Genomic DNA, 117,269 nt, shown 5'->3' on the forward strand with positions numbered 1-117,269 from the left:
CAGCATTTCAGCCATTTCTACAGAACCACAATGGTTACTGCAGTAGGGTCTTGCGTCCATCAAAATCGGCAGATATGAACCCGACAAACACCTATTGCACATGCACTACAGGCTGAGCGAGCTCACACCTTCCCCTATATCTAATCTCCACACTCCTTTCGTCCAAATGCAGTAACTTTGATCTGGGGATTTACTGGACTTGGGTGAAAAGCAATAAACCATTTCTACATCCATAAGAAATCTCTGTTAACCAGAATCATACAATTCCGTCTGTTCATCGCCACCCACAGCAATATTACAGCTGTAAGGCGAATGAAGATTTCATTTTCAGTTAACTTTCTGGCCGTATTTTTATGTTTTAAAACATAATTTCCAGAGATCATCTAAAAAATGCAATACACAGTCGAATGTTTCATAGCTTTCTAGCGCCAGCACTTGAACTCCACATCTGTTTTGTATGCACCCTCTGAACATTCGCAATCTTACGTCACTTGTGTCTGAATCTCAGTTTGGGACCCCATTGTTAAATCTGGGACACCTACAATTATATGCTTGTAATAAAAACAAAGCGCCAAGTCCCACGAGGATGCACAAGTCATCACTATGGTGAGTTACCGTGTATTGTCTTCACATTTGACACAACCATCCGTGGGGTTGTCTTGTGGTTAAAACCTTCAGGCAAAAGAGTTCGATTTCCATGGGTACAAAGTGTGAAGCTGATTAATATGGTGTCCTTTGATATGCTTAAAGCAGTGTAAAAAACGCGCTTTCCTTCACAATTTTGGACACGTCCATCAATTGTGCATTACATGTTATATCACACACAAATAATCTGGCTGTTCTTTTCCTCTTTTTCTGAAGAAGCACATGTTAAACCTGAACACAGATTTAAAAAATAATGATGTCATTTAACGAATGCTCATAATACATATAAAAATATCTCGACCATTTCCCAACACTTTTATTTGAACAATAAGTACATTAAAAATAGAAACGGTTTCATGTGGATTTAGACTAAAGGGCCGATAACCATGTGGTTGGCACACTCCAATATACCCCTAGTCCATGGACAATACAACCATGGTATATGGCACTGACACATCACATCGTGGGAGTCCAGACAGCAACAGGTTCCTGGTAACATGTAATTGTCCCAAGGATGCCATGATGGTTCCAGTGGTCAGGTTCAGTGACTGCTGCGTGTCACAGCACCAAGATGTCGTGGATTGTTGCTCATGATTTCAGTCACTGGTTTGTACGCTTGTATATTTACAGGTCGACTAGAAACAGCTAAAATAGTGCGGACTGTGGCGTTAAACACAAAACAAACAGGTCGACAAGAAATAGTTGAAACACTATGACATTATCAAACATTATCACTGGTCAGACAAGCGTCCCTCGGCAACTTTCTCCACTGCAGTCAGGGAAGGGGAAGGTATCGGGGATGATCTGGCTCTCCGTTGTGAACTCCAGCACAGAGTCGTTGACACCACGGAACGTCAGCTGCAACATCACCACAATGAAGCAACTCTTTGTATAGTGTTAAAATGTTTATCTATCTAATCAATAAAAGTAAACATTTCTGTACCACATGAAAATCACCCCGTTTTATCAATAAGTGTAACACAAATAGAACCCAAATGCTAGACATTGTTATCTTATCTGACATTAAAATGCAAGCTTTGGATTGGTTAAGGAGCAGGTAGTTAAATTGTTTTCCAGTAGCAGACTCACAGGCTGGGACAACTTTCATGTCGACCTCTGAGAGTGAGTGAGTGTATGGTTTGACACCACTTTTAGCAATATTCCAGCAATATCACGACAGGGGACACCAGAAATGGACTTCACACATTGTACCTGGGTCTTCAGCGTAACAAGCGGACGCTTTAACCATTAGGCTACCCCACAGTCCTTTCCCTCTAAGAAATAAGTCGGGGCACATTTTCAGTATAAGTTACACATCTTACTTATGTGAGTTGCAGAAATGAATACCTTTGGTTCAGGAAGTACCTCGTGTTATGCTATGATAAATAGCTTTCTGGTAGAGACAAAATGTTGCAATAGTCATCAAATCAAATTCATTTGTTTCATGATTCCGAGATCTGCATATATTGGAAGACAAACAGAAGGCTGCACAAAATATACAAGGTATTGCAGATGGTGTATGAATGACGACACCATCAGCTGGTTGGGCCCAGGTTTGTTGTTAATGTTGTGACAATGATGAAACGTCCTCATCCTCCGCTGGTGGAAGTAAAGCTCCTCTCACATGCGCACTGACTCAGTGTAAACTAATAAAGTGAATTGGACCAACGAGGAGTTTATACGAGTCCTGCCAGCATCTCTGGATACACGTACCTGTATAAAGAAGGCTCTCCATCCCACCTCGGGGTTTTCAAACTCTACCACATACGTGTTGTTACCCTGGAAGAGGTAAACATATGCAGATATTGTGGGTGGCGAGTCTACCGGTACAGCAGGAACTTCCTACTGGCAACGCAACACCTAGTGTCAGCGATTCACTCATAATTTCCCCAACTATTTTGCATGTTGCGAAACTGTCTTGACAGAGAAGGATACAGTTATACTTGCACGAAGATCGTCAGTAATGCATTTTTTTTTTTTGCTTATTAGGCTATATATTTATTTTTCTTAATTTTCTTCATACTTCTTTATCAGCTTGCGTCTAATACTTTTAGGCACCATCACTTTAAGCTTTACACACGCCATTCCTGTCTCTATGTGTCGCATTGGGATAGATTCAGTCCAGTATGCGGTTAGTGTAATTTCCTTGCCGCAGGGACCGCGGTAAAATACTTTATGTGGTACATAAAAATCGATGTTACTTTCATGAAAATATGTAAAAGATAAAAAACAATAAAATTAAAAACTGCCTCTACATCCAGTCATTTTGGAAAAAAGAACACGAATGTATATATTTGGCCCTTAATGAACGTATTCTCATCCCCCGTGTGGGCTGCACATGGAAACATATATGTAATATACCAGCTGACAGTATGTACAACACTTACCACATATTCTGTTGACTGACTGTGCCAGATGACTGGGTGGGGGAACGGTTTGTCGGGGTCGCCAGGGGTGCCCACCAGCAGACGGAAGTCACGCCTGGAGAATAAAGATACGCCAAATCTGTGTCAGGACTTATGTTGTCATAAATGATTTCAAATTAGGCGTCTGATGTTTATTAAGTGTGTGAGTTTCTTATTATGCCGCTTTTAGCAATATTCCGGCAACATCACGGTGGGGGACACCAGAAATGGGCGACACACATTGTACCCATGTGGGCAATCGAACCCAGGTCTTCGGCGCGACGAGCGAACACTTTAACCAATGGGCTACCCCACCGCCCCGATGTTTATTGAGACTCTCTTGTAAAGATGACATTCTTTCAAAGAGAATCTATCACTGGCCAATTGACATGCAGGCGAGCCAGTAATATAGTTTCAATAGTGTAAGAGCAAAACAACTTTCAATGATGTGAATGGTTATTTTAATAGTTTTTCTATACTTTTATACTTCCGAGCATTACTTTATCTATCATCGCTGACACAATTGTCCGTTATGTCAATTTTACTTATTGTTTGAAAATATTTTATTCAGTGTTGAAATGGATTGGGCACAAGTTATGTAACTTATTACCGCCCGCTCCCATCAGAAACATGAACAATAATGAATGGACATAACGAATGGACATAATAATATCAAGACATATTAATGATTAATCGAAGCGCTTACTTCGTACAATGTATTTATGCACATGTCTAAAGATATTTTCATTAATAGTATTTGGCAGAGCAGGGTTGCCGTAAAGAATGGTATCAATGTCTTAAGTGAACTTTTGATAGTTCAAAGTCTTGCTTCAGATCAAAACGGCAACTGACAAAATTTGGACATTTTAAAAAGAAATGGTTAGCATCTTCCACCGGAGCACCACAATTGCAAGCTCTACTCTCTGATAGAATTAACACGAAACGTATCTGCATGTAATGAACTACACGAATGTCTTAACTTCGTGTGTAGTATATTTGTCTTTCTTTCAGCAAATAGAAAATATTTTGGAACCTTGTCATTTTTTCCAGGTAACTTTGATTTAAACAATGATAATGAATTTGTACATTTTGTTGTAGAGGAGAGAGCATTCCATAAACTTGCAGAATCATAAATAAATGACTTTTGGAGAATTGAGGTGCGAAATTTAGGAACAGACAAATCTGATTTGTTAGGCAAGTTGTACCCGGAAATGGTTTCAGTAAAAGATGGAAGCAATCAGGTAATCAGGAGCTTGCATACTAACAATTTTGTAGAATGTAGAGAGTTTCCTTTGTGTTCGTCTAACTTTCAATGGTAACCAACCAGTTTCACTGTATAAACTATATCTTGAAGCGAATTTAGGCAATCCGGTTACAATTCTTGCTGCTTCAAGTTTTACTTATGGTTATAGATTATGAGTGTATTTAGAAGAGTAGCATGCACTACCTTTCTCCTCCTATCGTCTTGGCCCAGTAGGCCGTCACAGTCAGTGGCTCCGTCTCCGTGGTCACGGTTATTTTACCTCCATTGGCGGTCTGCAATGTTCAGTATGTGTTCTCCAGGAACAGTGAAATGGTGCATGGGTTACAAATGAGATATTGATTCCTTTACTATAGTTAACATAACTAATATACAATATTGAAATGGTCAGTTCCTTTCTACATTTCCCGGTATTACAAAGTAGTTCTACTTACCAATTCTCTAACCCAAGAAAACTTCGGTAGTGGAGACGCCTTAAAGAAAGACACCCGTGGTTATCAACAGTTAAGACAAATACTGCATAACAACGTCCGTCAGCGTTATACAAACATTCATAACCGTTTTGTGTTTGTTATACACAAGTAGACCTTAAAACAAAGCAAGCAAATATTGACCTTCGCTAATGAATCATTCGAATTTACCAGTGTTGCCACGTGTGACATAAATAACCCAAGGCTTTTTCTTCAGAGATACTTTTTTCAACGATTGAACATTCATGGGGTAATTAGAAGAGTCACGTGCTTCTAATTCTTCATTATAGGTACTGTACAGTTTATGACGGTGATTGTACACATTCATGGTGGTGATTGTACACATTCATGACGGTGATTGTACACGGAGATTGTACATTCATGACGGTGATTGTACACATTCATGACGGTGATTGTACACATTCATGATGGTGATTGTACACATTCATAACGGTGATTGTACACATTCATGACGGTGATTGTACACATTCATGATGGTGATTGTACACATTCATGGTGGTGATTGTACACATTCATGACGGTGATTGTACACATTCATGATGGTGATTGTACACATTCATGACGGTGATTGTACACATTCATGGCGGTGATTGTACACATTCATGACGGTGATTGTACACATTCATGACGGTGATTGTACACATTCATGACGGTGATTGTACACATTCATGGCGGTGATTGTACACATTCATGACGGTGATTGTACGCGGTGATTGTACACATTCATGACGGTGATTGTACACATTCATGACGGTGATTGTACACATTCATGCCGGTGATTGTACACATTCATGACGGTGATTGTACACATTCATGACGGTGATTGTACACATTCATGACAGTGATTGTACACATTCCGTGATTGTATTGTACACATTCATGACGGTGATTGTACACACACATTGTACACATTCATGATTGTACACATTCATGGCGGTGATTCCACACATTCATGGCGGTGATTGTGATTGTGCACACACCGGTGATTGTACACATTCATTGACGGGTGATTGTACACATTCATGACGGTGATTGTACACATTCATGGCGGTGATTGTACACATTCATGATGGTGATTGTACACATTCATGGCGGTGATTGTACACATTCATGGCGGTGATTGTACACATTCATGACGGTGATTGTACACATTCATGGCGGTGATTGTACACATTCATGACGGTGATTGTCACTGCTTGATGTAATGAGCAACGACCCACACAGAATCTGATGACAACATTCACGACGTACATAGGCTGTTGGTGTACTAAAGTAAGTCTGAATCCCTACATGGTCGTCACTTACGACATCTACAGGGTTCCTCAACCCAACCCGGAACTCAAAAGACATATTATGAGTAAAAAGGACGTCCCTTTTCCTTACATCAGCCACTACTTCTACTAACCAGATGATAGAAATGTTTGGTTGAAATTAATTGACGCTTTCCAATGTACTTCCATTCAATGGGGGCGGTGGGGTAACCTAGTGGTTAAAGCGTTCGCTCGTCACGCCGAAGGCCCGGGTTCGATTCCCCACATGGGTACAACTTGTGAAGCCCATTTCTGGTGTCCCCCGCCGTGATATTGCTGGAATATTGCTAAAAACGGCGTAAAACCATACTCAGCCAGTCAGCCAGCCATTCAATGACCATGTTACAATATCTTTGTCAGTTAACACAGATACCAAATACCGATATATGGTCTCTGGTTAACATATGGGCAATGTCACATCAGTATGCTTGTTTGTTAGCTGTATGACTCAACACTCAGCAATATTCCAGCTATAGGGCGGATGCCTGAAACATTTGAGCCTGGATCAGACGATACAGTGGTCGACCAGCACAGATTGCGAGAAAACTATTTTAACCCAATTGGAACATTTCATGAAACCTTACAGACATAATTGACAGGAAGAAAGCTCGCATGGTAAACAACAAGCTGATCTCATGTCCGGCACAGCTATGTTCAGCGTTCGGTAATATTCTGGAATACAAAAATAACAGGGTCATCAGCATGAGAGCATTTACCTTAAGTGCACACTGATCCTGTTCTGGGCGAGATCATTAGTGAACTCCACTTACTAAAGTTAGAAATAATCTTGATTGTCTTCAGCTTGCTAATTCTAATGTAAATTTAGCAAGCACATGTCCATTGATTGTTATCAATGTAAGCATAAGGTCTAATGGTTCGTTTGGAAAAATCCATTGGTTTAAACCTATGATGCATTTACCATATATGTCTCTATTCAGTAATCAGTATAATATTATACAACTTAAACTGGGTGCACGTAAAGCTTTAAGACTGACTGACTGAGTTTGGTTTTACGCCGCTTTTAGCAATATTCCAGCAACATCACGGCGGGGGACACCAGAAATGGGCTTCACACATTGTACCCATGTGGGGATTCGAACCCGGGTCTTCGGCGTGACGAGCCAACGCTTTAACCACTAGGCTACCCCACCGCCCCAAAAAGCTTTAAGAAATTTATATGACTCACCTGAGGTATTTTGGTCCATTGAGGTCTTTGTAGTAGTAGTGGGAGTCGTCGGGGAGAAAGAACTCGTCCCCACCTGTACTGATGATCAGCTTTGGCATTGTTAGCTTGTCGTTGTACGCTGGAACATAAACAAACATCATCAGAAAATGTTTCAGAGTATGAACGCAAAAATGCTCCTTACTACCCTAACGTTTCATCTTACGGTGAATCTATACTACCCATCAAAGTTTAGACTAGTGTAAATGTGGCCACTTACTTCAGTCAACTGTTCTAAACTAGATTTTGCAAAATATTTCATACTGTTTAAAGGTTATGTTTACATATGAACTGATGTATTGTAAAACAAATTCGTAACGTTGAAAAGATTGTTGTCATGAGTTCAATAAATGATGAAACTCAGTGAAAATTGGCGAATTCTTAACAAACCTTTACACCAAAACGCAGCTGTTCATATGCACGATATTTGCACATGCTTTTCTGCAATTTGATATATGATCCTCATGCAGTTCACCTGCATTACGTTTGCAGTTGGTACCCCCAAGTTAGTGGAGAAATTCATCTTCGATGTAACCATATATATCTACATAACATAAAGTGAGGGCTTAAAGTGAGTCTAAACTTTTGATGGGTAGTATATAACACGAGTGGTTTGAAATTACATTGACGACATTGGACTATAATGCATCAGACTATCTCGAAAGAATACAGTTGATTTAAATAGTTTTGTTTATAGCAACATACTTGCTACAAGGATACTCGTTGTTTCCATGATGTAATAAAATCCTTTTCGAACAATGAGAGAAGTATTTTGACAGTAACGTTGGAATGATTTTGTCCAGAATTGCAAATTTATACATGCGACTGTTGGAACTATTATGAGATCTTTTTGGGAATTACATGAATGGATGCAGAAAAGAGGTAAATTTAAGGGTCCCGTTAAAGATCATTGCACTTATAAAGCATTGCGTGGGCAGGTTTGTGTGCCTCTGCTTGTACAAATCTGGACTTCTGCTGGTTTAATAGTGCTAGCTCGGGAGACTTGCCGCCGTTTAACATGAATTATCAGCTCAGGCACTGTATACAGACTCGGAGAAGATTCGTCCTTGTTTGATCCCCCAACACCCACCCACCCCTTTCCTCATCATGACCACGGGTACTGTAACATCGATAAGTGACGCATTCGTTCATGAATTGCCACCACAAAACGTCCAAAATATAGTGTCAGAAGACATATTTGTGGTACGATAAATGCATATCCTTGTGGGTACAGTGTATTCGCCTGTACCTCCTCCGGTGCAGTTGTATTATTTGATAACACGAGTAAAGTACATATTTACAAATTGGGTCTATGACGTCGGCCATCTTTTGGGTGTTGGGGTTGTCTAACGACTCAGTGAAGTTCAGTTCATAGTAGTCCTTAAACGCAAATGTCCAGCCTCCATAGGCTCGGAAGTGATGGTGAAGATTCTGAAACAAGCAAAACATTTACTCTCATGGGAACATGTGGAATATGATGTGGAGACATCAAAGTGAAAAAGAGACGGAGTTGTCTTGGATGCCGCAAGTCTCTGTGCAGAGTTGCTTCCCTTGGGTGTGCCAGAAACCTACGATGAAATCCCAAACTTGACCTGATCATGTTCCAGGTTTGTCGGGACCCCTGTTTCACTTCAGGATTCCCAACACAGCAACTCCTACTTGACCAAAACCTTGAACAACTTCGGGATTTCCTCCCACAAGAAGCCGATACACTGTGACATAACTGAAACACTATTCAAAGCGTCGTTGAACGCAACTAACTCACTTACTCACTCAGTGGCATGTGGTGACAGAAACATAAAACGTTTCTACTTTTGTCTTCATTGGCCCACTTAAAATGAGCGGTGGGGTAGCCTAGTACTTAAAATGAGCAGTGCTTACTTTACAAGAAAATAAATCTTGTTCCTTCATCTCTACGTGAGGTCCGAATGTCGAGAGAATAATGTATCTCATGTTTAACCTATAAAACAGTCAGAACTATTTTTCATTATTTCTCGATACCATTGTGTAAGAACACCCCAATGTATTGTCCGACAATTCCTCGACAGGCACACAGAATTATGAGAAGAAGGTCCTGTAAATCATACTTTGACCATATGTAACAGGTCCATGACGATGGGGCTGATTCCCTTGACGCGGGGGTCCACGGCTGCTGTTGTCCACGTCGTCCACCCACGCTACAACCAGAATATACAACACACATGATTATAGCGTACGCACTAGAAATCTATTTATAGACAATTATTAACAACGTCTATCTGTCTCTGAGATGGAAAGGCGTTACATTTTGATGTAACGTTTCGAATGTAGCCCTCTGTATAGATTCCAGTTTTGGAGTATATGAAACATTGACTCAATTAAACAGTACTACGCTAGGCTCATTTATGTATTTGTGTATATCTATGACCCATACTTGTGATGGAAAAGACCAAATAACTGTCCGAGGAAATGTAAGGTAGCTCGATGGTAAGTGCATTGTCTTTACATACAGATTCACTGCGTTCGATTCCAGCATTCCAAGCCCACGTTAGGTCTCCAGTTTTCCTATCTTCTCGATCAGTGCATGCTTACAGCTTCTATTAATATCTCATCTTTGCCTGACATTAGTTTAGTTCACAGGGGCTTGTAACGCTAAAAACTGCCATTAAGGCATATACTGTCACTGACGGGGTCTTAGTACTATATAAAAGGACACCAAAGGGGCTTGTAACGCTAAAAACTGCCATCAAGGCATATACTGTCACTGACGGGGTCTTAGTACTATATAAAAGGACACCAAAGGGGCTTGTAACGCTAAAAACTGCCATCAAGGCATATACTGTCACTGACGGGGTCTTAGTACTATATAAAAGGACACCACAGGGGCTTGCAACGCTAAAAACTGCCATCAAGGCATATACTGTCACTGACGGGGTCTTAGTACTATATAAAAGGATCCTTAGTTAAGTGTATAGTGTTTAGGTTGATAGTATTTGTCAACAGACGTATTGGTGAGGAAGTGAAAGATTTCAAAACACGTATTCTGAAACTACGCCTCCTGTAGGGCAGCTTGCACTGTTAATGTTGCTGTGCCGAGTTAAGGAACTGAAACCTATGTGCACCCGGTACAACCTTAGGTAATAACCGTGTTGCACCAGACAAAACAGGTTGTACCTCCTGCTGAATATAAAATTCTATATAATGATTTAGTTTTGGAAGTGAGGAATTATAACATCCTAACATATTCTGGGTCTTATAACATCATTGTTTATTATATAGGTAGTATTTTTCCTGTACCACGATTGGTCAAAAGACCGTCACATGATTGACTACAAAACACGATACTGACTTGAGTTTTCTGATAAATTACGATATTGACTTGGGTTACTAAAAATAGACAAGGAATCCCGTACGAAGGGGCTTCCCCCGCTTTTCAGCCAATCAGATCACTCGGATAGATGGCACAATGTGTGCATTAAAAGTTTATGTTAAAACCCGTTTCTCTTTCATTATATAATAAAACAATTATAGACTCTTGTAGAGGTCGATATCGGTTTTTATTGACCTGAGAAAAACAATATCGACCTCGCAAGATTTTATAATTGTATAATCTTACTTGTTAAAATGATATCACATGAACAGTCAGTGTGAGTCAATCACCTTGTAGGCATTAGAGTTACCACTCCAAGTCATTCTGTTCTTTGAACAGCAATCTATTAACATGCACTGAGTGCAAGTAGGTATAAATATGGAGTTTCATTTTGCAGTTTTCAGGTGCAAGCACGAGTGCAAGTTCTAAAGGCTTAAATTGAGCCCTGCAGTTTAAGGGTGAAACGGTATACCACGGTATTAGTAGTAGAACCGCGGTATTTTCCTTTCGGTTCGGTATACTGCAATGCAATCCAAAATTTCGATATTATCCGTTTTCGTACTGTCATTTTATTAACCTTTTAAAACCTTTTCTAAAATGTCTAGAAATCGAATCATTTGTCAAAATCTATGCATTTCTTTGCTAGACGGCCGCTATTTTCCCGGAAGTAAGTTCACATGTACCGAACCCAAACGGACCGAACCGAAGGCCTTGTACCGCAATACGTACCGGACCGTGGTAAGAGCGTACCGTTTCACCCCTACTGCTGTTACCATCGTATATCAACATGCATGTTCATTTCATATTTCATATTTCACCAGACCCGTGAAGGTCCGGGTAAGAATGAACCTTCAGTAACCCATGCTTGTCGTAAAGGCAACTAACGGGATCGGGTGGTCAGGCTCGCTGGCATGGTTGACACATGTCATCGGTTCCCAATTGCGCAGATCGATGCTCATGCTGTTGATCACTGGATTGTCTGGTACAGACTCGATTATTTACAGACCGCCGCCATATAGCTGGAATATTGCTGAGTGCCGCGTAAAACTAAACTCACTCACTCATATTTCACCTTTGAAGCTCCGGCCACATAAAACCTGTCTATGTTAATATCCAGCAGACTTTGCGAAAAATTGGCTATGGTGTCCATCCCTCTCACGGTGGCCTGGAAAAGGAGAAGAGTTAGCTTTTAGCGTGTTAAACTGAAGTTAAACATGCTTCCACAGGTAAATTGTTCAAACGTAATTAAACAGGAGTTCAAAATAAGCGACTGTTCTCAAGTGTTATCGGTGTTCAAGCAATATCACGACAAACGACTCCCCGAACAGGCTGCACGAATACAATAGTCTTCCGCGTGACGATCGTACGTTTGAACCATAGTGCTTTGGATAGGAATACACAGTTTTAAATAGCATCTCTGACTAGCTCTGTCATATAAGTGACATTGGATTCGGGCCATTAATTAGAGGATCCTGACACGACTAAGGGACGTAAATCTATACACACTGTGTTGCGGTGCGTAAAAAGACAGTAATCATCGATTTGTGCACATCTGGTAAAAGGTGCATCCATTACCTTGGTCATAGGGAAGCGGAGTAGGAATTCTGGATCGGAGGAGTTGACCTGCACAAACGTCTTCCATGTCCATGCTATCACTGCGTCCTCTGACCGGGCCTTGTGGGTCGGGTCAGCCTAGTAAGATAAATATTGAATAACGATTCCGTTGTTGAGTGATCGTTACGATTCCGTTGTTGAGTGATCGTTTTCATATGTATGCGTGGGTAAGTATGTGTGGTGTATATTGTTTAGATGTGGTATATTGTTTTCAGCAATGATAATGATTTGTTGGTATGTACTCACCAGGAATGTTGTAGGTTGGTTTGGTATCATTTTCAGATCGGCCCCAATACATCCTGTACTGGCAGCCATCATGGTTGTGAGAGAAACAAAGTTGTCCTTCACACTGGAAGTGTAGAAAAGTTGTCCTTCACACTTTCCTTCACGCTTGGGAGGGCTGGAGTGTAGAAAGAAACGTTACATGAGGGGTGTAATATTGTCCTTCACACTTTGAGGGCAGGATGATAGAAACGTTACATTGTAATATTGTCCTTCACTTTGAGGGCTGGATGATAGAAACGTTACATTGTAATATTGTCCTTCACACTTTGAGGGGTGGATGATATAGAAACGTTACATTGTAATATTGTCCTTCACACTTTGAGGGCTGGATTATAGAAACGTTACATTGTAATATTGTCCTTCACACTTTGAGGGCTGGATGATAGAAACGTTACATTGTAATATTGTCCTTAGAAACGTTACATTAATTTGGAGATAGGTTACATTGTAATATTGGGGGTGGATGATAGAAACGTTACATTGTAATATTGTCCTTCACACTTTGAGGGCTGGATGATAGAAACGTTACATTGTAATATTGTCCTTCACACTTTGAGGGCTGGATTATAGAAACGTTACATTGTAATATTGTCCTTCACACTTTGAGGGCTGGATTATAGAAACGTTACATTGTAATATTGTCCTTCACTTTGATGGATTAGAAACGTTACATTGTAATATTGTCCTTCACTTTGAGGGATGGATTATAGAAACGTTACATTGTAATATTGTCCTTCACACTTTGAGGGTTAGAAACGTTACATTGGATCACATAGAAACGTTACATTGTAATATTGTCCTTCACACTTTGAGGGCTGGATTATAGAAACGTTACATTGTAATATTGTCCTTCACACTTTGAGGGCTGGAGTGTAGAAACGTTACATTGTAATATTGTCCTTCACTTCACTTTGATGTAGGCATTGGATTTGAGGGTCCTTATAGAAACGTTACATTGTAATATTGTCCTTTCACTTTGAGGGCTGGGAAACGTTACATTGTAATATTGTCCTTCACACTTTGAGGGCTGGAGTGTAGAAACGTTACATTGTAATATTGTCCTTCACGCTTTGAGGGCTGGATTATAGAAAAGTTACATTGTAATATTGTCGTCACACGGGGCGGGTACGAGTGTAATAATGCAACATTGTAATATTGTCCTTCACGCTTTGAGGGCTGGATTATAGAAACGTTACATTGTCATATTGTCGTCACACGGGGCGGGTACGAGTGTAATAATGTAACATTGTAATATTGTCCTTTACTCTGGGCAGTCTGGAATGTATGATTGTAATATTGCCCTTCTTAATGAGTGAGTGAGTTTAGTTTTACGCGGCACTCAGCAATATTCCAGCTATATGACGGCGGTCTGTAAATAATCGAGTCTGGACCCGACAATCCAGTGATCAACAGCATGATCATCGATCTACGCAATTGGGAACCGATGACATGTGTCAACCAAGTCAGCGAGCCTGACCACCCGGTCCCGTTAGTCGCCTCTTACGACAAGTATGGGTTACTGAAGATCAATATTCTAACCCGGACCTTCACGGGTTCCTTCTTAATGGGTGGTTGGGGAGTAGTAATGTAACATTGTAATATTGTCCTTTTCGCTCCGAGAGCTGGAGTGTAATAATGTAACTCTTTCAGCGTAATCATCTAAAATTGTCCTTCACAAAGAGAGGACGTCACATAAAATGTAACATTGTAATATTGTCCTTTTCACACCTAGAGCTGGAGTGTAATAATGTAACACTTTCAGCGTAATCATCTAAAATAGTCCTTCACAAAGAGTGGACTACACATAAAATGTAACATTGTAATATTTGTTTTCACAATAGTCTGACAAAAAGTGTGATAACAACATTGTACTATTGATTGTGTGCAGACGCAAGTGTGATTGTCACCATATCTGTAATAAATATCTGGGTTGTGTACTGGTGCAGGGCCTAACAACACCTTCAAATAAGAAGGTATGGTTGTTTGAATAAAAGCGACAAAACAACTCCAAAAATAGTTTTTCTATTAACAGAAATCTCTACCACTAGGACGGTAGGAACTCACGGTAATTGTAGTTAGAACATGAATTATGTCTAATAAGATAAATGAAACCTTCCGTGAATTGCACAGTGCGAGCAGAGATGCCCCTCTCTTATGGGGAATTGGGATCACAAAGAGGCACAGACTGTAAGCATTTATACAGACAGACCACGGACAACAGAATCGAGCGAAACATGGATTCGAACCCTAAACGGCCACTTGTACGTATGTATCCACTGGACCACCCTCCCTGTGCCCTGCTTGCCCCTACCTCTACTCCTGCTTATGCTTACCCGGCATGGTTGGAGCCGCCATCAATCAAAATGAACGCCGAGTCTTTGAATACCAGTTTATCAGGAACTGTTATAGTCAGGTAGTGCCACCAGATGGGGTTGGTAACCACGGTCTCTGTAACATGGACAAGAGTCAAGAAAATATTGTCAAATGGTTAACAAATTCAACTCATTTTTAAAAGACACTACTCCATGAAACTTACACAAGAGTGAGTGAGTTTAGTTTTACGCCATTTTTAGCAGTATTCCAGCAATATCACGGCGAGGGACACAAGAAATGGGCTTCACACAATGTACCCATGTGGGGAATCGAACCCGGGTCTTCACCGTAACGAGCGAACGCTTTAACCACGAGATTACCCCACCGCCCCACTTTACAAAGGAACAACGCTAGTTTTCTGTGAGATTCCACCCATGTGTCTCTTGACTGCTAAAACCCTGGCCGTACGTGGTGGTGCTCGGGCTATCATCCTCTGGATCACACGCGTTACATCCTCGTGGGGAGTGGGGATAAAAGTGCCCAGACCCCTCTATGCTGGTCGCGAGATTTTACTTCGTGGATCGGGTGGTCAAGCTTGGTTGATTGTGTGTCATCGTTGCTCGTATTCTGCATCACTGGTTTGTCTAGTCCAGATTAATTTCAGTTCATGCACATGTATTATTGCTGATAACAAACAATCGAATACATGCTTGAGGACATATGGAACCCGTGTGGCTTCAGCTCAGTCTTCAGTGTTACATGGTAACTTAAATAATTTTAAAATTAAACGAGACTTACCTGTAAGGTACAGAATCAACATTTGCATTGTACGTGTAATTCACGGGGTGGTAGGGGTAGTTAAGTGGTTAAAGCGTTCGCTCGTCACGCCGAAGACCCGGGTTCGATTCCCAACATGGGTACAATACGTGAAGCCCATTTCTGGTGTATGGAATATGCACAAAAACGGCGGAAATTATATTCACTCTCTCACATATGTAATTCCGATCTGTAAATCAGTAATCCAATCTTACCATCTTTCCACTTCTGAGACGTCATGTTGAGAACATACAGGGTGAAGTCAGGCCCTCTGTAGGTGTGGTCCTTCAGCACCTCGTACGTGTAGTGGGGATCATACCTGTTAACATAGTCCTCTAACACGCCGCCATGCGCACAACCTAACGCCAGCAGTAACAAAACAATACCCCCCAACACCATGATACTGACTCTGCTCGCTGCGGTTGAAGGTGTGAGACCCCAGAGAAAGTCGTTCAAACCACAACTCTGATTGCTGGTCACAAGATGATATGATATGACACGATCATATGCGATATACGAACATTCGACCGAACTTTGTCTTATATTCAGACTGATAAAAGATGAGCGTCATATCTCTCACAAGCACAGTAAGCAACACTGAGACACAGATCTTGATTAAAGAGAGAATTTGCTTGAACTTCGTCATAGTCACAAGAAGTTTTTACAATAATATACATTTGTCACAGGAGGAAGACGGCCCGGAATTGCGTATACCTGAATATGTTGACTTTACTTCCGCGTTTGGGATAATTAGGTCGTCCACGACGCGCTAGTACATTGGGGGCGGTACTGTAAACTTCAGTCGACAAGGATGTAGACTAAAACGCTCAATATGGTTGGCTGGACAGACTGTCGGGTTTGTGTTTTTGTTACGTGGGTATTTTAGCTTTTGTGTTTCTTGTGAGGATAAATAGATACTGAGAGATACAAATAACGGATCACAGGAAAACTCTAGCGTTCCTTTATTATTTTCCAGTTTTCATCACAAGAGCGCTATTCAAAGCTAGTGATGTAAAAAGGAAAATATAAAATTGAACACTTGAATTTTCCTGTGATCCTTTATTTGTTTCTCTCAGTATATATGTCCACTGCGGTAGTGAAATACAGGAAGTAAACACTCGTCGAACTCTGTGGGTTTGATGTTCTATGCAGCGTGGGTTACATGTGCTTTGCATCTATACATACATGCATGCATGCATCTATACATACATACATACATACATACATACATACATACGTACATTAAAGGAAACGAGTAATAATGTGGTTCAATGCCCCAATATGTATAGAGAAATTCAAACAATAATGACACGACATGACTTGTTCGAATATATCATTCAGTTTTATACGCACGCATCCATCCACGGACGCACAGACAGCCACCAATCCATCTCCATCCATCAATACATCCATCCATCCACACATTCATACATGCACGAGTTATAACGGGTTTCAGTCGGTTGTATATTCTGTCAAGTCTGGGAGGTTGTGAGGTGTGAATAGTTTAGCCCTCTGTCTCTACGATCCCCCTGTCAGCTCTACAGCTATAATGCGCTCAAATACAGAACTTGAGTAATTGAGCATCGTGAAACTTTCCATCAACGCTATGGTACGTATTTCGACGTAAGTATCATGATGCATTATGACAGATATTTCTGATTCAAATAAGAGTGGGAAAAAGCAAACTGAAGTCCAACAGACCTGATAATGCCGCCAACAGAAATATTTACTACAACTGGGAATTGCATTCGTTAGATCCAATAAAACACACGTACAAATGTATTCGCAAACGAGCAACCTCAAACAATTAACTGTTCTTCAGAGTTTATTTCGTTCAACAAGTACACGACATGATATAGAAAAACATCCACCGATAAAGTAGGATCATGCCAGCCTACAGCCACAATAATCACTAAATCAATCAGCAGCCCTTCATATCCTTCACTCGAATGCGGATGATTATACAACATGTATGAACATTAACACATAAACTTACATTATCTCTTGACTGTTAATTTTAATTTTGTTTGTACACAACAACAAATTCAGCATAAGAAGAACATTTCAACACAGTACGCATTGAGGCTTCTCTTGTTTTGATGTTTATATGGAAATATGAATATGATACGACTTATGAATACGCACTGTCAACTTCTCTTCTAATCTCGATACATGGTGTCAAGTATCAATCGTGTATCTCCCCACTATCGCCTGCTGTTCTGTGGGTCACGCACGCACGCACACACACACACACACAGTTGCATGTCATTCGGGTAGACACGCACCTAAGTATGCACACGCTTTCTTTCACCAATATCATCTACGCCGCCTTTGCTGGCTTCATGTTCGCAGCCGCCCGCTTTTCCTCCAGCTTCTTCACTCATTCTCAATATAAGTGCACAATTACTAAAAATTCACGTCGTTTCCATATACAATATATTTTCCAGTAAATGCTTGATTAAAACGTTACAATATATGATTGATTTATTTAATTTAAAATCAAAGTGGCAACATCATGATTAACTTTGCAGTCCATATTTGTGAGAAATGCCCGAGCGAGAGAACTTGTCAAAATAGGAATGTCGCAAACAGGAGATGGTACATCGACTACGTTAGTGAGATGACATGCTGAGTTGTGGAAGCGGAAACAAGTGTCTAATGATACATGCAAAATGGTCAGTCTCAGATTAGACTGACTGACTGAGTTTGGTTTTACGCCGCTTTTAGCAATATTCCAGCAACATCACGGCGGGGTACACCAGAAATGGGCTTCACACATTGTGCCCATGTGGGGATTCGAACCCGGGTCTTCGGCGTGACGAGCCAACGCTTTAACCATTAGGCTACCCCACCGCCCCTCTTACATAAGAACCAAATAAAGCCGACTGCAAGTAATTTGTTTCAACTTGTTTACCGACCGATCACCGCACGACTTTCTACGCAAGTAATCATGTGCAGTTGTGATGCCATTCAGTATTCATCCTGGTTCCCGGGCCTCATTGGTTTGTATTGAGCCAATGAGAGGCCCGGGAACCAGGATGTTCAGTATTGTGAATATATTCAGCAGTTAGTTACACTGCATTTTATTGACATTACATTTAAAATAACTGTGCCCACAAACTCAGAAACATCACACTTAATTGGGATCTTACATAACGCCCTTCGTGCACGCCTAATACAAGGGACGTAACTCTGCAAACCAAAGCGGTAAGCCGTTCATGGTAGCCATTCTGTTGCCCAACAAGTTGACTTAAATCCTTTATCTAAAATACTACCAGGCACCTCAGTCCATACCTCAATGTATACTATTGTGTGCAAAACATATTAAAGGTTGGGGTTTTTTTCTCCTTTTGTTCAATCTCTTCTCCAAGCTCTGTTAGTTAATCTGTTGGGATGAACAAAATTAAGATCAACAACCATGTACAGTGAAATTTGTTTATTGATATCTTACAATATAATATTAATACAGGGGTAGAAAACACATAGTAAGTAATGAGTACATGACAGACCAAGACTGTAGTACACTCCATCCACATAATACAAGAAGAAACAGAGGGGAATGTAATGGACAGACTGACACAATGACATGACACAAGGGAACACACAGGCGGTGTAGCAATAAGGTGGTGTGGCCCTACAGCCTCTCTCAAGATAGCTATGCCTTTATAACAACCAAACACATCCATCATACATGCAAACAGCATGCAGAGAATGGTTAGATTATTATGACCCCTAAGGCACAATTACCTTGAAATACAGTGTATTAAATATGTCAAACAAACAGCTTGTTTTTGTCCCTTATGTCATGCCAAAATAACATGAAACATCAAGATCAAATCATTGCTTTAATGATATGGTTTAACAAGAATTATCATGATCCTTATTGTACAACACTGGTGAGAGAAGATTTCATGGACAATATTCATGAAATTCTTGGCGTTTCCATACCATGACCCCTAAAAGCAAGATTCAATCAATCAGTTTCAAGTTATCTACAATTTCATAAAGTAGTAAACAAGGCTCATGTTTTGCTCAAAGACCAACTCATCTTACAAACATTTTGATTACCCTGCATAAAATGACAACATACTGGAGTGTACTATGTTGTAGCTATGAAGCAAATCTTCTATGTGCATGCAGGAAGTGGACATTCTGTAAGATAATCACTGCCGCTACACATGTCTAACTTTACTACTATTGTATAGTGCCAGAACAGACTGTCCACAACATTCTGGAAGAAGAGACTTTGACAGATCAGAGAAAGAGTTCATGGGAGAATAAATTGACTCTAGCCCCAAAGTACTTTGTACATGACTTGGCTTTGTTGCAGCTATTAGCAGGTAAAGCCTCCGAACTTCCAAACCATCCAAATCTTAAGAGTTGTAAGAACGCAAGTGTCTAAATTAACAAACTGATTGGAGATGTTTTTGGCAATAAGGTCAGCAACATTTCATAACCTTACAATTTATTTTTGAAAAAGTAAAATCAAGTTTAAAAATTTGTTCAATGATTTTTTGGGAATATTCCAGGTAATGAAAAATATGACACCTAGTTTAATCCAACAGTCTCTAACGTCTTCGAACTCGAACTGCCAACACATGAAGACAGACAATATCCTTAGTGTAGATTACAGTCTATAGTGTGTTGTTCATTATGTGATTGATAATGGTCAACATCACATTCTCAAAGACACTTTTATCACAATACAACAAATTCATTTAAGGTGTTCCAAAGGTTCATATTAATCATCAAAAATGGAAACCATTAGTTAGGATACATATCTTACTAAAACTTACCAAGTACGCATAGCCCAACACGTATATTAAAGGTTTAAATAATCATATCCATGAAGGTGATATGCGTAACCTTAATACTTTGTCTATATGCAATATAGGTACAAGACTAGATCACAAATCACAAGTGTAGTTCAAATAGATATCTTAAGGTGAAAGTTAAGACATGTCCTATGTACATCTGTGTTAGCAATGTTTAATACACCAAGCTAGATCTAGCTGAGATTCCAAGTGCATGCCACTGTTTGGCATGTTTGGTAGTAAAATCACCAACAGATACAGTTACATGGAAGTAAGAACATTTTGGAAAATAATAAAATTTGGCCTTTTTTTTGAAATAATCAATTTTCAAGTCACAAAACTTGGAGCATGGTCTGTCAATGAAATTTAAGACACAAGGGATTTCTTGTGAGCAAATGTACAAAGCAGATCAACAATGAATGAAGCGATGTGATTGCTACACTTGAGCAGACTCCCAGTAGACAATGACAGCACAGAAAGAAGAAATCAAGTAGTCCAGATACAGGCCAGCCTTAAATAATCATGTCATTGGATGATATTTATAAATTCAGTTTTATGTACAATATTAAAATTACATAATCATGATAATCAGTCACAAAGATCGAAATCCAAGCATCCACACACACAGTTGGCATATACACAGGTAGTTAAAACGTCAAATGTTCACTCGCACATGTTGAATTTGAATCTTGCGCTCATGGCTGGTTGTGACATTATTAAGTTGTTTTGGTCACGGTAAACTCATGTGTATTCTCAATCTTGTTATAAAGCGACAGTAGTTATACTGCCTCAGTACAACTTATCTTGTCCATTTCATCACATAAGCTTGTGTCATACCAAAGTCAGAATACTACTGTAGGTATATGAAGTCGTCTATCACTCTATAGACACTCACTAGTGGAAGCTTTAACTTCCCACAGCCTTACAAGGTCTGTCTGCTCACTTTACTCCCCAAGCAATGGCACAATCAAGAAACATCATGTAGTCAAAGTGTCCAGTGTCACTGGGTAGTACAGATTATCCGTATATATAATGTCGGACCCGAGTTTTGGCAGGAATGGGTTCAGTGTGACTGAGAGATCAACGTCCGTCATCCCCGCAGGCCTCTAGTCATTTGCGGATTTGGCGAGATGACCCGGAGCGCGGAGGCACTTCTTCTTTTGACGCACTCCCTCGTCTGAGCCCAGAGTTGATTGGTGTCATCATGCCCTGCTGCATCTGGACTGAGGACATGCGAGTGTGTTCACGTTGAAGTTCACTGGTAGGAATACCTCTGTGTAGTTTGGTGCTGGTGCGTCTCTCTCTTTCTCGGGATATTGGCCTTGGGGAGGTGGCTGAACAGAAACAAAAAAAGATCTCAAATTAGGTAAGTTCATCTTCAAATCCATGTGTAGATTATACACTACCACACCATAGCAAAAGTACATTAATGTTCACTGATGACAGTTTACCTGCAGGCCCCACAAATGAATATGAGTTACATGAGCTCCTTACCAGGAAAAGCATTCAAAGCTGGCCATATAAATTTTCAACGAATGTCTTGATATTTTGTGTCAAAATTTGTTTACCATTCACAAATCTGTCAAATCAGGAGAAAAATCAAATGAAGTTGTATGGAAACACAAATACAAACCCTGATTAGAAAGATTCTAAAACTAAGAATTTCTTTTCTCAATGGTGCCAATTTGTACAATCAACTTTTTCACAATGATAAATGTCTTCTGAACATAAAATCAATATAAAAAATACTTAAAAGATACTTATAATGTGTCAAGCACGACTGTTTGTTCAAATAGTTGTGTTCAACTTGTGCGAATAAATCTTTACACTGCTTTATAGCAAATCACAGAAACATTTTTACATACCAATAACAAACTAGTACAACTTCACTGAAACCATGAAAAGATTCAATCAACATGATTACCTTGTCAGGAACAGACGTCAGATGTTAGAAATATACTTAATGAATAATCTGCATTGGTAAACATCACAAATTGTACAGTTATATAGAAACAATTTATTTACAAAATGCACAAATACATAATGTACAACACATACTGAAAATGTGTTTTGTAACAAAAGAGATCAATGACTTTCTCGTATCAAAGATAAGGGAGAAACATTCATACTCTGCCCAATAAGATCGTACACTATGTTTTAGAATCCGAACAATATTTTGAGGTATATCTTACATTACCTGACCATAATTATAATTCAAGGTCGATAACGAATTTGTCTCCATGGTACCAACATGCTCGAACAAAGCATGAAACCCTTTACAGTAAGACTCCCTTGAATCTATAACTATCAAATAAAAATCAAGCACTAAAAGAATATTTATTCTTATTTTGTACTCACATTTGATACAAGAAAGTCTATCTGGCAAAAAGTGCATTGTTTTTGGCTTGTATTCGAAGATAGTGATATAAATGAACCAGATTAGCTCATCATTTTACTGTAAAATGAATGAAAGTAACGTCTCTTAAAGAACATGTATGTCTGGTAACTGACGTGGTAATGATACTAAATTTTGAAGGACAGGGTCAGAATGCTCACATTTATGTTAATGATTATGACAAATGGATTCTGAAGATAACAAAATTCAACACAACATTACAACATATTCTGTACTTTTCTGAAGTTACTTAGCGACTGAAAATGGATCTTTCACCATAATAAAACTTCAAATTACTCAGTGATATCAAAATTGCATTGTCTGAGTATCACATTTTGACATGTACTGTCATTTATATTGTGACACTAAATTTAAAGCATTGACATATTGATAATGACATGTACGTGTATAACCCTTTGGTATTCACAGCACCAATTACCACTGATCACAAACATTACTTTTCATACAATATTCATCACAAAATACAATTAAATTCTTGGTACAAATCTTTGCACATTTTGCCATTAACACTTCAGTGATAATAACCTTTTTAGCTTTAAAGGAGCAATCATATAAACAAAACTGTAGTGACAATGTATCAGACTCCATGATTTCCCATGCAGTCACTTTCAGAGTAAAAGCATTTACACGAACAATGTTAAATTACACCACTTTTGCTACTCTTATTCCTTACACTAGGTCTGATCAATTAGCAATGTAGTACCATCTCACTATGTTACATAAGAACACAATAAAATTCTTTTAGCACAATCACACCGAATATAATACAAATTTAATATAATAATATTGCACAATCTATACAAGCCTATACAGGTTTCACAACATTAGGTTCTAATCCCCACTGAGAAGTTATTTTCAATACACAAATGTTTTCTACTCACATATAGTTAATTACTATGTACCAGCTGCAGGCTTGCCTACCCCAGGAGGATCAGATCTCCGTTTCTTTTAGAATGTTAATAAATATGTGAAAACGGATCATAAAGAAAATGCACAAAAGGTCCACAGGTAATGTGCAGATTACAATTTATATTTATCCTAAAAGAACTCCCCCAAAACACAAATTCCGTTTTCATACATTCCTAAAATCTTTTGCACAAAACACTGACAAATCATCCTTCACCTCCAAGCACAAACATTCATTCTTTGGATTGAACTCACAAGCACACAATATGAAACAAAAACCTTCAGTGAAAAAAAATGAAGAAAACACTGAAAATGTTAGCCTCTCTTGTCATTATATGAAATATTATTTGGTCTATATTAAAATAGTACAAGCCAATACAGCTATCCAATGTGTTCTCTTTAATCACTTGCAGTTACAAATCAGAATGAATGTTTTGCAATTCATTAGCCATATTATTCCTGCACAGATAAAAAGTAAATTAACTGAAAGTGTTGATATCTTTCTTTCAAACATGTACAAACTTCATTTTATTATTGTCAGCAAGATTTAAAAAGTTGTTTCACAAATGCAAAAAAGAATCTTTCATAATGCCTTCCATACAATGAATCATCTTTGTACATCCTGTAATAAATAAGAAATCTTTGACAAAGGATGAATTCTGGTACATCTGGTACATAAACTTCAGGAGTAAGCTTGATGAGCCTAAGTACAACACTTTAATGACAGGTCTCCCCGTTCAGTGGCATGGTAAAAGTTAACACTTGTACAGGCTGTTTGAAACTGTAGCTCTGACCTGAAGCAAACACTGGACCTGGGCCTGAACAGACAGACCAACAGGTAGACAGCTGAGATGAATGCTGGATTGTACGTTGCCACTAAGATACCTCCTTCACCATGTAACACAGAAACAAGAACTGTAGAAGGCTGATGTTGTCAACACAGTGGCCACAAGCAAGTCAGTAGTCATGAACCAAACCCTCACTCACTCAGCAAGGCATTGGTTAAGGTCTTTGTTTGAGCGGTGCACCCCGCCCCCTCCCATCTGCAGCAACCCGGCGTATTTTTGAGCCATCAGCACTACTCCCTACAGGCACAGGCAGTCCTGATCCCTTCATACTAAGCCTCCCTCCAGATGAGGGGGTAGCCAACCTATCACTGACCCTACTGTCTGTAACGCCCTCCTGTGACTCGGAACCTTTTGTTGCTAGTGACAACCGTGCAGGCAGCCTATCTTTGGGCCGAGACGGCAGACCACGAATGTCTGAGTGAGGAAAGAGAGAAATCAAGTCTTACAAAGCTGACGAAAAAAGTCTCAGAAAGGAAAAGAAAGGTTTAGCCATTATTTATTTGGATCATAAAGAAATAAACAAAATTACTGGCCAAAATAATTCACACTTATGCAAAATACAATGACATTACTTGTGGCAAAATAAACGCTTTATCAAAAGAAACATTATATCCTTACTTCATAGGCATGAAATAATGTGCCACTGCGGAAATAAGATTTGTGGAAACAAGGTACTGAAAAAAAGCATGCATAGCAGTGAAAAAGGAAAAGAAATTGAGCAATATAGGGTGCATGCAATAGAGACAAGCAATACCAGGCACCAAATACCATGCAAGGCGTGCTGGCATCATAGATAGATATGCTGTAAGTCAGCAGGAAGGCGTTAAGAGACTATGATGATTGTGCTGATGATGACAGTAATTGATGATTCATCATAAGATTCAAGAAACTGCAATGAAGCTAAAAGATGACTACCGAAAAGTACTTTTACAGAACAGGATATTTTTGGGGGGAAATCTTCCAAGAAACCTTCATCAAAAGTTTTTACTGATCTCTTCTCACATGAACCTCACCACCAAAACTCTTGAAACTTGGACGATGTTATCAGTTAAATCTTTTCACTCGGATTATTAAAATATACTTCAGTCCAAACATATCTTTGGGTTTTGTCATAATATTAAATATTAGCTTACATGAAAACATATTCCACAACAACAACTAAAGGATTATCAATCTGTTTTCATTCTGCTGCATCAACTCATACATTCGAGAACTGTTCATCCCTTTCTATTGGGAGATAAGAGAATACAAAAATAGAAGCAGAAAAAGCAAAATCCTGTGCAAGATATATGACAAAAACTTTCTCTTGAACAAGAGCTACACCTGAAATTGAAGCAACTTTAAAAACAAAAGTGTCTCCTGATATTTACCTAGCATTCACCACTTGCACACACAATTCACAAACAAGATTTCCCTCTTGCTCTGAAGTCATTGAGTCACAATTCATCCCATTTAAACTTATTCAAAATGCCGAGCAAATCCTGGAAAATGGTGACTGAAGGGGTTGAATAAGCTCCCAAAAGAATCTGATATAATGACAAACTGCACAATCTTGAGAAAATGCCATGAAAGATTTAGACACGTCTAAAATGAAAGGTTACACTCCCGTACTTACTTCGCACCTTATGTTTTCACTTTCTCATTCTTATGCACAAACCAAAAAAGTCTGCACTTAAAACATCATGAAATTTCAATAATAAACATACAAGATTGTGCTGAAAGCATATATCTTCAACATGTTTTATATTCCATGTAATAATGTAATGGATGAAATGGGACGTGTAGTGATGGCATGATGCATCATGATGAGTACATGTACATGCCATGCAGAATATCTGGGAACTGATAATTCAGCAACTAGGATCTAATACACCCCATACCAGTTATGTCCTTTACCACCGGGGTACAGTAGTTACTTTTAATGTTCACTTCTTGTCTCATTTTTACACATATTCCGTAATAATAAGTGAACTACTGTTTCAATTGTCAACTGAACTCAAAAAGGGTTGTTATACTTCTCAAACACATCATTGTCAAATTTTCTAACATATCTACACCATGGCAAAATGAATAAGTTGGCATAATACAAATTTGAAATTGGGTGGTAAGCCAACACCTAATCTACTTTTGGGTTCCATTTACAACAATCACTCAAGATAATCCTCTAAAATCGTAATGATAATCCACAGAAATGTATGAAAATGAATGTTCAAGAATAGATTTTGACCCCTTCAAACCAACTGAATATTTGTTATTGGTATATTCTTCATATTAAAATATCAACAGTGACATATAAGACTGAAATCACACTGAAATATTCTCAAGGAGCAGATGTGGTCAACTGCAGTAATTCACAGTGAAATATTACTGAAAAGAAACATTTCTGCAAGTATTTGATGCATCCATGGGTAAACAAGAACTAACCAACATTCTATGTATTCCCAAACTAAAATATATGGACCCAAAATGAAACATTACTTTTGTAATTGAAATAATGATCATGAAACATCAATGGATAACCTTGCCAATGCCAAAGTTGTATTACAAAATACTTCGGTAACCTAAATGTTTCTATTAACTCCAACACAATTAAGGGGATTGTGGATGGTTCTCTTTCCCTTTATCAAAGTTCCAGATTGGGAAAACCATGACTAATGATGAAGACAGCATGCTTTGAGTACTAAGAGTATGTTCTCTTTCCACAGAACTTGACAAAAATAACATGCTTCATGGCATCAGAACATGTCAATAACTATCAAAGTTTCCAGAATAATTTGCTGCTATAAGATCTGAATAAAATCCATTCCAATGAAGTTTGAACTTCAACATTTTATCTCATACTGGCTAGCAACCAGTTAATGCCTTGCTGTTGTTTATGAAATATTTATTGACACAAAGTCGACAGAACGAAGAACTGATTAAACTATGAGCAAAACTATATTTTCATTCAAGACAGTTCCAAGTAAAAGTAAATTTCTGTCATAAAGCAATGAGAGGGAAGAGACAGAACTTTCCCCTTGACTAACTGTACCATTGTTTTAACAGCACATGACATGTGATCACAGGCACCATTTCAATTATACAAATTATATTTGATATTATCTCTGATATTCCACTCCTTAATTTTATACATTTAAATACATAAGAAAATGTTTTCATTCTTCTGGCACAAACCAATATTCAAGCCTATCTGCAACACTGTGCTTCATGATATTTAAAGGGTAAGTATTATTTAAATAGCCAAATAAGATTTTTATTGTTGCAATTGACAAAATGTGTATCATTGCATGGTAGGATTGCTGTTTACTTGACACATCTTTCTTAAGTTGTATTTGAGCCCAGTGTCTCTTATTAATTTTACCAGTCCACTTCTTTTCCATGTTCTTAAAGATAAAAACATGACTATGCGTGTGTTTGTTTTTCATTTTTTATAAGAATAAACATATCAAATTACAATCGAACATGAAATATCAAATAACAGTAACTGTTGCATGTCAACCGTCATGTTACCAAAACTAAATCACAACAGTTTGTTTGGCTTTGTAGTACTTGTACAGTTATTAACTGTTAATTATACTTTCCTTTTTTTTAGTTTTACGAAATAGTTCTGTTGCTCTCGTGTAGTCGAAAAGATCCCGCCATATATCTGGAATATTGCTGAGTGCGACGTAAAACTAAACTTAACTCGAAAGGATCATCTGCATTGAAATTGATACAACTTTTTGTAAAGACGTTTATTTTAGTCGCAGCCTCACAAATTCAACAAAACATAACATCCACCCCCAGTTGTTTATGATTGTCATACCGAAACCATGGTAATTCCTCTTTCTACTCATTTCTTGATTTTCTGGATTTTGTTTCACGGATTGTTTTGCTGGAATCTAAAGTTGATTCTTTTGTGTTAACATCTAACTTTCATTTAGAACCAAAAGAAAACAGAGCGTTGTATGCCTTGAAGACTCCATTGTCAAACTGTATCTTAATTATCCCTTAAGTTTTTTTACTACTGGCCCCAATAAGAGTATTGCTGTCTGATACATTATAGCCTCACGCCAAAATGCCTCTCATATCATAAACATCTGGGTCAAGGCTAGGCGAGGCGTCTAGCCAAACACAATAATCATTTTGGGTTGTTACGAAAAGTAGACAGGGAATTCCATACACGTATTGCATATGGTGCAGCTCGATAAATTTACTAGACAGTTTCCTTAAATCATAACAGTTGCTGGTAATTTTCATTGCCTATTTGGTGGAAATAATTTAACCAGGTAAATCTATTGCCAGTCCCCAGGACTTGCTTGCCATAAATATACCGGTCCTTTGACGTTTTATCGCTTAACAGAAACACTGTCTGAGCAAGGTACTTATATGGTGTGGGTTTCATTTCCAAACAAATGTCAGCTTCATTCATTTTTGGAAAAATATTTGAATCTTCGTATGTGCTCAAATGGTATGGACTATTGGCAAAGAACACTGAGATTGATAATCTTTAACTAAATATAGATTCAATATTGATCAATTACCAATTAATATCGGAGAAGTAACTTTGAGCAAAATTGCCAAAATAGTCTCAAAGAAATTATCATATTTCATATCACTAGTCAATGGTGGCATATATATGCATGGATTACTAACAAAACAGCATTCTGAACATGATTTAGAAGCAGCCCATAAATAAGGACCTAACCTTGGGTATTGTGCAACTTCATGAGCACTATTTTATTTCATCATAATAATCTAGGAACATTATTCATGAAACATATTACTCTTCATATTGATAATCATTAATAACTCTTCCTATCAACAATGTTTTCGATTATTGATAATTTTGGCAAGTCCTATAAAATGGGATGGGTGAGTGTAGGTAATTGACCCTCAGTGATAACTGGTTGCTAGCAAGTACTGGTATCCTGATACGTTTTCCAGTTGATATATTCTTGACACAGGGAGTAACAAACGGTTATAAGAATTAAAGTCCGGTGGCAGTCATTGTAAACTTCATTTGCCAAAAATATCTACATTAGGTCGTTCAATTATGGAATGATGAACTTTGAGAAAGCTGTAACAAAATGAAATTAATATGTGATGATAGCTAGGACATACTACTATCACTTTCTTTTGGGATGTGTTGTTTATGAAGGGAAAAATACATATCTCAGCCCAAAAGTTATACCTTACGTTTTGCCCTCATACACTGTTAAATGTATGAAGTGCAATAATAACACATATAGAACTGTTGTTTGATGTATGTCCTGCAGCATATTTCATTTTGATCCATTTTTCAAATATTGATTTAAAATAGGAATGTACACCATTGTACATGTCAGCAGATATATGAGTATCAGATGTATGCACTTAGTATGTGCACATGAAGTAAAGCACTATCGAAGTGTGCTTGAAAGTATTTTGATATCTTAACATGAAGGTCAGATTAGTCAGCAGATACTGCGATGTACATGTGTTGTTACATGACAAAACACAAAACATCAAACCTTTGAGTCCTGTACCTTATTGACAAAATGTAAATAGTTTTTCCTTTCAAGTTGAATGGTTGAACAAATATTTTTCTTAGCACAAACATAAAGGTAAGAGTAGATACAACGAATGAACATAACCATCTCTACTCTCCCTGAGAAAGTTAATACATACGACAAACTATGTTTAGTAATTCAGTAAAAGTTGATGGATGAACATAATCTGACCTTCACAAAGTGTGTATTTAATGAGAGACTGAGAAAATAGAGTATGAAGATTATGTAGCATGCATGAATACAGAAAGGATGTTGTTACTCACAATTGAAATCCCCTGCAGGTGGCACGGCCCCAACTCCTAATTGATCACTGCGGACTCGACCTGGAAGTGCTGTGCCCTGCAATGCCCTTGATGTTGAGCTATGTAACTTCCTGTCTCTATCCAGGTCCTCAGCTCCTCGACCTCCCTATAAAACAAGCGCTACGCAGTAAGAACAGCCAAAAAAAATGGAATGAACATGCAAGCCTATACCTATTACAGAGTCTCATATGGCCCAAAGTTTTAGACAAATAAATATTGCGTGTAAAAGATGACAAGGGGGGAAAAGAACCTGAACATGTCACTATTTTCATGTATGAAGTTTGTGACTCACTTTTTAAGTTATACATTATGGACTGAGGAAACGTTTGACTTCATGGCATTTCTTGGCATAACTGGGTTTTCCAGAAATTTCCATTCTACTGATATGGGTTTGAGTCCTTCTTTGCATTAAGCATTTAATGTTAAGGAAGAAATTTGAAGGACAGGTAATGATATTTCTCATGGATAGAAATTTAATCATTATATAATGAACTTGAAGGTTGAAGAAAGTAATCAATGATATAACTTACACTTACAAATTTTAACATATTCCAGTCAAAGACGTAATCATATGTGAAACCCTGTCTGTGGAAGAGATTACGGAATAGCTGCCGTAAGTAAGAATAGTCAGGTTTGTCGTCAAACCGAAGAGACCGACAAAAATTCAGGTATGTGGCGAATTCCGCTGAAAATAAAGAGTCAAAACATAAGCATTACAATTGTTTTCCCCCATAACCATTCCCATCAACAGAACATTTGAAAGTTCTTTATGAAAAACATTTTCAATTATTATTTTTTTTTTTATGAACTGACAAATGTAAACCATATCCATGCCACATAAGAATAAGTAGTCTAAAAATTACAAGTGAATTTTCTGTTAGTTTCTAAAACTGTTGCTTCAAAACTCAAAGATATCTTTACACACACACAACAAATTGAAGAGGATTACCCAAGACAATATGATCAATTAAACCTACATGGGAATCCTTTGCACAGTTCCTCGATTGGCGTAGACATTTTCTTTTCACTGATTCTTTCATATTTTTGTCTTTTGGTGGCTGCTTTCAAGCCCTGCCAGGGCAGACTTCCTCTAAGGAAATACATGAACACGTATCCTAATGATTCCATGTCATCTCTTCTACTTTGTTCTGAAAAGAAGGAAAGATGATTTTACCCATCACAGAAAAGCACCAAACTATACATCTACATTTTCAAAGTTTTCCGTTTCCCAAAATATTTACAACATTGAATGGCTTATTTCTGGCATTAATCCAAACTCATATATTTTGTGAAAAACCATGGTCTGACGATGGAAACTGTTTTCTTGTATCGAACCAGCATGATATTTAAGTAACTGGTACCTACCTATTCCTAAATGTGTGTTTATACTGGCGTATCGTGCTGTTCCAGTGAGATTCTTGTTTTCCCTGTATGGTATGTGCTGGTGTGTACGAGCATCTCGATACTTTTTGGCAAGACCAAAGTCTATAATATATACAAGATTGCCTTTCTTGCCAAGGCCCATCAGGAAGTTGTCTGGCTTAACATCTCGATGAATAAAGTTTTTTGAATGTATGTATTCAATTCTGCTGATCTGAAAATTAAGTCAAAAAGAGAATGAGGCAAAGGTTATCACATGCAATAAACTTATTTCAATCTTAAAATAGCTCATTATTCAGGATGTAACACTATATAAGTGAAATAGTGGTTTGCTAACCACATAAGTGCCCCTCTATTCTAAAATTCAGTTTCTGGAACTGGATAGTCCTTTGCTGTCATTTATCTGCAATATACATTGTAAACTGACAATAACCTGATCAATTTACAAGATTTGAGATTGGTTACATTTGTATTGGAAGTATTGATTTTAATTGGTATGAGTGAGTGAGTGAGTATGGTTTTACGACACTTTAGCAATATTCAAGCAATATCACAGCGAGGTCACCAGGCATGGGCTTCACACATTGTACCCATGTGGAGAATCGAACCCGGTTTTCGGGGTGAAGAGCGAACGCTTTAACCACTAGCCTACCCCACCGCCCAATAATTGGTATGTGGAAATTGGATAAAAGAATGAAGTCATAAGTCTTTATTTTGCACTTTAACATATTTATTCATTTATAGATATTTTCATACCTATCACAACTAGTGTTACCTTATCTTCACAACATTAGGTCACTGATAGGGAAGATAACTTCGTGCATACCCATGGTTTCAATTGTCTGCACGTTACAGTCCAGATGACCCACATAAAACTGGACCATACAGATTAATGGCACTAACTATATCTGACATAAACATAACAGTTTTACTGTCATTTAAATGTATGGACAGAAAAGACCTTTTTATCACCACTTATCCTAAAATATTTGTCTTAAGTAACCCTTTATACAATGTTCAGTAATGGTGTCTGCAAACAAATATCCAATCTCACCAATTGATCTGCCAGTAATAGCACTGTTTTAAGACTGAACTTCCGTGAGCAAAAGTTGAAAAGGTCCTCCAAACTTGGACCAAGAAGCTCCATCACCATGACATTGTAGTCTCCCTCTGCCCCACACCACTTGATTGTCGGTATGCCCACTGAAACAGAGTCAAGCGGACCATGCTTCACGTACCTTACAAACATCATTGAAAAAAAAGAAGAAAATATTCAGTCCATCAGGATGAAAGACTGCTGTGAAACTGAGAGATGAGACACAACATGTTTCAACCATTTCTCCATTTACATGGCCACATATCAGGCAATGAACACAAATGTTTGTGACATGTATCTTCACAAAAGAAAACGAAACAACAGCAGGGCTTCCCTAATCCCATGATGATTCCCCAGCAAGTATATCAAGGGTCTGTGTAAAAATAATCAATGAGAATCTAAGGGAGAATGAAATATATTATTTGGGAGGTGCATAAGGACAATTCTTTCATTAAGTAACGATGAATTGAATCGAACATAACCTTTACAAAACGGATATTCACATGTTCCAAAACACTAGGTTTGATAAGAATGGAATGCATTCCTCTACTAATAAAACACAAATAGCAATAGTAACAAACAATAGTAACAAACAGGTCACAGACAGCATCACAATTACAAAAACATCTTACGGTGATGCTAAGTGTATAACAATCACAAATAGTGATCAGATATACCACATCAATGTTCCAATAGTAAGTTTACTAAGTGATTACTAATTACTTATGAATTGAAAATCACCATTGTCAAATCTAAATAAGTTATTTTTATAACATACACTTCCTATTTCTCAATATTTAATCATAGAAATAATTTTGTTAGGCCTAAAAAAAAGAGAGTTGTGGTTCCGATTACCCGACTGACCCTTGAATTCTGGTGCCGACCCTATCTACTTTACTTTTTACTTTAAAAAAAGTGGTATCACTGGTATGAATGAAAAAAGCTTTCAGAAACCATTGCTTTTTCCTGGCACCGACGGACATTGGTCATTCTGATAGAGAAAGTCAACATGATGGCCGCAAGCTTATATGAATAAACAATTATACATTGATTAATGTGTTATAAGTTTTTATGTTACTTCAAAAAAAAACTACAAAAAAATACAAAAAAAACTACCTACCCTAAATTTTAAAGAGGTGTAATTGGAACCACAACATTTTTTTTATTTGGCCTTATTGTTAATATCATGCACAACCATGAATTCAAGTTAGGTAGGGAATGTGTGGGACTGGACAACAATTAATGCATAAAACAAACAACAATAATACAAACTTTCAGACCTTGCTGACAAATTTATGATATTTTTTATGAGACTGATACAATAAATATTTAAATGAATTAGAAAAAAGCCACAGGTTACATCTGACAATCATTCAGTGAAATTTAATGCAATATTCAATAAATGTTAACCAAATATACACAAAACAGCCATGACATCTGTATGCATCATCCTTTAAATTACTCAGCATCTTTAAATATTTCATGCCAAATTCTTCATCTCTCATGCAAAACTGAAAACGTATTCACAAGCAACTGAGGAAAAAGAAATTATCAGCACCCTGACCTTAAATTCAATATTTTCAGTGATATCAAAATTGTTTTGTTCTATAAACTGCTGAAAATCTTATATTCCTCCCATCCTCTTCCCAATTCCTCAAGTGCTTTAATAATACATGCAAAAGTTGTTAGTTTTTTTAGATAAAAGGTTTTTGAAATTAAACATCTGGGGGCGTTTTTCATGATAGCCTGTCCATAGAAAAATCAAGCTGTACCCATAAATTGTTTGATAGAATGTGGTTATACATATCACATGTGGAAGAAAGCTATACTCAATTTTGAGATGACTGATCAATATTTTTTTTCAAGACCGATTATAAATACAGGACAAACTCACAAAGATCCCACTATTACATTAAAATAAATAGATAAATAAATAAATAAATAAATTTGTCATGTATGTTGCTCCAGACACTTTCCTACAGATATCATAATTCCAACTTTGTTCATGTATAATCAAAAATTTAACTGGCATGTCATCATATATTCTCATGAAATTACTGGCCACTGAAATATTCTAATTAACCCTGACCAGAGAGACAAGCGTTGACATGCTTCCAGTAACGGGCTGGCCAATGCTGCCTCTCGGGCTGCCAAGGTCCAGGCTGTCACCAGTCCATCCAGCCAAAACATTGATTAGATCACCCTAAGGTTAGTCCATGCAGCACTACAAAGAAATGAGAAACTCTTACCACCTCCCTGCATCATCCGATATATCTTGCTCTCGATGTGGAGCTGTGGGTGCTTGGTCTTCACACATTCTAACTTGATAGCTACTTCTTCTCCATTGGAAATGTCAGTACCTTAAAAATAGAAAGTAAAAATAAGCAATATATAACCTTTGAAAAGCTACGTACAAACAGTTGCCATTTCCAAACTACAAATATTTACCTGAGTATCAATATGTTAGAGTGAGGTGAGGCGAAATAGGGTTTAACGTCGTGCTTGAGAATATTTCGCTCATATGACGACGTGCATGCGTGTGTATGTGCGGCTGCTTGTACCAGCCCAGACTTAAGCTGGTTTTATAGTGTTAGCCCACTGAGATACCATGCCGCAGTGAAGCATGAATACCCCACTCAGACACATTATACTCCGAGCCGACCAATCCTTGTTGTACCCATTAATGCTGAGCACCAGACAGGGACCAACAAGTACCATATTTTAACGTTATAACCACTACACCACGGAGGCGGTCAATATATTAGGGAGGATTCACTGTAGAGTAATTAATACTAATGATTGCAAATGTATTGAGTAATGAAAATTGGACACAGCCACACAGCTTCTACCATGTATCATATCTGAATAGGAACATCATTTAAGTAGATGTGCAGCTGATATATTTTGAATGACTTTATAGTTTATGAAAAAAATTAATATCCTACCCTTCTACCTAAATTTTAAAGAGGTGTAATCGGAACCACACCATTTTTTTTATTTGGCCATGCCATTTAAATTCACACTTTTTCACCAATGTTACTGTAAACTAGCGGTCCAAGGATAACAAGGTGGTGATCAGATCGTGATTGTTGATAATGTGTGAAAGTGGTGAAATCGTGGTTGGAGCGAAAAACGTACCCTCACGAACATGGTAAGCGGAAGTTGTACGCACATGGAATGGGGTAAAATAAACAAGCCAGTTTGTTGACATGTGATCATCCAGCTACAATAAGTATGATATGTAGCGAAACAAAATATATTATCCATTTTCTGTCAACTACACTTCATTTCGAGGCGTGAATAGGCACAATATGATTGCGAATTCTTAGAACAATACGGACCGAAGTTGTAATTATTGGTAACTGCCAGTTGTCTGTGGTCAGAGTTGGCCGCGATTAGGACCCCATCGCAGGAGGTCCACTTATGTATGAAACATACCATTTTGACACTGATTTTAAGGGTCAAGTTAGGCCTGTTTATCTATTGGGTCGGCTTAGGCCTAAAAAAAAAAGCTTGTTCGATTTCCCGACCGACCCTAAATATTCCCGCCGAGCCTAACAATTTTACTCACCACATAATAAATTAAATTTATTTTCTGACACATGACGGCTGGGTTTCAGATTGTCATCGGCCTTCGGTCATAGTCCGATAACATTTTCAAATGACCGACTATTTTCTTACTAATTAGGACACTCGGGCCGATCGATAATTTCGATGTTATTTTCACATATTGGACCTAATAAATTACGAACATTATCATTTACGAATTCATCTTAAACTAACCACGAAATCTTGATCATGTTTCTGCGGCGTGTATGTATTCACGCATCCATTTTTATCACACTAAGCTACCAAATGTACATGTAATGGATTGCGCGATTGGCTGCTATTTTAAGCATTGGACAATCAGAAACGGGCTTTCCCGACCCCACCTGCATGTAACAATGTTTCAAGGAAATCATTAAATAAATCGAATAAACTAATGAATAAAATCAACAATAGCATTCATAAAAGTTGTCAAGCGTACATATAAAACTACTATTTCCATCTTTTTGTGCGATCATGCAATGCGAGTCAAGTCACTGACAAGTGACATCTTCGCCGCCTCAATCTTCACGCTTTGGACACGATGTTTAATGGGAAAATATATGCATGAAGCATTTTGTCACAGGTCTTAACCTAGCACGATACGTCCAATAAGTTGCATAATTTACGTATACATAGCGATTTCGTGCTTAATATGTTCGAATAGCATTATTTTACCCAAAACTTTCGCCTAAATATAAAAGTTTTAGTTCACGAGGACAGTATCCATTGCCGTAATATGATTGGCTGCCTCATGTCACGTGTCTGATTTTGACCAATCCGCGACTCTTATAGCAGACTGTGGCGAAAAGCGTCATTAGAAACCAATCTTTATCCAATAACATCGCTTCTTACAAACGTGAAAATACTCTCAGCAAGGGTATAGTGATATTGTTGATGTTCAGAGCTTTCGAACGATACCCGCCATCAAACGATTCGCCTCGCATGTTATTCATACGAAGCTTCGAAAACGGAGGTATTTTCCGTTGTTGTGTCATGTTACCGAGCGGAAAGCAACTGATATCGGGAAATAGGCGACCATACATATTATTTAAGAAATCTGATTACGTAAAAATGAAAATATAAAAGAAAAAGGCACGAGGATGTTATGACATGTCACAAATGAAAAAAAAAATCGCCATAGTTTTTGCTTCTTTTGTGATATTTCTGGACATTATAAATGCTTGCATTTTCATTAAAAACTCAATTTATTTAAGTTGTAGTTGTATTATTTGAAAAATGTTAGAAAAATAAATTTCATATTTATCAACAGTGGGATTAGATCTTTTAATTTTGCTGTATATCTAGAATCCAAGTTGCAACATTAAATGTCATTAACATTTTAGTTATATGATGGCATTGGGATTTAAAAAATGTCAAAAAGAGCTTTAGGTCAATGGCCTATCGCCAGACACCCACTCAGGACATTTGTCCTACTGATTTTTATAGGCTTCAAAATCACTGCATCATGAGTAATGTAAAAATATTTTGCAAAAAAACCCCAAAAAACCTACCTACCTACCCTAGTTCTGAAATGTAGGAAATCGTAACCATAACATTTATTTTTTTTGGCCTTATCTACGGTAATATATGGTACATATCCATATGGTTGGCTTTTCTTATATATATTTTATTTTCATTTACCACACTAAAACAATAGGAATAAATCTATATGATCATACAATGACATGGAGAATCAGGTATATGTGATCATAAAACGCACTTCCAAAAAACAATTATACTCAGGATGTTCACCAACTGTCTTTCAATGGCTACTATTGTTTCAATAACACTTCTATTCTTGTACATAAGAATACACTGACTTCAGACCTATCTGATATCTGACTGAAAGTATATATAAAAAATTAACCCTGGTATGTGTTATTCATAACAATCATCAGAGATCGGTGATTTTACTTATTAGACAAGTTTATGCTTCTGTGTTCTAACTTCTATAAATGTATGGGAACATGTCAACATGTACGTTTTGCATTAAAATCAAGTTCCTTTAATCAAGCTCTCAATAACAATAATTTAGCTTGAGATTAGTTAGAAGGTATACCTTCAAGTGATCGGGTATATATTATCATTTAAATTTGAGCCACAGGCTTACAATGTAATAAAAGCTGGGACACAAATTTCACGCTAGAAAAGCTCTCCTGATTCAGTTTGTCTATAGATTACATCCCTGCAAATGACACTTCAATGCCAAGCTTATTTCCAAGGATGCGCACATCTGAAAGTACTAAATGAGCACTGAATGGAAACTGTGCTGTTAGTGTTATTTGCAGAGCTCATAAGAGTAACAAAACAAGAAGACAAAGTCATCAATATCCCCCGCTACGGCAAAATACTCTTTATGAATATGTCTACTAGTTATGATTATGTCAAATGTTTTGGAGTGTATACAGCAAAGTGGAAGGAGAGTATTGAAAGGTTTTTAAGATCTGCTCCAGAAATTCAGTTGAAGCCTAACTTGTTGCCATGGAAATGCAACAAGATGACATCCCTCATAGTCACAGCCTAAGTCATATTTCCATGGAAACCACAAAAAATAAAATTCATATCTGGGTCAAACCCCCCAAAGGCACATCTAGTGATCATGCTTGATATGTGTACCAATTCTGATGAAACGCATGTATAATTTAGGAGATCTGCTCCGGACAAGATGACTTCCTCATAGCCACAGCCTAAGTCACGTTTCCATGGAAACTACAAAAAGTAAAATTCACATCTGGGTCTAAACCCCAAAAGGCACATCTAGGGATCATGCTTGAAGCTGTTATGAAGTTCAAAATTTTAGGTATTATTGTATGTTTTTTTCAACTGTTTGCCATCAATAATCATGATCTTTGAACTGACATACTGCCAAGGCTGAGTGTTTGTCTGGGTAGTTGACAAATATATACATAGGAATAGAATTCCTACATATTAGTACCTTCCATACTAATACATGCATCATGAAAAAGTCTAGACTTACGGTTGGTCTCTGAATATATATAATTTTGATAGAGACAAACAATTGCCTTAAATTAATTAAACTGTAAAGGAACCCCTGTGAGATGGGAGATTCAGAGCCTGAAGAAATCTAAGCTTGCTTCATTTAGGGCTTTAGCATTGCAGAAAGGGCTAGGCAGAAGGGAAAATAATTTCGTTCAGAGACTGTGAAACAGACAATAAAAGTCTTCAGTGTTCGAGGTAGGAAAATAAAGCTTAGCGTTCCTAAAAGACATAGCCCCAAGAATCTTGCGTGTGCATGCACCGCAGGTGGGCCAAGCTCCTCCCCAAAAAGTAAAATTTCCTTGCATTTCAGAGCTTCTTGTCCTCATTTGTAAGTCAAATTAGCTGAGAGAAACTTTATTATATTTTGTTGTTTCCTTGGGAAAAATACGATTTTCGGTTACTTGTTCCCAGTACACAAAATGCTTTGAGTGCAGAAAATGCAGGTAGAGAATATCATGTGTGAAATGTAGATTTATTTGCGTGAAACACACAGGTTTTTGTGTTAATGCAAACACTGGTCTTGTTATGTCTTGCAGTCAGTAATCTGCACTCTCAATCTCAAGTTAGCTGAAGGTTGGCTTTTACACCTACATAATTGAATTTTTTTTCAAGATTATCCAATGGCAAATCCATATTTACATCTATTTTCGTGGTACTGAAATTCTGGGTTCATCAATGTACACAACTCCTTTCCAGCAGGAATAGAAACTGGAACTAGTCAGTTCATCCAATGCAAAAGTTACCCTAAACATAAGGTAAACCCTTTCCAAGGGATCCATGTACGTAACAGGTCCTTAATTCGGAATTACAGGTAATTTTTCATTTTAAAAGTACACATTGGCAGCTCTAGAGATCATTACCAATATAGGGTTTTACATAGCTCTTCGAAACTGGGAGTCCTGGGGACTGAGGGCATATGTATTCTGAGAGTCCATTTCCAAAATTGGGAGTCCATCAATTTGCATGAAATCAATGATCATGGATGCTTCCCATTTGATAAAGATTAGGTTATAATATGTGTTACTTTCAATGTCATTGGAATAATGATTGGAAACAGAATGTTTATATTTTAATATGGGATATCATTACAAACTCATAAAGTTCTTTTCCCAGAAAGAAATTATATTGCATCCACAAGGATGCACAGGATTTTAGTTTGGGGGTACTTCATCAAATTTCTGCGTCCAATATGCAGGAATCACACGTCCCGTAAACCCTGCAATACATTTATAACAAAATTAGTAAAAAGGGCAACTAAGTCAACCTGACAAAACCAAGTTTGCAGACAATAGCCCATTACCCCCAAAGCTAACTTTGCTCTGCTTGCAAGTTCTTTCTCCAGAGGCAACATAATGGGTCTAGGATTATCACGGGACCTTTCTGAATTGTAAACAAACAAACCTATTCTGAAAAACAAAACTAATGTTCCTAATGCATGCCTTTTGGAGTGCTTCATATATTGTTTTGCATAATTATGTAATTACTATTGTACACTGCAAATGCGAAGTGCACAACGATATAGCTTTACACATCTACTTGATCATACTGCAGCTCTCAGTAGAGATTTGATTACAGCATGTGCAGTCATACAACGAAAGGATATACAAAGGATAACTACGCAAACAGAAACAGGTTTTCACGTGTCACGGGGTATTTTCACAATGAAAGTGAAAATAGTTTGTTTATCTCTGTGTGTACATGTGCATTAATTTGAATGGACTGTGTAAAGAGTGATAATGCGGCAGTGGTACTAGGCTGGTCACAAGCAACTTAGGACAGGAGCGGATAATGTAGCCATCTTCATAAAATGTTATCACTGTCATCTAGGATTTCATAAACACTGGCATCATATCAAATTGAGCTTGAAATTAATATTTAGCAGGGGTGGAAATACCTTGAAAATTGCTAGTGTACTCCGGAACAGTGGCACATGTAAAATCTCTTGCCCTGATAATTTTTCCACTATACCGGCCGTTTTCTTGTTGATTTTTCAAAATAAACAACATAATTAACATTGGAAAGTCAACTGGACACCGGCACAGTGTGATATACAAATTTGCTAGCCCGACACAGAAAAAAACACTGGACTCGGACGTCGGGCAATGTGTTATTTCCACCCCTGTTGAGTAATTCCTCTGTAGGACAAAATCACAAGTTTTCTCTCAAGTTAGTCTTCATTAAAATCATGGCTGAAGAAAGTTATTCTGCAAAGTGCTTCGGCTGAACCTTATGGGTTTCGTTGGAGAACTGAAAGGTGTGACATTTGTGACCTGGAACTGTCAGCATACTGACCCTTTACACAAGGCCCCTGGCCCAAAGACTAGTAAATTTCAGGAAGAGTGACTGCGACTTTTACAATCTGGTACCTTGCAACTCTAAAGCATTTAATTATTGTCGAAAAGCAAAAACAAACTTGTTCAATGAAATATATTAGTAAGCTAACAGTGAAAAGTTCCGAGGATAATTTTGCATTAACTTTGTTAGAGCAGCAAGTAAATAATAAACTCAGGATCACAAAACCAGTATCAGGGTAAGTGGACACACAATGAAACAGGTCACCACTTTTGACAGTGAAACAGGTCACCACTTTTGACAAGTATTTGTTACTGGGACATAATCAAACTGTTGTAATATTGATCTTTAAAAATCCAAAACGACTTGTGAACTAGTTGATTTGGTTCAGGTTATCCACCCATTGAACAGAGCAAGTAGAACAAGGTACACAAACTGGTACTAGGATAACCGAATATTATCTGCTGTTACAAGTATCTAAGGCAGTATGATTTCAGGCTTGCTAGGAGAAAATTCTTCCCTCTATTCTGGCTAGTTTCCCTGTAATTAATCTGACCTATACTTAAATTACATTTTCTCCACTGACTGCTTTAACAGCTGAGAAAACACAACATGAATTCTTTTTATCTTGCAATGGAGAAAGTTTGCAGAAAAATGTTGTTTTTAATTTTTAAATTGTACACGACAGCTGTCATAATAACAGGAGTGACACTTTGACAAGCAATTAGACTTGGAAGCTTTTCACATTATCATAATAATTTTTACTATTTTTTTCAGAATTTGAGAATGTTAGAATAACATGATTATTTCTAATATATATGCATATAAGATCAAAACGCAAGATACCTATCCGTCATAGACCTCCTGTTAAAACATGCGCGAGGGAAACATAATCTAGATTGACAACAGTCCTGTGAGTTTCCTCCGGGGATAAACAAACGTCAAATGACCAACATTATACCACATCTCCTCTAAGATTCAATTCTTTTGAATATATAAATATCTTGATGTTCAAAGGTCATGCTAACGTATAAAGAAACAGATCTGGTTGCAATAGAATGATCTGAACATGAGTAATATTTCGTCTACACGATCATCTGTTGTTTCGACAATGGCTACCAGTCAGACAAGAGCTCCACCTTCGTCTGATCTGTCAAACTGCGGTTTGACACATACTTACCCAAATAGATATCGCCGAATGATCCACTGCCTATCTTTCGCCCTAGACGATATTTGTTGCCAACCCGAAGCTCCATCTCCGCTGAAAACAAGAGGGGAATGGGATAATTAGGTATTCTCAACCAGGTCGCTGGAGAAACATTTTCCACTGATAAACAAAAACTACCAGAAAGGGTTGCGTTACAATCCAAGCTGCCACACTTACCTGTTCTGTGTAGGCTTCACAAAAATTGTCTCATTAGAAACCTAAGACATTAAGCCTTTGCTAGGTACTAAACAGACTCGGTTATTTCGGACTGTACTTGATAGATGCGTCCGATTATAATTCGTTCCATTTTGACCCTAGCACCGCCATTATTTACTTCCATCGGTTGGTTGCTTGACATACTACGCAGGCGCGATGCATCCACTTCCTGTGAAACTCCTGGATGACGCAAACATATTTCTTAGCATAAAAGGGCATAATTTCTGACATAATGAGAGAAAAAGTAATTTGTGTTTTTGAGATGCATTACGTAATTAGGTCATATTTCTAATGTACATACAAAATATCAGCTCAAAATGCATAATTTTCTGTAATTTGTAAATAGTTATAAAGTGTAAAATCTACTGTCTACCTTTTGTAGTAATCAACTGTTACACACATCGAGTCTTTTTTGCCCTTATTTAACTGAATTAAGCCGTCTTTCCAACATGGTCATGCTAAAGAAATAAATATTCATATTGTAGTTAATCCCGATGTATGGAATATTGTGACTTGTTTTCCCTTTTTTTAATTCTTCAAGGGATTTGAAAACTTGTGTCATATTTATATTGCAATTTTGAAGTTAATGATGGTACTGCAATCCCCGAGATCACGAAGTTTGAATAATTAAAAATATTTTAAAAATATTAGCATTTAACAGTTTGATTTTCGTCCACTACAATAAAACCCCTTAATATAAATATCATACGATTATATTGATATTGACATTGAGTGGGGGCACGCGTCGGAGGAGCCTCGCTATTCGAGCTTTGTGTTGATGTGGCAGAATTGTCACATGAGCGCCAGATATATATTTCTCTGATAGTGAATGATTACGTCACCTTCCCGAAGTAAACACGTTATCTACACCAATTAGTGACTTTTCCATGCATTTCCTACTGCTCTAGTAGATAGACGTCACTAGGTCCAGCGCTAAGGTGGTTTGAAAACCCGACGAATAATCAATATATAGACAGTTAATTTACCATCTTTCTTACTCTAAATTGTGTCCTTCAGTCTCACCTTAAACCTGACACATTTTTCAAGACCAACTCTTATGTGAAATTTACAGTTATATATTCTGAAAACAAGTCATAGATACATCCCTTCTGTATTCTACAATATCAACCTCTGTTTATCAAAATATGTGAATTATAATATTTACTGTCAGCTATTGGTTCCTTAACTATTATCGATATTGAAAAACATATTGATACACATAAGTAATTGCTATAATACTAGCGAGTGCCTCTATGTGAGTGTTGATACATTTGAACCGAACGAAGATATATATTTATGTATTCATGCATGACACAACGTTCATTTGAAACCAGCATGTGAACCATTGTCATTAAGAAACAAAATTAAAAATATACCGTCTTCCCTAATGGCGACATGTAAATTGTACATATAAATGGAAAGAATATTGCAAATACTGATAGTTATCTAAATGTCAGTCAGAAGGTCGCCTTAAGTTCAGTGACAACCTACATGGGTTATAGGTACATGGGTTATTGAAACATAAACATTCGAGTCATAAATCATCTAAAAGCGTGACGAGGCAGGTCATGTGATGATGTTGTGACAGATCGCCCACAGCATTGAGGACCTTGACGATCAAGCAAAAGTCAAAAGTAGTGTCTGTGTCTGTCTGTAGCGTCCGGACATAGAATGTATGTGGTTTTATATGATACTTTTAATTTATTCAGTTGTCCCATATCGTTTAAGATCCACGAGAGTGGTAAACAAAATTATGTTCCTACAGCAGATTCTTTTGTCAAACATTCTCCATACAGTTAGTAGTACATAAGGATATGAACCATCTGCACGATAGAAGGTGGGCCTACAGGTTAGATTCCCGGCTTCCAGGTTGTACAGATATTGAACCTGTACGTCCTGTCCAGACACAGACCGAAAGTTCTGCATACCTATTATTCGAATTATATGAAAGCGAGTCAATATCGGTCATCCTTTGTTGCAGGTCTGTATCAGCGAGGCCAAGCATTTAGTGTGGACGAAAGGCTGTGTCATGTATGCTAGTCCGTGAAAGGACACATAAAGGACGGGGCTTTGATTCTCGAAAGAGGATTCAAATTCAACCTTTGCTGTGTATGTATCTCAGTTTGAGTGGAACATTCGTTGACAGGTGGATATACACTTGTCAAATGACAACCATCCTGTTCCAACAAAGGGCTGTTGCATTATTCATGTTTATGCTTCATTTGCAAAACGCTTTACGTGTATACCTTGAATGCGTGCAGTGAAAGTCATGGTTACCCTAGTCTGTTTGCAGTGAAAACGTACCGATGAATTTCACTCTAAACAAAAAAGTAAATCGATTAAAGCGAAATTAAGATTGCAAATCCTCAGATTTTACCTTGCCAATTGAACATTCAAATCTCAGAATTGTATTCAACTTAGGATAAAAGTTGTTTAACAAACGATCATAGTTTCAAATCGCTATTATTGGTTTGTATTACAAGGGGGTATGCGCATTAGATGAAACACCGAGAACAAGTAGGGCTTGTCTAAGTTAACGCTCATCACGTACCGCACGTGCATTTGTTTCACTGTTCCATCTACTGCGCTTACCCCCTTGTAATACAAACCAATAATAGCGATTTGAATCTATGATCGTTTGTTAAACAACTTTTATCCTAAGTTGCATAAAATTCTGAGATTTAAATGTTCATTTGGCAAGGTAAAATTATGAGGATTCGCAATCTTAATTTCACTTAATTTGATTTACTTTTTTGTTTAAAGTGAAATTCATCGGTACGTTTTCACTGCAAACAGACTATAAATGAAAGCTTCCTATATCTACGTATCAGTTATATATTACAATAAAAAATCCTTCACAATTCTTTTTGTTCGTTCATTTGTAATGAGTTTGTCTTAAATTTAACCGTGGTAACACGAAACTTGAGGTGAGATTAGGTGAACGAGGGCTTAACGTAGCGTTCATGCACGTGTATGAATGTGTATGGCTGCTTGTAGTACTGGCAAACAAGGATAAGTTGGACTGGCGCAGAGAACGCGTTTATGGGAAGTAGGCGGTGCACGGCAATGAGCGAACACATTTATTTGGCTTGTGAAAGGTAGATCAGATGTAGGCTAGTGCACGTACATTACATGGCGATGGTGTAGCAAGTCGCACTAGACTTGATCGCGGACAACCTAGGGCCCTTTCGCTAACAATGGCGCTAATACGGGTCAATTGTCAGGTCGGTGCTCAACTTATCCTTGTTTGCCAGTAGTTCGGATGGTCTACTCCCATTTGTGAGAACTCCCAATTGTGAGACAGTGGAGGAGGCAATTGTTAAATCCCCGTCCCCTATCATGTACATGATTAAGCTCGTAAATAAATATGGCATGTATGACGTTGTTAATACATATATCACAACAGGTGTTATATGCTCTAAAGCAACATGGAATGATGTTGTCAAATCCAGAATTTGTGATTCTTATGAGAATTTGTTGTGACACCAGATTGCAGCGAGAGAGGATCTCACTAGATATTGTCTTACCCGGGATCCTTGTAAACCAAGCAGACTGTGGGAACTAGCTTAGATTAATAAGCATAAATTTACAAAAGCTCTGACATTATTCATGTTGGACAGTAAACAGATTGAATCCAGAGAATGTGTATGTGGAATAGTAGCTTCTGATACTGTTAAACATGTTATTATGTCGTGTACAGATCTTAATGATTTGAGAAATGAAATGTTTGAAAGGATTTGTGATATTATATCAATGTCTGATTTTGTTGAATTTCGGGGAAATGATGACGATGTAATAATTGCTGATTTGCTTGGTGGATCTTGTACAACACTTGGTAATTTAAATATGACAGAATGGGAGAAAGTTATGTTATTAGTGTCTGATTTTATGACAGTCTGTCACTCTAAAATATTTGCACAATTATCAGTCTACTGATTTATTGTATATTCAACTTGACATATTGTTGTAACATGTAACAATCTTCATATTTTTGGAGGAAATAAAGATAATCTATCCATCTAGCTGTGAAGAGAACAGAACAGACATTTTATTCTCACATATAATTTTATAATCACATTTTATAATCACATATAGTGACACAGACAACATACAGCATATTCATACATATCAAAACATTGAACAAAATCCAGTTTTGATCAATGTGGCCACTTTACAGCTAAGTGGTGAATAATCACATTTCATTAGATAAACATTATTTTCAATATCAGGATGTTTACAGAAATATTGAGGAAGAAATTGATGTTTAAGGGAATTTACTGCCGGACAGTATAATAAAATGTAAAGTTCATCGCACACAGATGATGTACAATGCGGGCAGATTCTATTACATCTTTCGATGCCGTACCAACGTCGTGTGTCAATGGGGAACCTGTGGTTTGAAGTAGGTATCTACATAATTCACCGTAAATCATAAAATCTGATTGCTTCACATTCTTCGAACTGGGTACAGAACATTCATGCGCTCCTCTGGAGGTAACTTAATGAAACTTTAAAAGATAAATTAATTAACCTACTCAAGTAAATGTCTTTAAAAGATAAACACTTTGCGTAGGTAACGTGATCATTTGAAAGAGAAATAAATTTACCGACTCAGGTTTACGTGTTTATATAATGTAACAATAACTGTTTTAATTATAATTAATATAAATGTTTTTATTAACCTTTGTCTGCTCATTTCGATCACCAAGCAGGGATGTCGACCTGGCTGCTCCATATCTTTGATAATCTATTTCATTATTTCTGTATCTATCGATGTTCGTTATTGAAAACAGTAAATGCTCTTTAACGAACAATGTCTTCTGTGTTAATTAACTCATTAATGAACTATGCCTCCTGTGGTGTTAGGCCGGGAAAGTCACATTTCAAATATGACTATTGACGGGAAGGCCACATTTCAATTACATGGCTGTAGCCGGTAAAGCCACAATTCCAATAGATGAATTAATTAATGGATTACCGTAACCGGGTGCTCTTCAGCAACAGGGCTGTTCCCACTTTCATTGTAGGGATGTGGAAACACCACCTAGGTGCACTCAACCATTAATTAATGTGATTACACAGTGCCATTTAGAAAGGACTTTGTGTGCTGGCGTTTAGGTGCCTGACTCTGAGGGTGTGAGTTCGAATCCCGGATGGGGCTCAACTAAAAAAAAGTACTAGAATTTGTACTTTACTAACAAAGTGTAATCCCAAATAAAACATGTTACATTAAGTAATGTGTGTCACAACTGGGAGTTCTCACAACTGGGAGGACACCGTTCGGATTAGTACCCCACGCAGACACAATATATACTGACAACAAACCGACCAGTCATTGCTGCAGACACCAAGCAACGTCAGAACAAGTAACATCTTCTACCGTCTTTTGGTGATAATGGACACGTTTCACGTAAAACTATGAGATGAATGCATTAAGATAAACTCACTCACACTATGGGGTTACATTACTCCCCCCATACGCTAATTAAGATATGCAAGTCGTAACGTTAAGACCACATTGCGGAATGAGACCTACATCTAAAGTCTCATCTGTGTCGGTTGACTTAATACTGCTGCACAGAATGATAAATACTAGGACTGCACGGTATGACCGTTTTATACGGGTTTATCGCAATAAGCTTTTCAAACGGTACGTATTGCAATATTTTTCTTTCTGAGAACCGGTATATTAGGTAAAGAAAATATTTGAAGTTTTGGTGATTATCTTAAAGTTTAAATTGAAATTTACACTTTCATTCACAATAAATGTTTTCCTTCGTTATTCAATTACAAAACGCCACACTGTGATACAATAAACTGTATAAAAAAACAAAATAGAATCCATGACTATGCAACCTAAGTTTGAGATTGCTGTTATCAGAACCATAAGATGTATGTGTAGGGACTTACAATGTAGAAAATAGGATCGACATGTACAGTTAGTGTCACTTACTCTCAAACACTTCAGTTCCCAATATATCGCAATACGGGTACCGGAATCACAATTGAATATCTCGCAATACAATTTATTTACCAATATTCAGCCCTAATTAATACATAATCATATTTAACATTATACGTTCAGAAGTAAAATATGAGGGCTTGGAATTTGTCATCTGCGAACGGCTTCTCATATATCTTTATACAAGTTCATCTGTATGCAATTCACGTTCTCAATCAGGATGTGCACGCCCTTAACACATTATATGAGTGAGTGAGTGAGTGAGTGAGTGAGTGAGTGAGTGAGTGAGTGAGTGAGTGAGTGAGTGAGTGAGTGAGTGAGTGAGTGAGTTTTATCAATATTCCAGCAATATCACGGCGGGGGACACTACAAATAGGTTTCACACATTGCACCCATGAGGGGAATCGAACCCATGCATTAGACGTGTCGCCGGCAATGTATATACATGTTATTATATCTGTGCACAGTCTCGTTCATACCTTAGGAGGTTTACATAGATTATCATTTATAACAAGGGCAGTATACAAAAGTTCCTCCGAAGAATATAATGTACAACACACAACGGCATCTAAATTATACAATATCATCCACAAGATCTAAGATAAAATCGTATGGATACAATATAAATCCAACCAGAGACCATATAATTATATGGTCTCTGATCCAACCTATTAAATATCACCTGAAATATACAATCTAATCCATACAATATCATCCACGCTCATCTTCGTTATAACATAAAATCGGCATCACACAATGTCGTGTATACAATCTTATCTGTACACTGTAACCTGCAGTATATTCTAATCTATTAAACATCATCGTAAGCATCTATAGTCATGTAGATAAAAGTGTGATGCTCATAACATGACCGATATATAAATATATTGATGCAGAAATTGCAATACTATGTTACATGTACATGTATTGATTAAACCTCTAAAACATTCACGATTATTTGTTATTTGTTGTTCGGGATCGTTGAAGACACCATGTTTTCGACGTTTCTTGTTATAATTTGATAAAGATATCTGCAAATTTGCTTCATTTTGAATTCACTTGCTAGCCTAGTGGGTAAAGCGTTCGTCCGTTACGCCTCAATCCAGATTTGATTGTCCACAAGTGAATGAGTGAAACCCATTTCGTGATATTGCTGGAATTGTGCTAAAAGCGGCATAAAATCACACTCACTCACTCTCATGTGAACAACACCGGCAAACAGGTAAAATCAACGGAATCCATGACATTAAACGTTTCCGTCGGTGAGAACAATGTAAACGTGAGTTTAGAAAAGGCCACTTGAAAACAATGTTTCAGTTTATCATTAACGACCGTAGTAATTGGCCAGCCGCCACGCTGGTTGTTTATTTGTTCGAGTTCTGACGAATTTGGGTTTCATTTCTGGGTGTTTGAAATCGGTAAAGACAAAGCTGGCGTTCCTAAGTTTCTCAGATAGTTTGCACATACACTTAACACTTAAATAACACATTTGTCTTTTGTGTCATGAACGCAAATAATCATTTCCGTCAATTTAAGGATCCGATTTAAAATGATATTTTGTGCACATGACATATAAATCGGTATTCAAACTTCAATTATACCATCATTAGTTAAATTAGATTAAATGTGAGAACTATTATCATGAGTAGTTAATACTGATTGGACTTCCGCTTTGTTTGTATAGATTCACACAGATTGGTCATGAGCAAATAGGACCGTGAACTGACGTTCTCATACAAGGGATGTTTACCGCTAAACACTTCCAAGGCGTGCGGTACAAGAGTTACCGTTCTTGATTTTGTTACAAGACGTTTGATTGGCTTAATGTAATATGTAAGCCAATGAACGTTACGTTCAGAAATATTAACCAACATGGAGGAGCAGGTGCTTGTAATCACATGAAATCCTCAAGTGTACATACCATTTATGTTCAGTATGACACATTTACTCTAAGTCAAGAGAAAAGAAGTGTATGTATTTTCGTCCTTATAGTTACTGAAAATGAAAGACCTGTGTTGAACTAAATTGGATGATTGAGACTCAATAATCACAGTATCGTCAGTAAGCTGATGGCCAAGCAACTTACGCTGAAGGGTCTCGTTGTCGGCACAGGTACTACAGATACGTACCCCAGGTACGTTTCTGTATACAGATATACCCTAAACAAAGTCAAAATACAGAAACGTACCCGGTACCCTAAAAGGCGGACGAGTCCATATTCCGCAATCTAAAACCGAAACCGTAATAATATATCGTCAAGTCACATAAGTTCGATCGTCATGTAACTTCGATCGCCCATTTTGAATGGTAATTGTCGCAATACGTAGCGATAACTTACGATATCTGCAGCTTTGATCTTCTGGTGACACCACTTTTATTCGTTTGGACCGGAAAATGTTTCGTGTCAAGTTACCAAACGTAAGTTATAGCTCATATTCAGCAAACAACTACTTTTTAACCCTAGATCAATAATGTAACTTTATCAGCTCCAATAAAATGTAAACAGTACTTATTTCACACGTTGTAAATTGACAGCACCCCTGTCTTCTGTTTGTTTACGTTGCTGGTCTAATTGTGACATGTCCAGACACGTGATATCCTTGTCAAAATTTAAAACTTTGGAAACAAGTAAGGGCCATTTCTTATAGAAAACTTAATGCTTTTTGAGAATTTCCGTGAATTTGTACCTGATGAAGTTCGAGCTATTGCCTCATTGATAAATACAACCTTGGCACAATGTACCCACCCTACATGTCAGCACAGAACACATTTACGTTTCTGCAAGCCAGTTCGTGGTGTTTGTCTACATTCTGAGGTTTGATGCCTGTCACGATGTGCCTGAAGAATAATTTCCTGCATAATACTTCTATATAAGCTGAATATTTGTGACTTTTCATCGTTTTTAGAAGTATTGAAACATAAAATGAACGTTTCATGGACATAAATACCATAAAATTACTTGGGACTGCTCTAACTCTGAATTTGACACAAGAAATCGCCCTTACAAGTCATCCTGTTTACGTGACTAGCCAGCCAATCATATGATCGAACTTATGTGACGTAGCTTTCTGGGTCACTTGTGTTGACAGTGAGAGGGCGGCCATGCCGCGATTGAAAAGCAGTAAAAATACCTGGATTTTGGAAATGTTTGACATAAATAAACAAGTTTAGAGGTAAGAGATTTGAAAATAAGATTATATGAATATAACTTTGAAAATTCAGCGACAGTTCTTAAGTGATCGAACTTACATGACACAAGGATATTATTATTCTATTATATGGTCTCTGGTTCAACTGATTCCGAGTGGTATTCAAGTGCATCGCGAAATATCCGTTACTGTGTATTCTCATTACTTACATAACGCAATCAAATGTATCTAATACAACAGTATGACAGTTCCAGTCAAGAATACGACACAATGGGAATGGAATCGTCCTAGGGTACGTTTCTGTATTCTCATTATGGCCACAGAAAGGTACATATCTGTAGTACCTGTGCTGACAACGACCCCTTCAGCACAACTTACAGCCCATGATGAAACGTTTTATATCGGTTCGACAGTTTATAGTCAACGAAAATGGCGTGGTGTAACCGTAGGCTTGCCTAAAAATTTCCTAATAATTTCAATTGTATTATAATTAAATCATTTAGCGATGCACTGGAGTGAAGGGTGTTTTTAGCAGAGAGCCGCGATGCGGTCCTATACAGTCAAGACATGACCCTGCATCGCAGGGTCATGTCTTGACTGTATAGGACCGCATCACAGCTCTCGGCTAGGGTGTTTTGTGTTTATGAGAAAAGGATATCATGTTGAGTTTCTTGTTTTAGTTTTAGAACGAGATCATGTCTGACGATTCTAAGAACCAAGGTTTGCCACGGGGCTTGATTGGGAGGAGAGGTGCTCCTACGGGCAAAGCAGCAAGGTATGTTCACGTGTCCGAGAGCCTGGACTCCATCGTGGCTCTTGGCAAGTTCGTTTGAAATGACAAGCTACAACTAGATTTTGAATAACAAAGTTGATTAGATAGAATTAACTGACATCTATGATGCATGCCTCTACATGGAGGAGAGGGAGCTGGTCAATCTGAATAGGTCAATTAGTGGCATTAATCCTATCAGATTATGACCCTGGATTTGTGGACAACAAGGATAATTTTAAGTTCCCTGGTACAAGACTCACCATGGAGACTAAGTACTCCTAGGTTTTTTGGGTTGACTTTTGATTTAGGTAGATCCTTACCAATTCATGAACGTCTTATTTTTGGTCTGGCTGGTTGTAATGTAATTGAACTACATTTTGTGCAAAAACAACTATCTATAACTGATTTTATACTGTTTTGGGGACGAGTGAAATAGTAGCCATGGGGCTATAGAGATACTGACTCCTTGCAAAACTGAAATTAAAAAATGTCTTAATGTTTTAGAACAAAAATTGCCTTATATTAGAGAACATGGTCCCATTTATTAACTGTTTCAACCTAACCTTGTCTAGTCACGTAGCAAGTGGCCATTGTTAACATTTATTCTTTATGTAAGCTAAGTTCACAATGAGATGTTCATGACATTTATATTAGCATTAAGAAATACTCATCTCCATCATATGCAGTAAGTTCAGTAAATGTTGATGCAATATCATTTACCATACTTCATGATTTAATCAACACCCTGCTTCTAAATTAGTTGAGGGTTAGGATGACCAAACTGTCTAAGGGTTTTTCAAATTGCTGTGCAGAGTTTCAGCCTTAAGGCATGCCAGAAACCTATTGTGGGTTCAAATCTGGGATTAGCCCTGATTATGTTTATTGGTTTGCCTGCACCGCATCCAAACTTTGGATTTCATCAAAGTGAATATCTGATACCTGCATCAGATTAGACTTTCTTCCCATAAGTTGAGTGTCCGCCCGGAGAGTGGAAGGTCGCGAGTTCGATCATACCAAAAGACATTAAAATATGGTTCTTGTTGTTCCCTGCCAGATGCTCTACATTAATAGGTACAAAAAGGACTGGTCGGCTTGGAGTCAGTATAATGTGTCTGAGTGGGGTATTCATGCTTAACTGCTGCATGGTATCTCAGTGAACTAGCACTATAATTTTATAAAAAAGCTTAAGTCTGGGCTAGTACAAGCAGTCACATATACATACGTATGCACATTGTCATTTGAGCAAAATATTCTTAAGTGCGACGTTAAACCCCATTTCACCTCACCTCACCTCACCTCACCCACAAGTAGACACGCAATGATTTATCTGAAATGCTGTTCAAAGCAACAATAGAACCAACTCATTCACTAACCTAGTCAACAAGTTTAATCACTGATGTTGTTTTCCCTATACTTAATCTTTCAGATTGCCATCTCTGAGGGGACCCAGAGATTTAACTCTTGGTGGTGTGCCCAAAAAGGTATTCACACCTAATATTCCATCAAGAAGGGATAAACCAAAGGATGAGTAAGTATTTATGAATATTCCTGAAGTGAGGATTTGTTTAGTCTGCTCTGAAAAATATTTTATGTTCATAAAGTGTTATACATTGGATACATCTACACTACAACTAGTAAAAGCGAGACTCAGCTCAGCCAAGTGTGCAGTCATAGGAAATCTGAGCCAAGTAATTCAAATGCAGCATTGTTTACATGCAAGCACAGATTTGTGAACTGTATATTATAAAAATATCCAACTGTCAATGGTCACCCAAAGTACACAGAAACAATGGCACACACACTGCAACACATATGTTAATTTGGCACGTTTATGCCATAGTTTTAGACAAATTTGAGAAAATTCTAAATAAAGTGCTCTTTCTTGGGCATACTGACCCATGAAGGTCCGGGTTAGAATATTGGCCTTCAGTAACCCATGCTGGTCGTAAGAGGCGACTAATGGGATCGGGTGGTCAGGCTAGCTGACTTGGTGGACACATGTCATCGGTTCCCTATTGCGCAGATCGATGCTCATGCTGTTGATCACTGGATTGTCTGGTCCAGAATAGATTATTTACAGACAGCTGCCATATAGCTGGAATATTGCTGAGTGCGGCGTAAAACTAAACTCACTCACTCCAGGGGTGGAAATAACCCATTGCCCGACGTCCGAGTCCAGTGTTTTTTTCTGTCGGGCAAGCAGATTTGTATATCACACTGTACCGGTGTCCAGTTAACTTTCCACTGTTAATTATGTTGTTTATTTTAAAAAATCAACAAGAAAACAGCCGGTATAGAGGAAAAATGATCAGGGCAAGTGATTTTACATGTGCCACTGTACCGGAGTACACTAGCAATTTTAAAGTTACTTCCACCCCTGTCACTCACTCACTCTTGGGGATACTGTGGACTTGTGACTATAGGAAGTCATTTATATATTTAGATGATCACAGAACTAAGATCATAGAACAAGATCTTCATGTATTGTAGCTGTAAGTTTTTAGTCTTAGTCATCATGGGTGCATCATGATCTTATTTTTTTTTAATGTTCTATCAGATACATGAAAATGGTATTAACGTCAGCTTACTCATGTCAGTACACTTATTCCTCGAATATTTACTGATCGCCACCTATAGCTGGAATATTGCTGAGTGTGGTGTTTAGGGCTGGGACGGGTAGGAAAAATTGGAATCGAGTACCCGCATGTACTTACACGAATCGGACTCGAGTACCCGGAAATGTAAGGAATACATAGCTTCAGTCAACTTTCTGAATATTCAATCACGATTTGACAGATATTATAACAGAAAACCTCAAAGGATGGCAATGAGACATTGAAACTGATCTTAGGCTATTTGATTTACGTCTGTTTATATACTATTATAAAGAGTAACACCATTACTTACATTGTTACTTAAAACACAGAACATTTGTTAAAACACAGAACTTTTCATTCCCGCTGTTACTGTGATTTGACTACTCACTGCTCATGCGCAGATAAATTACCGTCGTTGATAATAACCTCCATTAACTGGACAATGCCAAAAATGTGTGTTACGTTAATAATGAAAAAGACCAGTTATTCATTCAGCCAGTAGACAACTACGTTCATGTGTGATATTCTAACTGAACCTATAATGTTTTACATGCAGACTTTATGTAAACTTGCATAGAATACAATTTGATTGATGTATTTACTGACTGGAGAATTCTGTACGAGATATACAGATAGGCAAACTGTAATGCAACTGAGTTAAGCAATATAGCAAAATGCTTGGCTCGCATCTGGGAAGACTGGTCATTTTGCTCTGTTGCGCAATTCCCTATTAAATGAAAAACAAAACTATTGTTAAATCGATATTCTAAAATTGTATCTATCTTCATTGGAATAACTGTATGCTGATTATTATTTGCTAAACTATAAAATGTATATGTTACGTGAGTTCTGCTTCTATTTCTGATCATCTTTCTTCTTATTGTAATGATAACCAGTCGAACATTGTATTTGCAAATCAGAATGTTAATTCCTTAGTTTTAATTGATATTCCCAACAATCATTTAAATGCAATCTCTTTAATAGTCAATGTATTCATGTTAAACGCAAATGTAAAAGCTGTGTTTCATGATATTGAAATAAAATAGAAACTAAAGACAAAATTCAATGTACATGTAATCTTAAAAGCTTGATAAGCAATGAACACAAATACACAATGTAATGAACACGTTTATTGTTTAGGTTGTGTTTTAGTACAAGATGTTTTTGCTTTGACCTTGTACAGCTTCCGCAGTAGATTGACATATTAGATTGAAAAACCGTATGGGTCTTCAAATTTGTAACTGTGTTAAATTATGAGATTAAGTATATCCTGATCTTGGCGTGTCAGCTTCATAAGGGATGAAGCCCAGGAGTAGCGCAAGTCCCACACCTTCACCACTTCAGTAGAATTCACCAGCAGGGTCTAACACTGATCAATCTCAAAACCATAAGCAGACTGTACTATCAATTTCAGACATGATACCACAGAGTCGGCATTTGGTTCTCTTGCCATTTGCATCAAGCTCAAAATGAGCCCAAACACTCAACTTAGCATGCGTGTCGTCCATGTTGCTCTAGGTTAGAGTTACCTGCCCTTGTCATTACTGAGTTCTCTCCCTTTCCGGGTACTCGATTCCTTGAAAAAGGACTCGATTTCAGCTGTACCCGAACCGGATTCGAGTACCCGAGTATCCGTCCCAGCCCTAGTGGTGTTTAACAATAAACAAAACAAAACACTATTTAACTTGACCCCAAAGAGGCCTATGGCAATCTCTGGTATTTACATAAAACTGCATTTTGCTGGGACCAGAATTTGATGCCAGTTGAAAAGAGTTCTGAATAATTGTGTCTCGATGGAGTTCACTGAATGGACTGTGGAAGAATCAATATTCAACATATTGTACATCCCTTGTTAATCATAATGCTGTGTGACTGTGGTCAACAACCATATACTTTGTGTTGTGTATCGACACCATTGTAATTTGTTTGTAATATGTTTCTGTCAGTGACTCTAGCAGTGGTACACCCAAACCTCAGTCTGCTGCCAAAGACTCAGGGAGAAGCAGAGGTCGTGGAGGTCGTGAACGGGGTAGAGGTCGAGGAAGGGGTCATGATAATGTCATCCAATCACAGTCTATCTTTGAGCAAGGACCTGCAGATAGACTTGTTCCTAAAGTTGGTATGTAACATACTGTATTTCTACCTTGACTTGTGAAGTTGTTACTGTGAACATGTTACGTCTGTTGGTGAGCAAGTGCGTGTGGTGCTTTGCCATTTTTAGCAGTATTCAATCAATATCATGGAGAAATTGGCTGCCTCATCGTACAAGGGGAACACAAACTGAGTCTTTGGTATGACAAGTGAATGCTCTCTTTGAATGAGAGAATACTAATATGGATAGACATGTTATGGGAGCTCTAGGTTGTCTACATGCTAAGATATCACGCATATTTATGAGCATCTCAGAAAAACATGATGAAGCCAGACTTGTTGCTTGTAGTGAGTAAGAGACAACACATGCAAATATCTGTGGTTTGTATCCTGGATAGCTAACATATGTCATTTCTTATCATATTTATCTGAATTATAGAATATTAAATGTTTCAAATGATTTTTCTGAAATATTAACTGTGCCTTATGTAATATTTGTTAGTATTTAAGAGCATCAAATGTCTAATGACATGAAAAACCTGAAATTCATTTCTGTGAACATGGTAAATACCAATGTTTCCATACTGTAGAGGTATCAATGTCTATGGCCTGCTTGGCTCTTGGCTATCTGTGTCGGTGGCATTAAACTACACTCCCTCTATCCCTCCCTCACTCACTCACTCCAAAATCAAGGAATGATGAAATGTGATGTTGTAGGAGGCGCTTCATGGGACAGTGGTGATCGAGTGTCAACATCTAGGATGAGTATCAAGAAGGAGAAATCTGACAAGGACACCTCGAAGAGAGTCCTGGATCAAATCCTCAGGGATGATGTGAGAAAACACTAAAAACTTTCAGTATTAATTAACTAGGAAGTAATTAGGAATGCATTTGTAAAACTTTATACATGTATTTGAGAAAGGATTAATTTTGGGGGAAATGTTTAGTATCAAGTGTCATAATTATTACCTAAGGGTCACGTTATCAAAGTTGATAACACAGTAGCATAGGCACGTTTCAGTGCTATGTTAGGCCAATGGAATAAGGTAAAGGTGTTGAGTGTTGAGAATACCAACTCTTGCTGTGTTTACAGTTCATTGACACAGACAATCTGGATGATGATGACCCCAATCTCATCCCCGTGGTGTTGCCTCTCTCAGCAGCTGGAGATATGGTGGCCAAGAAGGAAGTTAAGGAGGAGGAGCGAAAAAAGGTCAAGGACACGGTCGATGGTATAAAGGGTAGGTGTCAAACTCAAATATAGTCACCTTGATGCATGGCAAAACTGATGACTCTGAAACTTCAGGATTTCTAGCACCAGAATGTAGCGATTTTGAAATCTAGGTATTATATGGAACATTGCAATCAAATTCTGATTTGTTCATAGCAGTATATAACATCAGAGTCTTAGAGGTAAGTATTCATACTAAAAGGCTTTTGTGTCAGAAATCACACGGCACAGAGAATTCAAAATTCAGAATCAGTTAAATTCTGATTTTATTTGGGAATGAAAAGAAACAAACATGATAATGAAGGAGAAATGTTAATGAGGTTTTTACAGATTCGTTGATCTATTAATCACTTGGGTATAATTTCAGTTGAACCAGGCACAGACATGGAGGTTGATCATCCTGATGATGGAAACACGGCAGAGAAGCCAAAATCTGCTGATATTTCTATGGTCAAAATGGAGCCTCCTGTGTTTACATGTAAAGACCTTCTATCCAAATGCAGTAATTCAGGTACCAATTCATAATACTGTATTTGTATAATTGTTTCACAATTCTAAAATATTCCAAAGATATAAACACCTATTCAAGAGGGTTATCTCTTACAAAAACAACAACTCATGAATTACCTCCCCTTAGATCAGATCAGGGCCCTGTTCCTCAAAGCAATCATAACCCTGAGACGATTGTAACTCCCATACTTTAACATAGACTTATGACCGTTGTAGCACTATGATCACTTTGAGGAATGAGGCCCGGGCCAAACGAGTTCACTAATGTATTTTGTCTGCTTTGTGATCCTCTTTCTATAGTAAATGTCCATGTGCTTACCTCCATCAGAAAATTATTTGTCATTCAGTAATTCTATAAAAACAAGGAAAAGCACAAGAAGACAATGAGGCAAATTCCCCGTCACATCGGTTGTTTTAGGCGGATGGTCACTGTTCAATGCAATTCGTCCCGTGAAGCACTGATTCGCACGATAGTAACAACATGCTAATGACACAACACATCCTTCAGTGTTAAATCAACCACAGATTTACCCCTCCAAGGGAATTAGTCAAAATACAGGTTGTTAATTGTACGTACTTAACATCCTTATGTACAGATTACGAAGGAAAGGATTCTGAGGGTGTGTTTATGTATGGTGGTCCTACGTTTTCGCAGGGTGAGGTTATGTATGGAGGTGAAATGAGTGAGTGAGTATGGTTTTACGTCGCTATTAGCAATATTCCAACAATATCACGGCGATGACCACCAGAAATGGGCTTCACACGTTGTACCCATGTGGGGAATTGAACCTGGGTCTTTGCCATGACGAGCAAAGGAGGTGAAGTACTTGGCAGGATGAGTTTATGTATGGGGATGAAACGTCTTGGCAGGGTGAGTATGTATTGGGGTCAAATGTCTTGGCAATATGAGGTAATCTCTGGAGGTGAAATGTCATAGGGTGAGTTTATGTATGGAGGTGAAACGTCATAGGGTGAGTTTATGTATGGAGGTGAAATGTCTTGGCAGGGTGAGGTAATGTCTGGAGGTGAAATGTCTTGGCAGGGTGAGGTGATGTATGGAGGTGACATGTCTTGGCAGGGTGAGGTGATGTACGGAGGTGACATGTCTTGGCAGGGTGAGGGATGTATGGAGGTGACATGTCTTGGCAGGGTGAGGTGATGTATGGTGGTGACATATCTTGGCAGGGTGAGGTGATGTATGGAGATGACATGTCTTGGCAGGGTGAGGTGATGTATGGAGGTGAAATGTCTTGGCAGGGTGAGGTGATGTATGGAGGTGACATGTCTTGGCAGGGTGAGGGGATGTATGGAGGTGACATGTCTTGGCAGGGTGAGGTGATGTATGGAGGTGACATGTCTTGGCATTGTCAGGTTATGTCTGGAGGTGAAATTTCATAGGGTGAGTTTATGTATGGAGGTGAAACGTCATAGGGTGAGTTTATGTATGGAGGTGAAACGTCATAGGGTGAGTTTATGTATGGAGGTGAAATGTCTTGGAAGGGTGAGGTAATGTCTGGAGGTGTAATGTCTTGGCAGGGTGAGGTGATGTATGGAGGTGAAATGTCTTGGCAGGGTGAGGTGATGTATGGAGGTGACGTCTTGGCAGGGTGACTTGATGTATGGAGGTGAAATGTCTTGGCATTGTCAGGTTATGTCTGGAGGTGAAATTTCATAGGGTGAGTTTATGTCTGGAGGTGAAATTTCATAGGGTGAGTTTATGTATGGAGATGAAATGTCTTGGTAGGGTGAAGTAAAGTATAGAGGTGAAATATGTTAGATGCGTATTGCAGGGGTCAAATGTCTTGAAAGGGTGCGATTATATTAAATATCTGAGTGTTCAATGTTGCAGAGGACGATAGATTGCTGTTTTTCCAGCTCCCAGACGTCCTGCCTGGCCTGCCGCCAGGTCGTGACGAGGTTGTTAAAACAAAGGTCAAAACAGAGCCAGGCACAGAAGCAAAGAAGGAAGAATCAAAGTCAGAAGAGGTAGAATGTTTGTTGCTTGCATAAAGGGTCATGTGAGATTCCAGTTTTAGTCTGGTGAGATTCATCTAAAATGACAACATGTGGACTGATTTTCATCCCTTAAACAGTGTTGTATTGATGGTTCACTTCATATAAATTGTCCGTTATTGTCTGTTGCAGGACAAACTTTCTTCTCAGATAAAGACATGCTCTCTGTCAGACTTCTCAGAGGGCTTCATTGGCAAGCTGCAGATTCGTAAATCTGGGCGGGCAGAACTTGTGCTGGGCAATGTCACTCTGGATGTGTCCGTTGGTACACCATGTGGATTTCTCCAGGTCAGTAAATATAGTAACGTGAAATATATGTATTAAAATATGTATCAGACTCCTTGGTGTTTGCTTTGCATGAGTTTCCATTAAATTGTTCATTAACAATTTGTGGTAGATGTTGTACCACATCATGTACATGGAAGTCAGTGGAAATTTGGACAGATTGCAGCCTCATGAACTTTGTGATTTCTAATAAGGTAATTTCTCCATAGAAAAGATAAACGTGTAGCATGTTCATCCTACACGGGTACTGGGAAAGAGGACTACTACTATCTCCCGGATAATTCTTCCAGGTGTAGACTGAGAACTAAGAGAATATCACATGTACACCTACTGGTAGTGTATTCCAGTATATTTTGGGTGTAGTATTGCAGGCAGCTGCTGAGGTTGGCATCCTGAGGGGATTCTAGTTTAGACTGACTGACTGTCTGAGTTTGGTTTTACGCCGCTTTTAGCAATATTCCAGCAACATCACGGCAGGGGACACCAGAAATGGGCTTCACACATTGTACCCATGTGGGGATTCGAACCCGGGTCTTCGGCGTGACGAGCCAACGCTTTAACAACTAAGCTACCCCACCGCTCTTCAAGTTTAGAAGAGGTGTCAAGCATGATATGCTGGTTGTAAGACAAGACTATGGATGTGTAGTCATGAGTTTAGTTTTACGCCGCTTTTAGCAATATTCGGGGAATCGAACCCGGGTCTTCGGTGTGATGAGCAAACGCTTTAACCATTAGACTACCCCACTGCCCCTGCTTGATATTGTGTCATCGTAACCTGAAACTGTGGATCATCTCTTCCAGACTGGAACATTTACTTAACACTGTTTAAATACATTGGTGAAATATTACTGAAAGTGGCAGTGAAGAGCAAACAAACAAACATGTTACAAGTGGTGATTGTTGCAGGACTTGGTGTCAGTGCGTGTGGAGGACAACTCGGGACACTTGACGACACTTGGCCATGTGCGAGACCGACTCATCTGTACACCGAACTTTGAAACACTGCTCAAGTACTCCTGACCGGGTCTCCTGTAACAGGGTTACCTGCCCCTTCATCCATGGACATGTCATCAGATGTACATCGTGACTAATGTGATATTTACAGCAGTCAGGTCAACATATTTATCTGGGATACCAGACAACTGGAGTTGTGTGATCCCGGTACAGTGACTGGGCTATCCTGACTGACTGGTTCCCTTGGTCATTGATACTGTGATTAACACACTGACCACTGACATTCTGAACATGAACTGCATACTTTACAATGTTGTGTAAAGTGACATGTATTTATGGTACAAGCAGTATCTTGTCTACTGTAATCCTCAGTTTGTTAATGAGGTTTCATTGTGTGTTGATTTTGTAACATGTAAACAAAAAATCAAGAATATGGTTGGAATTCTGCCAGTGTCGTTTTGCTTTTTCAGCTCCTGTTTGAAAAAGACCTTTATCTAACATGTTATATTTGGTATTACACTAAGTACAGATTCAAGTACTTTTGTCAGGTGGAGTCCCATCCAGGATTTGAACCTCACCCTCCTAATCACCAGCACACAAAGTCAGTGATCCAACCCACTCATCTGTGATCTAGACTACCAGTTGTCTGACTTCCCTTTTTGTAGAAAAGATGGGAAAAGCTATGTGCTGGCGATTAGGTGCCTGCTGGTACTCCCGAACTAGAATCTGTACTTTAATGTGAAAGCGTAATCCCGAATATAACATGATATGTTACATCGGAGGCATTGTGTACCTAGTAATGCAGTCTGTTTCTCAGAAATCACACAATCAGTAATGGAGTTCAGCCAGTCCCATCCTAATATAGTTAAATTATGAAATCCAGTGTTGACAAGTTCAGTAATTAGTAGAATACACTATGTGTCTCAGAGTTAGAGGTTGAGTTGTCTCCCTTAGCTACATGGATTTCAACCATGTTTACCACAGTGAGGACATATGTTTAAGGTTGAAGATGGAGTGAAATGAGTGAATGAATTTTATGCCACAGTTGGCAGTAGTCCAGTTATATCATGGTGGTCTGCAGATCATGTTTCTGGGTGACTGATTACCACGAGACAGCAGAAATGTAATTTATTATGTCTTGTTTTTTTACATAGAACTCAAATATGGGTAATGTTTTTAGTTTACTTTATTTTGTTCTATTTACATTTCCACAGAAGAACTTGACACATCACCTCACCCACTTAACAACATAGTAGTTCTTCTTACCTGCAGAAAAAAGAACACATTTAATAAACAATTCAATGACACATACCGCAGATAAATAAATATCTTTTGAATGATATCAATCCTGTTATTTTCTTCCAAAGTATACCTTTCCATTTTCATAATACAACCTACCCGTGAAGGTCCAGGTTAGAATATTGATCTCCAGTAACCCATGCTTGTCGTAAGAGGTGACTCATGGGATTGGGTGGTCAGGCTCGCTGACTTGGTTGACACATGTCATCTATTCCCAATTGCGCAGATCGGTGCTCATGCAGTTGATTACTGGATTGTCTGGTCCAGACTCGATTATTTACAGACCGCCGCCATATAGCTGGAATATTGCTGAGTGCAGCGTAAAACTAAACTCACTCACTCACTCACTCATAATACAACCATTTGAAAAAGTCAAAGTTTAGAAGCTTGTGCTTGTGAATCATATGAACGTACCAACTCTGATAAGTGTGATGTTTGAAGGTAAGATGTGTTCCCCTGCTATAAGGACATAGTCAGGCTGTTGAACCTTCCTGTGGTTGATGTGGACGCCCCCAGCTTGGATGATTCTCTCAGCATCAACTGTGGACAGAGCACACCATGAGGGATGAAGGGATGCAACATAAACCCTTTTCATTTAGGACATGTTCATTGTTGAACTTTAGCAAACAAAATCACATTTGCGTCCATTTCCTGTTAACACAAGGGCTACCCTTATTGTCTGTAATGATCGGGGTTACAATCGGTATTCAGCAGCCTATGCTTGTTGTAGGAGGCGACTAAGGCAGTTTCATTGTAACTCTATGATGCTGATGATGTTAATCACTGGATTGTCTGGTCCAGACTGGCTTATTTAGTAACTACTGTTATAGCTGGATATTGCTGGGTGTGTCATTAACTTGATCTTAATACCAAGATCCAGTTTTTATGCAGGATCTGTGCTGGACCAAAATCCCCATCACTGTGTAGAGTTGTGTCCCGGCCAAGTTTGACCATGATGATGAGTGAGTGAGTGTGTTGGGATTGACACTGCCTTTAACAGTATTCCTATCATGGAATGTCAACTAAATGTGGGAGGTTGGCAGGTCTCGGACATTTAACACTTCGGTGCAACGCACAAACAAGGGTATGGTACTGACAAACCTAGAAACATCAGGGCAAACTGGGATTCGAACCCATAATCATAGGTCTGGCCTGCCCAGGGGACACCATTTCTATCTACAAAGACTTTCCTCACAATACAAATATCATACTTATACAAAGCCATACATACTTATAGAAGACCACCCACTGCAAGTATTCATTCCCTTGGGTATCAATAGATTTTACTTTGCTTCCACTCACCATCTCTGTCGAAGCAGCCAGCCTTCATGCAGACGTCAAGGACAGACATGCCAGGTTCCAACAGCATCTCGGTGGTGTCTGCGTTGTTGAACAGCTGCAGCAGTTCTGTGTGAGTCAGGCGTGCAAGGCCCTCGATGTTGCCACTGAAGAGTGCATCTGTCCAACGCACAGCTTCACTCAAGCCTTGCTCTGCACAACAAAACAGACGAAGTTAAAGGATATCACAAGATCATGACGTCTATTAGAGGACTGTACATTACAACAATTGCTCAGTTGTAAATTATGAAGTACACTAGGCAATAAATCATACGAACATGTTTCACAATAACCTCAAAGATAACCTTGACCTTTAATTGCAAAAGCACCAACATAAGTTGTTTGATTTGTAAGACACATGCAAATATGGTTTCATGCCTATTGAAGGGTTACCATACCCCCAGAAACTTACAATGACACCTATGATTTTATATAAAGTTGAAAACAGGCCTTGGCCGTAGACTTCATGTGACCTAAATCTTTTCAAAGCAGGTCCCCATCCTGAAGAACCTATATCCCAAGATTAAAAATAATTCTTCTTATCAATTTTGAGACTGTGATCTCTGAACATCTCACTGCATGTGCCTAAACAATTCAACTGGAAATCTTCTACTGACTAGGTTAATGTGCATTACATTACTAATTTAAAATTGTAAAAAGCTAACTTTTATCCAGGTCTTTCTATCTTGTGACCTTGACCTTTGATCTTTCAAGACCTGTGATATAAATTCAATTTCTGACAAAACTTCCAGCAGTCCCATTTCATTAGGATGCTAATGAATCAGTTATTAGATTTTCACCCTGCTTCACTACCAAGCAGTAAATTTTCACCAACAAAGAAAATCATCCTCTGTGTTCTTTCTTACTTCTCAATGAAATGACCGCCTCTGTGGTGTAGTGGTTAGAGCGTCCGCCCGGAGAGCGGAAGGTTGCAGGTTTGATCCCCGACCGCGTCATACCAAAAGACGTTAAACTATGGTACTTGTTGGTCCCTGCCTGGCGCTTGGCATTTATGGGTACAACAAGGACTGGTCGGCTGGGAGTCAGTATAATGTGTCTGAGTGGGGTATTCATGCTTCACTGCGGCATGGTATCTCAGTGGGCTAGCACTATAAAACCAGCTTAAGTCTGGGCTAGTACAAGCAGCCCCACATACACATACACACACACACACACGCATGCATGCGTCTTCATATGAGCGAAATATTCTCCAGCACGACGTTAAACCCAATTTCACCTCACCTCTCAATGAAATAAATACACCCTGTTGGTCATCCTACCAAACATTCATACATTATGTGAATCACATCTGATGTCAGTTGTGTACATAAATGCCTTGAACAGTTTGATTAACAAGTACTTAAATCATAAAGCCATTCTCCTCAAACTTGAAAATCTAACAATTGCTTTATTGTGTCCTTGGCCATCAAGATGTATATCTATATAACTAAGAGAAGGGACACTGGCTGGCCCTACTGGCAGTGTTCCCACAATGTACCTACCCCCATGCACCAACAGTAGCACTTGTTCTGCGATCTTCCTCTGTCCTGGACGCTGCTCTGGATTCCTCTGGAAACAACACAATTCAGGCACAAATTATCCCTGTTATTATTTATAGTATATTATAATTACCAAATTATAGAGATGACACATACTATGAAAGATTGGCTTTAAAAGATAATTTATAAAGTATATTAAAACCTTAAGGGGCTGTCATCTGCTATAGAGGAAAGGGGCTTGTGAGATTAATGGTTTGTGAACTGACAACAGTAACAACTTCTAGGAGTAGGGTGGGGATGGGGCTTTATTCATCACATTGTGCGGGGGACTCTTGCCTTGTGTTTCCTCAAAACATCCTGTATTTCCTGGTCTGGAAGAAATGTCAGCAGTTTCAGATATTTTTCAACATCTGTGTCTGGAAGATTCAGAAAATACTGGAACATAAAAAGTACACACATTTGTTGACATGCTATACTTTCTATGCTGTTATAACTTATTCATTCAAGTCCTCTTTCACACTTGATTCTGAAGTTGGCAAATAGGACTTTTATCAATCTTTCGTTTCTTTCAACATAACAAACAAGAGCCAGTCTATCTGGTACAGCAGATAAGATGACATCTTGGTGGGGGACAACCTCACGTGCAATGCACCTGGTATAGCAGATAGGCTAAAGTCTTGGTGGGGCACATTGTTACATTTAGCACTGTACCTGGTATAGCAGATAGGCTAAAGTCTTGGTGGGGCACATTGTTACATTTAGCACTGTACCTGGTATAGCAGATAGGCTAAAGTCTTGGTGGGGCACATTGTTACATTTAGCACTGTACCTGGTACAGCAGATAGGCTAAAGTCTTGGTGGGGCACATTGTTACATTTAGCACTGTACCTGGTACAGCAGATAGGCTAAAGTCTTGGTGGGGAACATTGTTACATTTAGCACTGTACCTGGTACAGCAGATAGGCTAAAGTCTTGGTGGGGCACATTGTTACATTTAGCACTGTACCTGGTACAGCAGATAGGGTGAGGTCTTGGTGGGGCACATTGTTACATTTAGCACTGTACCTGGTACAGCAGATAGGGTGAGGTCTTGGTGGGGCACATTGTTACATTTAGCACTGTACCTGGTACAGCAGATAGGGTGAGGTCTTGGTGGGGCACATTGTTACAATTAGCACTGTACCTGGTACAGCAGATAGGGTGAGGTCTTGGTGGGGCACATTGTTATTTAGCACTGTACCTGGTACAGCAGATAGGGTGAGGTCTTGGTGGGGCATTGTTATGTTTAGCACTGTACCTGGTACAGCAGATAGGGTGAGGTCTTGGTGGGGCACATTGTTACATTTAGCACTGTACCTGGTACAGCAGATAGGGTGAGGTCTTGGTGGGGCACATTGTTACATTTAGCACTGTACCTGGTACAGCAGATAGGGTGAGGTCTTGGTGGGGAACATTGTTACATTTAGCACTGTACCTGGTACAGCAGATAGGGTGAGGTCTTGGTGGGGCACATTGTTATATTTAGCACTGTACCTGGTACAGCAGATAGGGTGAGGTCTTGGTGGGGCACACTGTTATGTATAGCACTGTACCTGATACAGCAGATAGGGTGAGGTCTTGGTGGGGCACACTGTTATGTATAGCAATGTACCTGATACAGCAGATAGGGTGAGGTCTTGGTGGGGCACACTGTTATGTATAGCACTGTACCTGATACAGCAGATAGGGTGAGGTCTTGGTGGGGCACACTGTTATGTATAGCACTGTACCTGATACAGCAGATAGGGTGAGGTCTTGGTGGGGCACACTGTTATGTATAGCACTGTACCTGATACAGCAAATAGGGTGAGGTCTTGGTGGGGCACAGCCACACGGCGTTGCCAGCTGTCTTTCCTAGCTTGTCTCCCATGGAGCTGGTGATCAGGGGAACTGTCAACCCTGCACATGGTCAAAACTTCTGTACTGATATGGCAAAAACAATTGTATCTATTCTGTTCTTAATTTCCTTTCTATTGTTACCTGTTATTAATTTTCAGGTACTTTTAGGTCCACATATTTATGGCAGTTGCATGCAAGACCTATGGCACCTTAGACATCAACATTGAACTTCTGGAGAAAATGTAAAATCTCAATATACTCAGGGTGGAAATAACTTTAAAGTTGCTAGTGTACTCTGGCACAGTGGCACATGTAAAATCACTTGCCCTGATAATTTTTCCACCATACCGGCCGTTTTCTTGTTGATTTTTAAATAAACAACATAATTAGCATTGGAAAGTCAACTGGACACTGGTACAGTGTGATATACAAATTTGCTTGCCCGACAGAAAAAAACACTGGACTCGGACGTCGGGCAATGGTTATTTCCACCCCTGATACTATAATGTTAAGACTGGAACCAGTCAGAATTATTCGAATGTAAGTAGAAGTGATTTTACCGAAAACTGGGTTATCCGTTAGGCGAGAAATAAGCTCATATCCGGCTGTCATGTTTCCCAGCTGATCGTTTCCTCCGATCTATCAACAAGAAAAAGAGGTCTTCATCGTAACACTCCTTTAAACAATTCCAGTGTGACTACATTTCTGGTGTCCCCCACCGTGATATTGCTACAAGTGGCATAAAACTACTCACTCACTCCAATGTGATTTACGGAAACTGAAGTTAACAAATGCGTTATATTCTGTTATCGTTGCAAAGGTTTCTTTAGCTCCAACCATTGGCTGATACACCTCATCTTATAATCTAGGTACCTAGCCATCTGTGATTTTCATACGACTAAAAGCAGTAAGACTTGTTTCATTGCAGGCCATCTTAACAATCAATCACTGGATTGTCAGGTCCAAACTCAGACTACCCTCACAGAGCTGGAATATTGCTGAGTGTAATAACAGCTGACAATGATGACAAGTGGTGATTAACACATCACTTGAGACACAAACAGCTCGCAGGTTTCATTTATCCAATACGGGGCAGTGGGGTAGCCTAGTGGTTAAAGCGTTTGCCCGTCACGCCGAAGGTCCGGGTCCCATGGGTACAATGTCTGAAGCCCGTTTCTGGTGTCGCCCGCCGTGATATTGCTGGAATATTGCTAAAAGTGGCGTAAAACCATGCTCACTCACTCATTTATCCAATACAAGAAAGACATGCATCCATGTACCTATATTGCAACCAATGATATATTTGGTCTTTGAATGGCATTTATAAGTGATACACATAAGGAAGAGAGTTTTTTATGGATGTCAACTTCTTTATTTTGAGGAACACAACGTTTCAGGGTATATCCTTCCTTCTTCATCAGGTGAATGAATGGTATGAGGTAGAGACCATATATACATGTGAGAACAACACAGTAATAAGATAACAAAGATGCAGGCTAAACAATGGAAGCCAACAGTTAACTGGCATTGATGTGTGATTGGCAAAGGACAAATGGAACCATGAACCACGACCAGGGAACCCACCTGCCCAGCACCTGGGACTTATTGCTTTGATTGTGTTTGATTGTTGTCTGTACTTATTGCTTGATCAATGTCGGTGCTAATTACTTTGTTCTGTCCTCAATTTGTCAATCTCTATTGCGTTTAGCTAGTAGTGCTATTACCCGCTACCTCCAATCTGCCCTTTGTCCATTCCCTATAATTTCATCCCGGCTTCCAGCTGTCCACTGTTCATCACCTATCAACATTATTTAGCTGCTAAGTGTTGACACTTATTCAGTGCTAATTAACTGTCTAGTGTTGGTGTCCACTCAGTGCTATAAACTGTTAAGTGCTGGTTTCCATTTGTCCTTAGCCAATCACACATCAATGCCAGTTAACTGTTGGCTTCCATTGTTTAGCCTGCATCTTTACTTTTGTGTCTGTGGGAAACATGAGTAAGGAAATACTCCTTCACCTGATGAGGATATACTCCGAAATGTTGTGTCCCTCACAATAAAAACTCTCTTCCTTATAAGTTATATCTACCTCATCCTCGATAATGTCCAGGGTATACGTCCCGATAAATCTCCACTATACCATGGATGCATCTACAGCGCGAGCCGATGATTTTATTACCTCCCTTGGTTGGCTTTTTACCCAATCGGGTGTCTACACTGGGAAGTTGAGCGTACCAATCACAACCCACTTTCACTTTTTAAATTATCGAACTGATTAAACCTGGCAACACCATAATATATTGTTGCAGAGGTACTCTGAAAGAGGTAGAAGGAGTTCTTGCATATATTGTTTTAAGGTTTCAGACCTGTCAATTTGTCTGTATGTTTTCCCCCCAAATCTGAGTCACACCGCGAACAAACTTTCGCGGCTTCGACCGCTATCTTTGTTGACACTGGCAAGCTAGGTTGTAATGGCGGCTTATCTGATTGGCTACTGTGAGAATGCTGAGCCAGCAAAGGGAGGTAATAAAATCATCGACTCGAACCGTAGATGCATCCAGGGTATAGTGGAGATTTATCGGAACGTATACCCTGGAGATTATTGAGGATGTATCTACCTGTACTGCAAATTATATCATAGATTTACCTGTATTGCAACCTATATGATTGTTTTACCTGTACTACAACCTGTAAGACAGATATACCTGTACTGCAACCTACATAATAGATTTACCTGTATTGCAACTTACATAATAGATTTACCTGTATTGCAACCTATATGATTGTTTTACCTGTACTACAACCTGTAAGACAGATATACCTGTACTGCAACCTACATAATAGATTTACCTGTATTGCAACTTACATAATATATTTACCTGTATTGCACACTGGTGTTGTTTGTACAGGTGGAGCCAGTCATAGGACTGAAATATCTGATATGTAAATTCTGTGAAGCTCATTCCATCTTCACTCTTAAGCCTGCTCTTCACACTGAAATAGCAGACAAGACAAGGTGATTTACCAACCCGGTTCTACTCTATTTCTAGTGCAGGGGCTTGTGTAATTCTGTGGGAGTTACATGTTAATTTTTGGAACCAATACTAATTATAATCACTATTGTGTATGGATTCATGAAACACATGGTTCCATTTTTTCTGTTTGCTATAGTGTCATTGTGGGTAATTAAATATGAGTTCCCAAAATTGCTTGCGACACCATTTCGAGAAAAACATTTTTTCATAAACCTATTACAACATGGTCATGTAGCATGTCAATAGGCAGCTTATGATGCATGACATAGACATAACCACATAACATGCTTCTAATTTCATTTTGGTGACATAAAATATGACATAATCATATAAATTAATCAAATATTGTATTTCCTTCATCGGACACCAACATTGTAAGTATTGACCTATATCAATGGAAACCATTTATTAAATTAATGTATTCTCCCACTTCATAATATATACTACCATGACACACTTATGTAGTAATAATAGTACCCAGGTAAGGTTAATGTGACTATCATATAGTCATGCACAAGTGTCAAATCAGGCCTACCAGTACAGTCAGAATTGACACACTGACACTTGTATCTGGGTAATTAAATGACAAATGACATAAAGCCAAATCTGCAGTCAATATAAACTGAATGTATTAATACATTTGAGTGACAAATTACATCACAGCGAATAGATAACTACATATTACAAGTGGGGTATGCAAGTGCAATATATATTGTGCACTAGTATATTTATTTTAACTTTCACATTGTTAAGTAACTTGCATAGTCAATCAGTCCGTCATTAACCTGCAAGAACCAAATATGTTGTTGAAATACAAACTTTCACATTATTTGTCATACAAACACAAGCATGTATTCTACGCATATGTGTTCTTAATTTGGAAGCTAGAAGGGCCCACGCTAGAGTACATGCCTCCGCCTTGCACAGCAATCTCCTTTCACTATTACATTTTTAAAGTACTACTGTGTACTTGTACTTTAATATACTTTCACCAAACCGTAGGCAGATAGTATTCGTGTCATACCTAACATAACCACCAAGATTCATTCAAATCCATCTATAACTTTCTGAGATATTATTCATATTCTCCATTTATGTAACATTGAGATTATTTTCAAAGTACCTGTGTACATGTACTTTAACATACACTCTTAAAAAATAGAGACGCAATAATAAGGATCAAAAGTTTGTACGCATATGCCAAATTAGGCATGTTTTGAAGGTTTAATATTGTTGTTGGTATGGTTTAGAAGAACATGCGCTGAGCGAATGCAACCATAAACGATTTTGAACGGTTTTATTGATCATGATTGTCATGATGAGCTTGACTGTTATGGAACACAACAAAAGAGCCGCCATTATTGCTTTTCACGTGCAAAACATGAGTACAACAGCATTAAAGACCCAATGCACTCGCAAATTCATCCAAGACCCTTGCAAATGGGATCGTTTGGTGCATTCCAGTTTTGACGAAAATTGACAATGGAATTACAAGCTGGGAAGACCGAGGAGTCAGCATTCATCCCAGCACAATAATCGTTTGTTGGATCGTTTTGTGAATTCCATTTTGACAAATGACAATCCAAGACCAGGAAGACCGTGAGTCACCACACCAGCCCTAGATCGCTACATCCGGGTAACCCACCTATGTGACTGCCATCGTTCCGCCAGGGACACAGCACAAGAACGGTTTGGAGCCCGGAGAATGTCTGACCAGACAATCAGGAACCGTCTCCGAGAGGTAGGTATGCGTGCCAGACGTCCAAAAGTTACATCAACGTCCGCGGTGCAGCCATGGAACCTTGGAAACTGGAGGCACACATGGTTCAGTGATGAATCGCGGTATCCCCTCAAATGACGTGACGGAACACAATGTGTCTACAGAACACGCAATGAACATTTGCATCAAACTGCATCAGGCAAGTGGACAGATTTGGTGGAACCAGTGTGATGATGTGGGGAGCCATCTCATACACCTGCAGATCGGAATTGTTGCTCATCCAAGGCAATCTTACAGCCGCTCGATATATCGAACAGATTCTCTGTCCTCACGTGCATCGCCTTGTTGACCGCCAAAGGGAAGCTGTACCAACAGGACAACGCCAGACCTCACACAGCATGTGCTACAGTCGACTACCTGGACAATAACAACATCAATGTCCTCCTCTGGCCCTCCAGATCCCCGGATCTGAAACCAATTGATATTACCTGTGGGATCAGATAGATATATGTGTACGTCAACGTCGTAATCCGCCATCGAGGCTATAACAGTAACTGTTGTTCAACATGCTGCAGGAGGAATGGAGAAGGATTCCACAATTGAAACATCCAACAACTGATTCAATCTGTGTCAAGGAGGCGTCGTGCAGTTCTAGCAGTAACAGGTGGTCACACAAGGTAGTAACGTCAACGTCACCTCGTGGACAGCAGTAATGACTATGATGACTATCAATCTTGTGAAATGTGCACAAGATACCAATGTATTGCTCTACATAATTTCAATGCTCTACCGTTGATTTTCGTTGATTTACATAATTGAATAAGACATATTTTTTCAATGATTTTTGGCTTTGCGTGTTTCTTTTTTTGGAGAGTGTACTTTCTTCAACATCTAATTGATTTGTCCTGGTAGTTTTAAGTAAAGATGCACGCATGCACGCACTCACGACTCCAATTTATCATTAAGATTCATGATATATAATGGTAGTTGTAAAATACACATCACAAGGTACATTTTGATATACTACATGCCTATGTTGTGATAGGTTTATAAAAATATGTTTGTCTCACATTGGTGTTGCAGCTTCGATTATGGTTACCGATGTTCAGTTACCCCAGAATGACACTTATAATCATCAGAAAAAATGGAACCATGTTTTTTTTCTGAATCCTTATGCAATACTGATTACAATTATCAGTGGTTCCAAAATTAACATGCACTTCCCACGGAAAGCATTTTGCTACATAAGCCCCTGCACTATTCCCTCCCTGTTGTAATTTACATTTGTCTATTGATAGATCCATCTCTCTAAAGAACCTTTTTCAAAATGTGTAGTATTGTGAGTGATTAGCATCACACAATCAAACAATGGTCCAAGGGAGATAACTATCATTACATCAATAAAACACTGCATACCAACAGGATTAGTTCCATCCTCAGCGTTTTTGTTGGAATCCTCATAACTCTGATATCAAATGCTGATACTTTGTGTTTATCAATTTTTACAGTTATATACCGAGCAACCAAGACAACCATGTACCTGTGTCTAGACAGCATCTGCCCCATCCTAAAATGTCGACCAGTTGTTGACAAAAAGTCTACTATGTTCATATCTCTGTACCAGTCCAGGTTGTTCAGTATCCTGGAAATATTGAAAGGTACATATTCGCAACATACAAAACAGAGGTTGATATATATCCTCCATTCTTATCTGTACACATAGATACAACACTAGCAATGGAACTATGCATGCCTCCATCTAGCGTGGGTCAATTTGTATGCCTGACAGATATACAGGAATTTTAGTATCTTGTATATTGTGAAATTTACCTGCTGGAACTGCATACTGTTGTATCAGGATAGTAACAATTATCTTCAAATTATTTTCACATATAATTGAAATAACAAAACATAAGATTCACAAGGCATTGATGTGACGATTTAGGTCTTGTGAGTCAGGTCTTTAGGATAATCATCAATGTTTTGCTTCTTAAAACATAAATGTAATTTTATCACAATGTGTTGACAAACCAAGAAACATATATGGTGTGAACCTGATGAAGCTGTGAGTCAGTCATGATTCTATTTGATCCTACCTTACTTCTGGCAAGGGCTTGTTATTTTTCCACAACAGATTTTGGTGGTGGGAGAAGACACGTTGCAAGTTTTCAGTTATTTTAACCACATTTTCCTCCACCTGGTGAAGCTTCATTGGTATTCTCTCCTTTGTCTTCCCACTGGGGTCTCCAATCTGGGCCGTCGCACCTCCAACCTGGTGTGTATACAACCATGAGTGAACTGTGCAGGGCTAATATTCAGTATTCAGTATGCTGTGTACAACAGCAATCTAACTGTTGTGTGATGCAGCAAAAATACTGGTATATCCCAGCTGTTTACTGCTACATCCACCACATATTGTGATTTCTATATTTCAAGAAACACAATTACATAGACATGATTTGTTCATATGGATGATTTCAGCCTCAACAGGGACTGAATGTAAGTGAATGCCACAATCTGAAATTTAAGTTAATTTTCAGTCATTAATATATGTGTGTTAAACTGACATTTGGTTGGATACATTTTTTTACAACTTGTTTAGCATAAGCAGGTACAGCTGTGTATCTTAGATTCTGTGTATCATATCTTTCAGTGTCCCTTCCCTAAGTACATCTGGAAAGGAATAAATTGTGTTAAATCCATATATATGACAAATGTAATGACCTACCAGTGCAATTGTATTATGTCCAGCTCTCTGACAATGAATAAGTGCTATGATAGCCAGAAGGTTCCCTACATGGAGACTGTCTGCTGTTGGGTCAAAGCCACAGTACATACACTGTTGGCTGGATAGTCGACGAAGCAATTCTGCAGTGCTGGAAAATTACAGTTGTAAGATTCAACTTAAAGGTCACATGCAACCAAAAAATCAAACATAATTAAAACACAATTATCACTTTTTCATGACATATAATATGCATTGCTGATTATGAAAAAACAAATAAACAAAATTATAAGCGTATAATCGCAAATCAAAAGTGCAATATTTTGTACTTGGGTTTACCTCCCTCGAAACGAAGCAGCCGGGATACCGAACCCAGTCAGAGCGGGTGGGTGTGCACTCAAGTGTAACGGCTGGTTCATTAGCAGATGCCGCCTTCACGGCTCATTGTGTGTATATATATAGAGAGATGTTGGGTTTTGTAAATACATGCTCATTTTTTGTGTATAACATTTTGCAATCAACAGACATCATAACATGTCATGTGTTCAAGTATCACACCTGCCTGTCTGTGTAATTACATAATGTGACAGAGACCGAACTCGGGCCATAAATCAATGCGTTTTGTTTATGGTGTATAGCCTGATTGGTGTTAAGTTCAAATTGCAGTGATCGCAGTTGTGTATTGAATATTGTCATTAGCAGACAGGCAGGCAGACACACAGGTGTCAATAAAACAAGACATTGAGTTTTGTCTGTGACAGCGACATATCTATATCACAGTTAGAAATTGTGTCAATGCTAAATAATGACATTGCTTTTAAGTATCGAACTGAGAAAGTGACTCGGTAAGAAGAACGTGTGGTGAAATAGACAAATGAAATTATATAAACAGTTTATTTACTGTCATAACATAAAAAGCTCGCGCCTGTGAGATATCAACAAAACATTAGGAAAATAGCTCACACCAAAGCCTTCACCGAGTATTCACCAGACAGCCCGCTTCCAAGTTGCGCGCGAACCTATTTCACTGCGCGACGCTATGAGCGCAGCCCAGCTGTTGAAACCCGTATTCCCCAGAAAAGTCTGGGGAAAATTAGTGAATCATTTGAACTCCGATTTCGCGCGTTTTTTTTCATCGCGTTATTTTTCAACTTTATAAGTTGAATTTGCATTTTTGACGCTTTGTTTCGGTAAGTCCATACCGAAAGGTATCAGAATCTGCAAAGTTGTGTTTTACGTTGCATGTGACCTTTAAGGAATATAAATCTAACAAATAAAATTAAATACTACCAAACCATTTTGTTCTTTTTTTTTTAAATGCATCAGTCAATGCTCTGTTAACGTGATATTAGAGACAAGAGCGGATGTTTTAACATGTTTAAGGCGTCAGAAAACCCATGATAATGACAGTCACTGAGTCAGATGTGATAAAATGACCTAATAAATTTCATGAACTGCCCAGTTTCAGAATCAGACATCATCGCAATTAAATTTGAATTGTTATTGTATAGGCTTGCTGGGTGGAAACAAACTAGGATTACCTTCCTTCTGGAAAAACTGTCTGGAAAATACCTCTTTCGTGTAACGTCAATATGTTCCTGGAGTTTTGACTGCTGTAGAGCCTTTTGCAGACTTGCCAGTGCCACCTTCGAACACATTAATACTGCCATTAACGATGACTCACATCAACTATTTACGTAATAATCAATGCCCCAGAAAAGATACACATACAATTCCACCATGTTTTAATGACAGTTTACCTCACAAACTGACATCCGATTCGTCTGCCATGTACGTTGACCATGGAGGCTGCCATCTTGGATGTTCCAAGTAAAGCTGTTTGTGATAGTTTAGTATTTCAGTGCGATATGTATTCAGATGACGTTTTTTATATGCACTGGGTTAATAAATCAAAACCTTCATTTGAAATCGTTTGTAATGTTGGTGTCTGGGCAGTACGTGGGAAAATGAAGCATGATTTCCCCCACGGTGTAAGGGAGGTAACTTTGTAATTTTGCCGGCTTTCAATAGTTACGGACTTCGAAAAATCACATTACAAGTTCGAATCCGTAATCACGAATTTTAAATTACAATCTTAACAACGTCCAGACTACTTACAAGTTAACATTTTGACCATGTCACATATTTATGCATGGCTATCCTGCATAAAATCGGTCCTCAGTAACATCATGCTTGTTGTTTGAGATGGCTATCAATGTTGAGATCAACAACCATTCACGCTGGCCTGTAAAAATGTACTTGGTGTTAAATCATCTACGTCCAATGAGGTTGTTCGTCGGGAATGTGGCAGATATTCCATATATATTTATGTGTACAAACACTGTGTCAAATATTGGTATAAGTTGTTGAAAATGCCGGCATCGCGTTTTCCTTAAAAGTGTTATAACTTAATGTTGCTAGATGTTTCCCATGGTAAAATTAATTGGGCTTCAAAACTTAGGTTTTTATTAAATAGCATGGGATTTGGTAATGTATGGGAGAGCCAGTGTATTAACAATCTAGACTCATTTCTTTTTTAATGCATTACTAGGGCACAGAATATGTATGTACAGGGTTGGCATGAATCATTAACATCTAGTTCTTAAACTTATTCCTATTCACTGTATAAACAGGTATTTGCCCCGAGACATATTTAAGTTGTATAAATGTGAAACAATTCCACATTGCCCTTGCACAGTTTCGTTGCAGCTCTCATCAGTTAAATATTGAGACGGGTAGATATATTAATAAGCCAAGGAATCTCAGATTATGTCATATGTGTTCGGGTGCCTACATTGAAAATGAATATCATTTTCTCCTAATATGTTCTGCCTATGATCATCTACGTACATCTTATATTCCTGTGAACTATTATACATATTCATCATTATGCAAATTTAATACTTTGATGTCTGTAAACAATTCCACTGTGCTACGAAATCTAGCTATGTATCTATTTTATGCGAATGAGCTGCGTACAAGCCATTTGTTGGCTGTATGAAGTAATATTGTACTACGGGCCGATGGCCTACATACACCAGAATAAAGAGATTGAATTGAATAGAACAACCATTCACAAAATAATTATCCACATTCGATAAATATCTGAGAAGAAATTCCAAAAGAATCATATTTCACACCACTGATGAGTGGTGCCATATTTATGGCTGGGTACTAACAAAAGCAGTGTCCTGAATATATCTTAGACGCTGACCACAAATAGAGACATAACTTTATGTATTGTGTAAAATTAACTTTGCTATCATCACATAAGTTTATCGATGACACAGTCTTCATATTAAAAAATCCTTCATAATTCCTCCCATTGACAATATTTCCACTCATCAATCTTTGTATTCAGTCCTATTTATCATAAGAGGTAGTTAAAGGGAATCAGGTGGTTAGACTCAATGATTTGGCTGATGTATGTCATTGTATCCCCATTGTGTAGATTGATGCTCATGATGTCATGATTTCACTGGATTGTCTGGTTCAGATTCAAATATTCTGCTGCGATAAGCTGGTGTGAGGCGTAAGAAAACAAAAAGAACAACTATTTCATGTACCTTAGTAACCTCAGTTTTGCTAGATTGTTAAAATGAAATGTTTATTTTCTGACAAGGAGACAAAAGTTTGCAAATTTGTTTTCATAGAGTAGAGGAAGGTGGGGTAGCCAAATGGTTAAAAGCATTTGCTTGTCACGCCGAAGACCCGGGTTCGATTCCCAACAGGGGTACAATATGTGAAGCCCATTTCTGGTGTTCCCCGCTGTGATATTGCAGGAATATTGCTAACAGCGGCGTAAAACCATACTCACTCACTACACCAACAATTTCTAGAACTACTTTCACCGTCCCATGCTGGTCTAGCCAAAAACAGAATCATTGAAATCCCTGGAGATGTGGTGCTTGATGGTGCAGAGAAAACTTAGAAAAAAAGAAAGAACATGGAACAGCTCACAAAACAAACTCAGCAAGATACTAAGTTGTGTAAACAACAAAGTAATTCAGCTTCGATCACATTTATTGAAAATATCAACAATAGCACATCAAGATGTGTACAATAACATGCAACGTTTTCACAGAGATTGCCTTTATACATTGTTAAAAACTACATCGTCATTTATTAAAGCGGATGATTTTAAATTAACTATTCAAAATAAATAATAATATTGCATTAAGAATTCTTGGGATGTTATCAAAAAACTACATTGTCATTTACTGAAACAGATGATTTCTAATGAGCTATTTAAAAAAAAGAATGAAATTGCTGTAAAGAATTCTTCTGATGTTATGAAATGATACTGAAAATTTTGAGCATCAGTAAATCAGTGCTGGGTAGACACAGTGAGCTGGACTCAACTTGTACCTGGTTACTTCACCCTTCACTGAGTTGTTAATGTTACTTGATCTGTCCTCATCACTTTTCACTCACATCCAATCTGATGACCAGTGCCTGTGCAAATTCCTGCAGAAATTATTTTCTAAAATGAGAGAATGGTACCAAAACATAATTACATGCATCCATGGACTGATACTTGCATTATAATTGCCATGACAATGGTTATAACAGTTATGGAAGGGAAACAAAGGCTCAGCAAATACTGATTAACTAACCCCTTGAATTGACTGTATATGTTATATTTGAATGACAAACCTAACTAGTAGTTAAAAACACAAATGGAAAAAGCATGAAAAAACAAACTTGAGTCTAAAGATTTCATATGATGAAATCAAGTGTTTGTTAGGCAGAAAATATGGATGATATTCTGTTTTATTACTGTATTTTTACTGTACCTGATTAAGAAGATCATCGACTGTCCTCTCAAGTGATCACAGATTACTGAATACAAAGTTGAATCTCTAACAAAGGTAATAACTGGACATAATCTACTGGATCTATTTTGGCAAACTGTATTATGATGAACCCAACAAAAGCTGAAAATATTAACAGCATTATTTACATGTAATTCAGGAATCTTGGTCTCTTGTGTACATATATTTACTTGTGTCACACAAACACAGTAATGTACAGATGCATATATACACAATGTACAACATCAACAACAGATAGGCTGATCCAGACATCCCTAAAAGCCAACAGCCAAAACAATCAACAGGTATACAATAGAGAATAGTCTAAAAGAAATAAACATGTACTAAAATGATGTAGAAGAAATAGAACAGAAGCTATTATGAAATTCAGTTCCTTTTATCAAACTAATGAAATATTGATTGAATAATACACAGCAAACACCATTGTCCATGAAAATCAACGAGACTACATTTTAGTGCATGTTAAATAGTAGATGCTGTCATTATAGAAGAAAGAATATAAGCATACACAATGCTGAGAAATTGAAACCAGATCACAGCTGCAAAGGACAATCTAAATAATACCATTGACAAATATCTTAATGTTTTATTTCACATATCACATGTGCAAAACAAGTATATAAATACTTGAAATCTTTCCAGGTCATGTTTTGCACCTTACAACTATACAACTTTAATTAAGTTTCTGTCATGATTTTCCACACAGCCATTACGAAGAGCATCGGATGTATTCCGAACAAGGAAGTGATTTAGTTGGTTTTCTTGGATGCCTCGTCATATGATGGGGGAGGGTCCGAGGGCATGTACACATTGTGGGGGTTAGCTGGGCTGTAGTACGCACTGGCAGCTGCCTCTCTGGCCTTCGCATCTGTAACAGACACTGACATTAGCAACTAGGGTACTCCACAGCATCAGTTCTACATTCTCTGTTTTTCAGTTTTGTGATGCTGGCATCAGTATTCTAGATATCCAAGTACCAACACAGCAAATTTAGTTTGCACTTTATATCAAACAGAGTATCACTTAAGAGCTACCATCAGAGGAGAATAATTAATAATCCTGTGACGATTCCATGTTAGAATTGGTCTTCAGTGAGTGAGTGAGTTTAGTTTTATCACGCTTTTAGCAATATTCCAACAATATCACCAAGGGACACCAGAAATGGGCTTCACACATTGTACCCATGCGGGAGTCAAACCCTGGTCTTTGGCATGATGAGCGAATGCTTTAATCACTAGGCTACTCCGCCGCCTGGTCGTCAGTGACTCATGGTAGTGATAAGAAACAAGTACTAATGGAATAGGGTGTTCAGGTTCACAGTCTTGGTTCCTACATGTCAGACTTGGTAGATAAAGTCAGTGCATCTTAGTTGTGTTGATCTATGCTCAAGATATCAATCTTTGGATAACGACATCAAACAACAGAACAAAACATAATTAACAACCAGTAATCTACATACTGATACATGTTTCAGACCTTCTGTTGTTGAATTGAAATATAAATAACATTATGAAGTACTCCGAACTGACCTTCAAAACAATGACACTCTCTAAATACCTCACTGAAGGGAATATCAGTAATAGGCTATAACATAGTCACTACATATACAACATATGTAATACATACCATGGCCATTAGCCTGAGGTGGAGGGTAAGGGGCAGCATTGGGGTCCACTCCAGGGTACGGTGGGGGAGCTTCTGACATGTACACTCCATCCTCTGTTGTCACAAACCAAAGATTGAATAAAACAATGAGACATTAGTCTCACACAAAGCATGAAGGGTTACTGTTACTACTTCCAATACTGACAATTAAATACAGACAAGAGTTATGTCCCTTGTAATATCAGAAGATGGTCTCTTGGGGTCTGCATTATATATGAAAATTACGAAAATTATGTTTTCAACATCAATGACACCCCCCTAGTACATGTGTACAAACTTGATGACATCCCACCTCCCCACAACAAAATGGGTGGACCCCCAAAAAATCATCATCACACCCCCAGCCATAAATTATGAAATTATGAACGGTCCCTAACATGTAAATAATAATTTGATATTAACATAGCACTTCAGTAACAAAGTGTTTGCATTAACAGAGAGCAGTACTTACGTGGTGGAGCTGTTGGGAATGTTTGATATGGTACCCAGTCATAGTGTGGGGTATGGGGCCGGGCATAGGCTGGGGGTGGGGCCTGGTACACATTGCCCATGGGTGGAGTGTAGGGTGGTGGCTGAGGTGGCCTGTTGCGTGAAGCTGAAACAAATTGAAATCCAAGTAACATTAACTGGGGACACATTTTAATAGAGTTGAGGAACATAGCTGTTTAATAACTAAATTCCTTTGATGTTTGGAGAAAAAAGCAGCTAGAATAATGTCCAGTATAATAATAGGTACATGCATTACCAGAGTTTCCAGGAGATCAATCATTTAGTGTTATCGTAATCTCATAATGCATGTTTATAAAGAAGACTTGTTAATATCTGAGTAATATTTTTAAATCAGCCAACCATTTGCTCATAGGTTGGTAGAAGAACATATGAATACCAACCCAGTTGCCCAGCTTTCATCATGGCTTGACCAAACTCTATTGCTCCACCATGGGTGAAGTACATCTTGTATCTGGCTTCACCTGTCCAGTTGCCTACAACACAGATGAATGAATGTGGTGAACATGTGGAAACATTAAACAGTTAACCACTCATGACAGTGTGAAAGTCTTCAACCTTCTCTTTTAATGATTAACTTCCCATCTCCCAGCATTTGGTACTTAAGAGGTATCATGTCAAAGTGTCCCCATTCACCGATCCACCTTTTTCCATTTTGTCCGTTTAACTTTGCCAGAAAGGTACATGTCCTTGTTCACAAGTTTCATTTAGAGCTAACCCGTAAAGATCTGGGTTAGAATTGGTCTTCAGTAACCCATACTTGTCGTAAGAGGCGAGTAATGGGAACAGGTTGTCAGGCTTGCTGACTTAGTTGACACGTCATTGTATCCTAATTGCGTAGATCGATGCTCGTGCTGTTGATCACTGGATTATCTGGTCCAAACTTGATTCTTTACAGGCCGCCACTACTAGCTGTAATATTGCTGAATGCAGCGTTAAATGAACCAACCATCATTTAGAGTCATCTCCCTTGGTTGGGTACACGAGTCAATCGTGCCTGACCTGTTCACAGGCCCTCATGTCTTTGCAAGGATTAAAGATCACATATACTCTAGGGGGTACAAATACATAAATCACTAACTGGCATCGCTATAAATGAAACCCCGTCATTAAAACTACTCACTTCGATCTTTAATCAACTTAAATCGACCTATTTGACAACAGTGCACAATTCTCACCCGCGAATGAAATTTCAACCAATCAGAGCGGGGCGTCTCTGTGACATCATATGAGGAATAGATATGAGGGCCGATGCAGAATTCATCTACATTTCAGGGGGTAAATTATCTTGTTTACAGGTTTGTATAGACCTGAAATCGTGACAACTGTTGTGGAAAATGAAAGCTATATGTTCTCACAATCTACTGTCATTTAATTTTGTCTCCTGCTTTGCCTAGTTTCCGAGTTACAACTTGTTTTCATAGACGATTCTGTCAAAATTGCTTGGTGTCGTTAGGCCTTATTTGTATAATGACTGATCCAAATTGATCCCATTTCTGTGTTTTTTTGCCTCGATATTTAATCATGTCATGTAAAAATCTGTTTGTATTCTCAAAACAGTGTCGGACCATAAGTTTTCACATGCAATACAGCTCCCTTGTTGTAACCCGTGTTAGGTGGTATAAACCTACACATGTTATTTGTCATCATTCACTTGATGGTCAGTTAATGAATTTATAACAGGTATAATTAGTGGTAACACACTTAGATTACCCGACAAAGGTTCCCATTTGGCATTTCATGTGTCTGGAGTAAATATTCAACATTATAAACATCGATCAAAGGATTAACCGATAACACGCTGATTGATTAATTACTTTTATCTTACAAAAGGTAGTGTTTATGCATGTAGATTTACTAATCTATACTGAATACACTCTGTCGTGTCGGTGTCTGCGTAAAAACAACGTCCTTCTTTCAAAGGATTAACCGCCAATACATTGATTGATTGCTCATTATTGGCTAACTCAATTGTTGTTTTTAAAGAAAGGCGGACATTATGCAATTAGTTGACAGGTGCGTTATCTTGGGTGACCAATGAGACTATACATCAATGTGAAATACCTGAAAAGATTTATCACTTTTTCGTATATTAAACTGTTAAAAGACACATCACTTGGAACAGCTGCAGATGAATGGCATATCACTTTCGTTTTGCCGATATTGATGGATACATTCCCATGATTCCTCGAACAAGGTAATAGCCTGACATTGTTCCTATAACTTTAATCTGTTTTAATTTTAATATTTGTATTTTGTTTTATTCATTTGTCGTAGCATTCAAAGAATCATTGTTTTCGCCGTGAAGTGTAATGAGACCGACAACATACACTAGGGAGTGTGTGCGAATTATGATTCACATTGGCAAACTATAAAATGTCTAGATATTACAGTTCTGTTATAAATTCACTATAAGTATCAGCAGATCGTCTGCTTTTTATTTAGTTTCAAAATGCATACAAGTATGATAATAAACTAATTAGGAATATAAGACCAAATATAAAGACGTACATTGATTGACTAGTATCTACATACTGGTGAGTGGACATTAACCATGTGAATGTAGCAAGAAATTTATCGCGCAGTATTGTGACTTCGACCCCCACCTCGCTTCCGTGGAAGAAATCGTTATGTTATAAGTTGTGTCATGCAAAATCCTTTTGGTTATGATTCCAATACATATTTAACTACGAGTAGAAAGTAGTTTTGATTTTCTAACTTGATGAAAACAAACCATAATCTCATTAATTCTAACAGACTTTAGCCCGTCACTTTACGATTTTCAAAATGGCGGCGCTTTGTCGCGAACATAAACCAGTCTGAGGATAAATGCTATTTAAGTTTGTTTTCACCAAGTTACAAAATCAAAACTACTTTCTACTGGTAGTAAAATATGTATTTGATTGATGGCCAATAGGATTTTGCATGACATAGCTTATAACATAACAATTTTTCCTGATTGATGGCATTTAGAAGTTGTATTATTGATGTCCAAAGATATTTTATGGATTAAACTTCTTTTTAATTTCTCAAGATGACATTCCAGGTCCCTTCATCAGGTGAACTGATGAAGGGACCTGGAATTTCTCTCTTGAGAAATTAAAAAGAAGTTTAATCCATAAAATATCTTGACAATTCTCTCCTGGCAGCTAGGTGGGTGTCAATATAATACTACTTACAATATTATTGTTACCACCACACCTTCACATCCAAGGAAGAAATCGTTATGTTACAAGTTGTGTCATGGAAAATCTTTATGGTCATCAATCATATACAGTACATATTTTACTACAACTAGTAAGTAGTTTTGATTCTTTAACTTCCATGAAGCGATCTGAACACAAGTAAGATATCGTTTCAGGCTTCCACAACGCTCGCTTCGCACTCACAAACATAACCCATTTAGCACGAACTGCGGGGTCCTGTGGAAATCTGTGCATGGTGACACCATCGCCTGACCCCTAGGAGCAATTGACGACAAAGCAATGATTCGGCATGTCGTCGTTGATGTCGAGAAATCATCAAAATGATGAGCGTGCTACACACTTTCTATACAACTAACTGAAAATCGTTCCTCATATGACGTCACTGCAGTGCTCTGGCGACAGAGTTACGTAACCTGTCTGTGGTTTCGTTGGTGGGCGAGAGTGAAGCAGGCGACTTTTTGGCAACTTTTAATCGCTCGGTATTAATTAACCACAAGTTTTTTAAGAATGAATTTGGTGTTCCGCATAAGTCTAACCACAAATCTTTCATATGTAATAGTTAAAAGAGTAAAAAACCAAAGTTTATTTGTTCTTTAAAGTTGAACAAAAATATATAAAAACCAAAAAACATTTGAGATGACCCCTGACGCTTCTGGTTTACCCCAACCACCTGAATTGACGATTGCTACACTACCATCGCATGCAATCGATTAAAACTTAATCTAAACATAATCATGGATGATTGGCCTATTGAGAACCACTCATGACACCAACCAATTCTTTATTGTTATTTCTGCAAGTTCATTGAAAGCCGAATTTGACCCTCAACTGAGCGTCCTGGTCACAAATGGGAGTGAGTGAGTGAGTTAAGTTTTACGCCGCACTCAGCAATATTCCAGCTTTTGGTGGTTGTCTGTAAATAATAGAGGCTGGACGAGACAATCCCGTGATCAACAGCATGAGCTTCGATCTGCCCAATTGTGATACGATGACACGTGTAAAGCAAGTCAGCGAGCTTGACCACCCGGGTCACAAATGGATGACGATAGGTCTGCACAAAATGGGGTTGTGGACAGAGCAAGCCCTCTGATTGGTCGATGCTTGTTAAGGAAAAGAAAACTCTCAACTTCCTTCGTAAGAACTTCGATGCTGTGTTTTCAAAATGGATGAAGCCAAACCAGACGAGGTTGCCATGGAACTAAGTGAAAAAGCATTGAAGTCCATCCACACTCACTCACCATTCTCACTGACAGTATGATCTATTGATATTTTATGACGCCACTGATATATCACCATTAGTCATAATCAGATGCAATGCAATGACTGTTCCATTATTTGAACCCACAAGTGTTTCCCTACCTCCCTGCTCTGCCAGAATACGCCCCTTTATGTAGTTGGCCCCGAAAATGGGTTGTTCCAGCTCCAGGTCTCGCATAGTCAGGAAGGGCATGCTGAAGGACTGCATCTGGTCTTTTGGGTCAGTGCAGTTGAAAATCACCTGTCACAAAACAGACATTGTTAGTACAACTCTCTATTACATCCTCTTGGCTGTACAGAAGTCTTTCAAAACCTGCACAACCCCATTCAATTATTAATATTTTCCATATGGAGGGGCCATGAAGACTTCCACATATATACAGCAGCTAGATCATGTTGGATACATATTTTGCTTATGTACTGCAAGGACAGTTCTTCATAAAAATAGCAAGGAAATTTTCAACCTGTCATGAAGAAATCAAGAAGTTCTTATTCCTAAAAATACTGTGTTCCAATCTGTAAATCCTACTCATGAAATATGCAATGCTTTGTCCTGTTCAGAGTCAGACACGATTATTAACAGGCTACCATCATATAGCTTGAACACTGCTGAGAGTTAACAACAAAGAAAAGAATCGGTTATTTTGATACACTATTTCAAATGTCTAGTTGAGGTACACACCAAAATAGCACAGAATTCATCCATGTGCTAGGCTATTTCAATAACAATTCATAATGCCCATTGTGACTACCACAATATGTACAAAAACTGCACAGGAGTAAAATAATAGTGTTAAGACCTTTCTCTTTGGACAGTGTTATGACTTTAAGAGCTTTGAAAATGGACAGACTTAAAATCACTTCTTACCCTATGCGTAGTTAGGTAGACATTCCCTTTCTTTTTCCCCTTGAAGTGAGGCATACCATTCGGACCATCAAAGGACATTTCAATTCCATCATAAAAGATCAGGATTCTGAAAACAATCAGAAAGCAATATGATACATCTTAACTTTAAATGACCCTGCTATTCCTATCAAACCAATGTTAATACTGATGACAGTATATACTTGATTTTTGATTGTTTAAATACAGTACAAGAACCTAACATGTCCAAGTAAATACTTATTGTACTTATTACTTACTTACTGAGTTTGGTTTTATGCCGCTTTTAGCAATATTCCAGCAACATCACGGCAGGGGACACCAGAAATGGGCTTCACACATTGTACCCATGTGGGGATTCGAACCCGGGTTTTCGGTGTGACGAGCCAACGCTTTAACCATTTGGCTACCCCACCGGCCCTATTGTAATTATTAACCTCAGAGTCAGATCTTAGATTCCAACATGCTGGTAAGATAAATAGATATGTCCAACTTTAGTTGACAGGGAACTATTACAGCAGTATGGAGATTGTTTATATAGTACAATGACTTCCACCATATTCACTGGTTGGGAAGCAGTCATGTCATTTGACAGAAACGCATATTGATGACAAGTCGGGTCCGATATTTTAACACATTGACTTTACTCACTAAAATCAAGTACATGTATGGCAATACCACGAATGTGGTATTTTCTAAACTCAGATGTATCTTGTATGATATGCTTAAGCTCATTTTGTAATCTTTATATTATATAATAAACAATTATAGACTATACCGTATACGTGACTTTGCCCTTGGTTAATATTGTGTATTTGGTCAATATGGCTCGTATCAATTCTGTCTTTGTTTATCATTAAAGATAAATAAATGGTGTGTCATATGTGGTGGAAAAATGGCTCCAAGAAAGAAAATGAATTGCAAGTTGTTACTGTTCAAACTTGATGCCATTTAGTTACCATGATAATTCCAGTTTACTCTGAGGACAGTCCAACAAGATAACTTTATCATACAAAATACAATCTTAGTTTTATTTTTACTTGATCAACAAACTTTGGCTGCACCTGGGTATTTTTGTATTTCTATCATCTTTATAACCATGAATGTCTGCTTCATGACGAACATATCATCTCAGTTTATGATGATGATATTGTGATAAACCCATCGACCAAGAACAAAACAACAGGTATTTTACGTTACCATGGTTACACTATATAAACTGACTGAAACAAAGTCATAAAGTGGCCTTATCACTGGACCTAACGGAAAGAGTTCCTTCCGTTCCCCCACTTCTTTCTTCCGCAGATTAACAGAGGTAATGCAACGTGGTTTGACCCTATATATTGCAATTAGTTTGGGGGCTTTTAGTTATTTTTGTGAGTTCTCTAGTAATTGTTCTGTTAGGTTTTGTTCATAATCTTAGTACATATTAAATTATATGTATTATTTGGGATGGGGGAACGGGAGGAACTCTTACCGAGATAACATCTACAGTAGTCGATCTACTTCTCTGCTCGATCTATAATCTCTGTAAGTATTGGGTTGTCAAGTTCACATATCCCTCATCGCTTAACTGTCGTCACTCAAACTTTATGATGTTGTAGGAATCAACATTGAAACATCGATATTTTCAATAAACCAGAAGTTGTTATCAATAAATATTTCTTTATTCACTCATTAACTAAAATAACATCTAATGAATCCAACCGCGACCCCGTCAGGGCTCTCGTCTGTCGTCACATTCACTACAATAACACAGACAAATTCGTGTTAATAATCATCACTGGAGTCCCAATATGATGGTAATCCTGAAACTAGATTCAACTCTCGTGATGATGACTTGTCATCACCAGCATCTGTGACCAGGTCCAAACAGGAACTGCGAAATTTCTAGATAGATGTGTCTGATCATACTGGTGTTAGCTTCATCACAAGCAGCTTTCATATAATCTAATAATTGGATAGCCATACTGTATATTCCAGAGACAGCTTCTACAAACGTGAAACATACTGACGTTCGAAATATTACCTTTCCCCTGCAAAAAATAAGCACTCCGCCATGGGCATGAGCTGTATTCAGCGACATTTTGTTATCAAGTCTGTCTAATATTGCGTAAAAACAAGCATGACGTCATCAAATCTTGCGTTTATCCTCGAACCACAACGCGCATCTGCTAAACAAAAAATATCTGTGAGTTAATGTCAGCGTAACATTGACGTTATGCACTGAATATGTTCACTTGAGTGATATTTCGGTTACATTCAGTTCTGCATATTTTTCATCCTGATTCCGAAAATACACCCCACCTTTAAAATATTTCGTTTTGCGAAGCCTGACAGGTGGCGTTGCGAAAATGTTTACAAGATGGAGGCAGGGAAAACTGGAACACGAGAGTCGTTGAATGAAACAGGGCATTAGCAAAGTGAGTTCTGTTGCTCCAATGGTCTTTATTCACATCGTTTGTTCAGAATTTCACGTTACATAGTGATTTTTCTTAAGTGGTCTCAACGTGAAATGAAAAAATTAATGGGGTTCAAAACTAGGCCAAATGTTATAAAACATCCCTCTGCATTTGCTTCTGTCATTTCATTGTTGACACGCATGAATCATCAATGGGTTGGAGAGATATATGTTTCGTTGCATCTCTGTCGTATTCAGATGCCATTCCTGCAATTATAATATTCATTTTTATGAATGTTCCATGTTCTGTTCTTGACCTTGCTCTACGACAAACAACAGGGTTTTCGAAAAGCATTCACTGCACAGAAAATCTCTTTTATTGAAACCGGAACCGTATATGGTGTTATTACCAGAGTTTTAATATCGAGCTCATTTTACATTTTTAATATGCACCCACTGGACATGCTAGATTTTTACATATTATGTGTACTAGTTTACCTAGTTCATATGAATAAACTCGTATTCCTGCCAAGGCCTACATCGAGCACACCTTGGTGCAAAGTCGTCTAGTTACATGCTGGACTACAGTTTACCTGGCAATGAGTTTACAAAGTGAAATGGGAGGCTAGTCATGATTAATTGGTAAACTGGTTACAGTTTCCTTAGGTTTCCAAACAGTTTAACTATACACAAACCGATACACCCCATAATAATTGTGCCTGTGTACGACCTGTTTCTCAGTCCTTCGGGTTAGGGGCAGTGGGCCTTGTGGTTAAACATTTGCTTGTCACATCGAAGACCCGGGTTCGATTCCCTACACAGGTGCAATGTCACATTATGGTGGAATATTGCTTAAAGCAGTAATAAATCATACTCACTCACTCCTTAAAGTTAGGTACTCCCTTGTAAAACTGAGGGTTATTCGGTAAGGGTTCACAGTTTTATTGAATTAATCCAATGGAATATGAGGAAATTTGTAGAGTTTGTTTCAGTTCTAGAGTTTCATGGACAAAATGGCTACTGCATTTATGTAGGGTATAAAGATAACAGTGGGGTACTGATCACATGGTAAAGAACATGGTAAAGTGTCAGCTACTAATGTTAACTAAAACCAGTTTTTGTTATCCTGGTTTGATATCCTTGTAAGATAATGTAATATTTTGTAGGGATAATTGTGTATTCTCTTGGTGACTGATATAAGGTTTGTTTGCATGTGACTTTGATCCCTAAAGGTTTCCATATCAGTTTTTGAATCATCATTTATTCACAAGTCTCACATGCAATGTTTGTAAAACTGGTGCATGCAGTGCATGAACGTGCTGGACACCCAGATCACACTCATAAAGCTCATTAGTGGATGAGAAAAGATAAGAAAAAGCATTGGTTTGCTTGAAACTGGATGTACCTCTGATTTTCTAGTACCAAGGTGCATCTTGCTATTGCATATGGCATGACATATTAACCATAGTGATGTGAAACTTAAAGAATTGTGTATTCTTCCAACTTCTTTTGAGCAGTGCATTTCAATTGGTTTTATGATTATTTTCAGATTTTACAGCCTTGATGATGAGGCCTATCTAGAAAGCAGAGAAGATCTGTTTGGAAATAATCTTCCTCAAGACTTTATCTACTCTATTAGTAGATACATATAGCGATAAATCAAAATGGCAGGTGCGGAAAGCATACAATCTTCGCCAGTATCTCCAAGACCTCAAGCCAGGTCCTATCGAGCCTATGTTGAACAACAGAGGGCATTGGCCCTGAAGCGAGAGGACCCTGATGGACCTAAGTTGTGGCGGCAGATGGTGATAGGATTCATCTGTGCTGCATGTGTTGGCTTCATTATGTTCATTCTTGGAAGTATCTTCATATCAGAAGCAATTTCCTTGAAGTATTCTGCAACAATCATGTTGTGTGTCATGGGCATGGGTATGTATGTTCACTTTTGCTACATATATACAAGGTGAAAGCATTTAGCCTTCAATGAACTTCAACAAACTCAACTCACAGGTCATTAAAAGGGCACAGATCCTGAGCGATTACTGTTTCTTGCCAACAGTCTAATTATGAAACCTAGCTGCAAGCTGGTCAGTACCTGCTCCCTCGACCGTGATGGACACGGGGCTGGGCTACTGTCCTCCTTGGCAGAATTTCTTCAACCTAAACAGTGGGACATTTTAAAGGGTGGATGCCCATCAGATGCCGTTATTTGAAAATATCCCTGGTAGTTCTTGTCAGATTGTAATCAAATATCCCAGCAGTGTAGGCTTTTCTGATTTTCTAGTGCCTGGAAGGTGGATGGTATATTGACTGATCCAATTTGATCCTATTTCTGTGTTTTTACCTCGATATTTAATCATGTCATGCAAAAATATGATTTCTATTACCTATGATATTGAAAACACATTTGATTATTTGAATCAGTAAACTAAACCACCCCTCTTTGCTATTGCTAGAAAAATCTGAAAATTTACTTAGGTAAATAGGTATATACAGTTTTTAACTTGAGTAGACAGCAAATGCTTATATGTATTTCTTATGCAACAATGAAATACGTTTGTATCCTCAAAACAGTGTCGGCTACTAAAATTGCATGCAATACAGCGATTACTACTCCCTTGCTGTAACCTGTGTTTGGTGGTATAAACCTACACATGTTACTAGTATTTGTCATCATTCACTTGATGGTCAGTTAAAGAATTTATAACAGGTATAATTAGTGGTAGCACCACTCGGATAACCCAACAAATGTTCCCATTTGGCATTTCTCATGTCTGGAGTAAATACTCTACATTATGAATTAAGGTCTGATGTGGCAAAGGTTTTGCATGTTATGTAATATGCGCATGGAAGTGCAGCAAGAGGAATTATCACCAGAGTTACAAAAACAAACATTGATCCAACCGATAACATGCTGATTGATTAATTACTTTTATCTTGCACAGCAGATTTGTCAAAAGGTAGCTGATACGTTGATTAATTGCTCATTATTGGCTAACTTAATTACTTTTATTATAGAACTGAGGGCATCATGCAATTAGTTGCCAGGTGTGCTCTTTTGGCTGACCAATGAGACTATACACCAATGTGAAAAACCTGAAACAATGTATCACTTTTTTGCATATTAGACTGTTAAAAGACACATGACATGGAACGAGATTCTTTGTCAGCTGCAGATGAATGACATATCATTCCTTTATATGATATTGATGGATATCCTCGAACAAGATAATAGCCTGACATTGTTACTATAGCTTTAGTCTGTTTTAATTTTACTATTTGCATTTTGTTTTTATTTGTTTGTTGCAGCATTCAACAGAATCATGTTTTTTGCTGTGAAGTGTAATGAGACATACACAACGTACACGAGGTCGCACTTAGGGCATGTGTGTGTGAAACATGATTCACGTTGGCAATCTATAAAATGTCTAGATATTACAGTCATGTTGTAAGCAGATTGTGTGCTTTTTATTAAGTTTCAACAGAGGTCATGAACCAGTCAAGAATTCTGAGATATCATCTGGGTACTCATGGGAGAAAAACAATAACAAAAGCAACAACCAGTCCACGGAAATTGCTCTGGATCAGTGCCCCTTTAACTTCCATCTCCTATTTAACAGTCAGACTGTACTATAGCATGCTTTCTTGCCTATGATTTTAAGATGCCTTTTCTTCCCGACTCACTCTGTCTCAACATTTGGCCTTGACTGTAGCAGGAACATAATTAAACATGCCTCCTCCTCAGTCAGTCCATATTCTCTGTTTTTGTCTGGAGATCTTGTTTTAAGCAGGTCTAAGCAACCCATGCTTGTTCAAAAGAGGCAATTAATGGAATTGGATGGATGGTGAGCCTTGATGACTTGGCAGAGGCATGTCTGATTTTTTCAGTTACATAAATAGATGCTCCTGCTGTCAATCACTGGATTGTCTTGTCAAGATTCACTTGTTCAATGGCAAAGATATGAAGAGATGTCCTGTCAGTCATTGTTGAAAGTTACTAAATTATGAAAAATATACATATTCTAATGACACCTTTTTCTCCTGCAAAATCACTGAAACTTGGTAAACTAAATAAAGATTTTGACATTGATCAAGTGTGTAGCCCTAAATATATAATGTGATTTCACATACATGTACCATATTGCCTCTAATAAGTGCTGGGTCTCTAAGAAACGCTGGGTAAAAATATTTATTCTCCCTTGATCCAAAAATAGATTTATTAAGGAATGGTCCCTAACTTTGATGTACTGCTCACTAACAATTTATTAGAGTACACCCAGTAAGCGCAATAAGCACCATGTCTCCAATAAGAGCAGGCCTCTAATAAGAGCTTGGTCTAGAAGTCCTTGGGGAAAAAATAAGCACCGGGTGCTTATTACAGGAAATACGGTAATTACATAAGTAATGTTGAACTACTATATTCTTTGTTTACAAACATATAGTAGTACTAACATAACACATGTAGGCATGCGCATAATAAATGTTTCTTTGATTGTATATGTGTGATGTTTTTTTAAGTTTAGATTTTTATTGCAGTTTGTGGCTTGATAATTGTTGTTGGGACAATTATCCTGGGCAAGTTGTTTATATCAAGAAAATGGAGGAAGTCTCAAGGGAGGGAACTGGAGCATCCTCCAGCTGCTTGCTTTCACACATGTTCAGGTAGACAAGACTTGCTTCATCCACAAATTATTCTTCCTACCTCCATGTTGCATGACTCAAACCTTTATTGCAACTGGGGGAGTTGCATGAAACTAGTTGAATACTATAAATCTTTTATTTTAGGGATGGGGAGGGATCACAAGAAAGCTGCATAAATTGGGTTTGGTGACCTCAAAATAAATTGCAAGTCACTAATTTCTACAATTCTTTTTGCATTTGGCAGCATTTCCCCGTTATACTTAAGTTTTTGTTATTACTTAAGTGTTGTGGTTTTATATTAAATGGTTTAAGAATCCAGAGACTGTAAAAACGAAGGAATAAGAATACAATATAATTTTGAATATTTTCTGAACAGTTAAATATTTTTTGTGACTGTTCTCCTCATAAACATGATATACCTGTCATGTTTGTCTTCCAGGTGATTATGATACCTCTTATAGTGGGACATCATTGTCAGTAATGTATAACTATAATTTCAGTTATCTACACTCCATCCCAAGATCAGCTGACCCAGGTAGGGTGTGGTGAACCACCTCCCGCGTACGACTCCCTTGTACTGATGCCCCTCCCACCTGGGCATCCCCGGGTTGTATTAGACTCGGATGGAGGATCAGAATCTGACCCAACCATCATGGTCCTACCTCCCAAGTATGATGACATATCTGATCCCCTGCCACCCTACATAGAGGACAGGCCTTGACAGGGTGTGGAGCTGAGAGGAGACATCACTGATCTGCTGACATTTCATAGGGCTACTTGGAGGAGCCATGTGTTTGTACTTGTGTTGCTGTGTTTGCTATTGCTGACCAAGTGGTGTTCAAAATGGCATCAAGTCATAATGTAATAGGGCGGTGAGGTAGCCTAGTGGTTAAGGCATTTGCTTGTCATGCTGAAGATCCATGTTTGATTCCCCACATGGGTACCATGTGTGAAGCCCATGTCTGGTGTCCCCCGCCGTGATATTGCTGGAATCTTGCTAAAAGTGGGGTGAAGTCATACACACTCACTCATAATGTAATTCAATGCGAGTCAGCATTTTTAGTGTTAACTTGTCTTTTGACGTAATTCAGATTTATACTTGATTTTGAGCACTTCTTAAGTTTGCTCACTTAGCTGAAAGTGTTTATGAGTCTCTAGGGTTCAGACTATTGGATAATGCCAAACATGGTCAGGGGGTGTATGATTTTCAAGTTGAACATGTTCTGTTGTAGCGATGTAGATTTGGGATATTTTGGGGAATAAGATACCAGTAGGGTAACTTACAATGCATTATTGTGAGAACCTCTTGCCTTCAAAAGAACATCAAGGCATCTTGATGCATACTTAAGTTTTACAAGTTTGGATACAAGATACCATGCTTTGCATTGTCAATAAACATCTTATTTTAAATTTCATGGTTTAAGTATAAGATTATTGATTTCATCCCTTTTTATGAACATTTGGAGGACAGCAGGATGAACAGAGGGGACAAACATCAGGTTTCTCAAAGTTTTCACGTTTCTGTTTTCCTATATTTTCTTCACTGACTATACACACTTGTGATTCATTCATCATTGGACTGTGAGTCAACAAGAGGTTGTGTAAACTGCAAATCATTGAATACTGTCAAGTGTTTTCTTGCATTTGTGCATTGTGTTTTTGTGTTCAATGCATCAACACAAATGGTATTTTTGGGATGGAGTTTTAATATCTCAAAGCAGAGTGAACTTTTGTCATTGGTTTGATCATCTCTCTTATTTTATGATTACCGTCTTCATTCCACAATATTTTTCTCTTATAACAAGTGCGAAGGACTATCAGATTAAACACACTAATGGGCATTTATCCATGGTCCAAGTTGTTTTGAATTCATATAATATGGTTCATGTCATTCCATCTGGTATCTTCAGTGTGTATTTAGCACAGACTCTGGAGCTTGGAAATTATATAACAGAACTCTGTGTTTTTACTGTTTGTCATTTTACCCCTTGTTTTCAGGATTTCATTGAGTTGTTTGAAATTATCTAAGTATGTGTACTGGATCAGGAAACACAGTTGACATAGTAATCTAGGGGACCGATATACACGTGCAGAGTTGCCCCCCTTAGCTGCCAGGATCTGCTTGTCATGATGTGAGTTCTCTTGCCCTCACTGTTTGGTTTGGTCCTTTTGCCAGGTTCCTTGTAATGTGTACAACTTGCATCATATTGAGCTGACTGGCCACCTGATATTGAAAGAATATCATTAAAAATAATTCCCCTCACTCACTTGTATCAGTTCATCATCCTGAGTGAGATGACGTTTTGTACCTCAGTACTGTGTTACAATTACTGTGATCATATCAAATCATCATCTGCGTGATATACTGCACAAGAATTCCCCAGAAAGAAGGAACACAATCATTTATGTTTCAGTTGTAGTGATTGGAACTACATTCCTGATTTTACATCATCAGTGCTATTGTTGCCCAACTCGTTTATCAATGTTCATCTCGCTGTACTGAAGCATGGTAATTAGTGGCTTGTCATGAACAGTATTGTTAATTAGTCAGAAATTTGTATATATTCACTAGTTAATATCCATGACCCCATGCAATATTTTCTGAGTGTTTCCGATGTTATCAGCGGTTTTGGATGTTCTGTACACGTGTGGTGTATGTCTGCTAAGAACGGTGATAGGTTGGCTTGTTTACTGCATATTGTTTATGATGTGATATGGTTTTGTTGAACTGTTGCTTCTTCTTAATCCTGATGTTTGCCAAATTTTAGTTACTGCTTGTAGTATATGTATATAAGGGACTTTTATATATTCTGATTTGATTTACTTATCTTAGCTGCATTTTGATGTTGATAAGAACTGTTATGGAACATTTAAGGATCAAATATCAAATTTAGGTATACTGCTCGTATATAAGTTAAATTTCTTGCCATTTTATCAGTATCAGTCATTTATGTTGTGAGAAATAGACATTATTAGATTAAATGGGAAATTGTAAGTCATCGTCTTTGCAATTATTTTCAGTTTTAGGTGTATACTAGTGGAGGATTACACCAGAAGTAATAGATTAGCAATACTAAAATACTCTATTTTGCCTCAATATAATATTTCTTTACATTATTAGAAAACTTTGCATTGAACATGACATAATGTTCAAATCACTTTTAGTATGATGGTGAACTTTACATTTCCTATTATTACGATTATTATGATTTGTGACATGTAATAAGAATACTAACTGTCCAAATGCTCACTCGTCCCCATGATTGGGACATATACCATGGCCACAGGACAGAATTGATGATAACTTTAACACTTACAATACATGACATATGCTTCATCTGTATAGGGGGAGGTGGGGTAGCCTAGTGATTAAAGTGTTCGCTCGTCATGGCGAAGACCTGGGTTCGATGTCCCACATGGGTACAATGTGTGAAGCCCATTCTGGTGTCCCCCACTATGATATTACTAAAAGTGGCATAAAACCATACTCACTCACTTGCTCCAGCTGTATGGGGCATGGGAGAAGCTCCACTGACCAAACAACCTAGTCATAGACGGATTTCTAATTTAATCTGCCTTATCATTTATTACTCCGTTTCCTGTGATAATGTAAGAAATCCATGATTTTGTGATTGTTTTATCCCATGTCAATTTTTTGTAAAAAGTGCTTGTCATTCATATGGAAGAAATGGATATGATTTAGCGAATCTTGTCTGTAGGAGAATATGGTCTCATGTTAATAAGAGTCCTGGTCCTAGATCGTATGGATTTTCAGGATTCACTGCTTCTGTAGAACGGATTTCCTTCTTCTATGGATTCATTTGAAGCATTTTGATACTCCTAATTATTGCAGACTGAAATATATCCAAGTTGTTTTTCAAAAGAGCACATTTATTGATATCCTAAGAAATATTAAAGCTCTTCCTCTACAAATCCCAAAGGAAAATTTGATTTTTTAGTGAATGTGTAAGATTGTTTCTTTTTGTGTTGAGTATGAAAGTGATCAGATTGTTCCATGCTTGGTCAGGATTACCTCTTGAAACTTCGAATCTTAGAATGTATCTTTAACTGCAAATGAATGATTTGTATTTAAATTCAGGATAAATAATTACTTTGAATAATATTTTAATATTTATTAATTTTGATGTTTTTTTTATTAAAAACAGGAATAGCAAGAAAATTTGATGAAATCTTTTTCACAACAATCCTTTGTAAATAGGTGTATATACTATATATCATGTAAAGTAATTCACTTACATTTTACTGGTAATTATTTAGCCCATGTATTAATGTTTGCTGTATAATATACATGTTTACATTTATAGTGGAATCAATGCATAAATATAATGATTATGTTTTTGTAATTATGGTTAGGCCAGATGAATTTTATTTCTTATTTTATGGATTTTTGTCTTCAGAAAACCTGATGGCAGGAGGGAAAAAAATTAAAAATAAAAATCACCAGTCGGAGTAATGTTCCTTTTAAATACTAAACATATTTCATTTTGGCAATTTATGAAGTGTATATGGGGCAAAAACAATTTTGTAAGTGTACATTTTGTTTGTAAGTGGGGGAAAATTACATTGCTTTTTTTTTGGCCTTGAAATAATAAAGATTTCATTTTTGGCAATTTATGAAGATTTTATAATTTTTTTGAGTGTACATTTTGGGAAAATTATTTTTGAGTGGGGAAAATTATTAATTGCTTTTTTTTTTCTTATTCTTGAAATAATACAACTGGCGGATCTGTAAATCCAGAAATAAAATTGCTCTGGCCTTATGTACCTTTTTTGGTATAATAATGCTAATGTTGGGGCAGTAAACAACAAATAATTTCTCTTCTTTAAACCATGGGTAGATTTTACACAATATTCAAGCCAAATGTCTTGACATTCTACATCAGAATGATCAATATGCAAATGGTTGATAAAACTTAAAGGCTGTGTTATTGATATGGAAAAACCTTAAAGAGTGACTTCTCGAGTTGTTCTCTTTTCAGTTTTTCTGCAAGACCAAATATTCTTATGTATGTCATCATCCCCTTGCAGTTTACTATTGCCTGAATTACACAAAACGATTGTCACAGTTTCTCAAATGGCACGAAGTACATCATCACGACCTGGATCACATTCAATGGTCATCATAGATGTAAGATCAAGGGCTTATGAATAGCTGCAAAGTTACTGATTCAGTGTAAAACAATAATCACACAAATGATTTATTGGCACGAACCATATCTAACAAGAACAAATATAACAAAGTCATTTACTTAGTTTATTTTCATGTTATTTTATTTAAACAGATTTTAAAGTTGATGGAATGTATTGGAAGTTTTAAAAATTGACTATGTTGATAGTGTTCCTGATTGCCCTACTATTATGTATAGAAATAGTTATATATTTTGAGACAGTTTTTGTTTTGTATTTTTAAATTGCAGATAGGTTTCATTTGTTTGTTTCATGGATGCTGTTTGTGAAAATGTGTACACAGTATCTTTTGTACAAGTATTTTAAGTTTTGTAATTTATGAATATTTATTTTCGTACTGATTGTGAAACTCTAATTTAAATATTAATGTTGATTCTGTTTTCCTGCTGTGTATGCTGAGCATAATAGAGTTACAGTTATGATCTATACATGATTCTGGAAACATATTCTTTCTTTTAAGTATAACTGCAATTCAATGAACAGTATAAATATTTAATGCCTTTAGTACAGGCGACCACCTTTCATTGTAATATGCATTTTTTATTCTTAAAATTAAATTTGTGTTTAAAAAGTGCTAAGTGTGTGTATCTGGTGTTAAATAATTACACTAGGGATTGTAAATCAAAATACCTTCAGTTCAGACAACATGCAGTCTTTTACTTTGTCTTTCATTTCAGTTTAAACAAATGTGCTATGGTAATAAAGTATATGACCTTTGTGTACATGACATCTTTTGTATTTTCTAACTGTTGCTGCAGTATTGTTTACTGAAGAAAGGGGAGTGTGATTGGAGAAAAGATAGTGTTATACGTGAGTGAGTGGGTTTTGTTTGTTTGCTTTTACTGCTGCACTGAGCTATTTTTCAGCTATATGATGGAGGTTTGGAAATAATCAAGTCTAAACAAGATAATCCAGTGAGTGGAGTAAGTATGTGTTGTTGGAAGTTTCTTTCAACTTCAACTTCATTCAAGAAGCTGCATCATATCAGCCTAGAACTTTTTGGATAGTCAAACCAGCAGACTCCTGTGGAATGAACCCTGTCATGGTGTGTGAGGAAGACCTTCAGTCAGGCCACCCTGGTGACCATTTCATCCCTATCTGCGTCCCTTATGACCGGCATAGGTTGATGAGGTTCAGATGTTCAGATGTGGGATTTAAAGATGATGGATATTCAACTGAATTGTCATCCCTTCAGGGTTGAATCAGGGCATGAACTATACTTAAGTTAAATAAATAAGAGGTTTCTACATTCTGGTTTGGTTCTGTTTACGTTTGCTACATGTTTATCTTCTTTAAGTGGCATTTAGAAGCCAGTATTATGAATCATCACTTGCTTGATAACAGTGTTAACATCTACACCCTTGCATCTATTGCAATAATAAATAATATAGTTGATTTATAATAATAGTTGATTTATATTGCGCATTTATCCATGCTCATTGCATGCTCAAAGGGCTGACATATTACCCCTGGTCAGCGAATACAGAACACTCCTCTACATGTTTATAATTGTGTAGTTTTGTAGAGTGGGTTTGTTGTTTGCCCAAAGATGTCTCATAAAGTTACATAGCACCAAGCAGCATGGCTGGGGCAGCTATAATGTTCATAATTTTCATTGATATTCTTGACTTAAGTGATCTGAAGTTATGGTTGTACAGAGTTGTGTCCCTTAGCAAAGAGGATTTATTTATGAGATCATTTTCACTGTGTGTTACACCCCGGTGCATACCAGCTTCGCCTAAAGTTCCTGCTAAATTTTCCCCACATCGCTTAATGAGCAGACATATCAGAACGCCTAATATCTATACTCACTGAACCGTGGAGTCTCACTGGAACAGGCTAAGTTCCCAAGTGGGGGTGTCCCTTCTCCCAGCACTCCATTAATTCTTAGAACAACATAAATTAAGCTAAAGAAGTTAAAGTCTCTATGATGTGGATGTTTTCAAGACCAGGCTGATCGAACGTGCAGCAGCTGAGACAACGCCAATAACAAAAATCTACGATGACGAACTTTTAACTTTGAGGAAGAAAGCTGACGTTTTCCCTGATGATTATCTCCGGTTTATCCCACCCTTTGATGCTATGCGGTCACCCATGTACAGAAAGCGTCAGAAGAGGATTCCAGGCCTTCCCAAGACTAGATCTGATGTACAGTTACTAGATGAGTGGACCGCTACTAGGCAGAACCTGGAACTTATCTGTGAAGCGGACATTCTACATGTATATGCAGATGGGACATTCTACTCCTCGCCCAAACTGTTCCTGCAGATGTATACCATCCACGCCGAAGTACAACGGTTCACGTATCCTCTTGTATACATGCTACTGTCCAACAAGTCCCAGGAAACATACACCACAGCATTCCAGTTGTTGAGGGCTGAGACAGAGCGACTTCATCTGCATCTCCAGCCACAGATTCTGCAGATTGACTTTGAGAAAGCCGTCGCAAATGCTGCCCATGCCGTCTTCGATTGAGTGGAAATCCGTGGCTGCTGCTTCCACTACGCCCAAGCATTATTGAGGAATATTCAGAATCTTGGACACGCTACAAGGAGGATGCCGACTTCAGGCAACTGACCCTTAGAGCAAAGACCCTCCCACTTGCACCCCTCGATCAAGTAGACAATGTTTGGACAGACGCTATTGCCGAAGCACCCATGGATGAGACGTGTACGAAGTTTATCGACTATGTAACTTTGACCTGAGGGCCTGTGGGATAAGCTTGAATGGAACCACTTTTCCAACGACGGCCATTGAATCAATAACAACCTTGAAGGCTGGCACTCCAAGCTAAACTCCCTGACATCCTGCCATCCCAACATGTATGCGTTTGTGAAACTGATTAAGAGGGAGCATCTCAAGGACAGAAGTGAGCCAAAAAGGAAGAGGAAGTATATTGTTGTGGACAACCGATTGAGACGTGCAAATTATAGACTTGTTGCCGGCGAAATTGAAGTGATGCATTACACATACTCTGTTGCTCATCTTCTTGGTGATTGGGAGGAATGTGACTGAATGTATGACATGAGTATGACATGTGTTAATGACTGAAACTGTGTTGTATAACTCATCTATTATTGTGATTGAGTGGGACATGTGTTAATGATATGTTAATGATGTGTATAAAGTATTAAATATATATAAAAAGGTCACTTGCATTTTGTCATTCTTTGAACACCCCTCTGATCACTACATTCCCACTTCGCCTACTCCTTAGTAATCATCCAGGCGTTACATACCCACATTGCCTAAAAGATTTTCCGTACCTAATGGGTTAAAATTATCTCTCATATCACAATACAAGATGCACAAAGGGAGTCGGGAACCAGCTGAACGACACTTCAGTTGGATGAGTTTGTTGCTACCCCATTGCACGATGTTGTCTTGCCAGAGTATAACAGTCGTCAGTGATGGCATCACTACTCAGGTAACAGTTTTTAAAAGATGGAGAGGCCTGAAAAGAGCCGATGAAATGGAATCATCCAGTCAGTGACGTCACTTTGTTATGACGTCATGTTATTGTTTCGTCACGCAATTATCTCGCCCATAATCGAGGAGTTTGGTTGTGTTTTTCAAAGATGCCCAATATATCTGTCTAAAATGGGATGCCAACAGACCAAGGTTAAGCCATTCAAGCAGACATCTCCCGGGGAGGCTCTAAAGGGCAAGATCAACTGTTCTCACGAACTGTTCTACGCCAAGTGTCAGGTTACACGGACCACACAGCCCGTCTATCGGAGAAGGAGATTCTCTAACAGTTACGAGATGAGGGCTTGGTCCCCGACCGTCAGTCCAGCGGAGGAGTTGCCTTCACTGTCCCCGCCGTGGAGGGGGTTGTTCCCCGTCTGTTCCCCCAGCTGAGAGGAGGAGACAGAACGCAGCGGATCTGTTCCGATTTGACAGGTGAAATCTTTAAGACGAACAATGTCAGAACTGAAAGTTTTAATGATTAAACGTGCCTTTGTCTTTATCTCCCAGTGTTATGAACGATTGTGTTTCTGTGTTCAGGTTGGAACAAGTTCATAGGAAACAACTGGACAGAGAGGTGAGGTGAGAATTGGGTTTAACGTCCTGCTTGCGAATATTTCGCTCATATGACGACGTGCATGCGTGTGTATGTGTATGTGCGGCTGCTTGTACTAGCCCAGACTGAAGCTGGATTTATAGTGCTAGCACACTGAGATACCATGCCGCAATGAAGCATGAATACCCCACTCAGACACATTATACTGACTCCGAGCCGACCAGTCCTTGTTGTACCCATTAATGCCGAGCGCCAGGCAGGGACCAACAAGTACCATATTTTAACGTCTTTTGGTATGACGCAGTTCGGGGATACCCGCGACCTTCCGCTCTCCGGGCGGACGCTCTAACCACTACACCACGGAGGCGGTCTTGGACAGAGAAATAAAACGCAAAGCTGTCAAGGACGAGAAGAAACGTCGCGAGTTCGTCAAGAAAGTGAAGGCGGAGTACCAGCTTCAGGCGAGGGAGGAGAAAGTGAAGGCGGAGTACCAGCTTCAGGCGAGGGAGGAGAAAGTGAAGGCGGAGTACCAGCTTCAGGCGAGGGAGGAGACACTGAAGGCGGAGTACCAGCTTCAGGCGAGGGAGGAGACACTGAAGGCGGAGTACCAGCTTCAGGCGAGGGAGGAGACACTGAAGGCGGAGTACCAGCTTCAGGCGAGGGAGGAGACACTGAAGGCGGAGTACCAGCTTCAGGCGAGGGAGGAGACACTGAAGGCGGAGTACCAGCTTCAGGCGAGGGAGGAGAAACTGAAGAAGCTGGAGGAGAAGCGTGGTGCTGCCAGAAAAAAAACAGACTAGAGGGAGCGAACAGTGTTAATGGTGGTAGTTTGGATGTTGAGAACTCTGTAATGATGCAAATGTCTTGAGAACAATATCCAGAACTGAAAAAATTAAAACGAATGTAAACAAACAGGAACCAAATAAAAGCAGCAGACCAAGCGAAAGAGGAAGCTGTCAGGTGTATTTGAAACGGATACAGCTCTTCCATTGGAGTGCTGGGATTCAGGAAGTACTTGAGTTTTTTAATTATTAATCGATCAATAAGGACTCTCCAATATAAAATATTGCTTACATATCTAATGAACGTGGTATAGTCATATGATGTACATTAGGAATAAAGTGTCAATATTTGAATTATGATGTTGATAAAAGTATACTTAAAGTATATAAAACAATGGTTTGTGTATTTCATATGTTATATATGTTATGATGTGAATTGTTTTTGTAATAAAAATGTTTTCCTTAAAAGAACATGGGTATTGTTGTTAAATTCAGTGTTAATGAGCTGGTTGGAGAGTTCCGTGACAAGGTGATTTAAAGGTGCACATGGTTATAACATGGAACAACACAGTACCAAGCCTTTAGCCCTCATATCTCCAGTAGCCTGGGTCACTGATGATCCATTAGCTAGGGAGTATCGGTTCGCTGTGCAGAAATGTGCCCCTTTAGCGTTCCAGAAACTACTGATCGTGGGTTCGAATCCCTGGTTTCTCTGTTTATCAGAACAGTCCCCGTACATAGTCCCCTACCCCCCTCTCTCTCTTCCCCCGCCCACCAATACATTGACACGCGTAGAGCCTCAACAACAACCTGTTGTATAGTGAATAGCTTAATGAAGACGATATGCAAGTAATCCAGTCTGGAATAGGGGGTCCGTTGTTGGTCTCACTTGAACAATAATGGCACGATTAAACACGATCATTTTATAAATCACACGAACGCAAGTACGAAAGGAGATAGTCTAGCCTGGTACCCCCATTTGATAGATTAAATAACGAGTAGTCCTTTAAATAATGTAAAAGGTTGAATAAATGTTTATATCTGAACTACATTCTATAAACAAACCTGCTGTATCTTACGTCCATAGCCAAAAATCGGACTGTCCCATAGAACAATTGTTCTGTGTGTTTGAACTGGAAATACTTGGAAAGTAAATAGATGAGGCGTCGTAAAATCACGAGTTCCTGAGAGTCACAGGTTCTGATTGTCTGCAGTGTGGATACTCCTGCAGTGTGAAATAACCTCCTTAACTTATCCACCCAGACAATACGCAATCGTCTTCATGCAGCTGGCCTCAACTCCAGGGCCCCGTTCCTCAAAGCGACCGTAGCGCTACGACTGTCGTAAGTCTATGTTAGAGTTACGATCATCTTAGCGCTATGATCGCTTTGAGTTTGAGGAACGGGGCCCTGGAGGGCATGTGTTCGGATCCCACTGACAGTACGTCACAGGCTGGAACGTTTGATTTGGGCTCATGATCATGTCACTTGGGCACATAACTACTGGGTACCACTTCTCTTTACTGATGAATCAAGGTATTGTTTGGACTTTACTGACAGAAGGCAACGGGTGTGGATAAGAGAAAGGGAAAGGTTTAACGATGCTAACATTTGCGAACGCGATCGTTATAACTTATAGGGGAGGATCCATCATGGTCTGGGAAGGTATCATCAGAAACGGAAAAACGGATCTGCATGTCATGGGGAGGGGCACGATGACAGGCGTTCTGTACAAGGATGAAAACCTTGATGTGTACGTGAGACCCTACGCTGGTGCTGTTGGTCCAGAGTTCATCTTGATGGACGATAACACCCGTCCCCATCGTGTTAGGGTGGTGGACCAGTTTCTGGAGTAGGAAACAATTGTCCGTATGGAATGGCCCGCGAGCTAGCCAGACCTAAACCCAATTGAACATGTGTGGAATATGCTGCAGGTTAACATTTCCGGACGTCAGACACAACCCGGGACTCTAGAAGAACTCGGACAATGGAATAACCTTCCAATGGCGAGCAGCCTGGTTCTTATTGACAGCATGAACCGTCGATGCCAAGCTGTCATTCAGGCACGGGAGGGTCATAACCGTTACTGACATTAACTTTGAAATGGATAAAATCAAAATACACCTCTCTGTACCCAATTTGCCATTGTTCGCCTTTTCATGATCAAATGCCACTTTGGAGCGTAATGCACTCTTCAACATTCTAAGATGCCTAGCGGTTAGAACAATCGAAAAAAAAAATACATTATCAGACAATAAAGGTATAGTTTTTTGATGACGTAATGACGTAATTTTGATGTAATGACGTTATCCCGTCACTGCGCCATTCTAGTGTGCCCCCTCGTAATCGAACCATTTTACATTACGTCACAATGAAAGCGGCGTCGGAGCACCTTTAGAATACAGCACCACAACTTCTCGTGAGGACGATCTCTGCCGTAGGTCACGTGTCATTAAGACAAGCAACCAGTTTGTGAGAACCCGTCGGACGCGAACCCGCGACCTTCGGATTGTTAGCTCGACAGCTAACCGACTGAGCTACGTCCACACTGTTGCACAATGTGCAAATTTATCGAGTCATTCCTGTGACGTCACGGAAATGAACGGAAAGAGTCGAATAGGTCACGGACAATTACGAATGCTACGGGTAGACTTGGTGTCTCGTGATTTTATTCTCCGGACAATTGCCGAATGGATCCGATGCCATTTGGCACACTCGTCCCATTCCGTAATCTACAAATTAACGTGTGGCGTGGAATGAGCCGATATGCCTCAAACTGAAAAGGGTTGTTGACGTCAGGCGTCAGACGTAGATTTCACGGTGCATGCATGAATGACGCGCTTTTATATAAATCGGTGATTTTGTGACAGAAAAGTGATGTAGGGAACACTGTAAGGATAATGTGGATCGCACTAAGGAACGAGGGAGACATGAGCATGTGTAGTGACGGCACGAGGGTGAGTTAGCCTTCGAATCATTACTTTACAAAATTTATGTTGCGTGTGAAAGAGGCTTGAGTGCAAATTCCAGACCAATTTCCATTAGCCCAAAATTTCTACATTAACCCATTTCATAATGTACTTTCGACGTTTTTGGTTTCCCGTTTTTGTGTGAAAAAAAAGTATTAAAATGCAAAAAGGAAAAACAACAAATGGTACTCACGTATTACACCGGTCATGTACCTGCTATATTGGATTAGGTCCCTAACCCTAACCCTAACCCTAAACCCTAAACCCTCAGCCCTAACCCTAACCCTAACCCCTTGAAATAATCCTAATAAATAGAATGCATTGACCGAACCACCGGACATGTACCTACTATATTGCATTAGGTCCCCAACCCCAACCCTAAACCCTAAACCCTAAACCCTAACCCTAACCCTAACCCTAGTCCTAGTCCTAGTCCTCCTAGCCCTAGCCCTAGCCCTAACCCCAATCCCTTGAATTAATCCTAATAAATAGAATGCATTGACCGAACCGGCGCAAACACGACTGACGTGTCTAGTGTAATGCATTATTACCGCTTCGAAAAATAAAATACTAATAAAACACTTTTCTATGTAATGGTGCAAATTACTGAATGACAAATATATATATGTAAATTTAAAAATTAAAAAATACAAAATACACAAAACATAACACCTCAGCAGCCCGTAATACAAATAAATATGAGCGTATTAGTGAAAAAAGAAAAATATTTCAAACTGGTGCTTGCAAAATATTGCGCATCCGCCGGTATACAACTACTGGAAACTCTCAACATCGTTGGGCTTATGCAATGACATAGCTCGTAGAGATGAAACACCAGTGAGCGGAGCTTATACGCCCTCGCTGAGCCAGACAACCGTGTTGCCATGCAGGCGTCATAAGGCATTGTTTCGAGAACGTGCTTTCGAACAAAATCACATTACATTACGTAAAAGGGTATTATGACGTATTTTTAAAGTTTGTGGTGCTGTATTCTAAAGGTAGGCCCAAAATACATTGCCAGGTTTGAACGTTTATTGCTTGCATTAGACATTAATGATAATATTCGCAAGCGTGCACTTTTGTTACATTATGCAGGGCCCGATGTTGATGACATTTTCGATACACTTTCAAATACCGGAGAAGATGACGATTATGATCTAGCCAAAGGAAAACTCACTGAGTATTTCACGCCAATTGTAAACACTGCTTTTGAACTTCACAATTTTCGCATGGCAAAACAGTTGGATTCAGAAAGCATAGACACTTATTGTACAAGGCTCAGGCAACTTGCCAAAACATGTGATTTTACCGATGTTGATAAAGAAATTGCAGCTCAGATTGTGATAGGATGTACGTCACAGAGACTTCGTAGAAAAGCATTGCGAGAAAATCTACATCTCAGAGACTTACTGAATGCAGGAAAATCACTAGAACTCAGTGAATCACAGGCATCAAATGTTGAGAAATCAGAATCAAAATTTGTAAACAACGTGTCACGTGGCAGAGGTAGAGAAAGATTCAGTGGTTCAAGACATCGTAGCAGAAATAAATCTCATCATAGAAGCAAATCAAGACATGAGAATGCTAGATACAGACATGAAGGCAAACAATCCTACTCACAAAATACATCAAACAATTCAAGTAAACAATGTTATTTCTGTGGAGGCAATTATCCCTATACAGGCAGATGTCCGGCAAGAGGCAAAATATGTGAATCATGTGGTATCAGAAATCATTTTGCAAGCGTATGTAGACGCAGAAATCAGCATGCAAGAGTTCAGAATATTGAAACAGAACAAGACAGTACAGTTGTAAATGATTTCATGAATGACTCAGAAGAAAGTTACTACCTGTATCCAATATTTCACGAAAGGCAAGATGAGGAAGATTTTATGAACGCTTCATCTAATATCAACACTACTAGACTTGGCTCATCACAGAGGAGAATGCCTATCAAGAACATTGACATTTCCGGAAAAGAATTTCCAGTTATCATTGATTCAGGTGCATCAGTAGACGTTATGGATCAGCAAACATGGGATACACTCAAGAGAGAAAAACTTGTGTTAGGCACACTCAGAAACACTCAACGCAAACTATTTGCATATGGATCAGATAAACCTTTACCAATCATGGGTGTTGTGACTTTACCAGTGACACATGATCAAGTTCAAGTAGAATGTGAATTTCACATAGTTCGAGGAAGATCAGGAAATCTACTTAGTTTCAAATCAGCAGAGGATCTTGAGATATTGAAGATTGCAAGAAATATCAACACAAGAGATATTACAGATGAATTTCCAGAATTGTTCACAGGTGGCATAGGTAAAATAAAAGACAGACAAGTGAAACTTCATGTTGATGAAAACATTCACCCAACTCGACAACCACATCGAAGAATTCCATTTCATGTGAGAAAGGATGTAGAAAATGAACTGAAACGTTTAGAAGAATTAGACATCATCGAGAAAGTTGATGGACCAACTCCCCTGGGTTAGCCCAATCGTTGTAGTCCCGAAGAAATCATCAGGTGTCAGAATATGTGTAGACATGAGAGAAACAAACCAAGCTATTCGACGAGAAAAACACATAATGCCAACTATTGAAGATCTCATATCAGACTTAAACGGTTCAACTATCTACAGCAAAATGGACCTAACCGCCGGTTATCACCAGCTAGAACTACACCCTGACAGCAGGTACCTGACTACATTTAGTACACATGTTGGATTGAGACGCTACAAGCGTTTATCTTTTGGGATCAACACAGCCTCTGAAATTTTCCAAAATGTGATTGCAGAAATCATTCAAGATGTCCCCGGATGCAGAAACATATCAGATGACATACTTGTTTATGGGAAGAATCAAGCTGAACATGACCAGCGACTGAAGCAATTACTAAAAGTGCTCAGAGACAACGGCATTACTCTCAACAAGGCAAAATGCGAATTCTCAAAATCAGAAGTCAAGTTCTATGGGCATGTGTTTGGGAAGAATGGAATGTCTCCCGATCCTGAGAAAATCAAGACAATAATTAACACACCAGCTCCAGCATCAGCAAGTGAAGTCAAATCACTCCTAGGTATGGCGCAGTACGTTGCACGTTATATTCCTGACTATGCAACCATCACAGAACCTCTGAGAAAACTCACAAGAAACGACACTCCATGGCGATGGGGAAAACTAGAAGAAAAGTCTTTCAAACAACTGAAATCAGTTCTCAGTTCTGCACAAGTTATGGAATATTTCGATCCAAACAAGAAAATTGAACTTTTCGTCGATGCAAGTCCTGTTGGACTTGGCGCAATACTCACTCAAGAAGGCAAGATTCTCAGCTATGCCAGCCGTGCATTACTGGATCCAGAAACCAGATACTCACAAACAGAAAGAGAAATGTTAGCTGTCGTATGGGCCGCAGAACACTTTCATCTATACACATTTGGAGAAAACTTCAAGATTATCACCGATCACAAGCCACTCCTTGGTATATTCAAGAGTAGAAAACCTGCTTCTGCAAGAATGGAACGATGGAGAATCCGGTTAACTCCCTAAAACTATGAACTCGCATATCAGCCAGGAAGAGATGAGAACAACCCAGCAGATTACATCAGTCGGCATCCTGTAGCTGAAGAGAAAGTGCAGAGCATAGGTGAAGATTACATCAACTACGTGTGTATGAATGCAGTTCCAAAAGCATTAACCTTCAAAGAAATCCAAGAAGAAACTAAAGAAGATGCAGTACTTCAATCAGTCATATCATCTATTGAATCAGGAAGATGGAATAACCCTGAGCTCAACAATTTCTTCAAGCTGCGAGAAGAACTAGCTGTATACAACGGTGTCATACTTCGTGATCATCGCATTGTTGTTCCGGAATCACTCAGACGAAGAACTGTTGAACTTGCACACATCGGACATCAAGGCATCGTGAAAACCAAGAGACTGATTCGAGAGAAGGTATGGTTTCCTGGTATAGACGACATGGTCGAGAAGATGGTGAAATGCTGCATCCCATGTCAAGCTGTCACAGACATGCCAAAACGACGAGAACCTTTGAAGATGACAAACTTACCAGCAGCACCGTGGACGAATGTATCAGTTGATTTGACAGGTCCATTCCCATCAGGAGACTACATGCTAGTTGTCATGGACGATTACACAAGATATCCTGAAGTTGAAATCATAAAATCGACGTCAGCAAGAGCAGTTATCCCAAAACTTGATGCAATATTCGCACGACAAGGTATCCCCAAGGTCGTGAAGTCAGACAATGGATCACCTTTCAACAGTAAAGAATTTGCAGATTTTGCAGTATACCTAGGCTTCCATCATCGCAGAATTACACCTCTATGGCCTGAAGCAAATGGAGAAGTCGAGAGATTCATGAGAATTTTGAAGAAATGCGTTCAAACAGCCACAGCTGAAAGCAAAAATTGGAAACAAGAATTATGGAAATTCCTGAGACACTACAGAGCTACTCCACACTCAACGACAACAGTAAGTCCGTTTGAATCCCTGACAGGCAGGAAGATGGCGCTACAAATACCTGAAGTTCAAATGAACATATCGTCCAACCAGAAGATCAACGATCAACTCCGAAGAAAAGATGAAGAAAATAAGCTGAAGATGAAAGAATATGCTGACAACAGAAGAAATACAAAGCCGTCATCGTTAGAAGAGGGAGAAGCTGTACTTGTACGACAACCTCAACACAATAAGCTGACATCAAAGTATAATCCCCAGCCATATATCATCACTGAGAGGAAGGGCAACATGATAACAGCGCAACGAGATAATCATAACATCACCAGAAATTCATCACACTTCAAGCCAATTCCAGTCAACGCAGATCATCAAATCAACGAAGAAGAAAGCGACGTAGACTTCGACACTGGTATCCAGCCCGCAACAAAACGAACTGATGATGAAGAGACCATTCCACAGAAGTCATGTCTGAGAAGATCAACAAGAGAGAGGAAGTTTCCTGTTCGGTTCAAAGACTATGAACTGAATTAATGCTCAATATTGAGTAAACATGGACTGTTATAAATTTTCACCAGTTGTGGACTGTTCTAAGTGTTCAGCAGTTATGGACTGACCAATATGCTAATGTGGTCAAATATGGACTGTTGAAGTGTTGCTGATCAACCAAAAAAACCCAAAAAAAACCCTATGGACTGCTTAGTGTTAAAATAATGTTATTGATCAATTATCGTGGACAGTTAAAGCGTTGCAAATCACCACATTCATCGGAATTTCCAGTTAAAGTTTTACATTTTCAGTGAAGAATAGTTAATTCAGTGAAATCCATCAGAGACTCTAAAGTGTAACTGTGTATTCAAGAAATGCCAGGACATTCAGAGATGGAAATAATTATAACCTCTCAAAGTGACATTTAATTCTATTCTATCTGAGAGTTGAAAGTGTTGAAATAATTTTCAATTAATTGTTGATGTTCCACTGTTACAGTTAATGTTACAGCAATTTATTACATTTACTCATATCCATTCAATATATACTATCCCAAGCACTTTTGCAGTAATAATCTCTTACCTTCAACTTTTATTAATTCATAATCAGTATATATACAAAGCTGATGTACATTCCAAATTATATGAAAAGTATCTATCTAAAGGTAAGGAGAATTGTAGTGTCGTAGCACAAATATGTGTGACGTCATAGGTTAATGTGTATGACGTACTACACGGTATCGAGCAGACGACCATTAGATCCAGGGAGCGGTGCGGCCGTCACGTAGACTTACAAGTCAGTGTATTTGAACCATGAAGATTAAAGGGTGTTAAAGTTATATACAACGCTTGTTCTTCCTTGCAATACTTGGACTTCACGATACTATATAAACCGTCATCAAACTGTTATCATTTGTTTTTTTTCTGGTAACGTTCGTCTTAACGTAGGGGGGCAGACACATCAATAGAACAGCGCGCCAGTTAGCCCTGTACGAGGATTCTTAATTTAGGTCACAGACACCGTCGTTTGTTTTCTGCCTTAAATTAATCGTAATTATCCTTAGAAAGTATTCAATTTGGCATCTTAGAAAAGAAATACGCAAGCGTCCTCGTGCTTTAACTATAATAGTTCAGGGCAAAAGTGTGTTTTATTACACTATACATGGTGGTAGAGCGAAGTGTATTTCTTAATTAAACATTAAAAAAAACACTGTTGATCACTGGATTGTCTGTCTAGACTCGATTATTTACAGACTGCCACCATATAGCTGGAATATTGCTGAGTGCGGCGTAAAACTAAACTCACTCACTCACTATAGTAGATCGTGTTTGCTATAAGGATACATCCGTTATTACGAAACTAGATACTAGTATATTCGCACCATGATGATATCACGACATGAATTGTTCTAATGCATGTTTGAGTTTTAGCTTTAGAGAATTCTAGTGATGTCATTTTACCGTGAATTTTGTATATAGACAGAGGAATTAAATTTATATATGTTTTTAACAACCCGGGAGTATTAGTTGTTGTTACTACACACGTGAATAACGACTATACAATGGACTTTGTTTATTTCTAGTTGTTCTATTCTAGTTATATACTAGTGCAATGAGCTCAAAGATCGTTATAATCGGGGTTAGTTATACGCATGTACTGTAACACTACTTGTTAACCCAAGGAGTTAAATATCTTCATGTAAATATGATAATATACACGACAAAGTTGTTCCGTTTTTCATTGTACTACTTAGATACCTGTGCAACGAGCTCCAAGATCGTAAAATCGAAGTTAGCTACGGGTATGTACAGTAACACTCATTGACACCTGCGAGTGACACTGAATGGTTCCTTGTTGGTAGCTCCAGTGTGCCTGTATTGATGTTTCTTTGACACAATCCACCTCCCCTGGTATAGGGACTGTTCACAAAGCTGTCAATGGAACGTGATTGTTTGGTCTCGGTGCTATCAATGTCAGCTTGCAGAACAGGAAACACCCATATTCCAGGCATTTGCTGTTCCACAAAGCGATCTCAGAGCTAACACTCCCACGTATACTTGTATACTGACTAACGAATGAAATACGATTGCAGGGTCTGGGTAGTGCTGCATATACTTGACACATGCTATAGTGGCGAAGTACTAATTCTGACCTAACGACCCGGGTTTGTTTGTTTGGATCGAGTCCCACGGTAATATGTGTGTTGAAGTAGGTTGTTGACGAGCCCTATATACATGTTACCCGGATCTGAAAAGAAATGCTTTCTTGTTTATTGCTCAGTCATTCATTTTCCCCAAACAGGTGCTTTTGTCGGGTGTGTGCTCTGCTCGCGGTGTCCTCCCATTTGTGAGAACTCCCAGGTGTGAGACATTAATTAATGGTTCAGTGCACATAGGTGGTGTTTCCACATCCCTACAATGAAAGTGGGATCAGCCCAGCCCAGTACCCACAGGAGGCATAGTTCATTGAATATTTTATTTATTCAGAATATGTAATTATGATAACACATTTTTACTGACTATTATGAAGTTTGAAAGTCATTTTGGTTTAAACATATCTTATTATTATTTATGAAAATGAATTGGGATTGGTGAAGTATTACTGCTTATGTTAACACCGCTCCCATGCAACATGAAATATAAAATGAAATGGAGGATGTGATGTCATCGATATTGACTATTGCATAAATATAATTTTAAGTACATATAAATATATACAGATGACATCAAATACAACTATTTTCTAAGTAGTCACAATTAGAGACTTACAGTTGTGTGTGTCTAACAATCTATTGTAGGAATATTAATCAATCACGAGAAGGTTGAATTAATTTCAGTATTTCCCTGTGAAAATTTGAAGGTTGTGTCTTGATGATATAATCGAGGACGGATTCAACTATTTTCTGGTTTACACAAGGAGTAAATTCTTTGTTTCCGTTAAAACATTTATCCAGGTTATAACGGGTAGTTGATATCCACAAGAGCAACATGCACTGTCTATTAAATGTCTGTTATACTTATCGGCGTTTGGGTCGCTAGATCCGAGCCTGAGGCAGCAATGAACGTTTTGACAAAAACGAGCCATAGTTAAGATCAATATAAATCTTGTTTTCGGTTTTTTGTAATTAGGTTTTAAAATTCTTTGAGACTGCATGACTCTTTGGAATTTGGTAGGGCATTCCATAAATTTATTGTGTCGGGTAGAAAGGGTTTGGCATAAGGGGCATTTCGACTATAAATTTCAGAGTTATTTCTTAAACTATAGCTTGTAGTTTCGGAGACGGAGTAAATCTGAGTAGGTAAATTAATTTCTCTTTGATCACGAAGTTACCTACACAAAGTGTTTAATTATTAAAGACATTTACCTGAGTATGTTAATCAATTTATCTTATAAAATTTCATTAAGTTACCTCCACAAGATTCAGTTACATAGCAAATCAGTAATGAGCTAGGGTGAATCCATTCTATCAGACAGGGGATTATGGTGTGTTTTCGTTGTTAATTACCTACTCCACTGTCTCATAACTGGGAGTCTCACAACTGGGAGTTCTCACAAAT

The 117,269-nt window shown here is 38.4% G+C and overlaps 6 protein-coding genes across 12 annotated transcripts; 2 read left to right on the forward strand and 4 right to left on the reverse strand.

The window, feature by feature from the left end:
• Window positions 1-944: 944 nt before the first annotated feature.
• Window positions 945-16,458, reverse strand: LOC124263841 (autocrine proliferation repressor protein A-like). The gene is made up of 14 exons (XM_046698561.1): window positions 15,927-16,458; window positions 14,916-15,030; window positions 12,544-12,655; window positions 12,259-12,375; window positions 11,756-11,848; window positions 9,422-9,511; window positions 8,636-8,765; window positions 7,299-7,416; window positions 6,697-6,784; window positions 4,746-4,784; window positions 4,498-4,586; window positions 3,033-3,126; window positions 2,359-2,424; window positions 945-1,503 (listed from the first exon to the last, which is right to left on the reverse strand). The coding sequence occupies exons 1-14, from the start codon at window positions 16,108-16,110 to the stop codon at window positions 1,384-1,386; spliced, it is 1,455 nt and encodes a 484-aa protein (XP_046554517.1). The 5' UTR covers window positions 16,111-16,458; the 3' UTR covers window positions 945-1,383.
• Window positions 16,459-19,132: 2,674 nt separating this feature from the next.
• Window positions 19,133-43,438, reverse strand: LOC124263813 (casein kinase I-like). Of its 4 annotated transcripts, XM_046698546.1 has the most exons (10): window positions 43,269-43,438; window positions 43,065-43,145; window positions 35,254-35,364; window positions 32,963-33,111; window positions 31,894-32,122; window positions 31,506-31,676; window positions 31,065-31,213; window positions 30,490-30,634; window positions 24,903-25,109; window positions 19,133-21,859 (listed from the first exon to the last, which is right to left on the reverse strand). In XM_046698546.1, exons 2-10 carry the CDS (start codon window positions 43,138-43,140, stop codon window positions 21,636-21,638), a joined length of 1,461 nt encoding a protein of 486 aa, XP_046554502.1. In that variant the 5' UTR covers window positions 43,141-43,145; window positions 43,269-43,438; the 3' UTR covers window positions 19,133-21,635. The 4 variants fall into 4 exon arrangements, with proteins under 4 accessions (XP_046554502.1, XP_046554501.1, XP_046554500.1 ...); XM_046698545.1 differs by lacking the exon at window positions 24,903-25,109 and having other exon boundaries at window positions 31,059-31,213; XM_046698544.1 differs by lacking the exon at window positions 19,133-21,859 and having other exon boundaries at window positions 22,528-25,109; window positions 31,059-31,213; window positions 35,257-35,364.
• Window positions 43,439-51,117: 7,679 nt separating this feature from the next.
• LOC124263854 (DNA-directed RNA polymerase III subunit RPC4-like) lies at window positions 51,118-63,316 on the forward strand. Of its 4 annotated transcripts, none has more exons than XM_046698572.1 (10): window positions 51,118-51,239; window positions 53,099-53,193; window positions 54,617-54,718; window positions 57,734-57,906; window positions 58,596-58,711; window positions 58,972-59,119; window positions 59,477-59,620; window positions 61,469-61,605; window positions 61,765-61,920; window positions 62,824-63,316. In XM_046698572.1, the coding sequence occupies exons 2-10, from the start codon at window positions 53,114-53,116 to the stop codon at window positions 62,935-62,937; spliced, it is 1,170 nt and encodes a 389-aa protein (XP_046554528.1). In that variant the 5' UTR covers window positions 51,118-51,239; window positions 53,099-53,113; the 3' UTR covers window positions 62,938-63,316. The 4 variants fall into 4 exon arrangements, with proteins under 4 accessions (XP_046554528.1, XP_046554530.1, XP_046554529.1 ...); XM_046698574.1 differs by having other exon boundaries at window positions 51,143-51,182; XM_046698573.1 differs by lacking the exon at window positions 51,118-51,239 and adding an exon at window positions 51,268-51,403.
• A 723-nt stretch (window positions 63,317-64,039) lies between these two features.
• LOC124263853 (tyrosine--tRNA ligase, mitochondrial-like) lies at window positions 64,040-78,318 on the reverse strand. The gene is made up of 13 exons (XM_046698571.1): window positions 78,125-78,318; window positions 77,906-78,010; window positions 76,368-76,515; window positions 75,736-75,911; window positions 75,180-75,281; window positions 71,764-71,878; window positions 69,446-69,524; window positions 68,836-68,945; window positions 67,344-67,442; window positions 67,011-67,077; window positions 65,473-65,661; window positions 64,585-64,710; window positions 64,040-64,137 (listed from the first exon to the last, which is right to left on the reverse strand). Exons 1-13 carry the CDS (start codon window positions 78,178-78,180, stop codon window positions 64,100-64,102), a joined length of 1,410 nt encoding a protein of 469 aa, XP_046554527.1. The 5' UTR covers window positions 78,181-78,318; the 3' UTR covers window positions 64,040-64,099.
• Window positions 78,319-80,369: 2,051 nt separating this feature from the next.
• On the reverse strand, window positions 80,370-90,818 carry LOC124263856 (WW domain-binding protein 2-like). The gene is given in 8 exon segments (XM_046698576.1): window positions 80,370-82,067; window positions 82,826-82,918; window positions 83,316-83,459; window positions 83,755-83,847; window positions 87,937-88,075; window positions 88,703-88,808; window positions 90,747-90,760; window positions 90,762-90,818. Coding segments are annotated over 8 exon segments (750 nt in total). The 5' UTR covers window positions 90,804-90,818; the 3' UTR covers window positions 80,370-81,948.
• A 71-nt stretch (window positions 90,819-90,889) lies between these two features.
• LOC124263857 lies at window positions 90,890-97,508 on the forward strand. Its single transcript, XM_046698577.1, has 4 exons — window positions 90,890-91,140; window positions 92,668-93,047; window positions 95,655-95,780; window positions 96,260-97,508. The coding sequence occupies exons 2-4, from the start codon at window positions 92,783-92,785 to the stop codon at window positions 96,478-96,480; spliced, it is 612 nt and encodes a 203-aa protein (XP_046554533.1). The 5' UTR covers window positions 90,890-91,140; window positions 92,668-92,782; the 3' UTR covers window positions 96,481-97,508.
• The last annotated feature ends 19,761 nt before the right edge of the window (window positions 97,509-117,269 follow it).

The sequence above is a fragment of the Haliotis rubra genome, unplaced genomic scaffold, assembly GCF_003918875.1.
Source record: "Haliotis rubra isolate DU_JTF1 unplaced genomic scaffold, ASM391887v1 Scf9, whole genome shotgun sequence".
In the NCBI taxonomy this organism is placed as follows: Eukaryota; Metazoa; Mollusca; class Gastropoda; order Lepetellida; family Haliotidae; genus Haliotis; species Haliotis rubra.

Excerpts from the sequence above, each read along its gene's own strand:
- LOC124263813 (XM_046698546.1), bottom strand. The coding sequence starts at position 43,140 with ATGGAGCTTCGGGTTGGCAACAAATATCGTCTAGGGCGAAAGATAGGC. Across the intron at positions 35,365-43,064 it reads ATTCGGCGATATCTATTTGG|GTACTGACATTTCCAATGGA; the intron begins GTAAGTATGTGT and ends TCTATTTTTAAG. Across the intron at positions 33,112-35,253 it reads TCGGATGATGCAGGGAGGTG|TGGGCATACCGACAATCAAG; the intron begins GTAAGAGTTTCT and ends ACTCTGTTTCAG.
- LOC124263854 (XM_046698572.1), top strand. The coding sequence starts at position 53,114 with ATGTCTGACGATTCTAAGAACCAAGGTTTGCCACGGGGCTTGATTGGG. Across the intron at positions 53,194-54,616 it reads CCTACGGGCAAAGCAGCAAG|ATTGCCATCTCTGAGGGGAC; the intron begins GTATGTTCACGT and ends TTAATCTTTCAG. Across the intron at positions 61,606-61,764 it reads AAGAATCAAAGTCAGAAGAG|GACAAACTTTCTTCTCAGAT; the intron begins GTAGAATGTTTG and ends TGTCTGTTGCAG.
- LOC124263857 (XM_046698577.1), top strand. The coding sequence starts at position 92,783 with ATGGCAGGTGCGGAAAGCATACAATCTTCGCCAGTATCTCCAAGACCT. Across the intron at positions 93,048-95,654 it reads GTTGTGTGTCATGGGCATGG|TTTGTGGCTTGATAATTGTT; the intron begins GTATGTATGTTC and ends TTTTTATTGCAG. Across the intron at positions 95,781-96,259 it reads TTGCTTTCACACATGTTCAG|TTATCTACACTCCATCCCAA; the intron begins GTAGACAAGACT and ends CTATAATTTCAG.
- LOC124263841 (XM_046698561.1), bottom strand. The coding sequence starts at position 16,110 with ATGGTGTTGGGGGGTATTGTTTTGTTACTGCTGGCGTTAGGTTGTGCG. Across the intron at positions 12,656-14,915 it reads GGCGGCTCCAACCATGCCGG|CACTTCCAGTGTGAAGGACA; the intron begins GTAAGCATAAGC and ends ACAACTTTTCTA. Across the intron at positions 4,785-6,696 it reads TCTTCCTGTCAATTATGTCT|GCGTCTCCACTACCGAAGTT; the intron begins GTAAGGTTTCAT and ends TCTTTCTTTAAG.
- LOC124263853 (XM_046698571.1), bottom strand. The coding sequence starts at position 78,180 with ATGGCAGCCTCCATGGTCAACGTACATGGCAGACGAATCGGATGTCAG. Across the intron at positions 78,011-78,124 it reads ATCGGATGTCAGTTTGTGAG|GTGGCACTGGCAAGTCTGCA; the intron begins GTAAACTGTCAT and ends ATGTGTTCGAAG. Across the intron at positions 67,443-68,835 it reads CACCCTATTTGCTGTATCAG|TATTTTCTGAATCTTCCAGA; the intron begins GTACAGTGCTAT and ends TTTATGTTCCAG.